Here is a 115,309-nt window from a genome sequence, read left to right as displayed (position 1 = left end):
TAGAAAGCGCCTCATCTTTTCTTCTGAGCAGCAACAGTTTGTGTACAAGATTGTGTTCAGAGCCTCTTATCTGTGAGCTACTCCCTTCTATGGGATCCATGCCAGACACTGCTTTCTATGGCTCAGTTACTCTGCTGTCGTCCTTCCAGTAAATGAGTGTATGTTGCTAAGAAGAAGGGGAAGAACAAGAGAGGGAGTCAGAGATAGGATTAGATAGTTCCTTTAAAAAAATGTATTATATATATAATATATATATATATTTTGCTGTGGTGTCCAGTGGCTTGATGTGTGATCTTAGTTCCCAGACCAGGAATTGACCCCAGGTTGCAGTGGTAAAAGTGCTGAGATTAGAGTGTTTTGTCATATGACAAATTCTCTCTTCCCTTGAGAACTTATTCTATTTCCCTCACCTAAGAAAGTTTCCCTGGGGGGACTTTAGATGAAGAACTGGCCAGTGTGGTACCTTTATATCCATCGTTCCAACGACCCTCTCTTTTCAAGAATGAAAGATTGCACTGTCCAGAGCTGACTGCAGCAATATTCCCCTCCCCTCATGCTGTTTGACAGTCTTTCCATGGAGAAGTAGGTAAATATCCAGCCCTGCCCCCCCACCCCATGAATCTGGGCAGGCTTATGATGACAACACAGGTGATATGATGTGACTTCTGAGGCTTGACCATAGAACATCCCTGTCCTACTTTGACACCTTGGGACACTTATTTTTGGAATCTTGCCACCATGCTATGATGAAGTTCAAACTAGCACATACACAAACTGCCTGACAAGGACACATATAGGAGTTTTAGCTGAAAGCCTTGCTAAGGTTCCTGTCAATAGTCAATTCAATCATTACAAGTATGAATGAAGAAACTTTCAGATGATTCCAGCCCCCATTGTCATCCCTAACTGAGTCTTTCCAACTGAGGCCCCAGACAACAGACAGTAGAGAAAGGCCATTCTTGTGCCCTGTCTGAATTCCAGACCCCACAGTTCCATTGATCCTCATGAAGTGGTTGTTTATTGATCTTAGATTTTGGGGTGTTTTGTTATGCAGCAGTAGTAATTAGAATGTCACCTATGACAACCTTGCTCTCCAATCCACTCCTTAGAGCCTATTACCTTCACTGTGTTTGGTGCTCCCTGCCAGCAGGGACTGGCATAACTGCTTTACATCTAAAACAGTAACCTAAGTCCTGAACGAAGCATAGAGTCATTCACTCCGTAAGTCTTTATTAAGTATCTGGCTGGTTCCAACCAGTGTTCTAGACAAGGGGCTATAACAGTGAAAGAAAAAGCCAATCTTTTTGTTTCCAAGGAGCTAACATACATGCGAATGAGGCCATTGAATAATCAAGTACATACATAGAATGTCCAATGGTGAAATTGCTATGAGAGGCATATGTCAGTGTAAAGGGGATGGGAAAGCTAGCCTGGGGGGCAGGGGAGGTCCTAGAGCCTTGAAAATAATATGATATTTGGATAAAAGCTTGAAAGAAGTGAAGGAGTGAGCTCTGCAGAGAATGGGAGAAGATCATTAGGGGAAGAGACGACAGCGAAGGTCAAGGACCCACTGTGGCTGGAGCCCAGCTTTTAAGTGGCAAAGTGGCAGGAGATGAAATCAGAGAGGTTAGGGCAGCTAGAATAGGGGCTCATAGGTCACCATAGACTCCTTTTGGCTTGACTATGAGGTAGGGAGGCATTGGAGGGCACATTGTCTGAAAAGTGATGGGATCCCTCTGGCTGCTTTGAGGAACGTAGCCTGAGGTGTGCAAGGATGGAAGCAGGGAGACCAGAGTTAGGAAATGATTGAATCATCCAGGTGAGTGATAACAGGGACTTAGAACAAGACGGTAGCCTTGGAGGTGGTGGGAAGTGATCAGATTCTGGGTCTATTTTGTATGTAAGATGTAGAGGAGGACTTGGATGTGGAGTATGAGGGAAAAGAGGACCAAGGATCATTCCAAGATTTGGGCACATGTAGTAGATCATCTTATGATGGCTCCCAATGATACTGGAATTCACATCCTTGTGCAACCTCTTTCTCCTGAGTGTGGACTACTCCTAGTGACTCAGCTCCAGGTGAATAGAATACAGCAGCAGTGCTGGGAAGTCATTTCTGTAATGACGTCACAAGAAACCTATGACTGCTGTCTTGCTCTTGCTCTCACCCTCTCATTACTCTGAGGAAAAACAGTTGCCATGGTGTGTGGTGTCCAGGGAGAGATCCATGAGACAGGAACTAACATCCTATGTCATGGCCAGCAAGGCTCCGAGTCCTGTTACTGGCCATGCAGGGGACCTTGGAAGCAGATCCTGTTACCAGCCATGGAGGGGACCTTGGAAGCATTTCCCCAGCCCCTAGGGAAGCCTTGAGTAGATAGCAGCTTTAGTTGACATGATAACCACAGTCATGAGGCTACGAGCCAGTGGACGCAGTTAACTCATACTCAGATACCTGACCCAGATAACCTGTGAGAAAATGTTTGTTGACTTAAGCCACTAAGTTGTGGGGTAATTTTTTTCTGCAGGAATAGAAAACGAATGCAGAATCTCAAGCTTTAAAAGAAGGGTTGGGAAGAATGTGGGAAAATGTCTCTTCCCATTTTGTAGTTTTAAAAACTAGTATCCATGAGGAGGCAGGTTTGATACCCACCCTTGCTCAGTGGGTCAAGTATCTTGCGTTGCTCTGAGCTGTGGTGTAGGTCGCAGACACAGCTTGGATCCCACATTATTGTGACTGTGTCATAGGCCGGCAGCTTTAGCTCTGATTTGACCCCTAGCCTGGGAACTTTTATATGCCTTGGGTGCAGCCCTAAAAGCAAAACCAACCAACCAACCAAACCAAACCAAACCAACAAAAACCCCAAACTGAAAAAATCAAACAAAACAAACAAATAAAAACCAAGTCTTTTAAGCTGGAGAAGTTGTAGACTGGGCCAAGAGGGAGATAGTTGAGCTCATGAAAACTTAGACATGAGAGTGGGACTCAGGACCCCTTGTTCTCCTTCCTATGGAGGTACAATGAGTCCCTCAAGGTCTTCTGTTCAGCTGCTCTAGGTCTTGTCCCGATACCCTTTCTGGGGGCTCTGTGAAGTGCAAAGGAGTATGCGAGGCAGGTGGTCAGTGAGTAGAAGCTCTCTTTACCTGGATGGCTTCCTCTCTATCCTTCTCTCAGGCTGAATTCCTCAGGAAGGAAGAGGGTAGCAGTTCCCACAGTGCAGAGAAGGGATAACTGTGGGGAAACAGGTCCACACATCTACTCAGTCAGTCAGTGCAGCTTTCCTGAGTATATACTCATACCAGTATCTGTGCTCAGTCTGAGGAGGTGTGGGGTGTTGGTATCAGCCCTGTGAGATCAGACACTGCCCCTTCATTGGGTTATAACTTTCTATTGTCTTTGGACACCTGCAAATCCTTGATCAAGCTCCATTCCTCCACTGTCACACTTCAGATGGAGCTACTTACCAGATTCTAGGAATTCCTGGGGAAGTCTTGTGTCCTTCTCATATCTCCGGAAGCACCTTGGTACCATGTGACTCTTTGTATACCTCTTGGACTGACTCCCTCTAACCTTAGCCTACTCATGGATCAGGCTGTGGCCACCACCTTGTCCAACCCCCTTGAGTCTCCTCTCAATTTATGGTTAGGTCCTCTTGTTTCCTGCAGAAGAGCAGTAGACATCTCCATCACTAGCAACACCTAGTTGTGGCCTAGAAGGAGAGCTCCAAATGGAAGGATGGGCAACAGGAGCTATTAGAATGGTGTCCTTGCATTCCCGTCACTGGTGACAACTGTTCCTGCTACAGTGTGTCCTGCCCTGCACAGAAACCTGAAGCAGGAGGCCAGGGAGACACAATACCTCTCATACTATTGGGTTGTGCTTCATCCAGAAAATGAGAGGGACAGCCTCAATCATTTAATCATCTCATATGACATTGCATGCTCCCCAGCGCAGTCCCATGAGATAAGAATTATTATCCTCCATGTTGGTGAGAAAATTGGAGCTCAGAGATTTTAGGAAAGTCTTTGGGGTCACAAGTTACTGAGAGTCAAACCAATGTCTGAAATACTATGCTCACCATTTCTCCCCCTCTAGATCTAGAAAGTACAGGATATCCAGACATCCAAAAGGTACTAGGAGAATAGCAACACATCAGGGCACAGGTTACAGGATTGTCTGTTTATTCTAGTAGTAAGTGGAGTATAAACATATTCCTTTTTGGATAATTTCAAGGCTTACTTGCTCAGCATAGGACTTGAACCCAATAGGAACTGAGGGAATAATAAAAAATCTCCTCCAAGAAATCATTAAGGACATTCAAGAGAACATTGTTTTCCTGGTTTGGCAAGAAGCTAGAACTTATCTAGTCCTCTCACAACCAAGTATCTGAAACCAAATTTGTAGCTAGATGAGACCTTAAAGGATCTGAAAAAATCATAAACAGGAGATCTCTCTGTTTAGTTGGGTGTATTGTTTTTTAGTAGTTACTAATGTGCATTGTATCATTTCGAGTTATTTGGATTGTGTAGATGTGTGTGTGTGTGGGGGGGGAAGCGCTCTGCTTTTATAATTCAAAAATCTTACAATATGGAGAAGAATGTTTTAAGGAAAGATAATAGCCTCCTTAACTAAGTCATGGATGACTTGCCATTGGCTACTTTTTATGCTTGTCCAGATGAGCAGAAACCAAAAACGTCATTTTTGAAGTGACCTCCTGCTGCCCATCTTGTTCTGCCTGGCAGGTGAGCACAGTGTCCTCTATTTCATGAGGTTTGTTCACCAGGATTGAGCTCTGCACAGTGTATAGTCCATCTCTCCTCTTGGTAGGGGTCAGGGTCTTATCAATCCGAGACACATTTCCATTCTTCAGCCAGGTCAGCCATATGCCCTTGGGGTAGAACTTCTTTGCCTTGCAGGTGACATTGATCTTGTTCTTTGAGACAGGGTGTTCAAAAATAGACATGGTGGGTGGAACTGAAATAGTGGAGGACAAAGTTTCAGATTTCAAGAAATGAACAGATCTCTCTTACTTATTACTTGATGGCCATTTACTTAGCACCTACATAACATGTGGCAGTTTCCAGAGTCCAGTTATTATTTAGGCTATTCCCTGAAGTATTCCCCAAAGCCAGATGAAAGCCTGGTCACATGGACTGCCACCTACCTAGCATGGTCTTAGACAAATCAGCAGTCCCTTGAAGAGGATAATGGAGGCTTAGGTGGTTCACATCACAGGTGATATAAGCATAGAAGTCCTGTAGAGACAAAACGACCTCAGTAGTACTGGAGATTTTGTACACATTGCTCTCCTTTAACTTGACCACGTGGGTCTGGAGGGATGAGATTTCCTTCCCATTTTTGAACCACTTTAGGGTGATGTTTTCAGGAAAGAAACCATAGGATATGCAGCTGAAATTCACAGCCTGTCCAATTAGAGCCTTCTCCAAGGGGCCTATGATCACTGGCAGAGAAGGTGGAGCTGCAAGAAGGAAGAATAATATATCATCAATGTTGGTGAGCTAGGCAGTCTTGTGTTTGCTTTAGATAATTTTAATCCTGATAACTCTAGGAATAGATGTTATAATATCTATTTTATACATAGGGAAAAGGAGGCTGGTAGAGGCAAGGGACTTACTAGAAGTTGGCAGAGCCAGAACTGGAATATGGGTTTCTCTGGTCACATAGCTTGTTCTCTTTCCTCAGGCCACGTTGTTTCTCTGTTGAGGAGCCACATTCCTATATCTTTACCATTTTTTTTTTGTTGATTCCTGCTACTACTTATTCTCATTTCATAGCTTTTAAACAACTAGGAATAGAAAGGATATTTCTTTCTTTCTTTCTTATTTTTATAAGTCATAATGATTTTTATTTATTTTTTTGTTATAGCTGGTTTACAGTGTTCTGTCAATTTTCTACTGTACAGCATGGTGACCCAGTTACACATGCAAGTATACATTCATTTTTCTCACATTATCATGCTCCATCGTAAGTGACTAGACATAGTTCCCAGTGCTATACAGCAGGATCTCAGTGCCTATCCATTCTAGAGGCAATAGTCTGTATCTATTAACCCCAAGTTCCCAATCCATCCCACTTCCTCCCCCTCCTCTTGGCAACCACAAGTCTGTTCTCCAAGTCCATGATTTTCTTTTCTGTGGAAAGGTTCATTTGCGCCATATATCATATTCCAGATATAAGTGAAATCATATGATACTTGTCTTTTTCTGACTTACTTCACTTAGTATGAGAGTCTCTAGTTCCATCCATGTTGCTGCAGATGGCATTATTTTGTTCTTTTGTATGGCTGAGTAGTATTCCATTGTGTGATATATACCAGATCTTCTTAATCCAATCATCTGTCAATGGATATTTGGGTTGTTTCCATGTCTTGGATATTGTGAATAGTGCTGCAATGAACATGCGGGTGCATGCGTCTTTTTCAAGGAAAGTTTTGTCCGGATATGTGCCCAAGAGTGGGATTGCTGGGTCATATGGTAGTTCTATGTATAGTTTTCTAAGTTACCTCCATACTGTTTTCCATAGTGCTTGTACCAGCTTACATTCCCACCAACAGTGCAGGAGGGTTCCCTAGAAGGGAAAATTTCTTAGCCTGCTATTTATCTACAAAAATCCCAAGACAACATGCCATCTTTAATGTGAAATTTTACAAGAATGTCCTTTACAATTAGCAACAACTGGATGTCTACTCCACTGCATCTGCTCAATGAGGTACTGGATATTCCTGCCAATGCAATGAGGCACGAAAAAGTTATGAATAAATAACAACTTGGAAGGAGAAGTTACAACCAACACCACAAAAATACAAAGAAAAACAAAATATAAATTTACAGAGAAAACGCAATTAAATCTGTTGACTAAAAGATTAAGAGATCAGAAAACCCACACATAGGGAATTTGAGGATCAGTGAAAAAGTGGGCCAGGCAACATGTTGTGTTGGGCATAATTATTGTTTTATAAATCTCACTGAACATAGAAAAATTCCTAACAGATTATATCCTTATATCAAAAAGTTGATAAAACTATTTGGAAAAAATAATAAAAAATTTCTTTAGGTATAGATGATATCAAGGCAAGATATAAAAGACATTGAAGTAATCAATTTCAATCTCATATAACTTTTCCTAGAGAAGAGAGAAAGGGCACACTTTCCATCTCATTTTTTGAAGCTAGAATAACTTCAATAACAAAACTCCAACAAGGATAATATAAAGTAAAATTACAGAACATAGATCATTCTCACTTAAGAATATAAAATTTAAAATCATTCAAAGCAAAAAAGAAAAACCCAACTCAAGTATTTTGTCTGTTCATATTTTCTATTTCATCATGGTTCAGTATTAGGAGATTGTACTTTTCTAAGAATTTGTCCATTTCTTCTAGGTTGTCCATTTTTTTGCCATATAGTTGCTTATAGTAGCCTTTTATGGTCTTTGTATTCTGTGGTATTGGCTGTAACTTCTTTTTCATTTCTAATTTTATTGATTTGGGCCCTCTCCCTTTTTGTCTTGATGAGTCTGGCTAAAGACTTATCAACTTTGTTTGTCTTTTCAAAGAATCAGCTTTTTTCATTGATCTTTCCTTTTTTCTTAGTCTCTATTTCATTTTTTTCCCTGATCTTATCTTTATTATTTCTTTCCTTCTACTAACTTTGGGTTTTGTTTGTTCTTCTTTCTCTAGTTGCATTAAGTATAAAGTTGGGTTGTTTATTTATGATTTTTCTTATTTCCTGAGGTAATCTTGTATAGCTATAAACTTCCTCTTAAAATTGCTTTTGCTGTGTCCCATAGGTTTTGGATCATCTTTTGTTTTCATTTGTCTCTAGGTATTTTTTGATTTCCTCTTGATTTCTTCATTGATCCATTGGTTGTTTAGTAGCATATTGTTTAGCCTCCATATATTTCTGTGTTGTTTTTCATTCACAATTGCATTTCTACACACCGTGGATGGAAACTTTATCACTGGGCATCTGTTAGGATACTACTACCATTGTTAATTAATTTAAACAAAATATTTTCTTTCTCCTATCAGTCCAGACATGGAGTTGGAAGAAGGACAGTATGGCCATACAATGTTAGCAAACCACACTTTTTACATCTCCATACTCACCTACAGCAGATTTTCCAACTGATTCTTATTATGATGAGATTATATCTGTATGGAACACATTGGCCACACAATTGTTCGTTTCCATTCCATGGGAAAGAGAATGACCAGCATCCCCAATTTTTCTGCAAGTCTGTCCTTTTATTTTATAGACCCAAATGGGTTTAAACCAGTCTCATATTTGAGTTAACCACTGACAGGGGACATGACATTACATTAATTGGTTTAGCTCAGCTATTGGGGAATGTTGAACATTGAAATGTTAAACAAAATATTTCTCATCACTCCATTAACCTTTCTAACTTTCACTTTCCCATCTTATAAAATAGTTAACTCACAAGTTCCTGAGATAGTTAAACAAATTTTTTTTTTTTTTGTCTTTTTGCTATTTCTTGGGCCGCTCCCGTGGCATATGGAGATTCCCAGGCTAGGGGGTCGAAACGGAGCTGTAGCCACCAGCCTACACCAGAGCCACAGCAACGCGGGATCCGAGCCGCGTCTGCAACCTACACCACAGCTCACGGCAACGCCGGATCTTTAACCCACCGAGCAAGGGCAGGGACCGAACCCGCAAGCTCATGGTTCCTAGTAGGATTCATTAACCACTGCGCCATGACGGGAACTTCGTTAAACAAATTTAAATGTACATAGTACTCTCAGTAATATTTGCCATAGAGCAATTGTTCAATGAATAGAGAGTATTACTACTGAGAAGATATCATATACCAAGGAGTAGAGGAAACATACTCACCAATAACAGTCACCTGGGTGCCCTGACCTGACTGATACTCTATGTCAGGTTTCCCTTCCTTGAACTTCACACAGAAGTAGGTACCAGCATCTGCAAGAGAGATTTCACTGATGCGGATGGAAAAGTCTGTGTTGCCAGCTTTGGTCGTGTTTCCAGTTTTCTTTACTCTGGGAAAGAGACCTCCTCTGAAACTGTAGATTAACTGACGATTTGGTCCAGTCCCCTTGAACCACAGGACGGGTCCCTTTGGAAATGAATCTGGTACACTGCAGCTCAAGGTGAGTGTTTCCCCAGGTGATACCGTCTGTGATAGCTCGGCTTGTTGCACCTTGAGCATCTCGTTTGTGGTTCCTGGAAAGAAACTCAAAATCATCTCCCATTTCTTTTGTTCTGACCCAGGCAGGATTAAGGAAACTGGATGCAGATCACTGTTGGGCCTCATTCACACTAATGGTCTTAGTGACATATACTGAGGTCAGAGGGGCCTCTGCAAGCGAAAGCAGTGGCAGCTGCTTCCCTGAGTGCAAACGGAGGGAGGGAAGTCAGTTCAGAGGTTGAGATGCATCACCTCCCCAGTTGCATTTCTCAGCCCCTGGGCAAGGGAAGAGGAGGATGGAGGGGGAGGGATTGTGGGATTGTGGATGGAGGTGTTCACAGGGACGGGTCCTTCTTGCCAGGGAAAATGCCAACAATTGGTCAATACATTTGGAGATGGATCCAAGTCCCTTCCGTCTACCGCACACATTCAGAGAGTTTGGGATTGGCCTTCATCTCTCCTCTGAAGGGCAATCAGCCTCTGCTGTTGCGGAAGCATTAGTGCTGAGAGGTGTGGAGACAGGGGAAGCCAAGAGGTGGGGAACCTAAATATCAGGTGGGCGTATGCTTTTGGAGGCAGAGTGTGGGTGCTCTGCTCATCTCCTCAAGAGGGAAGAGGGGGACAGTTTATGCTCTTCAGCTGAAAGAGGGTAGAGCCTCAAGGGATTTCATCAGTTTTGGAGGGTCCATCCCTGAGCCCTCACCCCCACTACCACCACCGTTGGTATCCCATGTGATGTCAGGTCCTGGTACTAATCTCTCCTTTCAGGTTGTCAAAGCCTCCAAAGCACAGATGGCCTGAGATACAGGTTAGGGAGAGAAGGAAATTCTTTTGTCTGGTGAGGCCAGGAGAGCACGGCAGGTAAGCCACCCATATTCCCATTTTTCAGCTTGAAAGAAATATGGAAATGGTTCCTGGCTGGTTGCATGCCATGGAATGTGGCTGGACTTAAAGAAACCTTTGCTGGGGAAGATCCTTTCTCCTGGCAGAACAAAGGGACACCATAATCTCTCTGTATTTCATGGAATTAATTCAGAGAGTGTCAGGGAGCAAGAAGCACTGCTCGTCCCCCGAGAATAAGAGAACCACAGAGCTGGAAGTACCAGTCTTAGAGCAGACCAGGGAAAGGTCGAGATCCGGGAGAGTGGCTGAACCCCTCCAGGAGGGCTTTTCTAAGAAGACCTGGGAGTGGGCAACACTGAGTATCCCTCCTTCTGGCCTCCCGATTCCCTAGAAACTACTCCTGGCCGTGGTAGGACACACGCAGCCACGGATGTCCTTTGGGGAACAAGGCCCCTGGCTGGATTGTGGTGACCCCTCTGGTACATGCCACCAGGGCTCAATCTCACTTTAGTTGGAAATGGGTGAGTGAAATTGTGCAGGCTTTTTGGTGATCCTGCTTGTCTGAACATCCCTTTGTTTTGGTTAGGAGATATTAGGCATTAGGCTAACATGTGGCTATGAGGATCAGTGAAGGGAAATTCAGCCTCAGAGAGTAGGTTAGAAGAGACATGATGGATAGTTTTCATTCCAGGATTGTTCCTAATGTCTTTCAAAAGTCAGACAATCTTCTGCACCTTAGTTTTTTCACTTCTAGGAGCATGCAGCACACTCATACAGTTGCATTTTGCATTTTGTCTTTTCATATGGGAATGTCCTTTGCCCTATTTCATTGGGTTCTGTTGGAGTTGGCCACATAGAAGGGCATAACCTGTAACATGTCTTGATTCAATATTTGGCATAAGACCCCAGAATGGATGATCAGAAAAGCTATCTGTAGAATTCTAATCTATAGAGTTTTTTATGGATGAACGGGCATAGTATCCAGTGTCTAGTAATGATTTGGCCCATGTGACAGATTTTTAAAAGCGTATCTTTACAAATCCAAAGTGAAACCTTCTCCCTCTAAATGCTCACTCTTATCACTTTCATTCAACATAGTATTGGGAATTCTAGTGAGAGCACCTAGGCAAGAAAAAGAAATAAAATCATTCAAATCAGAAAGGGAGAAGTAAAAAATGCCACTATTTGCAGATAACATGATATTATATATAGAAACCACTAAAGACTCCATAAAAATCTGTTAGAACTAATAAGAAAATTCAGTAAAGTTGCAGGATACTAAATCAGTATATAAAATATATAGTATTTCTATATAGTAGTAAAGAAATATTAGCAAAAGAAGGTAAGAAACAATCACATATACAATTGCATCAAAAAAATAGCTGGGAATTAATTATACCAAAGAGGTGAAAGATCTATATACTGGAAAATATAAGACATTATTAAAAGAAATGGAGAAACAAATAAATAAGATAGTTTATGCTCATGAATTCAAATAATTAATATTTATAAATGTCTATACTATCCAAACAACTACAGTTTCAATGCAGTCCCTTTCAATCTTCCAAGGACATTTTTCATAGAAAAAGTAAGGTCAATCCTAAAATTTAAATAAACTGCAGAAGATTTCAAATCACCAAAAAAAAAAACCTCAAGAAAAGAGAACAATGTTGGAGGCATCATTTACTGACCTCAAACTATATTACAAAGTGATAGTAATAAAAACAATATGGTATTGGTATAAAAACAGATACATAGATTAATGCAACAGAATAAACAGCCCAGAAATAAACTCATGCATATATAGTTAATTAAATTTGACCAAGAAGTCAATGTACATGAAAAAATTGACTTTAAAACAAAGACTCTAAAAAAGGACAAAGAAGGGTACTGTATAATGATAAAGAGGCCAAACCAGCAAGAAGATATGACATTTGATAACATTTATGCACCCAACAGAGAAGCACTTAAATATATAAGACAAATATTAACAGAAATAAAGGGAGATTCAGACAGCGATGCAATAATTGTAGGGGACTTTAATACCATATTCATATAAATGGGCCAATCATCCAGACAAATAATTAGTAAGGAAACATTGAGCTTAAATGACACATTAGGCCAGATGGACTTAAAATGTATGGAACATTTCATCCAAAAGCAGCAGAGTACACATACCTTTCAAGTATACATGGAACATTCTCCACAATAGATCACATGTTAGGACACAAAACAATTCAATAAATTTAGGAAGATTGGAATCATATCAAACATTTTTTCCCAACCACAACTACCACAGTATGAAATTAGAAATCAATTACAAGAAGAAAACTGGAAAAAACCCCACAAATATGTAGGGACTAGACAACAAGTTACTAAACAGTCAATGGGTCAATGAAGAAATTAAATAGGAAATTAATAACTACCCTGAGGCAAATGAAAGTGAAAACACAACTTTCCAAAATCTAGGGGACACAGAAAAAACAGTTCTAAGAATGAAGTTCATAAGGCCTATCTCAAAAAATGAGGACTCTCAAATAACTTTATGTTTAAAGCACCTAGAAAAAGAAAAATGCATAAAGTTAGTATAAAGAAAGAAATAATTAGAATCAGAGTGGAAATAAATGAAATAGGGACTAAAATTAATAGAAAAATAATAAAACTGAGTTAGATCTTTGAAAAGATTATCAAAATTGGTAGAGTTTTAGCCAGACTCATCAAGAAAAAAAGAGAACCCAAAGAAAAAAAGAGAACCCAATGAAAGAGGAGACATTACAACTGATACCACAGAAATGCAAATGATCATAAGAGAATACTAGGGCAACTATAAGCCAACAAGTTGGACAACCTAAATGAAATGGGTAAATTCCTAGAAACATACAGTAATGAAGAAATAGAAAATCTGAATAGACCAATTAAGTTGAATCAGTAATTAAAAAAATAGCCAACGAACAAAAGTCCAGGTGTAGATGTCCTCACAGGTGAATTTTACCAAACATATATAAGAAGAGTTAATCTCTATTATTCTCAAATTATTCCAAAAAATTTAAGAGGAAGGAACACTTCCAAACTCACTTTACAAGACCAGAATTATCCTAATACCAAAACCAGAAAAAGACACTACCAAAAAAAAAAAAAAAAAAAGAAAGAAAGAAAGAAAAAATTACAGACCATTATCCCTGATAAACAGCAAACCAAATTCAACAATACATTAAATGGATCATAAGCCATGATCATGTGCAATTCATTTCAGGGATGAAAGCATGGTTTAACATCCATAAAATGACATTAGTGATATTAATGTGATATATGACATTAACAAAATGAAGGATAAAAATCACGTAATCATCTCAATGGATGCAAAAAAAGCATCTGACAAAACTCAGCATCATTTATGATAAAATCTCTCAATAAAGTGAATATAGAGGGAACACATCTCAACATATTAAAGGCAGTATATGACAAACCCACAGACAACATCATACTCCACAGTGAAACCTTAAAACTTTACTTCTGAGATCAGGAATAAGACCAGAATACCCATTCCTACTACCTTTATTCAACATAGTATTAGAAAACCTAGTGAGAGGGACTAGGCAAGAAAAAGAAATAAAAAAGCATCCAAATTGGAAAGGAAGAAATAAAATTGTCACTATTTTGCAAATACATGATACTATACACAGAAAATCCCAAATACTCTACCAAAAAACTATTACAACTAATTAATGAATTAAGTAAAATTTCAAGGTACAAAATTAATATATAGAAATCTGTTGCATATCTATAAGCTGATAAAAAACTATCAGAAGGAGAAATGAAGTAAACAATCCCATTTACAATTGCTTCAAAAAGAATCAAATACCTAAGAATAAATTTAGCCATGAGGTAAAATACCTACATTAGGAAACTATAAGACATTGGTGAAAGAAATTGAAGGTAGCACATATATTTATATAATATACAATGATATACCTTGTTCATGGATTGAAAAAAATCAATATTAAAATTTCCATACTTCCCAAGGCAATATATAAGTTTAACACAATCTCTGTCAAAATTCCAATTGTCTATTGTCACAAAAGACTCAGAATGACCAATGCAATCTTGAGAAAAAAGAACAAAACTGGAGGTATCATGTGCCCTGATTTAAAACAGTACTACAAAGCTATGGTACTAAAACCAGTATGGTACTGGATCAGAAACACAGAAATCAATGGAACAGAATAGATCTCCTATAAATAAACCCATGTTTATATGATCAATTAATCTATGACAAAGGAGACAAGAATAAAGACAGCCTTTAATAAATGGTGTTGGGAAAACTGGACAGCTATAGGAAAAAGAATGAAACTGGACCACTTTCTTACACCAAATACAAAAACAAACTAAAAATGGATTAGAACTTAAATATAAGACCTGAGAACATAAACTTCCTAGAAGAAAACATAGGCTGTGATATTTTGATATTGGTCTTAGTAATATTTTTTTGGATAAGTGTCCTCAGACAAGGGAAACAAAAGCAAAAATAAATAGGATCTAACTAACTTAAAAGATTTTTCACAACAAAGTAAACCTTTGACAAAATGAAAAGACACCAATTGAATGGAAGAAAATATTTGCAAATGATATATCCAAAGTATATAAAAAGCTCATACAACTCAATATCAAAAAACCAAACAACCTGATTGAAAAACGGGTAGAGGACCTGAATAGACATTTTCTTAAAGAAGACAAAACAGATGGCCAACAGACACATGAAAAGATGTCTGCATTACAAACCAGCATGGAAATGCAAATGGAAACCACAATGAGACAACACCTCACACTTGTTGGAATAGCTAACAACAAACAAACAAACAAACAAACAAACAAACAAACCAAGAAATAAAACCTGTTGGCAAGGATGTGGAGAAACAGGAACACTCTGTACTGCTGGTGGGGATGTAAATTGATGTAACCATTGTGGAAAACAGTATAGAGGTTCCTCAGAAAATAAAAATGTAACTCCATATGATCCAGAAATTCCAGACAGAGAAAGACAAATACTATATTATTTCACCTGTATGTGGCGTCTAAAAAAACCCTTAAACTGATAGATACAGAGAGCAGATTGGTGGTTTCTTGAAATCTAGGTGATGGTAGTCAGTCAATAGGTACAAAATTCCAGTTCTAGGATAAATAAATTCTGGAGTTGTATAGTATAGCATAGTGACTATAGTTAATAACACTATGCTGTATATTTGAAAGTTGCTAAGAGAGTAGATCTTAAAAATTCTTCACACGATAAAAAATTGTGACCATATGAGGTGATGGATGTTAACTAGACTAACTGTGGTAAATACTTTGTAATATATACACACAACACATGAATATGCTGTACACCTTAAACTAATACAATGTTATATGTCAATTACTTCTCAGTAAAACTGCACCAAAAGCTAAATTTGTTTAGAGTGTGGTTCTTTATGACATATCTTTGGCATTGAGCTTTTTATTCTGTTATTAAATGATAGTGAGAGTAAATGGGAGCTACATTTTTTGGTTTGTAATTAATAAAATTTAAGGTTGCCAAAACAGAAATTGAGAATCCACACTATGTTTCAAACTGATATAGTTTAAACAAATCTTCTAGACTCAAAAAAACTTCAGACCTGATTTCAATCAGGTCATGCGCAATATCTTTTAGATGGATGTCGATAGCCTCATAGTTGAAGTTGGAAAAGGCTTTAAATTTCTTCCTCCACAACTTTACCACCAAGTCATATGTTACAGCAAGAATCACAGCCTAAGTTCTGTCAAACACAAACATTAACAATTAGATGTAAAAAAATTCATAGAGCCAGTTCTGGAAGCTCAATGAAGTTAAACGTCTCTGGCTCTTTGCAGTGCTTTTTTTAGACCAGCTTAACCATTTGTAAGTGTAAAGTTCAATACTGTTCATTATATTTACATTATTATGAAATTGACCACCAGAACTTTATTTTGCAAAACTGAACTTTATTTTGCAAAACAACTCTCATTTCCCTTTTCTTCCAGTCTCTGGTAACCACAACTCTGAATTTGACTACTCACTCTTTCTTTCTTTCTTTCTTTCTTTCTTTCTTTCTTTCTTTCTTTCTTTCTTTCTTTCTTTCTTTCTTTCTTTCTTTCTTTCTTCCTTTCTTTGTCTTTCTAGCGCTGCACCAGCGGCATATGGAAGTTCCCAGGCTATGGGTCAAATCAGAGCTGTAGCTGCCGGTCTATGCCACAGCCACAGCAATGCGGGATCCGAGCTGCATCTGCAACCTACACCACAGCTCACGGCGACGCCGGATCCTTAACCCACTGAATGAGGCCAGGGATCAAACCCAAGTCCTCATCCATGCTAGTCGGGTTCATTAACTGCTGAGCCACGATCGGAACTCCTACTTTCTGTTTCTACAAATTTTAGTACTTCAGATACCTCAAATAAGTGGAATCATACAGTAGTTTTCTTTTTCTGACTGGCTCCTGTGTGGGAGCCTTGTGGTACCGGCTACATGTTCCTAGTGGCTTTGGTAGGAGAGCTGGATCAGCTGGAGTGCTGATGGGTCACTTCTTCACCCAGGATGTGCTGGCAGACACCACCTTAGGGTGAGGTGGGGCTTGGAGGTGGAGGGGTTAGGGCCAGAATGAAATGCCACGTGAGGCTTCTCCTGTGTTTAATGGCAGTCACCATCCCCCTGGGGGTGGGAGCGAGGCCCAAGGTTGGAGCAGAAGCCCTGAGGAAGATGGGTTTCTCTGGTCTGTGACTGCAGCCTCTGCCTTGGTTGGAGTAGTGGCAGGAGCCTGAGGGCTTGTGGTTATGCTTATCTGCTGAGTTCCCCTTTGTGTATGCCTTGGTTAGAGGCTGGGTCAGGGTCTAAGGGGTTGGTACCTCAATGCTGAGCTAGTTTTACTCCTGCCAACAATGTTGATCTCTGATAATAGAGTTAATTTTTCTCCTCCTACATGTGAGCCAGGACATGATCTAAGTTTCTTTAGGGTCAGCTTCTGGAGTTTTTCATTTGATTAGGCTATGTTTTCCTACCTTTTGTGTGCTTTCTGATCTTTTGTTGAGATCTGGGCATTTGAACAGACCATTTTTTGTGCCTCCCCAAATTCGTAGGTTGAAACCCTATGCCCCAAAAGTGATAGTATTAGGAGGTGGAGCCTTTAGGAGGTGCTTAGTCATGAATGTGGAATCACGATAAATGGCATTAACGCCTTATAAAACAGACCACACGGAACTCCCTAGCCTTTTGCGGCACGTGAAAATACAAAGAGAGAGGTCTGTGATCCAGAAGAAAGCCCTCACTTGACCATGCTGGTGCCATGCTCTTGGGTTAGAGAAGTAAATTTCTATTATTCATAAACTACTCAGTGTGGTGTTTTGTTATATTAGCCCGAATGGATTAAGACAACCATCTCTTTACAGACTGGCTTTGTGCAGGGGAGTACCTTCTTCAAGCATCCTGGCTAGATTCTGGGGATGTGTCTTTTGTAGGCTTGTGTGTGTATCTCAAATTCCCTAAACAGTTTGCCTGTTTCTTCTCCAGAACTCGCAAGTTCTAATTTCCCCTGGTGTCTTCCTGTGAAACTGCATAGTATCTGCAGCTCTAATGAACCACTTCAGTGGCTTCTGTTTGCTGCACCTCTAAACTATGCTGCTGTTCCTATTAGTGCTCTGAGTCAGATGAGACAGAAACTAGTTCCTCTGGAAGCCCCCAGACAAGCCAGAATGTGGGATGCATGGTCCACTTGGTTTCCAAGGGAGGAGCAGTTATGGGAGGTTTCCTCGGTTTCCTACCAGCTGTGCCTTTATGCCAGGCTGGTGGAGGGGTATCAGTGTAAAAAAAAAATTGCTAATTCCTACAGCTTTCACTGGAATCCTTTCCTGTGGCTGGAGAACAAAGGCTGGGGGCATCCTAGTCTGCCATCTTGCTAGTGTCACTCCTCTAAATGTTTTTTGAAAATGTTTTTGCAGGTTTCCCTGCTAGGTGGGTTTGTGGAGCTCCTCACACCGTCATGCCATCCACATAAGTCTATTCCTCTTATTTGAAACCCCAAAGTTGTGACAATTAGCTACAGCAACCACAGCAAACTGACACTTAGCTCAGTATTTAAAAACTGCATGTATGTGTGCTTTTCATTTATTACATAGAAATGACATAAATCTACTACATATCTGGCTATTTGGATTTTAATAGGGAAATTGAACTCATTTGCAATATTTTCCCTTTAAATCATCCTCACACATACCCACAACCTCTACTCTAACTGGGGTCTTCTTGTGAGGAAGAAGGCAAAGCCAGAAACCTAAAGGATTATGGGAGTAAGAAGTCTGCCTTAGTGCCTTCAGGCGAACCCAATCTCTGCATCTCATGTGTTAAATGAAGGATCTACACCTTGCAGTGGACACATGTTTTCAGTCTGTTAAGCATTTGCTTCATTGGGGCAACAGTTTCCCTACCTAACACCTCCTCTCCTTTGCCATAATGAGTAAGTGAAAGGTACAGTGAATGCAAATTTGAGATTCAATGGGACTCATTTGCAGAGTCTGGGAAAAAGAAGCTCTTTCCGTCCTGCTTGCTAAGATTAAGGGATGAATGCCAACATTTTCTTTATCATTTGAGTAGGCCTACGTGCAAGCCAGAAAGACAAATCCAGGAAGAGATAGAATGAGAGAATTTCAGAGAATAAGAGCCTTGGAGACTGGAGCCCAAATTCAGACCTTTAGTTCTTGATTCCTGCATTGGATGCTATGAAGAAACTAGAATCCTCCTAAGCTACAGGATCACTGAACTCCTTCTTTATTGTTGTTGTTGTTTAAACTAATGTATTGAGTTCTTATTCCTTGTAAGGAAAGGTTCTTCACTAATATAGAGCATACTGGAGGGAGCCCAGACCAATTGCACTGCTATTTCCTACCCTATGTCCTCCTGAATCTCCTTGAGTCTCAGTTTACTCATCTATACAGGGAGGACATGCATCCTTATGCTGAAGTTGCTGTGTAGGTAAATAAAATAATATGAGAAAAATGATTAGGATATAGTAGATGCCCAATAAATAGTAATTTAATAGTATGAACAATTTAATGATTTCTCAGGCTAAATATACTCAGAGTTCAGAGGTCATAACAAAATAAAAAAAGTAAAGCTGTAGGAACAGGAAAAAGTGATTTGAAATTGTACTTCAGTGCTTTGTGGATGCTCTTTATCAGCTGGCACCCATTAGGACGGTGCTGACTTTAGCAAACTGGCTTAAAGATGTTTTCTCTCCTATAACTGGAAGTCCAGAGGTGGGGTTGGAACCAGGAACAATATGGCTGTTTAATGCTGTCAGCCCACATTCTTTGCATTTTTGCACTTCTCTAGAGTAGAGTTTTCCTCAATTTGGTTCCCCTCGTGGTCAAAAGATGTCTGTCTGAAGTATCTGGGGCAAAATTATTGCTTGTTCCTAGCCAACAGGAGAGAGAATTGCGTTAGTTACCCAGATTTCTCTTATGGACACAAATCGGCTTAATATTTGAGTCACTTGCCAGTAAAGGACATGGAATTACCTTAAGTGATTTAGCCTCCCTATTCGGGGTGGGTTGAATGTTGGAATGTTAAACAAAATATTTCCCATTACTCATTGACTTTTCTGACTGTCAGATTCTCTTGCAAAACACTTAAATCACAGGTTGCTGAGAGATGACAAGATGAAACGTACGTTTACCTTCAATAGTATTTAGGGTAAATGTAGTTGTTCAATGACTGGAGGACTTTTACTGAGATGACGTCACACGACAGAAGGTATAGGAGTCCAACTTACCAGTCACAGTCACCTGGGTGCCCTGACCTGACTGATACTCTATGTCAGGTTTCCCTTCCTTGAACTTCACACAGAAGTAGGTACCAGCATCTGCAAGAGAGATTTCACTGATGCGGATGGAAAAGTCTGTGTTGCCAGCTTTGGTCGTGTTTCCAGTTTTCTTTACTCTGGGAAAGAGACCTCCTCTGAAACTGTAGATTAACTAACGATTTGGTCCAGTCCCCTTGAACCACAGGACGGGTCCCTTTGGAAATGAATCTGGTACACTGCAGCTCAAGGTGAGTGTTTCCCCAGGTGATACCGTCTGTGATAGCTCGGCTTGTTGCACCTTGAGCATCTCGTTTGTGGTTCCTGGAAAGAAACTCAAAATCATCTCCCATTTCTTTTGTTCTGACCCAGGCAGGATTAAGGAAACTGGATGCAGATCACTGTTGGGCCTCATTCACACTAATGGTCTTAGTGACATATACTGAGGTCAGAGGGGCCTCTGCAAGCGAAAGCAGTGGCAGCTGCTTCCCTGAGTGCAAACGGAGGGAGGGAAGTCAGTTCAGAGGTTGAGATGCATCACCTCCCCAGTTGCATTTCTCAGCCCCTGGGCAAGGGAAGAGGAGGATGGAGGGGGAGGGATTGTGGGATTGTGGATGGAGGTGTTCACAGGGACGGGTCCTTCTTGCCAGGGAAAATGCCAACAATTGGTCAATACATTTGGAGATGGATCCAAGTCCCTTCCGTCTACCGCACACAGTCAGAGAGTTTGGGATTGGCCTTCATCTCTCCTCTGAAGGGCAATCAGCCTCTGCTGTTGCGGAAGCATTAGTGCTGAGAGGTGTGGAGACAGGGGAAGCCAAGAGGTGGGGAACCTAAATATCAGGTGGGCGTATGCTTTTGAAGGCAGAGTGTGGGTGCTCTGCTCATCTCCTCAAGAGGGAAGAGGGGGACAGTTTATGCTCTTCAGCTGAAAGAGGGTAGAGCCTCAAGGGATTTCATCAGTTTTGGAGGGTCCATCCCTGAGCCCTCACCCCCACTACCACCACCGTTGGTATCCCATGTGATGTCAGGTCCTGGTACTAATCTCTCCTTTCAGATTGTCAAAGCCTCCAGAGCACAGATGGCCTGAGATACAGGTTAGGGAGAGAAGGAAACTCTTTTGTCTGGTGAGGCCAGGAGAGCACGGCAGGTAAGCCACCCATATTCCCATTTTTCAGCTTGAAAGAAATACGGGTATGGTTCCTGGTTGGTTGCATGCCATGGAATGTGTCTGGATTTAAGGAAACCTTTGCTGGGGAAGATCCTTTCTCCCGGCAGAACAAAGGGACACCCTAATCTCTCTGTATTTCATGGAATTAATTCAGAGAGTGTCAGGGAGTAAGCAGCACTGCTTGTCCCCCGAGAATAAGAGAACCACAGAGCTGGAAGTACCAGTCTTAGGGCAGACCAGGGAAGGGTTGAGATCCAGGAGAGTGGCTGAACCCCTCCAGGAGGGCTTTTCTAAGAAGACCTGGGAGTGGGCAACACTGAGTATCCCTCCTTCTGGCCTCACGATTCCCTAGAAACTACTCCTGGCCGTGGTAGGAGGACACACGCAGCCATGGAAGTCCTTTGGGGAACAAGGCCCCTGGCTGGATTGTGGTGACCCCTCTGGTACATGCCACCAGGGCTCAATCTCACTTTAGTTGGAAATGGGTGAGTGAAATTGTGCAGGCTTTTTGGTGATTCCGCCTACCTGAATATTCCTTTTATTTGGTTCAGGAGATACTAGGCATTTGGGGTCAAACTTCAACATGGTTGGGATTCTGTCTTGAATCTCAACTAAGTGAAGACATAGTTGCACGTGTTTATAGAGTTGAGAAATGGGTCATAATAGACAGAACACATGTTTGTGGGTCCAGGTTTATCCCTAAGCTTCAGGAAGGCTAGTCAGCCTTCCAAGTCTCAGTTTTCTAACTTTTTGGGCCATGCAGTGTATGTATACAGTGCATTTTACCTACCCAATATCTTTTCAACTGGGAATATCCATTGCTCTGTATTCAATTTCTGGTGGTGCTGGCCATTAGAGAAGGCCAAGGCCTTTCAACAGGCTTGATTCAATATTTGGCCTGGGATCCCAGAAGGGCCATCCGTGGAATTCCAGCCTTAAGGGAAGTTTGTGAATGAAAGGCCAAAGTATCCAGTGTGTATTAATGATTTGGTACATTTTGAGGATTTTTAACAGTTTATCTTAAAAATCTGAAAGATGGAGTTTCTAAGACTGTACTCACCATTCACGGATACATAGGTGCCTGGACCAGATACGTAGTCCATGTCAGGATGTCCTATTGTCAGCTTCACACAGTAATAGGTGCCAACATCCTTAGGCGACACATCATTGATTCGGATGGAATAGTCTGTTTGGTTAGCCACTGAGTTTGCCACTTGGGATACTCGGGGAATTGGCTTCCATTGAAACTGTAGATTAATTTTCTTTCTGGCCCAGTCTCCTTGAACCACAAGACAGGCCCTACTGGGGACTGGGCAGGAATGTTGCAGGCCAGGGTTATGACATCTCCAGCCTTGGCTGACACTGAAGTTTCAGGCTGTTTCACCTGGAACTCTTCCCCTGAAGTTCCTGGAAAGAAACTTTGTGTCATTTCTCATGTTCCTTGACTTGGAGCAAAATATCTGGGTCTGGTCTGGTTCAAGATGGAGTCTGATTGCACACTCTTCAGCGACATGTACTGGCACCAAAGTATGAAAATTACAAATTTGACTGCCATATAGGATGAGGAGAAGGGGACTAGTGTATAGAAAGGAGAATGGGACCGTCCTTCTGCATCAGGCTATAGAGCATAGTAGGCACTCAATAAACATTTTCAATGAACCAATGAAAACATTTATATTAAAAGTGTGAAGAGGTATTTGAGTCAGATTTTTCTTTATGCTCCAAAATTAGAGATAAGACCTTAAGCTAAAGGCATTGTGCTGATAACCAACATACTATATTGAGTGCAGCTTTACAGAGACATCTCCCTCTCTTTATGTGGAAGCCCACTTATCTCATGTGCCCAGAGACTTGCATTCTCCACGAAATTTATATTTTCCCCAAGGGGTGAAAATTGGTTATTGGCGTGTGAAAACATTTCAGCTATTACAGTGTTTCATGTTCACTGATGTTCAACCCAATCCAACAAAATTCACATTCCTTAGTACTTAATTGCTTTTGTTATGTGTTCTTAGGTCTAAGAGCATTGACATTGGTTCATGAAGTGGCCCAGACTATATACAAAGGAAGTTCTACAAAACTGTGGGAGATTTTTATCCTGAATGTGTTCTCAATCCTAGCATATTTATTTTAATTTCTCAACAATTAATTACCTACCACAAAATTAGTGGCTTAAAAACACATATTTACTATTTCATAGATTATATGAATCAGGAATTCAGGCACGTCTTAGCTCAGCTGTCGTGCATAGAAAGATGATATGAACACACAGGAAGAATGTCATCTACAATTTAAGGAACATTTGAGGCTGCCAGAAGCTAGGAGAGAGGCCTCATAGTTTATAGCAGCTTTATTCATAATTGCCGAAACTTGAAAGCAAGTAGGTGAAAGGATAAGAAATTGTGGTAAATCTAGGATGTGGAATATTATTCAGCACTGAAAATCAATGAGCTAACAAGTCCTGAAAAGATATGGTGGAAAATTAAATGTTTATTACTAATCGAAAAGATGAGTATACATGCTGCAGCGTTATAATTATATGACATGGAAAACCAAGGAGATGATAAAAATATGAGTGGTTACCAGGGGTTAGGATGGAAAGGGGGATAAACTCATGGAACATACAATACCAAGAGTGAACTGTAGTGCAAACTGTGGACTTTAGGTGTTAATAATTTGCCAGTGCAGTTTCATCAATTGTAGCAAATGTACCACTCTGGTGCAGGATGCTGAAAATGGGTGAGGCAATGATGTGTAGGAGCAGGGAGTAGTATGAAAAATTCCTATACCTTCTGACCAATTTTGCTGTGACCCTAAAATTGCATTGAAATATAAACACTATTATTTTTAAAAATTCATTGCCGGAGTTCCCATTGTGGTGCAGTGGTTAACGAATCTGACTAGGAGCCATGAGGTTGCAGCTTCTATCCCTGGCCTTGCTCAATGGGTTAAGGATCTGGCATTGCCGTGAGCTGTAGTGTAGGTTGCAGATGCGGCTCGGATCCTGTATTGCTGTGGCTCTGGTGTAGGCCATTGGCTACAGCTCTGATTCAACCCCTAGCCTGGGAACCTCCATATGCCTCGGGAGCGGCCAAAGAAATAGCAAAAAGACAAAAAAAAAAAAAAATTCATTGCCATACCATGGGTCATCTATATTTTCTTCTATATTATCTAAGAGTTTTATAGTTTTATGATTTACATTTAGGTTGGTGATCCATTTTCAGTTAATTTTTGTGAAAGGTGATTGTCCTTTAATAATGTTTTGGTTCTTCTGGGTCTTCTGCCCCTTCATATAAACTTTAGAATCAATTTGTAAATATCCACAAAATAACTTACTGGGTTTCAATTGGGATTGCATTTAATCTATAGATCAAGCTGGAAAGAACTAATATCTTGACAATATTGATCTTATTATCCATAAACATGGAATATATATTTGTATATAAACAAATACACCTCTTTAGTTCTTCGATGTCTTTTGTCAATATTGTAGCTTTCTTCATACAGATTTTGTACATATTAATTTTATACCTAAATATGCCATTTTTTTGGAGCTAAAGTAAATGATGATATGTTTGTTTTGGTATGTAGAAGTACAATTGATTTTGCTGAACTCACTTAGCTTTGGGAATTTTTTGATTGTGGATTTTTTTTAGCAGTTTAGCAGAGTCTTTGGGATATTCTTTGTAGAAAATCTTGATATCTGCAAACAGCTTTATTTCTTCATATCCAGGCTATATTCCTTTCCTTCTTCCTCTCTCTTTCTCTCTCTCCACTATGTTGAATAAATGTTGTGAGAATAAACATGCTTGCCTTCTTCCTTAGGAAGAAAACATTCAGTATTTCACCATTGGGTATAGTGATAGCTGTAGGGTTTTTGTAGGTGTTACCAAGTTGAGGAAATTCCTCCCTATTTCTAGTTTGTTGAGAGTTTTCATCATTAGTGGGTATTGGATCTGTCAAGTGCTTTTTCTGCATCAATTGATATATCATGCAATTATTTTTTTCTTCTTTAACTTGATGTGATTAATTGCAATGATTGAGTTTGAGGTGTTGAAACAGTTTTGCATGTCTGGAATAAATCCAACTTAGTCATAGTATATAACATTATACAATGTTACATTCTATTTGCCAATATTTCGTTGAGGAATACTGCATCTAAGATTATGACAGATATTGGCTATAGTTTTCTTTTTTATGTACAGTTTTTATCTACTTTTGCTATCAAGGTAATGATTTCCTCATAAAATGAGTTGGGAAGGGTTACCTTTTTTTTTCTATTTTCTTAAAGAAATTGTATAAGGTTAGTGTTAATTCTTCTTTAGATGTTTGTTGAAATGTCTCCAGTGGACCTGGGTGCCTCATATATTTTATTCTCTCAAGATGCAAGCTTTCCTCCTCCATTCTCATACTCAGATAGTGGTATTGCTTCCTCTTTCATTTGGTCTAAACCTCTCAAGCTATCTGCTTTGGCAGCTGGGACTCAAAGCTTCTACCATGTTGGATGATCAATGTTCTTGGGGAAGAGATTTCACAAGCCTGTTTAGATTTTCCAGCAAACCACACAGTTATGCTGGGGAGAATGTAGGGCTCAGCTTCCATCACTGACATAAAGTGACCTATAGTGTGTCCTTCTGGCCAATGTTCTATGAGCACTCAGACCTCTACAAAATTTTAACAGTGATTAACTCCTCATGGAGGCATTGCGGATTCCTTTCTTGCTTTAAAACTTCATCTTTTCTAACACGTTTTTCTTTGTTTGGCAGGTAGCATTTTTGCAGTAGTAATAAATTTAAAGGACAGGTCTTTTGGTCCCAGTGGGTGGGGGATGAGAGCTGTGATGCTTGCTGTGCTCAGCTCTCTGACCATGACGGTGAGCCCCACTACCTGAATAAAAGACTGTGGAACAGACACAGCCACTGGGAGATTTTTGTGAGCTGGGGACCATTCCAATCTAGAGCACTAAATTCTGCCTGTTTTTGCAATGTGACAAAGAAATGCCTTCCAAAAGAAATTCAGGGAAACAGAGGGGGAGAAAACAGTAAACAGACTGAAGGAGGTCCCACTCACCTGTGAGTTTCAGCAGCAGAGCCAGCAGCAGGGATGGCAGATGTGGGCAGGATGAGGAAACGGGGATGGGCATCGTGGTGGCCCTTGGAGTCTTCTCTGTCTGAGTTTGGTCCTGGAGAGGCCTGGGACTCAGTGCTCTGGGGAGACAGGGCAGTTCCTGCTTTCATGATGTCAGAAGGGGGTCAAGATGAGAGGAAAGACTGTGGATCTGTGACACTTTTTCTTTGAGATTATAAACTGGACAGACAAGGTTGCTATGAGCTGGTAAATTGCTGCTGGAAATGTCCAGGGTTTCCAGAGCTGAGGAGTGTGACACCCAAGGCTTGTGTTCCTTCCTGGGCCTCATCCCATCTTGGAGATTCTCCTTAACAGCACAGTCCTTGCCTATCTATCATCCTCAGAGACATAGCCTGGGCCAGATGCTTCTGGAAACTCATGATGGGCAGGTATGTTATAGCTCCTGCATGAGCTCAACATCTGGGCCTCAGTGAGCTGCACAGTTGCAGAGAGGAGGCAAGGTGTCTATGGCTTTGTCCTCTTGGCAATGGAGTTGAACTTTATGAGAAATTCTTCCTCCCCACTCCAGAAGTGTAAAGGTATAAAAGGAGCCCTAATGCAGTGTCTGCCATGGCCATCTCACTTTGCTGTGGGCCCCTGCGTATAATATAGGAAGTTGTCTCTTTTCTTCTTCCTGCAGAGGAATTGTTTTTGACTGGGAAAAAGATTAGCATTTTGGAGATGGTGACTAATTGTGATTTACAGGATAGAGGGGCCTATGGGGAAGGTGGGGTTGTGGGGAACACTCCAAGAAGAAAAGCAACACACATAGAAACATACCTGGGAAACTGAGGGCTGCCTCTCCCGTCCGTACTGGGTCTGGGGCCAGCTCTGTAGTAATGGAGTGGAGGGGGAGAAGAAACACTCTCAGAAACAGGGAGGAACTGGCATGTTCTTCTCCTTCTCTCTCACCTCTAGAATGGGCTCAAGACAAGCACAAAAATTATCTCCAGGGACTCTTGGTTCACTGTCAACTGGCCACCCTTTAATGTCCAAGCATCCACAGTCAGACACTGACTGTTATGGCTGTTTCTCCATTGCTGCCTTGTGATCCCTGCCTTTTCTTCAAGGACGGTCTGGATGTCAAGGCCAGGAGGGGTGTTAGAAGGGGAGAATGCAGAGTGGGGCCCAAACATCCTCTATGAGATGACAAGACTCCCCCCTCCCCTGGTGATGTCACCATTCTAACCCATTGTTTTGGAATAATGAATTCCACACTGGGAAACCCATCTGTGGACCCCGCTGAGAACTAGACAGGCTCTCTTCTCTAGCCTCCATCATTCTATCCTTTCTCCCACCTTCAGCCATCTTCGAGATCTCTGTTGGACTCTAAAGTCTTTAGAGTGTGGGGTTCTTGGTGGCATAATGATCAAGAGCACTGGCTTTGAAATCAGATACATTTTAGGTTCAATTCCTGATACTACTTCCTAGTAAATGGATAATCTTGAGCCCATCATATAGACCTATATATCCTTCGACCTTGAAATCTTCATTTGATACCTCAAATATTCAAGACTGAGTTCATTATCTACACGTGGACATTCTTCTCTCCCACCCCACCCTTTTCAGTATGTGGCACATTATTCATTTGGTTAAACCAAGAAGGGACCTTTGGTCTACATCCTCACTCATCCACTTCTATCTATTTCCTACCAGGCCCTGTTAGTTTTACCTCCTAAATACCTATTAAATCTAGTTCTCCATCTCCACCATCATCTCTTGCCTGAATGAAAATGATTACCTCCTAATTAGGCTACCCCAATTTCTTCCGCCTTGCCTTGAAATCTCTTCCTCCTACTTCAGCCAGGTCTTTTAGAACACAGATCTGATTACACACATCTTTGGCATAAATACGCTTGTGGATTCTCATTGATCACAGCATACTTATAGTAAAACAATTTGGTATATGGTAGTATATATAAACAGTTCAATTCATCCTTACATGACTGTTGTCTCTAGAGAGGAGGGGACATCCACCTTTCTTGTACCCAGTACAGCCTCTTTGTCTCAGGTTTGTTTCCTTGGGAAATAGACTCTGAGGTGAAGATTTATTTGAGTTGATTTTTTAAATTTGTTTGTGTACCAATTGTAGATTTTTGGTTTGCAGTTATTCTAAAGTTTTGATATGAGTCTATATATATACAAGATTGTTTTAAGTTGTTGGTCTCTTAATTGCAAGTGCATCTCCAGTGTCCTGCATTTGTACCCTCCTCTTCTCACGATTTCTGATTTTGGTGGCATAATTGTGCATGGATGATTTCGTATCTTTACTGTACATATACCTTTACTGGTGAGCCTTGTCATTTGTGGTATTTTAGTTTCTGGTTGCTGCCTTTTCTTTTCTGCTCAGAGAAGTTCCTTTAGTATTTGTTGTAAAGCTGGTTTAATGTTGCTGAATTCTCTTAGCTTTTACTTATCTGTGAAGGTTTTGATTTCTCCTTCAAATCTGAAGGAGAGCCTTGCTGGGTAAAGTAATCTTGGTTGGAGGTTTTTTCCTTTCATCATGTTAAGTATATCCTGCCACTCCCTTATGGCCTGCAGCATTTCTGCTGAAAAACCTGCCAGTAACCTTATCAGGGTTTCCTTGTATGTTATCTGCTTCTTTTCCCTCGCTGCTTTCAATCTTTTCTCTTTGTCTTTAATTTTGGTCAGTTTGATTAATATGTGTCTCAGGATATTCCTTCTTGGGTTTATTTTATATGATACTCGTTGCACTTCCTGGATTTGAGTGAGGGGTTCCTTTCCCATGTTAGGGAAGTTTTTGGCTATTATTTCTTGGAATATTTTTTCTGTCCCCTTCTCTCTTTCTTCTCCTGCTGGCACTCCTATAATATGGATGTTGGTGCATTTAACATTGTCCCAGTGTTCTCTGAGACTCTCTTCATTTGTTTTCAATCTTTTTCCTCTTTTCTCTTCTGCATCTGTAATTTCCACTAATCTGTCCTCCACCTCACTTATTCGTTCTTCTGCCTCCTGTATTCTGCTATTAGCTGCTTCTAGTGAATTTTTTATTTCAGTTATTGTATTTTGCATCTCTTCTTGTTTAAGTTTTATATCTTGTATCTCTTTGCTCAGTATTTCCTGTAAGTTATCCAATCTTTGCCTCCAGTTTATTTCCAATGTTTTGCATCATCTTCAGCATCAACAGTCTAAAGTCTTTTTCCTGGAGGCTGAGAATCTCCTGATCACTTTGCTGTTTTACTGGGGTTTTTTCTTTCTCCCTCATCTGAGTTATAGTTCTCCGTCTTTTCATTTTTATAAGTTTTTGGTGTGGTGATCTTTTTACAGATAACAGAATTGTAGCCTCTCTTACTTCTGATGTCTGCCCCCCTTGTGGCTGATGTTGGTTTGGGGCGGGGGGGCAGGGGGCACTTGCTGTACGCTTCCTGATGGGAGGGACTGATGCCTGCCCACTGGTAGGTGGAGCTGATTCCTATCCCTCTGGTGTGGGACTTTGTCTCTGGGTGAGATTAGAGGTGGCTGTGTGCCTGGGGCGTCTTTAGGCAGCCTGTTTAATGATGGGCAGGGCTGTGATTCCACCTGGATTGTTTTTTGCCCTGGGGCTTCTCAGTACTCATGGGTGGGGCCAGCTTTTCCCAAAATTGCCACCTCCAGAGAAAGGCATGCTACTGAATGTTCCCAATCTGCCACCAAGAGCTTTGCTTCCAATGTCCTTCCTGCACAACAAGCCACATTCACCCCTGTTTTCCCAGGATGTCCTCCAAGAACTGCAGTCAGGTTTGACCCAGATTCCTATGGAGACTTTGCTTTGCCCTGGGACCCAGTGCACATGAAAGTCTGTGGTGCCTGTTAAGAATGGGGTCTCCATTTCTCCCAGGAGTTCCTGCACACGAGTCCCACTGGCCTTCAATGCCAGATGCTCCAGGGGCTCTTCCTTCCAGTGCCAGATCCCCACAAGTGGGAGTTTTATGTGGGGCTCAGAACTCTCACTCCTGTAGGTGAGTCTCTGTGAATCAGTTACTTTCCAGTCTGTGGGGCTTCCCACCCGGGAGGTATGGGGTTGCTTATATCACGTAATCAACCCTCCTAACTCTTGATGTGGCTTCCTCTTTGTCTTTTGGGGTAGGATATCTTTTTGAAGGTTTCCGGTCCATTTGGTTGAAGATTGCTCAGCATTTGGTTGTAAATTTTGTTGTTTTTAGGAGAGAAGTTGAGTCTTCCTATTCCATCATCTTAATCCCCCTCCAAGGTAAATTCTTGTAGGTAAATTTTTTTTTCTAGGTTGGTGAGATCAGCATTTTGACTCTATGTGTTGATTGAAGCCATCTGCTTCTGCTTCCACATGGGCTGCAGCTGATAAGCCCCAGAACTTTCCCTGCTGTGCACTTCAACAGCTTCTGAAGAATAAAGTCTTGGTACTTACTGGCTTTCAAATTCCACAGCATAAAATTTTGGAGGAATATGCTGCTACTTTTAGAGTATAGTGTGGCCCAGGGATTCTTATAATGCTGTTTAGCACTGTAAATGAGACAGACGATCCTTCAAATCATATTTAGAGTCTTTGATATCCAGTTACAGTGATCTCATTTTGCCCCAGTCTGTCTGGTTTTTCTTTTTTCTTTTCTAGAGTCATAATCTTTAGGATGAAACTTTTTAGAAGCACATTTCTTGCTGAAACTTGGCCTCTGTCCACTGGTGCTGAATAAAAATGCAGAGACAGAGTTTTGGGTGAAGGAGAAACAGATAGCTTTATTGCTTTGCCAGGCAAAGGCGGCCACAGCAGCTAATGCCTTAAAGACTGTGCCCCCCTGAGGTGAAGATTAACATGCTGTCTCTCAAGGGGTACTTTTAGAATCAGGAAGGGAGGAAGAGAAAGCAGGATTGGAGAGAAGAAGCTGAGCTGCAGTGGAGACCCAGTGAAAACCTCAGCTGGCCTCCCATGGTGCTCTTGTGCTGGAATGTTCCCTTAAGGGTTGTCCTGAGCTGGGGTGAGAGGGCTGGGCTTTTGTGTCACCATGTTGATGAGTCAATGGATGTGGCGTTTTACTGGGCATGACTTTGGGCAAGGTGAGTCTCCTCAACTGAGGTAGTTATAAGGAGGGCTGACAGGTAGGGGTCATTTTCTGCAGCTTAGTACATAGCAGCATCCTCCACACTCTTTGGAACATCTTCCACCTGGGAATCCTTGGGCTCAGGATATGTATTAACCTGCCCATGGTTAGGTCCTCAAAGCTGCCTGACCTCATCCAGATAACCCAGAGTTCTCTGACCCCACTTGGTCTGACCTGAGCCTTCCTATAGGAAAAGTTTAGGATGACTGTCATAGGGGGACTGAGAAGCAGCTTCCTCTGGGAACTCTGAGTGCCTAGGTTAGCAGTGAGCTCTGGCAGAAACAGGAAGGAAGAAAAGGAAACTTCAGACCTGTTAAGTGAGATAAAATGTGAGTATATTAACAGAAGTCTCCTCACCACACATTTCCTGACATTGTTCCCTAAGAGAGTGCCAGAGGATATGATCTTAAATTTTATCTAGTAGACTTTAAAAAAATAGTTTTAGATTTATAGAAAAATTGAGATAATACAGAGAGCTCCCATATACCCCTGCATACCAGTTTCCTGTTATTAGCATCTTACATCAGTGTGGCACCTTTGTTAACACCTAATGATCTGATATTGTTCCATGATTATCAGCTGAAGTCTATATTTCATTTTTGTCTCAGCTCAGACAGCTATAACAAAACTCTATGGCCTGGATGGCTTATAAACAACAAAAATTTACTTCTCCTGGTTCTGGAGGCTGGAAGTCTGAGATCAAGGGTGACAGTCTGGTCAGGTTCTGGGGAGAGCCCTCACCCAGGGTGCAGACTACTGGATTTCTCCTTGTATCTTTCATGGTGGAAGGAATGAGCTGGCTCTCCAGTCTCTTTCTATAAGGGCCCTGATCCTTATAAAAATGAGGGCCAAATGCCATGACCTAATCCCCTCTCAAAGACCCCTACCTTCAAATATCATCCTATGGGGGATTAAAATTCAGTGTGCAAATTTTGGAGAGACACAAGCCTGCAGTCCATAACGGACTTCCTTCGTTCTTACCTAATGTTCTCTTCTTTTCCAGGATCCCATGCAGGATACTATGTTACATTTACTAGTCACCTCTCTTTAGGCTCTGCTTCATTGTGACAGCCTCTCAGATTTCCTTTCTTGTGATGACCATGACAGTTTTGAGGAGCACTAGTCAGGAATATTGGAGAATGTCCTCTATTACAATTCGTGGGATGCTTTTCTCTTAGGGGCAGTAAGCCCATTCAAGAAGGCGGAGTCCTCATGACCCATCCATCTTCCAGGGCCACATGTTTTTTGTTTTGTTTTGTTTCTTTTGTTTTGCATGCAGAGGTTCCCAGGCTAGGGGTCAAATCAGAGCTACAGTTGCCGGCCTACACCACAGCCACAGCAACGCAGGAACCAAGTTGTGTCTGCAACCTATATTACAGCTTACAGCAACATCGGATCCTTAACCCAGTGAGGGAGGCCAGGGATCAAACCCGAAACCTCATGGTTCCTAGTCAGATTCATTTCCGCTGTGCCACGATGGGAACCCCCTCCTTTTTTTTCTGTTAACTAAAGTATAGTTGATTTACAATGTTGTGCCAGTTTCTTCTGTACAGAATATTTACTCGGTCATATATATATATATATATACTCAGTATATATATGAATATATATATATATACACACACACTCAGTATATATATGAATATATATATATATATACACACACACTCAGTATATATATGAATATATATATATATATACACACACACACATTCTTTTTTGGTACAGTCTTCCATCATGTTCTATCCCTAGAGATTGAATATAGTTCCCTGTGCTGTAGAGTAGGACCATTGCTTATCCATTCTAAATGTAATAGTTTGCATCTGTTCAGCCCAAACTCCCAGTTCATTCCACTCCCTCCCTCTCCCCCTTGGCAACCAGAAGTCTGTTCTCTGTTTACGAGTCTGTCTCTGTTTTGTAGATAGGTTCATTTGTCCCATATTTTATATTCCATGTACAAGTGATATTAGATGATATTTGCCTTACTGACTTCACTGAGTATGAAAATCTAGTTGCATCTGTGTTGCTACAAATGCCATTATTTTGCTCTTTTTTATACCTTCTAATACCATCACATTGAGTGTTAGGATTTTAACGTGAATTTGGGGGGGCATAAACATTAGATTATAGCACAATCCAGTAGTACTTTATTTCATTGCCCAAATTGTTCCAGTTTTAAGCATTGAGAGCTCCTTCAGTTGGTACCTACACTCCTTTGACATACTCCAGACTATGTCTGTTTTTTTTTTCTCTTATGATCTGTAAATGTGTAAGTTTTGAAAAGTTGTTTAAACATAAAGAAGAAAAAGTAGTCTTTAGAAAAATGACTTTAGAATTTAAAATCCAGGTGATGGATGAAAAAAAATTATTTAAAAGCTTTCTTTTTTTGCTTTTTTCGGGTCACGCCTGTGGCATATGGAGGTTCCCAGCTAGGGGTCAAATCGGAGCTACAGCAGCTGGCCTACACCACAGCAGCAGCAACACAGGATCCGAGCCACATCTGTGACCTACACCACAGCTCATGGCAACATGGGATCAGTGACCCACTGAGCAAGGCCAGGGATCAAACCTGCAACCTCATGGTTCCTAGTCAGATTTGTTTCCACTGCGCCATGACGGGAACTCAAATTTTTAAAATTTAAAAATTTTTTTGCCTTTATGGGGCCACACCCATGGCATATGGAAGCTCCAGGCTAGGGGTTGAATCAGAGCTATAGCTGCCAGCCTACCACAGCCACAGCAGTGAGGGATCTGAGCCATGTCTGTGGCCTACACCATAGCTCATGGCAATGCCGGATCCTTAACTCACTGAGCGAGGCCAGGGATTGAACCCACATTCTCATGGATACTAGTCAGGTATCCCACTGAGCCACAATGGGAGCTCCAAAAAAATTTATTTTGGTATCCAATATCTAGTAGATATTAATATCCTCAATGAAGTATTCACTTACTCATTTAAAAAGTGTAATGGCTTAGATGTGGCAGCCGCAGTTCTGGCGACTGAGGACTCAGATAGTCCCTTCACTGTTAGAACTGACATCCCATTTGAGGAAGAAACACATACAGGGAGTCCTCACTTTGCATGGTCCTGATATGCATGAATTTCAGTTAGTGTAGTTAAATAACATCACTTCCCCCACCACTTGATTCAAATTCCAGTTACTGCAGTTTACCACGAACAATTGCATAAAGTACAAACTCTGCTGCTAGTTCTCCTTCAGCCCACAAATCACCATGTAACAGATGCTCCTTACAATTAGTCGACAATCATGTCACCTGTTTCAAAATCTGTAGTAATTGGTCACTGTGGCTCTGTTACTCAGTTTAGGCACAGAGAGCAAAGCATGTAGTTGTGTTATCTCCTGTCTTGTAGTGATAAACTCATAAGACATTTACAACAATGAATGATTGCAAAAGGGAACTGGATACAGCGATGAAAGTGCAATGGAGAAAAGAAAAAGTGATGATGCTGGAAGTGACATTCACACTGAATGTAAATGGATTGTAGAAGAGATTGCTGCCTCTGGGAATGTTATACCGACACTGATAGAAAGATTCTAGATGTGCAGCCAGAGGGGCTTGGTGAAGGCAAACTTACCACATAATGAGGAAGGAGATGGTTAGGAAAAGTGTGAATATGTCCCAGAGGAAGTGACAACAGCAAATACTTCAAGTTAAAGGAAGTTTGTAACGATTTCACAACATTGCTGTATAGCACTGGGAACTCTATCTGGTTCTTCTGATGGAAGCATGATGGAGGATAATGTGAGAAAAAGAATGTAAATATGTATGTGTGACTGGGTCTCTTTGTTGTAGAAAATTGACAGAACACTATAAACCATCCATAATGGAAAAAGTAAAAATCATTTTAAAAAAGTTTTCACAATATTGAGAGTACAGGGAGTAAAATGTTGGAACCTTACCCAAACTTAGAAAGGAGTAGTATAATCCCCCAAGGCATATATATAAGATACTGGCTCTTATACAGTAAATTGTACAAGAAGAAGAAAGAAAACAGTTCATACTACTTTTGATAAGCTTTGCAGAGAAATAAACTCTTTATTCTCAATGTTTCAAGTGTGACAAATTATAATATACTAAATAAATACTAATTTTTACTGTTTTTTCACTTCCCTCTACATTTATAACCGACAGTAAGAGAGTCTCTGATGTTTAAACAATTTTTTGAAGGTCACAAAACAGTCATTATCCCACTGATTATTGAGGTCACTTTTCCAAGTTTCACTTTCCAGGTTATTTTAAGGCCCTGCTCTTCCATGCAAAGTGAGAATTGCCTACATGTAGTGTGTCAGACAGTAGTGAGTGCTCGGGAAACAAACTGCACAGGTTAAGAGGAGACGAAATGCCAAAATTGATATTTTATTTATTTTTATTTTATTTATTTTATTTTTTTGTCTTTTGTCTTTTTGTTGTTGTTGTTGTTGCTATTTCTTGGGCCGGAGCGGCATATGGAGGTTCCCAGGCTAGGGGTCGAATCGGAGCTGTAGCCACCGGCCTACGCCAGAGCCACAGCAACGCGGGATCCGAGCCGTGTCTGCAACCTACACCACAGCTCACGGCAACGCCGGATCTTTAACCCACTGAGCAAGGGCAGGGACCGAACCCGCAACCTCATGGTTCCTAGTCGGATTCGTTAACCACTGCGCCACGACGGGAACTCCCAAAATTGATATTTTATACATGGTGGAAGGTGCCTTTGACAAAGTGACAACTGAGCAGAGATTGGAAAGAGAAGTGAGTGACCAGGCAGACATGAGGGGCAAGGAAGTAGAGGAGTGAGAGGATTTGATTTATATTTCCAAAGACTCATGGAGGCTGAAACAGGAAATCTAGTCAGACACCTTGGCAATGGTGAAGGGAGAGATGAGGGTGGTTGAGACCAGGGAGTAGTGGTGGGGGTGAGAATGTGCAGATTGTGCATACAACTCAGTGGTGCACTGGAGGAGGCTTGGATGGGCTCAGGAGAGCCCACTGCTAAGTTTTGAGAATTTTGCAAGCTGGTTATTTAACTGTTGGTAGCTTGAAACTAGTCACACTGGGACTATGTACAGCAAAAAATTGGCAAGTACTATCAAACAGCTTCCCCCCCCCCACCTCTTTTGGAGGGTGGATTGTTATATATTTGCCATCTTTAATTATGGACATAAGCATAAACATTTTGAAGGTAAAAATGAATGAATAAAAGAAAAAGAAGTCAGGAGCTCCTGTTGTGGATCAGTGGTTGAAAAATCTGACTAGAAATCCATGAGGTTGTGAGTTCGATCCCTGGCCTCCCTCAATGGCTTAGGGATCCGGCATTGCCGTGAGCTGTGGTGTAGGTTGCAGATGCAGCTTGGATCCCCCACTGCTGTGGCTGTGATGTAGACTGGCAGTTACAGCTCTGATTAGACCCCTAGCCTGGGAACCTCCATATGTCATGGGTGCAGTCCTAGAAAAAGAAAAAAAAAAAAGACAAATCAAGGATGATTCCAAGGCTTCTGAACACAGTATATTTACCATGAGCAACAGGGTTGGGACAGATGCAAGATGATAGAAGAACTGGTGTTTCCACAGCAAAGAGAAGATGGAACAACAGTTTCTGGGTTTGAGGGGTAGGACATTTGGGCAAAAAAGAAGGAGAATACATTTTTTTCCTCAAAACTAGGAAGGAGAATCATGTGTACTCAATTAAAAGAGAACCTCAAAGGGTGGGGTGTCGGATGAAGGGAGGAACACACAAGACAGAAAAACCCCTCTGAGCAGGGGCATGAGTGTGTAGTTCATGGCCATGTCAAGGTCATGGAGGAGAGATATTGATCTCTGTCGATCTGACTTATTCCTCACATTCCAGAGAGATGTAGTGAGTCAGTTCCCAGAGCTACCTCCCATGATCCCTGCTCAGGACCATGTAAGATGACCCAGCTCCAGAGGTCTCAGGAGCATGTGGGCAGGCAGGTTTCCTAGCTGGGTCTTTCTCCTAGGCTGGGCCCCTCGGTGGGAGAAGGAGACACCAGCAAGGGCGTGAGGAAGGAGCTGTGGGAAACATGTTGATATTTATTATCTGCTCATTATTCAAGAAACAATCCCTGCATTCTTCCTATGTGCCCAGGTGTTCACTTCTTGGGATACTTGTTCTGAAAGCACAGGCAGCCCTGAGATAGGACCGAGCTACCCATCCCAGCCTCCTCCCCACATCCTGACGCCCTTTCACCAGCCATTACCCAGCCCCTCTGTCACGCGGAGGGTCAGAGTGGGAACCACTCTGAGAACAGCCTGTGTGGCCTTCTCAACATTACCCTAAAATGTGGTTTCTTTTTGTCCGAAAGAGCCCCAGGATTTAAGTGATCTTGAAATGCTCTGCAAGGGAACCAGCTGCCTCTCATTCAGGACCCTCAGCCCACTACCTCCACAGAATCTCTGGAGACACCCTTTGTAAACCCCTGATCCAGCCCACCCCCTCCAGGACCCCACCACTTGCTGGTAGTTGGGCACCACTGAGAGGGATCCAGGATCCTCCTGAGGGTATTGAGGGAGGTGTGTCACCTTCTCGTAACTGCACGAGGGCCCTGACCCTGTGTGACCTGAGGGCAGCCCCCACTGCTGACCTTGTATCTTCTAGGACAGATCATTTCCTGCCCTCCTTCCCCCAGAACTTACCATCAGGTCCAAAACTTCATGTAGACAAGGATGGCAGAGACACCACCCACCAGCAGGAACTTGGGGACTAGGAAGAGAACTACCAGGAGAGGAGAAGATATATTTTGGCCTGGAAATCAAGAGACAGGAGGACAAATTAGAGAAACCCCACAGGAGCCATTAACAGGGGCCTCCACTTACTGCATCTGAGGCCACTTGGGCCCATAAACACTGAAGGTTTGAACCTGTATCCTTTCCTGGGCACTAGTTTAATCAGAAATTAGGGTATAGAGGTCCTTCATTCTCACCCATTCCTGTATCAGGCTGCAAGAGCCCTATTACTTAAAGAGCAAATGCCAGAACTGAAACTAGTTGTGAGTCAAGAGAAAAATCACCCAAATCCTTTTGAACAAGCTTTCATTAAGCTGCCATCCCATCCTCTCCCGGCCACCAGGAAAAGTGTAGGAGAAACAGACAAGGGTAGCAGCAAAGGAACACAAAACGTATTTGGAAATATCTGCACCAGTATTAAATCCACCCTAAATTTGAGAATATCGAAAAGTTTCCTGTAGAGCAGAGCAGAGATAATAGGAAGGGGTTTTAAAGCCAGTCTGTTTTAAAAGACTTGGCACAGAGTCCCCTTACATGTCAACAAGGATGAGCAGTAGTGACAAAGTTTAGGATTTTGAAATGAGGACATAATTTCGGCTTTTCTGAGTGGAACCCACTTGATCCCAAAGATTCTTCGAAGTAAAAGAGGGAGGCAAGAGAGTCAGAGAAGGAGGGGAGCTACAAGAACTGTGATCAGGGGTGTGGGGCCCTTTGCCAAGGACTGTCGGACCTCTGGAAGCTGGCAAGGACAAAGAAAGGGATTCTCCTCTACAACCTTCAGAAGGATCACAGCCCGGCGAACCCCTGTAGGCTTCTGTCCTCTACAAGTGTAGGACAGTGCCGTGGTCTTGTATTAGATCACTCCACCCGGCAAGTTCTTAGTGGCAATAAGAACCTCATTCAAGGAGGACACATGTCACTCAGCAGGCAATCAGGATGTAACGTGTGTGACTCCTGGGTAGAAAAGGCAAAAACAAAGGAAGAAGAGCAGTTTGGCAATTGCGTGGTGAAGGGAAAAGGAAAAGTATGGGAGAGGGATTTGGGTTCCTGAAAGACAAAAGAACTACAAACCTAGAGGATTCAGAATCTTTCAAAACCACTGTCAAAACCACCAAGCCAGCAAGCAAGCCGAAACTCCATTAACATAGTAGATGATGCTGTGCTGGGAGAAGCGAGATCCCTTAAGCTGGACATGGTGTCAAACCTCCCAATCCCATCAAAAGGAACAAAAAGATGTGCATCCTCATGCTAGACTCACTGGACCCAGAACAGCCGTGGCTGTTGCCCTCAGGTGCCTGGGGCAGGTGTGGGTCCCGGGCAGCACTGTCCCATAGGCATCTTGCCCGTTGCTCCAATCTACCAACCTAGACTCCCAGAAAACCATTTCCAGCCTTAATACACTAGCAGGCATGCCAGGTCAGCCACCTGGAAGCACCCACAGTACCAGCCAAAGCAGGAGATGGAAGATGACACAGCAAGTTCAAGTAGCCCCCAGATAAGAGGGAATGGACTTGGTTTTCCTCTTCTCCTTCTTTGGTCAAACTGGAACCCCAGAAACAACCTGGAAAGAGGGTAGGAGGGCTCTGAGGAGGAAGAGGAGGCAGAGCAGCTGGAGACCTGAGCACTGGCGGAAGAAGACAGCAGTCAGGCAGCAGGTCCACTCTCCTAGCGGCCCAGGAGGAGACCCAGGGGTGGCACTGGACTAACGGAAAGGTCCCAACCAGTCGTGTATGTTCCTGCCTCAAGAAAGGACACAGAATGAGCAAAAGAAAGCTAAAGCAGAAGGAGGGAAAAAATAAAGAAGCAAAACCAATGAAACTGGAAAGAGGTACACAATGGAATACGTAACTGAAACAAAGAACAGGTTCTTTAAAAAAAAATTGAGAAACTTCTAGGTCTTCTGATTTAGAGCAAAAAGAAAAGCAACATGATACACGTCCAGTATCAGGTATCAAAGAGAGGACATTACTACAGAACCTACAGACATCAAAACCATAGTAAGAAAATACTACGAACAATTGTAGAGGCATAAATCATGGACTAAATACCTTAAAAAGCATAAGCTGTGCAGCTCACACAAGATGACATAATTTGAATATTCTTAACCAATCCAAATTCTTGTCAGTAATTTGAAATCAAGAGTAAAATTCTATCGTGGCGCAATGGAAACAATCCAACTGGGAACCATGAGGTTGTGGGTGTGATCCCTAGTCTCACTCCGTGGGTTAAGGATCCGGCCTTGCCGTGAGCTGCGGTGTAGGTTGCAGACTCGGCTCGGATCTGGCATTGCTATGGCTGTGGTGTAGACCGGCAGCAACAGCTCCAATCCGACCCCTAGCCTGGGAATCTCCATATTCCACAGGTACGGCCCTAAAAAAGACAAAAGACAAGAAGGAAAAAAAAAAAGGAATAAAATGTTATTCTTGAGACACAGATGGTGTCACAGGAAAATGTCACTAAACATTTACAGAGGAATTAAGAACACTTTTCGTCCACATAAGAACCATAAAATAAAGCTGGGGACTTCACAAGATGGCTCAGCAGAAAGGAATCCGACTAGTATCCATGAGGATGTGGTTTGGATCCCTGGCCTCGTTTAGTGGGTCGGGGATCCAGTGTTGCCAGGAGCTGTGGTGTAGGTTGCAGATGGCTCCCATCTGGCACCACTGTGGCTGTGCCATAGGCCAACAGCTATAGCTTGGATTCGACCCCGAGCTACCTCGGATCTTCCACATCCCGCAGGTGTGGCCCTAAAAAGAGAAAAGAACAGGAAAAAAAAAAAAAAAAGAAAACAAGGAAAGTTTGAAAAATTGAATTTGTACTCCACTTCAGATGATATAAGGAATTATTGTTGATTTTACCAAGTGTGTAATGGTTTTGAGACAATCTGTGTTGGTAATCATAGGACCACACAATTGTGGACTCTTTGGCCCTGGGCATGTGCACACAGGACTAAGTCATGAGTGGACACAATGATGCAACTTCTCTGTATCTCTGGTGTAAGGGAAGTGGGTGCTCCTCCCCTTCCTCCCTTTCTTCCTCCAGCAGGCAGAGGGACAGAGACTCTGGATGAACTAGTGTTGACTCCACAGATGAGGACAAGCAAAGGGCCCCTGGGAAGGACTCTGGGCCTTTGAAAGTTGCCCTGGAGTAAAGATTCCTGGAAATCCACTTGACCTTCTCCTGATGTTATGTGAGAAGACACGTTTTCGTCATAGAAAGGGGATCCCCCCGTGACCTTGGCAGAAGCCCGGCTCAGGGGAACCTGCCTCTGCATAGTACCTATCCATTGTGCAGGCTGGTGTTTTCTGTCCTCAGAGAGGCAGCTTTACCTTGTTGCGTTCAGCCCAATCACCTGGACTAAAAGCAAGCCATCTTCCACCCCATCAGGTCCACTGCTTCCCGAGTCCCTTCTGTAAAGCCCAAACCCTCAGGGTGGTGGAAGCAGGAAAGGAGATCACCACTGCAGAGAGATTTGTGTTTAGAAAATGTGCAGTGAGCACCTGGGATCCCTGCTGCTCCACTGTCACAAATCAGCGACAAAGCAGGGCTGGACATGGACCCCTCTCGGTCACCCCAGTGCCTGGCCCAGACTCCAACTTCACAGTCTTCAGAGCGCCCCTTCCAGAAGATCACAGAGCAGTAGGTACAGACGTCTGCTGGGGCGACATTAGTGATATGGATGGAAGAATCTAGGATGGAGAGAGACTAGGCAGAAGCTAGAAAGAAGGGGATGGAGGGAGCTGGGCGGACAGGGCAGGGTGAAGGTCATTACTGTTAACTGCCGAAAGCAAGAGGCAGGATGCTCTGACCAGGATGATCTCACGCTTTCCTTTTCTCCTTCCCTCCCTCCCTCCCTCCATCCCTTCCTTTAAATATGTTAATGTCAAAAGTTCTACAAAACTGCACTAAATTCTTATGAGTAGTAACTCGTGGAGAGTGGGATTTGGGGGAGGGGTGATCACTTCAACATTCTGCTTGATGTTAATAGATTTCTACAGTATTCTATTATAAACATGAATTACTACTCTACATATTTGAAAAAATATCTCATTTAAATGCCACGTCATGTGACCAGAAGCTTCACCATGATTTCCACCTGTGTCTTGTTCCTTCTGGTGGACATAAGCCTCCAGGGCATAGTTTCTGGTGACCGCCGGCTGCCCATCATGCTCCACCTGGCAGGTGAGCAGCAGGGCCTCCCTGTGGGCAGATGAGTTCACCAGGAGCCAGCTGGTCCGGGTGAAGGTCCCATCCTTGTTCTCCATGAGGGTCGAGGCCGTTTCTGTCCGGGACACGGTTCCGTTCTCCAGCCAGGTCAGCTGTAGGCGCTGGGGGTAGAACTTCTTCACCAGGCAGGTGACATTCACCTGGCTCCCCGTCGGGGGCTGGTGGGTAAACTCCAGGGTGGGTGGAACTGAAACAGCACAGGCAGAAGCTCTGACCTTGTGGAACAGACAGGTCATGGGGGAGGGGCTGGATCCCAGCTCCCAGCACAGCAGGGAGTCGCCCAGGACCGAGCCAGGCAGGCCACAGGTGCTCTCACACTGAGGGGCTCTGGACCTATGAATGAAAGCACTGAGCACAGTGCAGGGCACACGGACCCGTCATTGGGGTATAAGGAGGGAAATCAACAAGCACAGCCCCTGGCATGCGGTGGGAATATCATAACTGGCGCAAAACACAGGAAATCACCAAGCACACGGGGGCCTGGCTTAGAGCAGGTGCTCCGTCGTTGGAGATGCTCTGGGTCGAGTCAGGGAACCTCTGAGCACAGGGCCTGGACATGACCCACCTCGCGGCTGCCATGGAAGCAGCAGTGAGTGGCCAGCACAGCCAGGAGCCTGGTGGTTGGGCAGGACTGTCAGGAAGCAGATTCGAGGCAGTTCAAGGCAGGGGAGGGGCAGGCTGGGGGTTGGGGCAGGTGTGGCCGTGGGCTGATGTGAGGGTATCTACCTCGGATGGTCTCAGACAAGTTGGCAGTTCCACGGAGAGGAGGGCCCCCTTGCAGGGTGACGTGGGCCACCTCGCAGATGACCTGGGAGTGCACATCCCCCGGGGCCAGCAGCACCTCGGTGGTGCTGGAGATGCTGTAGGAAACGTTTCCCTCGGGCTCCACGCTGGTCTGGGAGGCTGGGAGCTCATTGCCATTTTTGAACCATTTCAGGGAGATGTTTCTGGGGGAGAAGCCGTGGGATTTGCAGGTGAAGCGCACTGTCTGCTCAGGTGTGGCCCTCGCCGCAGGGCCTGAGACCACGGGCCGAGAGGGCTTGGCTACAAAAGGAGCATTTTTAAACAATCAACATGAGCGTGACTTCCCTCACTAAGCATAAGCGCGTGACGCACTTAAGAACTTTCAATATCTTATTTTTAATGCCCTGATAATGCTGGGCTGGCAGGTCAGCATCCTCAACTTTCAGAGGGACCCAGGTTCCCAGAAGTGAGCTCTGAGTAAGGGGCAGGGCCCACGTGGAATTCTGAGCCCACGCTCAATGTAAACCTTCCTTCGTCTGCCAGGTGATGTCCCACTGATCAGGGCACAGGAACAGAAGTGAGGATTGGTGTGTCACCCTCCTGGTCACGGTTCCTAGCTGGCCTCCCCTGCAAAACCCGTTATCCTGCCCAGCATTGCGGGGGGGGGGGGGGGAAATCAGGCCGTGGAAGCAGCTTTGCTTTGAGTTAAATACATGCTGCTTCACAAAGCTAAACAAAGCAAATTGATCCTTAACTCAAGACTTTACTTATATCTCAAGCCGTTCCCTCAGGTATTTATGAATGTTCTTCAGAGTTTTCATTCTTTCCACAAATAATCTAGTAGGACTAAGGTGTCAATTCCTGACTGTCAAAGGGAGACGGCGAATTTTTTGGGAGTCGTGGCTCTTCTGTTGGGTCAGTGTGGGTTGAAAGCAAAGATTGCTGAGTGCAAAATCCAAAGGTGGGTAATTTCTTCATTGTGATTAAATCGGAAGAGACACAGACACAGGCTTAAGAAGCAGGTGGATTCATGGATCAGCAAATCAAAAGTGAGGGTGTTTTCACCCTGTGGAGGGTTCTGTAGGGTGTCTCCAAGTGGTTCCTTATTATCCAACACCTCCTGTGAAGGTTAGCCGGCAACAAATATCACAAATATTTGCATTTATACATTTTTACCTTGCTTCCTATAACTCATCAAATGTGTTTTCAGATATAGTAAAGAGGTATCTTAATATGTCAGGTCATAGAAACATCAGCACAAGCTATAGAAACACCAGCACCCTCACCCTCTAAAGGGTTTCTTCGCCACCTGTTGAGGGTTTCTTTGAAGCCTAAAATGGCCTGATCTCTCCTTCCCCCTCAGCTCGTTAATCCTCCCACCAGCCCCGTGAGGGAGGCCTGAGCATGGTCCCATGCATGAGATGAGGCTCAGGGAGGACGCAGCTGTCCTGAGTCATCCAGCCCCTGAAAGTCAGAGGTCATCTCACTGCACACAGGACTGAGAAATTTTAGCACTTCTGTTCTTTATCATTGAGCCTCATTGTCTGATTCTTGACAAAGTGGATAAAGGACCACCTGGTAAGATGAGGGAGAACGTATTAAAACCCAGAGTCTGGCGCACATAGTGGGTGCTTTGTCAGTAGCACCAGTGGTTGGTATTATCTGATCTGATCATTCCTAGTTCTAAAACTACCTACTGAAAGTTTTTTTTAAAAAAGATTCTTAATATGGTGTTTTTAATTTGTTTTGTTTTACAATGTTTTCTAATTTTTCCATTATAGCTGATTTAGTGTTCTGCCGATTTTGAAAAAGACACATACACGCATGTTCGCTGCAGCACTATTCACAATAGCCAAGCCATGGAATCAACCCAAATATCCATGGACCGATGATTGGATTAAGAAGATATGGTATATAGACACAATGGCATACTACTCAGCCATAAAAAGGAACAAAATAATGCCATGTGCAGCAACATGGATGGAACTAGAGACTTTTACACTAAGTGAAATAAGTCAGAAAGAGAAAGACAAGTACCGTATGATTTCACTTCTATCTGGAATCTGATATATGGCACAAATGAAACTTTCCATAGAAAAGAAACACATGGACATGCCTACTTATTCTTTAGGCAGCGAGAAGGAAGAACATAAGCACAGGAAAATTAAACAAACAAATAAAAACTCTTAAATCTTGTTCCATGGAGCTGACATGAAAAACCTAAATGAAAAGAACAAAGGAGTAGAAACACCAGAGTATTATTCTCTTCCTCTGTTTTTAAGAATTCCTTCAGCACACAGGTTAGGAGAACAGGCTTTCCGAATACAAGATACCACAAGCATCTTCCTGCAGGTCAGCCCTTGACAGAGCTGGAAGCATTTGGAAAGGAGGGAGAGCAGCCTTCATGTGTGACACTTTGCTGTGTTGAGGCAGGAGGGCTCTGGGTTGAGCAGTGAGTGTTTGCAGGTATGTCCAGGCTCTGTGTAGACATGGGAGTGTTGAGAGATGGGAAGGGTCCCTTAGCAATGAAGCTGGGGTCTGAACAGGCTGGCCTGAGGGGCAGGAAGCCCCTCTCAGCCCAGGTGAGCGCCACGGGGTGTGGTCTCTGTCAGTCCAACAGTTTTGTTTCTTGGGCTACTATGAGCTGGCCCTGGCCCAGCCTATGCTGAAGCCCTCACACCTCAAAGAGCAGTTGCTGCAGCTCCATGCCCAAGGTGGAGTCGCCTTTGTCAGGGCAAAACCACAGCTCTCTCTCTGGGACTCAGGGAACTCGGAGCCCAGGCTCCCCCACCCTGACTAGGCTTCAGCACCCTCTGCAGGAGGTAAAACCCTCGGCTGCCCAGGCCCATGTCTGCCCAAGTCAATCTGAATTTCTAGTGTGGAGCCAGGGTCTGGGGAGCTGGTCAGGGTTCCCAGCTCGTCCCGGATGAGGTTGAAAGGCACTGGCTCCACCCCATCCCCAGTGAGGCTTAGTCCTGGAGGGAAAGGGACCCCTCCGAGGTCCCTCTGGCTCAGGGGATCAGAGCGACCTTTGGTAGAATGTGTATCACGTGCCAGGCTCAGCTCTAAGACCTTTCTAAGCATCGCTCAGTGGCTCTGAGGACAGTGCTGCCCCTGGTGGACCAGGACCCCGAGCATAATGTGGGGGGATTTGTCCAGGCCCCAGAGCCAGGAAGGGTCCGAGGTTGAATGGGGGCCCAGGCAGGGGCCTCGGCTCAGGCTCTCAACCTCTGTGCACTGACCCCCAGGAACTCCCTCCCTCACCCACCCACCGGGGCTCCTAGACCCTCTCCAGTCAGCACGGACTCCTGAGACCACACAGCCTGGGAGGCCAGCAGCCTCGCTGACAGAGAGACTGTCCTGTCACCAGGTCCCTGTACCCTCAGGACACACTGCGAAAGCTGGTGTGATTCCCCTCCTTGCACAGGGGAGGGGATGAGGCCCAGCACAGGGAACTGGTCATGACCTTGACATAACACTGGCTTTGGGGCTCCCTGCTCTGTGCTGGGGATGTAGACAGAGCACCTCAGGTCCTTCCGACTCTCCTCAAAGGAGACCATGAGATGACCAGTTTACAATGAGAAACCTGAGGCTGAGAGCAATGAAGGGACTGTCCCCCACCCTCCCCACTGTGTCCCAGAAGTCTTTCCTGTCACCTTGAAGTTTTCATGCCCATCAACAGAGCTAGCAAATCCCACCCGCCCCCATACTAACTACCCCCTTTCCCTCTGAGATTCCTGACGTTGAGCAGCTACAGGGTGGAGTGGCCTCTGCGGGCCCAGAACTGGGGCCCCTGAAGCTTCAAGGGTGAGACCTGGATCCTGACCCCTGAGTCTTGAATATGGGCTCTTGCTGGTGGGGGGCCCCAGTTAGTGCCCACCAGGGAACAGCACCCTGTCCTTGCCCTCCGTCTGCAGAGCCAGGGATGGGCATGCGTGGTGCGGCTGGGACGGCAGGTGCCCCTCTGTGCTTGTCCACCCTGCCCTGCCTGGGGATGTACCTGCAGGCAGCTCAGTGAAGGGGCAACGTCACAGCACTGGGGAGAAAAGGCTCCTGATGCTTTTCAATGTGTGGAGCCCTGTCTTTGAAGAAGAGATTCAGCACATCATGAGCATCGCATCTCTGCTGAATATGCTTGTGAAGCGAGACTTGCCTCCTACACTAGACCCTTTGAAATGCTTATTGCTGGGAGACCAGGAAGACCCCTATTACTACAGGGCTTTCAGGAGAGGCTGGAGCTTTCTGCACACTTTGACAAGCACAGCACGGTGTGCAGAGAACAGAGCTGTGAGTCAAGCTGCTTGGGGGTCTGCCTTGGCTCCCCTCCCTGCTCGCCAGCCAGGTCTGCTCTCTGAGCCTCAGTGTCCTCATCTACAAAGGAAAACCAGACGGCCCCTCCCTCAGAGCACTGGTTGGAAGGAGTAAGAGGCATGAGGAAGATTCAGCCTCTGAGGAGGGGCTGCTGCTCCCTGACCCCTCCCACTTCCTTCCTTTCTCATCCAGGGACTCATGGGGGCAGGGGCTTGGGCAAGAGGATGAGCCCTGTCCTGGGGGGCAGCAGATCTGAGGGGCATGGGAGCCACTTACTAGCTGTGACTGGCGGGGCAAGGGGCTCCCCCTTGGGAATTAGCAACATCTGCAAAATCAGGATGAAGCCACCTTCCCTGCTTAGGTCCAGGGCTTGTGGGGAGACTGGAGGCCTACCCTTACGAGGAGGGAAATTTCACAGTAAAACGGCAAAATTAAGATACACATACTGCCCTGTTGCCAAATCTAGTACTGGTGCTGTTGCTGTATTGGGGATGCTCGGTTGGGTCAGGGTTATGGTACCTCTGGGTGGAGCATGGCGTAGCCTGAAGTCATTTTTACAGAGATTTTGAAATGTAGTATATGCCATAAATCTCATTTTTTGTCTTGTCCTTCAGGGAAACCCCTGCCACACTCCAAAGGGACACTAAATGACATGTTCACCTTAAATAAAATACACAGGCTGGAGCTCCTCCTGTGGCTTCTGAAGACGGGCAGCCCCAAGACCCAGGCTGGATTCCTGGCCTGGCCCAGCAGGTTAAAGAATCCAGCGTTGGGGCATCCGCGGGATAGGTTGTAACGGCAGCTTAGATGTGATTGCTGGCCGGGGAACTCCACATGGTTGAGTGTGGCCAAAATAAAATTAATGAAAGGCACATACTCTCGGGCCTAGCAATGCCACGTGCATGGATGTTTCCCCTTTGAGTAGTGATGCATCTACCAGGTTATCCACTGTAGCGCTTTCAGCCCAAGGTTGGGAAGAGCTTGGTGTCCTCAACAGGAGCCTGTCAAGTGAACCATGCTGTGCATACGCTGAGTGTTGAGCAGTTGTTAAAACAATGGGCAGCTCTGGGGGTTGATGTCTTGGGCACATTGCGGGGGCAATCTCTGGGGGCAGGAGGTGAGGTCTGGCCTGTGACCAGGCAAGCCCCTTCGACTTGCTGTTTCCTTATCCCTGAAGGCAAAGTGCTGTGGAGCCAAGCTGACTGGGGCCCCAGATCTTTCCCACCAAACACCAGTCCTGGGGCCCCAGACCTTTCCCACCAAACACCAGTCCTGGGGCCCCAGACCTTTCCCACCAAACACCAGTCCTGGGGCCCCAGACCTTTCCCACCAAACACCAGTCCTGGGGCCCCAGACCTTTCCCACCAAATACCAGTCCTGGGGCCTGAGCACAACCTCTCAAGGCCTGAGATTTCCTGGTCAACAAAAGGGAGTGAAAGCAAATCAAGAACCAGACCATAATGTAAGCACGCTCTGCCTCTCCTGGTTCTTATTTCTTGCTGGAAGAGTGGAGGAACTTCTGAATGAGGTGCTGTCACAGAGCAGGGGGTGAGGCGTCCCCGCCATACTCACCACTCACAGTGAGCTGAGTGCCTGGCCCAGACCTAAACTCCACGTCCGCAGGGCTCTCTCTCCGGAACTTCACACAGTAGTAGGTCCCGGCGTCTGCTGGGGTGATGTTCCGGATGCGGATGGAAAAGTCCTTGTTGTCTCTCCTTGTGGAATCTGAAGCATTTGTTACTCGGGGGGAGTGGCCCCGAGGATCTCCTTTGTAATCGTAGATTAACTCCCGGGCTGGTCCTGTCCCCTTGAACCACTTGAAGGGCCCAATGGGGATCAGGGAGGTCGAAGTGCAGGGCAGAGTGGCCGTCTCTCCAGCTGCGACAGACACGGACCTCTCAGGCTGAAGCACCTGCAGCCCCTCCTCACCTGCCGCTCCTGGAGGGAAACACACAGCAGTTGGTTATTCATCCTTAGGTGGTCCTGCAGGTTTTCTCAAGTGATTTTCAACAAGAGCTTTCATTCACTGAGGGCACCATGTGTGGGCCTTGAGCTCAGCCCATTGATGTACATTGCATGTAACCTTCACAATGAGCCTGTAACCTGAGACCCTCACACAGAGAGGGTTAAGGATGAGGCAGGGAATGGGTTTGTGTACTTGAGCCCTTCCCTTCTACCATGTCACGATTCACCTTATATTTCGGACCGCTCACTTTGTGGCCTCGTGGTGGGTTGTACTTTTGGCCTTTGCATTAGGTGGGACCACGTGACCTCTTTAGATCACTAAGTTGTGAGGAGGAATGATGATTCTTTTTTCTTTTTTTCTTTTTTTGCTCTTTAGGGCCACACGGGTGGCATGTGGAAGTGTCCAGGCTAGGGGTTGAATTGGAGCTGCAGCTGTTTGCTATCTGTGTCCTACACCACAGCTTTGCCAACGCTGGATCCTTAACCCACTGAGGAAGGCCAGGGATCGAACCCGCAACCACATATTTACTAGTCAGGTTTGTTTCTGCTGTGCCACAACGGGAGCTCCCTGATGGATTATTTTTGAAGTTATTCATTTCACTGCAAGAACCTTTATGGACCAACTTCCCTCTTCCCCAGAGATCCACATGCTCATGACGGGTTCGGCTGCATCCACCTGACTACTTGAGTGACAGTGATGGGCAGAACTCCCAGCACATGGTGAACATTCGGTTTAAGAAGAAAGTAAAACCTGGTTTCTTGTCCCTGGGATTTTTTTCCCCACAGACATACGCATGTTATAATAGTTGCCTAAGGCTGATATAATAAAATTATGAAAAACGAGGACCAAAAACGGTATTCCTGGACTCAAATGAAGGTGTCAGGTGGAAGATATTTCTTCTGGAGGCGCCGATCATGGCCTTTCCAAATCCTTAGGACTGTCCAAGCTCCCTGTCTCATTGTTTCCATCTTCCTATCACTCCAAGCTTGCTTCCCTTGTCACCTGCCTGCCTCTAACTTGGGCTTTCCTGCCTCCTTCGGATAAGAATCCCTGTCATGATGAAACCGCCCGCCTTTTCAGGTGGACCTCGATCCCAGCCATAACCCAGGTTGGGACCCAATCCCAGGATCTGTGCCTTAGGAAGGGATGCCAACCCACCTTGTTTTAGGGGAGACCGTTCCCTTGGTGTCAGCACTTCCAGAAGCTGAAGTTCTTTGGTTTCAGCCCAGAAAGAATTCATTGTGAGGCAAAGTGGCAAAAGCAGAGAGTGAGTTTTCCTAGGGCCAGACCCTTGTGAAGGACAAAAGCAGGCAGGAAAGGAAGGGAGCAGCCCCAAGAATAAAGAGGGACACCTTGTTATCATCACAGAACAAGTGGGGAAGGGGAGAGAAGGCCACCTTCTTCCTCATTTTGGGGTAGATGTCCAGGCTTACATCATCAGTTCCTCCTTTGATCCTACATGGTTTCATGGGGACTGGACGGTGCTATGTTCATCACATGCATATTAGCTAAAGGGTGGTAACATATTAAAATATGATCAGTCACCTCAGGTTTTGCAATAATGGCCCCTTTTACCGAGTTCCGCCTACCTCCTTCACCTATATTTTTTTTTTGGCTCCATGCAGATATGTTCCTCTTCAAGGACCATGAACTCCCTGACATAATGTAACAAGATTCAGACTCCTCATCTATTGTCATAAGACATAAGTCTCTGGGTTTGTGGCTGGAGTGTTTCTGGTGCTTTACTGCACCTGGTCCACATTCAAGGTATTGTCGATTGTTGCTAGGTGCTGGAGTCTTGTCTTGAGCTGTCCTTACTTACAAGAGTCTCCCAAACTCCCTTAAAATTTCCTTTCTGTCTATAATCCCCTGGAGGCATTTTTTCCTTTTGATCTTTTTCGGGTTCTCAGGCTAGGGGTCTAATTGGAGTTGTAGCCGCCAGCCTAGGCCAGGGCCACAACAATGCAGGGTCTGACCCATGTCTGACACCTACACCAGAGCTCACAGGAACACTGGATTCTTAACCCACTGAGGGAGGCCAGGGTTCAAACCTGTGTCCTCATGGATGCTAGTTGGGCTCGTTAACCGCTGAGCCATGACTGGAACTCTGGGGATTTTTAAACTCTTTAATTATCTTATCCTACCCCTACCCCTTTTATTGAGTCATCTTGATAATCTTGGATCTTCTCCCCATTCCAAGAGTCTTAATTGCTTCTGCACAATCTCTTTGGCCAGACAAAGTAAAACCCTCACAGGTGAGGATTCTCCCGTGAGTCTCTTAGGGGGCTATTTTCTGTCGACCACACACATCTGTCCTGACACAGAAACCAGTTGCCATAACAAAAACTATGTATGTGTTATCATCATGTAGGAAGAATGAGAAGGCAATTTATTGGCACCTGAAAGAAGGGCTTTTCAAGCAGCCCACTAGTCAAACGCTTTGTACAGTTCAACTAGATCCCTAACAGAAGAAATAAAGTATTCACAGACACATAGAAATCAAACAACATCCTCTTAAACAATCAAGAGGTAATAAAAGAAGCCAGAAGGGAAATTACAGGATGCCTGGAGACAAAAAAACAAAAAACAAAAAAACAAAAAAGAAAAAGAAAAAAAAGGCATGATACCAAATCATGTGAGTTGCACAGAAACTGGCCCTACAGGGAAACCGATAGCTGAAAATGGAGATGTTTAAGAAAAGGAAGGATCCTAAATCAGTACATTTACTGTATACCATTCAAAGCGTGGAAAGAAGAGAAAAGTAAGCCCAAACTCTAAAGTGAACAAAGAAAGGAAATCGTCAAGATTAGTGAAGAGAGGAAGAAAAAATTGGGACTAGAGAAACAACAGAGAATATCAGCACAACCAAGCATAGTTCTTCAAAAAGATCAAGACAACTGACAAAAGTTTCGCTCGATAGACTAAGACAAAAGGAGAGAAGACTCAAGGAACTAAAATCAGAAATAAAAGAACATGCTAAGAATTGCACGGAAATAAAAAGGCTCAGAATAGAGTACTGAGAACAATTCATTGAACACCAAGAAATTGGATAACTTGACCACAATGGACAAATCCTAGGTTGCATCATAAAGAAATAGAATATTGGAGTGGACGTCTATCTAGCAGTGAAACCCAATCAATATATTAAATCTGCTTGACAAGAAAGGCCTGATGGAGTTCCTGCTGTGGCTCAGCAATAAGGAAACTGGCTATTGTCCATGGAGATGTGGGTTCAATCCCTGGCCTCGCTGAGTGGTTAAGAGTCCCGTGTTGTGGTGAGCTGTGGTGTAGGTTGCAGATGCGTGTGGGATCCTGCATTGCTGTGGCTATGGCTTAGGCCTGCAGCTGTGGTTCCAAATTGTCCTCTAGCCTGGGAACTTCCATAAACACAGGTGGGGCCCTAAAAGGCCAGAGAAAGAAAGAAAGAAAGAAAGAAAGAAAGACAGAAAGAAAGAAAGAAAGAAAGAAAGAAAGACAGACAGAAAGAAAGACAGAAAGAAAGACAGAAAGAAAGAAAGAAAGACAGAAAGAAAGAAAGAAAGAAAAAGAAAGGAGGGAGGGAGAGAGGAAGGAAGGAAGGAAGGAAGGAAGGAAGAAAGAAAGGAAGGAAGGAAGGAAGAAAGAAAGAAAGAAAGGAAAGAAGGAAGAAAAGAAGGAAGGAAGGAAAGGAAGGAAGGAAGAAAGAAAGAGAAAGAAAGAAAGAAAGAACAAAAGAAAGAGAAAGAAAAAAGGAAAGAAGGAAGGAAGAAAAAGAAAAGAAAGATAGATAAAACGAAAGGCCAGAGGTCACTTATCTTCACTGGTGAATACTTCCAAACGTGTAAAGAAAACTAATATTATCTCTTCAAACTCTTCCAAAAATTGAAAAGGAAGAGAGATTTCTCAACTTTTTCAGAGGCCCCATGAAACATTCCCAGGCATGATTCTGTTACCACAGCTAGACAAAGGCATAACAAGAAAATACAGACCAATATCTCTTTGACTACTGATGCGACAATCCTCAACAAAATGCTAGCCAGACCAATTCAATAGCATATTAAAAGAATTATGCACCAGGACAAATTGAGATTTATTGCTGGAATGTAAAACTTATTCAACATATGACAATGAAACCATCAAGTGAAGAGGAAAACAAAAGGATCTCGTTGATGCAGAACAAGAATTTGAGAGGTGTCAACCCATTTTGATGATTAAAAACAATCCATAAACTTGGAATGGATGGGCATATCTTGATAAATGGTATCACATATGAAAAAGCTACAGCTAATAGCATTGTGGATGGTGAAATTCTGTAAGTTTGTCTCCTAAGATCGGAGCAAGAAGGAGCTTGCCCACATTGGCCACGTCTAGGCAACACAGTCCTGGACGTTCCACCAAAAGCAATTTCGCAGGAAAAATACACAAAAGACACTCAAGTCAGAAAGAAAGAAGTAAAATTATCCCTGTGTGTACATGACATGGGTTTTTTTTTTTTAATGTTTAACTTCTAGAGACTACAACATTGAAAAGTGTTAGAGCTACTAAATAAATCCAGCAGAGTTTTGAGATATAAAATCAACAGGCAAAGATCACTTGCTTTTCTTATCTGCAAAGTCCTAGTAAACAGGCATGGGTCTAACTGCAGGGATGGAAATGTGTTGGGGCACTGCAAACAATCCCGTGGTATTTTCTGTTTCTCCCCTACACCTTAGGAGAAGATCTGTGGCTGACCTATGCTGGGGGTGAGCTGGTAAAATCCTCTACTCAGCCCTGTTGTAACCAAACATCCCTTCCTAGGGAGGTGCAGGCTATTACAAGGCAAGTCCAGTGCTGTACTTAGAACACGGTGTAGGCTGTGTGTTTAAGTCTGGAGCTGAAGACTGAGGTCAGAGAACGTGAACTGCTAAGCCCAAAATGGGAAGAAAGAGGACTGAATGTAGGAGGGAGAAATTGAGAGAACAGAGGAGGGATCAGAGGGTTGAGTGGAGGCAGGAAGAGCAAACTCTCTGCCATCTGCGTGTCTACAACTCTCCTATTAACTCTGGTCCAGGTCTTACCCCTGAACTCTGGATTTTAATGTCCAAGAATTCACTCATGTTTCTAGACAGTTGCCATGACCAAAACTGAACTGATCTTCTCCCACAACCTCTATATTTCAGCTCAGCCACCTTTCTGTTTCCAGATACTCAGGTCTCAGAACCTTAGAGTCTTCCTTTCCTATTCCAAATCCTATGTGTCAGTAAATCCTTCATCAAGCATCTCCAGCAAGCCTCACCATCGGCATTCCTTCTCTTCTGGGAGTAGTCTCTACTACTATCCAGTGCAGCCACTTCTATTTTTGTGTTGTGAAGGCAATGACCTCAAATGCTCTATTTGCTTCTGTCTATGGCCTGTGTACTCTAGTCTCAACCAAATGCTAGGATAAATGAACACTCAAGTCAGAGTGTGTCAGTTCTCCGTTCAGAATCTTGCAGTGGCCACCATTCCACTCAGAGCAAAAGTCCAAATCCTTGATCACAGCAGGGAGATGCTCTCTCAGAGCCTTTGCACATGCTGTTCTCTGGCAGGAAGGCTCTTCCCCCAGAGGACCATGGGGCGCACTCCAGCATCTTCTTTCCATCAGGGCTCCCATCTCCCCTTCTCAGGGATGACCACCCAATACCACCGTGTTTAAAATGCCTCCCTCCCTACAGGTTCTCCCAGTTCTCTCAACCAGCGACTCTTTTGTAAAAAAAACCCCGTATCATGGTCTAACTTACTATATCAGTTACTTAAGTAGAAATATATGGTTTCTTGTCATTTCTTCCACTAGAATAGAATATCCAGCAAGGCATCTACTTTGTCTCTTTTATTAAGCAATGCACCCAAGTTCCTAGAATAGGTCATGGTACATAATAGGGGTCAAAAAATACAGGTATGGTGTATGAATTGCCAAGTGGGACATCTCTCTGAGAGGCTGAATTCTATGTTAAGTGGGTGAACTCTGTAAAAATTCTGTCAGAAACAGAGATTCCCGGACAGATGATTTCATGAACCATGGAAGCAATTTGCATGTGTGCAGGAAGCAGAAGAGCCCAGAAAAAGAAAACCACAAACTCTCTTCCTCATATGCCACTCTACTCCATATGCATTGGCAAAAGCTGCCGAAATCCCATGAGATGGAAATGGGGCCACAGTAATGAGGAGAGCCATGGTCAAACCCATGAGCTCTAGCAGCAGATGGCTTGAGTTTAAATCATGCCTTTACCATTTAACTCTGAGTGATCTTGAACCCCTCCTTGTTCAGTTTTCTTATCTGCAAGGCAGGAGTGACAAGAGCATCTGGCTTGGATACAAGGATCCCATGAGTGAAGAGCCGTAGGCATTTCCAGCAGTGTCAGGCCCAAGGTGAGTGTTCAAGACAATGAAAAATTATTACTCGTTAGATCTCCCCTAGACCTGGAGTATTCGACTCGCATTAGACATAGTTCTACATAATATGGATATAATCAGAGATATGGGGAAGGATATGAATATAATGTAAATACAAAGAATATAGGCCAGAGACTCTACCTTTTTAATCCCCTTCTGTCTTCCTCACCCATCTTGAGAATGGAGGAGAGGCCTCTCAGATGGCAACGTACAAAGTTCTACTCATTTACCAAAATAGAAGCATCCCTGTCTTAACAGTTTGGGGGCGAAGTCAAGGTAGATTTGTAGAAAAGCAGAAGAGGAGCGAAGGTGCTGAGAGACAGCAAAAACGAAGTAACTGTTCATGTCATTTTCTGTGGCTGAAAATGATTTGAAGGCAACAAGAAGAAAGTCCTTTTGAAATCTCATGTGTCTCCGAATACTTTCTCACACCCACTCCTACACATACACATACATACATACAGGCATCCACAAACATGCGTTACCGTGTTGCCTAGCCTGTTAGGGTCCAGGCTGTGTGGGGGATTAAATAATGTCAACACACATTAAAATTTAGCACATATTAACCATCCAACACAGCACCAAAAAAAGTTGGGGAGTACACACAGCGGGATATGACCTCTGCTGATCTCAGCGCAGCACAATGGGTGGTGTGGAATAAGCTGCGTGCTTCTAAGTATTTCATGATTTCTCTGCCATTAGCCTCCTCTGCAAAGCCGAGCTCCACAAGGCGGTTAAAAGAATCAACTCTAAAGCTGGACAGCCTAGACTATCCTGTGCTCGCCTGCCTTAGGTAGGTGACATGGAATAAGTGACTCTCTTTGTCTCAGTTTCCCCATCTGCCATCGAGGAGTAAGAGTCCGCTCCCCCACCAGGATATTGTGAGAATCAGACAAGTTAAGACACACAAACTCGTTATTCCTGGTGTTTGAAATATCATCTGTTTTGATGCTTCTGGGAGCAAGCTGCAGAAAATGGATCCACAAAGGACACACTCAGATCCCTGGTTTCCTGCTCTGGATAATGCCCCATCCTTGGTCTGTGCCGGCCCCACTGAGGGCCACACCCACGTTTATATGGAGGTCCTAGAAGTGGAGGGGAATGGGGAGGTGCAGGGTGGGCAGGGAGAGGGGGTTCTCCACCATGGAATGCTCACCGGCGAGTCCCAGCAGTAGGGTCAGCAGCAGGCGAGGAGCAGGAGGGTGGGACCAGCATTCAGGGATGGGCATTGCCGAGGCCTGAGGAGGCTGCTCTGTCCAAATGTGTGTCCTGGTGAGAAGTGGACCTGTGTGCTCTGTGGAGAGGAGCTAAGCCCCACCTCCTGTGATATAAGAGGAAGTGCCTGGGGAGGAATGAAATGGCTGTGAGATAGTAACTTGCTTCTGCATTCTAGACAGTTCCTGCTTTTAGATGGAGAACTAGAAATCAGGCAGAAAAACTTGTTACAAGGTAGAATTATTGACTTCTGTAACATTGTGTAAGCATTACGTAAACCTTATGTGAACCTTAGATAACGTTATGGAAACAAAAATATCTACATTACGTAACCATAGTATTTCCATTATGTTTAATGTATGGTATGTTTAATGTATGTTTAATGAATGTTATGTTTAATGTTTCATGTATTAGGAGGTTACAAGTTGGAGGTACTCATGTAACATAATGTATATACTTAGTAAACGCTTATATAAGAGTATATAAAGATTATGGAAACACACTGATGTTTTCAGAAAGACTCTACAGGCTTGGTTTCCTCCCCACCTGGGGCCTCTACTCTCTGCACTGGGTCCCTCACCCCATTCATGGTGATTTCCCTTTTGGGAGCCCCAAGCCCAGAGGATCTGTGGTTGTGGGCTGTGTTGCAAGGTCCCAAGGTCCAGATCCCTGGATGGGGCTGGCTTGTGGCCTCATTCTTCACCTGCCTCAACCAGGAGGAACTCAGGTGGGAAAAGGAAGAAAAAGGATGGCCAGGGCCTCGCGGGTTTGAGAGGGAACCAGGTCTGCTCCTGAAAAAACTCCCTGTCCTGGCCCTTTACTGATATAACTGGGAAAACTTTGACCAAATGCCCCATTCAATGTGGACCTCCGAATTTCTGTGGGCTGAATTCAAATAAAAGGGAACCATTTCTTGACGTCTTCCATGAACGGATGTGGCTCATGTGACCCAGACACTACACTCTCGGGTGTTGATTCCAACGAAATGAAAACTACGTCCACACAAAAATCATGTGGGAATGTTACAGCAGATTTCTTGATAAAGCAATACATTGGAAACCTCCAAAACCCAATGATCCAGGACCAATTTAAGAAAATGTGGTGCACCCATATGAGGAAATACTAGTCAACAATGAAAAGGAAAGAGTTATGTATTTTTTTCTTTTGTTGAAAATGATCTTTATTTTTTCCATTAGAGTTGGTTTACAGCGTTCGGTGAATTTTCTACTGTACAGCAAAGTGACCCAGTCACACTGACATGTATACATTCATTTTCTCCCATTATCCACCTTCAGGCTTCCTCCCAAGTGACTAGATAAGAGTTCCCAGTGCTATAGAGCAGGATCCCATTGCTTATCCATTCCAAATGCAATAGCTTGCATCTTTTAACCCCAGATTCTCCGTCCATCCCATTCCCTCCCCCTCCCCCTTGGCAACCCCAAGAAGATGCTCGAAAGAATTTCTATACTCTTACATTTGTTGAGGGTAGTTTTGTGCCCCAACTGTGGTCCATCCTCGAGAGTGTTCCATGTGCACTTGAGCAGAATGTATATTCTAATGTTTCTGGATAGAATGTCCTGAAAATGTCAGTGAAGTCTCAGTTGTCTATTTTGTCATTTAGGATCTCTGTGGCCTTATTGATTTTCTGTGTAGAGGACGTGTCCTTTGATGTAAGTGGGGTTTTAAAATCTCCTCCTATTACTTTATTCCCATCAATTTCTGCTTTTATGTCTGTTAGTATTCATTGTAGGTATCTGGGTGCTCCTATATTCGAGGCATATACCCACATATATATATATATGACTGTAATATGCTCTTCTTGAATGGATCCTTTTATCATGAAATAGTGCCCTTCTTTGTCTTTCTTTACGGTCTTCATTTTAGTGTCCATTTTGTCTACTATGAGTATTGTAATGCCTGCTTTTCTGTCTTGTCCATTGACATAGAATATCATTTTCTCTCTCTTCACTTTCAATTTATACATGTCCTTTGCCCTGAGGTGAGTCTCTTGTAGATAGCATATTGTAGGCTCTTGCTTTTTTAAATTTATTTTTATTTTTTATTTTTGTCTCTTTGTCTTTTTAGGGCCATGCTCATGGCATCTGGAGGTTCCCAGGCTAGGGGTCCAATTGGAGCTGTTGCTGCGGGCCTATGCCAGAGCCACAGCAACACCAGATCCGAGTCGTGTCTGTGACCTACACCATGGCTCATGGCAATGCCAGATCCCCAACCCACCAAGCGAGGCCAGGGATTGAAACCAAAACCTCATGGTTTCTAGTCAGATTCATTTCCACTGTGTGAAAATGGGAACTCTGGTTCTTGCTTGTTTTAAACCAGTCAGTCTGCCACTCTGAGTCTTTTGGTGGAAGCATTCAGTCCATTGACATGTAAGGTAATTATGGACCAATAGGTGTCTTGCCATGTGAAACCTTGTTCTCCAGTAGATTCTCTGTTTCTCCTTTGTTCCTTTCTGTTTTTGGCTAGATGATTTCCATTTAGTTTATGTTTGTGTCCTTTTCTTTGTAGCTTTTGTGAAAGTGATGTTTGGTTTTGATTTGTGGTTGCCCTGTTTTGTAAGTATGTTAACCCTTCCTATAACTGCTTGCTTTAGCCTGATGGTCATATAGGCTCAAATGCATCATTTTAAACAAAGAGTCTAGATATTCTTGCTTTCCTTCCCCACATTCTATGATTTTGAAGTCCTTTTTTCACATCTTCAGGTTTGTCCTTCAGCTGTTCCTTGGGCTTCTCATCACTTTTCCAGTAGGTTTAATGTTTTCCCTTTAGGTCTGTACACCGGCTGATTTAAGGGATTGCTTTCCCATTGTGATTTCCTCCATCCTGTTTCTTCTTACTTCTTTTGCATTTAGAGGAGCCCTTTCAGTATTTCTTCTAGAATGGGTTTAGGATGGCTGTACTCTTATAGCTTTTGCTTGTTGGGGAAATGCTTTATGTCTCCTATTTTAAACAATTATTTGCCGGGTAGAGCATTCTAGGCTGCACATTTTTCCCTTGTAGAACGTTGATTAGATCTTGCCACTGCCTTCTGGCCTGTCGTGTTTCTGTAGAGCAATCAGCTGATAGCCTTCTGGGGGTTCCCTTACAAGTAACGCTTTGTGCTTCTTTTGCTGCCTGTCTTTATCTTTAAGTTTGCCATTTTCATTCTTTTTTTTTTTTTTTTTTTGCTATTTCTTGGGCCGCACTCGCGGCATATGGAGGTTCCCAGGCTAGGGGTTGAATCGGAGCTGTAGCCACCGGCCTACGCCAGAGCCACAGCAACGCGGGATCCGAGCCGCGTCTGCAACCTACACCACAGCTCACGGCAACGCCGGATCGTTAACCCACTGAGCAAGGGCAGGGACCGAACCCGCAACCTCATGGTTCCTAGTCGGATTCGTTAACCACTGCGCCATGACGGGAACTCCGCCATTTTCATTCTAATTTGTCTTGGTGTGGACCTGATTAGGCTCAACTTGTTTGGGGTCCTCGATACTTCCTGTATCTTGATCTCTTTTTTTTTTTTGTAGATTTGAAAAGTTTTCAGACATACTTTCTTCAAATGTGTTTTCAATGTCCTTTCCTTTTTCCTCTCCTCTGGAATCCCTATTATGTGACGTTTTCCCCAGAGATCTCTTATCCGATGGACCGCTTATATTACTTTCATGTTTCTTGAGTTGGTTTTCTGTCTGCTGTCCTGATTGGGTGATTTCCATTATTCTATCTTCCAAGTCACTTCTTTGTTCTTCTGCAATATTCTTTCTGCTCTTTTGTGCCTTTGGCTTAGTTTGCATCTCTGCAAATGAATTTTCTCATGTTTCTTGCTTCCTCTTTATATTTTCTAGGTCCTTTCCAAAGGAATCTGCAGCACTGTTTATATCTGTTGAAAATTCCTTCATGTTCATCCTTCATGCCTTCAGTATTTTCACCATCTCCCTTTGGAACTCAGTGTCTGTGAGACTGCAGAGGTCTGTTTCATTGTTTGCTGCTTCAGGTGACTGCTCCTGTTCTTTGACCTGGGAATGGTTCCTGAGCTTCTTCATCTTGCTTATGTTTTTCTTTTTCTGTGAGTTTAGGGAAACCACGCTGTAGTCTTGGAGGGCCATTTCTATGCGAGAGTGCCCCTTTGCATTGTGTTGGTGGGGGATACTGTTTATGTTTGGTGTGGGAGCTTGGATGGTTGCTGTGCCTTTGTCTGGTGTGAGCAGGCTGTTATCCCCAGAGTGCTGAGTGTGTTTCCCGGGAGAAGGAGGTAATGGGTGGAGCTGGTAGTCCATGCCTGGTTTCTGGGCTCTTGACAGTCACAAGGACCTGCAGGAAGGTGGCAGAGGCTACTCCTAGTTGCAGGGCCCTGGGAAGTGGTAATGAGCCTTCGGCAGGTTGAGGCAGTGCCCAGAGCCTTTGGCAGTGGCAGTGGCAGTGGCAGGGTGTGGGAGATCCCAGGGGACTGAGAGCAACAGCAGTTGGTGTGCCATCATAATGCCTTCCTCTGTGGGGTCCTGTGAGGTGACTGGGGTCTTGAGTGGTGCCTACTGTGGACCCCTAATGGTGGCAGGCCACATTCTCCTCTGGAGTCAAGATAACCGTGGTGGTTTGCCCCTGCCATCTGCAGACCACACGAGAAGCACCCCATCCCTCTTACCAGATGCAGGAAGTGCTGCCCATGCTTGTCCTAGTTGTGGGGTCCTGGGAAGTGACAGTGATCAAGTGTGTGGGCCCTTCCCAGAGCATTTGGCTGGAAGCAGCAGGGCAGGTGTGTTCCCAGGGGAGTGAGAACAACAACAGGTGGCGCTCTGTTGCAGTGCCCTCTTTGTTGCTGACCTCTGAGGTGACTGGGGCTGCAAGTGGTGGCTGTTCACAGACCCCTGGTGGTGGCAGGCAATGCCTCCCTCTGGTTTCTGAGATGACTGCTCTGCTTTGTCCCCAGCCCCTACAGATCACACAAGAGGCACCATGTCGTGCTTAGCCCCCTGCTGCCCTTAGCCCACACAAGGGGTGCCTGGTGTCCCATAGCCAGAGCAAGTGGCCCCTTGCCACCAGCAGCCCACGCCAGAGGCGCCCTGCCCTCTGAGAGTGAGCATGTGCCTAGGGAGATTGCTGTGGTGCTCTGCCTGTCCTGCTCTCACCCTCCGGACCAATGGCACCTTGCTTCTTGTGCAGGCCAAGACCTCCTCCCAAGTTCCCTCGGCTGTGGTGTTCTGCTCCCCAGCCCATGGCACACTGCTCCCTGGAACAGATCAAGTTTCCCCATCTCGCTTTTATGAGCTATAAATGAAATCAAGGCTGCCTCCAAGGCTTCTGGACACAGTGTATTTACCATGAGTCACAGAAGTGGAAGAGATGCAAGATGATAGGAGAACGAGCGTTCCCATGGCAAAGAGAGGAGGGGGTAAGAGTTTCTGGGTTTGAGGGTTAGGACATTAGGGCACAAAGAAAGCAGACGAGCTCCTGGTGTGGCTCAGTGGGTTCAGAACATAACAGAGTATCTGCGAGGATGTGGGTTTGATCCCTGGCCTTGCTCAGTGAGTAAGGATGTGATGTTGCCATAAGCTGCAGCATAGGTTGAAGATGTGGCTTGGATTGTCATTGCCATAGCTGTGGCACAGGCCTGAAGTGGCAGCTCCCATTGAACCCCTAGCCTGGGAACATCCATGTGGCAGAGGGGTGGCCATAAAAAGGGAAGATAAAAAAGGCAGGAGAACCACTTTTCTTCCTAAAGTCAGGATGGGGACCCATGTGTTCTCAAGATGTAAAGGAGCACATCAAAGGGTAGGGAGTTGGCTGAAGGCAGGAACCCACAAGACAGAAAAACTCCTTTGAGGAGGACATGATGTGTAGGTCCTGGCCATGTCCAAGGCCATGGAGGAGAGCCATTGATCTGTGTTGATTGGCCTTATTTCTCACATTCCAGGTAGACATCGTGAGTTGGTCCCCTGAGCTACCCGACCATGATCCCTGCTTGTGACCATGCATGAAGACGCAGCTCTGGCTGCTCCTGGAGCATATGTACAGGCAGGTCTCCGTGGAGGCGAGGAATTCGGAGTAGAGTCATGGCAGCTTCCATCTGGGTCCTTCTCCTGGGCTGGGCCCCTCAGGCGAGAATGAGGCAGGCGAGATGGAGAGTGACACCAGCAAGGGGGTGAGGAAGGAGCTGTGGGAAACGTGGAGAGTTATTATCTGCTCATCATTTGAGAAACGTTCCCTGCATTCTTCCTATAGGCCCAGGTGTTCTGTTCCTGGGACAGTTGTTCTGAAAGTATGGGCAGCATAGGCAGCCCTGAGATTGGACTCTGTGCCCGCCCAGCCTCCTTGCCAGGTCCTTATGCTCCTTCTCCAGCCCTTCCCCAGCCCGTCTGTCACATGGAGGGCTAGAGAGGGAACACCCCGAGAACAGCCTGTGTGGACTTCTCTACAGTACCCTAAAATGTGGTTTCTTTTTGTCCCAAGAGCCCCAGGATTTAAGTGACCTTGAAATGGTCTCCAAGTGAACCCGCTGCCCCTCCTTCAGCACCCTCTGCCCACTACCTCCACAGAATCTCTGGAGACAGCCTTTGTAAACCCCTGAGCCAGCGCACCTCCTCCAGGACCCCACACACTTGCTGGGAGTGGGGCACCTCTCAATGGGATCCAGGATCGTGCTGAAGGCATTGAGGGAGGTGTGTCTCCTTCTCGTAACTGCACGAGGGCCCTGACCCTGTGTGCCCTGAGGGCAGCCCCCACTGGGGATCTTGTGTCTTGTGGGACAGATCAATTCCTGCCCTCCCTTCCCCCAGAACTTACGGTCAGGTCCAAAACTTCTTGTGGACAAAGATGACAGAGACACCCACCAGCTGCAGGGCCTTCAGCACTAGGACAAGAGTTACTAGGAGAGGACAAGCTATCTTTTGGTCTGGAAATGAGAAGACAGGAGGACACATTAGAGAAGCCCCACTGGAGCCATTCCCAGGGGCCTCCACTTACACCATCTGAGGCGACCTGGGCCCATCAACACTCTGAGGCTTTGAACCTAATCCTGTCCTGAGCAATAAGTGGATCAGACATCAGGGTATGGAGGTCCCTCCTTCTCACCCACTCCTGTCTCAGGCTGCAGGGGTCCTATTACTTGAAGAGCAAATGCCAGAACTGAAAATAGCTGTGAGTCAAGAGAAAAATCATCCAAATCTGATGGATAAGCTGTCACCAAGCTGCCATCCCACCCTCTTCCAGCCACCAGGAGAAGTGCCCGAGAAACAGACAAGGGTAGCAGCAAAGGAACACAAAAGGTATTGAGAAATACCGTCACCAATGATAAATCCACCCTAAATTGCAGAAAACTGAAAAGTCTCCTGTAGAGAAGAGCAGACCTCACAGGATGGGGATTCAAAGTCGCCCTGATTGAAAAGAGTTGGCAGAGTCCCCTTACATGTCAACTCGGATGAACACTAGTGACTGCGTTAAGGCTTTTGAAAGGAGCACATTAGCTCAGGTTTTCGGAGTGAGGCCATCTGATTCCAAAGATTCTTCGAAGTAAAAGAGGGAGGCAAGAGAGTCAGAGAAGGAGGGGAGATGGGAAAACCAGTGATCAGGGGTGTGGGGCCCTTTGCCAAGGACTGTCGGACCTCTGGAAGCTGTCAAGGACAAGGAAAGGGATTCTCCTCTACACCTTCAGAAGGATCACAGCCCGGCCACCCCCTGTAGGCTTCTGTCCTCTACAAGTGTAGGACAGTGCCGTGGTCTTGTATTAGATCACTCCACCCGGCAAGTTCTTAGTGGCAATAAGAACCTCATTCAAGGAGGACACATGTCACTCAGCAGGCAGTCAGGATGTAACGTGTGTGACTCCTGGGTAGAAAAGGCAAAAACAAAGGAAGAAGAGCAGTTTGGCAATTGCGTGGTGAAGGGAAAAGGAAAAGTATGGGAGAGGGATTTGGGTTCCTGAAAGACAAAAGAACTACAAACCTAGAGGATTCAGAATCTTTCAAAACCACTGTCAAAACCACCAAGCAAGCAAGCAAGCCGAAACTCCATTAACATATTCGATGATGCTGTGCTGGGAGAAGCGAGATCCCTTAAGCTGGACATGGTGTCAAACCTCCCAATCCCATCAAAAGGAACAAAAAGATGTGCATCCTCATGCTAGACTCACTGGACCCAGGACAGCCATGGCTGTTGCCCTCAGGTGCCTGGGGCAGGCTGTGGGTCCCGGGCAGCACTGTCCCATAGGCATCTTGCCCGTTGCTCCAATCTACCAACCTAGACTCCCAGAAAACCATTTCCAGCCTTAATACACTAGCAGGCATGCCAGGTCAGCCACCTGGAAGCACCCACAGTACCAGCCAAAGCAGGAGATGGAAGATGACACAGCAAGTTCAAGTAGCCCCCAGATAAGAGGGAATGGACTTGGTTTTCCTGTTCTCCTTCTTTGGTCAAACAGGAACCCCAGAAACAACCTAGAAAGAGTGTAGGAGGGCTTTGAGGAGGAAGAGGAGGCAGAGCAGCTGGAGACCTGAGCACTGGCGGAAGAAGACAGTGGTCAGGCAGCAGGTCCACTCTCCTAGCGGCCCAGGAGGAGACCCAGGGATGGCACTGGACTAACGGAAAGGTCCCAACCAGTCGTGTATGTTCCTGCCTCAAGAAAGGACACAGAATGAGCAAAAGAAAGCTAAAGCAGAAGGAGGGAAAAAATAAAGAAGCAAAACCAATGAAACTGGAAAGAGGTACACAATGGAATACGTAACTGAAAGAAAAAACACAGGTTCTTTTAAAAGAAAAATAAAATTGAGAAACTTCTAGGTCTTCCGATTTAGAGCAAAAAGAAAAGCAACATGATACACGTCCAGTATCAGGTATCAAAGAGAGGACATCACTACAGAACCTGCAGACATCAAAACTGTAGTAAGAAAACACTATGAAGAATTGTAGAGGCAGAAATCATGGACTAAATACCTTAAGATGAAATAATTTGAATATTCTTAACGAATTCAAATTCTTGCCAGTAATTTGAAATCAAGAGTAAAGTGAGGTGTTCTGGTCGTGGCGCAATGGAAGCAATCTGACTAGGAATCATAAGGTTGCGGTTGTGATCCCTGGTGTCACTCCGTGGGTTAAGGATCCGGCCTTGCCGTGAGCTGCGGTGTAGGTTGCAGACTCGGCTCGGATCTGGCATTGCTATGGCTGTGGTGTAGACCAGCAGCAACAGCTCCAATCCGACCCCTAGCCTGGGAATCTCCATATTCCACAGGTGCTGGCCTAAATAAGACAAAGGACAAGAAGATGAAAAAAAAAAAAGGAATAAAATATTATTCTTGAGACACAGATGGTATCATAGGAAAATGTCCCTAAATATTTACAGAGGAATTAAGAACACTTTTTGTCCACCTAAGAACCATAAAATAAATTCTGGGGACTTCCCAAGATGGCTCAGCAGAAAGGAATCCGACTAGTATCCATGAGGATGTGGTTTGGATCCCTGGCCTCGTTTAGTGGGTCAGGGATCCAGTGCTGCCAGGAGCTGTGGTGTAGGTTGCAGATGGCTCCCATCTGGCACCACTGTGGCTGTGGCATAGGCTAGCAGCTGTAGCTCAGATTCCACCCTGAGCCTGGGAACTTCCACTTGCCGCGGTTGTGGCCCTAAAAAGAGAAAAGAACAGAAATAAAAGAAAACAAGGAAAGTTTCAAAAATTGAATTTGTACTCCACTTCAGATGATATAAGGGAATTATTGTTTATTTTACCAAGTGTGTAATGGTTTTGAGATGATCCATGTTCGTAATCATAGGACCACGCAACTGTGGGCTCTTTGGCCCTGGGCATGTGCACACAGGACTAAGTCATGAGTGGACACAATGATGCAACTTCTCTGTATCTCTGGTGTAAGGGAAGTGGGTGCTCCTCCCCTTCCTCCCTTTCTTCCTCCAGCAGGCAGAGGGACAGAGACTCTGGATGAACTAGTGTTGACTCCACAGATGAGGACAAGCAAAGGGCCCCTGGGAAGGACTCTGGGCCTTTGAAAGTTCCCCTGGAGTAAAGATTCCTGGAAATCCACTTGACCTTCTCCTGATGTTATGTGAGAAGACACGTTTTTGTCATAGAAAGGGGATCCCCCCCGTGACCTTGGCAGAAGCCCGGCTCAGGGGAACCTGCCTCTGCATAGTACCTACCCATTGTGCAGGCTGGTGTTTTCTGTCCTCAGAGAGGCAGCTTTACCTTGTTGCGTTCAGCCCAATCACCTGGACTAAAAGCAAGCCATCTTCCACCCCATCAGGCCCACTGCTTCCCGAGTCCCTTCTGTAAAGTCCAAACCCTCAGGGTGGTGGAAGCAGGAAAGGAGATCACCACTGCAGAGAGATTTGTGTTTAGTAAATGTGCAGTGAGCACCTGGGATCCCTGCTGCTCCACTGTCACAAATCAGCGACAAAGCAGGTCTGGACATGGACCCCTCTCGGTCACCCCAGTGCCTGGCCCAGACTCCAACTTCACAGTCTTCAGAGCGCCCCTTCCAGAAGTTCACAGAGCAGTAGGTACAGACGTCTGCTGGGGCGACATTAGTGATATGGATGGAAGAATCTAGGATGGAGAGAGACTAGGCAGAAGCTAGAAAGAAGGGGATGGAGGGAGCTGGGCGGACAGGGCAGGGTGAAGGTCATTACTGTTAACTGCCGAAAGCAAGAGGCAGGATGCTCTGACCAGGATGATCTCACGCTTTCCTTTTCTCCTTCCCTCCCTCCCTCCCTCCATCCCTTCCTTTAAATATGTTAATGTCAAAAGTTCTACAAAACTGCACTAAATTCTTATGAGTAGTAACTCGTGGAGAGTGGGATTTGGGGGAGGGGTGATCACTTCAACATTCTGCTTGATGTTAATAGATTTCTACAGTATTCTATTATAAACATGAATTACTACTCTACATATTTGAAAAAATATCTCATTTAAATGCCACGTCATGTGACCAGAAGCTTCACCATGATTTCCACCTGTGTCTTGTTCCTTCTGGTGGACATAAGCCTCCAGGGCATAGTTTCTGGTGACCGCCGGCTGCCCGTCATGCTCCACCTGGCAGGTGAGCAGCAGGGCCTCCCTGTGGGCAGATGAGTTCACCAGGAGCCAGCTGGTCCGGGTGAAGGTCCCATCCTTGTTCTCCATGAGGGTCGAGGCCGTTTCTGTCCGGGACACGGTTCCGTTCTCCAGCCAGGTCAGCTGTAGGCGCTGGGGGTAGAACTTCTTCACCAGGCAGGTGACATTCACCTGGCTCCCCGTCGGGGGCTGTTGGGTAACCTCCAGGGTGGGTGGAACTGAAACAGCACAGGCAGAAGCTCTGACCTTGTGGAACAGACAGGTCATGGGGAGGGGCTGGATCCCAGCTCCCAGCACAGCAGGGAGTCACCCAGGACCGAGCCAGGCCGGCCACGGGTGCTCTCACACCGAGGGGCTCTGGGCCTATGAATGAAAGCACTGACCACAGTGCAGGGCACACAGTAGGTGCTCCCGGACCTGTCATTGGGTGTAAGGAGGGAAATCAACAAGCACAGCCCCTGGCATGCGGTGGGAATATCATAACTGGCGCAAAACCCATGAAATCACCAAGCACACGGGGGCCTGGCTTAGAGCAGGTGCTCCGTCATTGGAGATGCTCTGGGTCGAGTCAGGCAACCTCTGAGCACAGGGCCTGGACATGACTGGTGTCCACCTCGTGGCTGCCTTTAAGGCAGCAGTGAGTGGCCAGCACAGCCAGGAGCCTGGTGGTTGGGCAGGACTGTCAGGAAGCAGATTCGAGGCAGTTCAAGGCAGGGGGAGGGCAGGCTGGGGGTTGGGGCAGGTGTGGCCGTGGGCTGATGTGAGGGTATCTACCTCGGATGATCTCAGACAAGTTGGCAGTTCCACGGAGAGGAGGGCCCCCTTGCAGGGTGACGTGGGCCACCTCGCAGATGACCTGGGAGTGCACATCCCCCGGGGCCAGCAGCACCTCGGTGGTGCTGGAGATGCTGTAGGAAACGTTTCCCTCGGGCTCCACGCTGGTCTGGGAGGCTGGGAGCTCATTGCCATTTTTGAACCATTTCAGGGAGATGTTTCTGGGGGAGAAGCCGTGGGATTTGCAGGTGAAGCGCACTGTCTGCTCAGGTGTGGCCCTCGCCGCAGGGCCTGAGACCACGGGCCGAGAGGGCTTGGCTACAAAAGGAGCATTTTTAAACAATCAACATGAGCGTGACTTCCCTCACTAAGCATAAGCGCGTGACGCACTTAAGAACTTTCAATATGTTATTTTTAATGCCCTGATAATGCTGGGCTGGCAGGTCAGCATCCTCAACTTTCAGAGGGACCCAGGTTCCCAGAGGTGAGCTCTGAGTAAGGGGCAGGGCCCACGTGGAATTCTGAGCCCACGCTCAATGTAAACCTTCCTTCCTCTGCCAGGTGATGTCCCACCGATCTGGGCACAGGAACAGAAGTGAGGATTCGTGTGTCACCCTCCTGGTCACGGTTCCTAGCTGGCCTCCCCTGCAAAACCCGTTATCCTGCCCAGCATTGTGGTGGGGGGTAAATCAGGCCGTGGAAGCAGCTTTGCTTTGAGTTAAATACATGCTGCTTCACAAAGCTAAACAAAGTAAATTGAGCCTTAACTCAAGACTTTACTTATATCCCAAGCCGTTCCCTCAGGTATTTACGAATATTCTTCAGAGTTTTCATTCTTTCCACAGATAATCTAGTAGGACTAAGGTGTCAATTCCTGACTGTCAAAGGGAGACGGCGAATTTTTTGGGAGTCGTGGTTCTTCTGTTGGGTCAGTGTGGGTTGAAAGCAAAGATTGCTGAATACAAAATCCAAAGGTGGGTAATTTCTTCATTGTGATTAAATCGGAAGAGACACAGACACAGGCTTAAGAAGCAGGTGGATTCATGGATCAGCAAATCAAAAGTGAGGGTGTTTTCACCCTGTGGAGGGTTCTGTGGGGTGTCTCCAAGTGGTTCCTTATTATCCAACACCTCCTGTGAAGGTTAGCCGGCAACAAATATCACAAATATTTGCATTTATACATTTTTACCTTGCTTCCTATAACTCATCAAATGTGTTTTCAGATATAGTAAAGAGGTATCTTAATATGTCAGGTCATAGAAACATCAGCACAAGCTATAGAAACACCAGCACCCTCACCCTCTAAAGGGTTTCTTCGCCACCTGTTGAGGGTTTCTTTGAAGCCGAAAATGGCCTGATCTCTCCTTCCCCCTCAGCTCGTTAATCCTCCCACCAGCCCCGTGAGGGAGGCCTGAGCATGGTCCCATGCATGAGATGAGGCTCAGGGAGGACGCGGCTGTCCTGAGTCATCCAGTCCCTGAAAGTCAGAGGTCATCTCACTGCACACAGGACTGAGAAATTTTAGTGCCTCTGTTCTTTATCATTGAGCCTCATTGTCTGATTCTTGACAAAGTGGATAAAGGACCACCTGGTAAGATGAGGGAGAAAGTATTAAAACCCAGAGTCTGGCACATAGTGGGTGCTTTGTCAGTAGCACCAGTGGTTGGTATTGTCTGATCTGGTCATTCCTAGTTCTAAAACTACCTACTGAATGTTTTTTTTTTTAAAGATTCTTAATATGGTGTTTTTAATTTGTTTTGTTTTGTTTTGTTTTACAATGTTTTCTAATTTTTCCATTATAGCTGATTTAGTGTTCTGTCAATTTTGAAAAAGACACATGCACGCATGTTTGCTGCAGCACTATTCACAATAGCCAAGCCATGGAATCAACCCAAATATCCATGGACCGATGATTGGATTAAGAAGATATGGTATATAGACACAATGGCATACCACTCAGCCATAAAAAGGAACAAAATAATGCCATGTGCAGCAACATGGATGGAACTAGAGACTTTTACACTAAGTGAAATAAGTCAGAAAGAGAAAGACAAGTACCGTATGATTTCACTTATATCTGGAATCTGATATATGGCACAAATGAAACTTTCCATAGAAAAGAAACACATGGACATGCCTACTTACTCTTTAGGCAGCGAGAAGGAAGAACATAAGCACAGGAAAATTAAACAAACAAATAAAAACTCTTAAATCTTGTTCCATGGAGCTGACATGAAAAACCTAAATGAAAAGAACAAAGGAGTAGAAACACCAGAGTATTATTCTCTTCCTCTGTTTTTAGGAATCCTTTCAGCACACAGGTTAGGAGAACAGGCTTTCCGAATACAAGATACCACAAGCATCTTCCTGCAGGTCAGCCCTTGACAGAGCTGGAAGCATTTGGAAAGGAGGGAGAGCAGCCTTCATGTGTGACACTTTGCTGTGTTGAGGCAGGAGGGCTCTGGGTTGAGCAGTGAGTGTTTGCAGGTATGTCCAAACTCTGTGTAGACATGGGAGTGTTGAGAGATGGGAAGGGTCCCTTAGCAATGAAGCTGGGGTCTGAACAGGCTGGCCTGAGGGGCAGGAAGCCCCTCTCAGCCCAGGTGAGCGCCACGGGGTGTGGTCTCTGTCAGTCCAACAGTTTTGTTTCTTGGGCTACTATGAGCTGGCCCTGGCCCAGCCTATGCTGAGGCCCTCACACCTCAAAGAGCAGTTCTTGCAGCTCCATGCCCAAGGTGGAGTCACCTTTGTCAGGGCAAAAGGACAGTTCTCCCTCTGGGACTCAGGGAACTTGGAGCCCAGGCTCCCCCACCCTGGCTGGGCATCAGCACCCTCTGCAGGAGGTAAAACCCTCGGCTGCCCAGGCCCACGTCTGCCCAAGTCAATCTGAATTTCTAGTGTGGAGCCAGGGTCTGGGGAGCTGGTCAGGTTTCCCAGCTCGTCCCGGATGAGGTTGAAAGGCACTGGCTCCACCCCATCCCCAGTGAGGCTTAGTCCTGGAGGGAAAGGGACCCCTCCGAGGTCCCTCTGGCTCAGGGGATCAGAGCGACCTTTGGTGGAAAGTGTATCACGTGCCAGGCTCAGCTCTAAGACCTTTCTAAGCATCGCTCAGTGGCTCTGAGGACAGTGCTGCCCCTGGTGGACCAGGACCCCGAGCATAATGTGGGGGGATTTGTCCAGGCCCCAGAGCCAGGAAGGGTCCGAGGCTGGATGGGGGCCCAGGCAGGGGCCTCGGCTCAGGCTCTCAACCTCTGTGCACTGACCCCCAGGAACTCCCTCCCTCACCCACCCACCGGGGCTCCTAGACGCTCTCCAGTCAGCACGGACTCCTGAGACCACACAGCTTGGGAGGCCAGCAGCCTCGCTGACAGAGAGACTGTCCTGTCACCAGGTCCCTGTACCCTCAGGACACCCTGCCCAAGCTGGTGTGATAACCCTCCTTGCACAGGGGAGGGGGTGAGGCCCAGCACAGGGAACTGGTCATGACCTTGACATAACACTGGCTTTGGGGCTCCCTGCTCTGTGCTGGGGATGTAGACAGAGCACCTCAGGTCCTTCCGACTCTCCTCAAAGGAGACCATGAGATGACCAGTTTATAATGAGAAACCTGAGGCTGAGAGCAATGAAGGGCCTGTCCCCCACCCTCCCCACTGTGTCCCAGAAGTCTTTCTTGTCACCTTGAAGCTTTCATGCCCATCAGCAGAGCCAGTGCCCCCCACTCACCCACATACTGATCCCCACCCTTCCTTTTTCCTCTGAGATTCCTGACCTCGAGCTGCTACAGGGAGGAGTGGCCTCCAAGGGCCCAGAACTGGGGCCCTTGAAGCATCAAGGGCCACCAACGGATCCTGACTCCTGAGTCTAGAATATGGGCTCTTGCTGGTGCAGGTCCCCAGGTAGTGCCCTCCAGCGAAGAGCTCCCCATCCTTGTCCTCAGTCTGCAGACCCAAGGATGGGCCTGTGTTGTAAGGTTGGGGTGGCCGGAGCCCTCTGTGCTCTTCCACTCTGCCCTGCGCAGGGATGCACCTGCAGGCAGCTCAGTGAAGGGGCAGCATCACAGCACTGGGGAGTAAAGGCTCCTGATGCTTTTCTTTTTTTTTTTTTTTTGTCTTTTGTCTTTTGTCTTTTTGTTGTTGTTGTTGTTGTTGTTGCTATTTCTTGGGCCGCTCCCGCGGCATATGGAGGTTCCCAGGCTAGGGGTTGAATCGGAGCTGTAGCCACCGGCCTAAGCCAGAGCCACAGCAATGCGCGATCTGAGCCGCGTCTGCAACCTACACCACAGCTCACGGCAACGCCGGATCATTAACCCACTGAGCAAGGGCAGGGACCGAACCCACAACCTCATGGTTCCTAGTCGGATTCGTTAACCACTGTGCCACGACGGGAACTCCATTTTTTTTTTTTTTTTTTTTTTTTTTGTCTTTTGTCTTTTTGTTGTTGTTGTTGTTGTTGTTGCTATTTCTGATGCTTTTCAATGTGTGGAGCCCTGTCTTTGAAGAAGAGATTCAGCACATCATGAGCATCGCATCTCTGCTGAATATGCTTGTGAAGCGAGACTTGCCTCCTACACTAGACCCTTTGAAATGCTTATTGCTGGGAGACCAGGAAGACCCCTATTACTACAGGGCTTTCAGGAGAGGCTGGAGCTTTCTGCACACTTTGACAAGCACAGCACGGTGTGCAGAGAACAGAGCTGTGAGTCAAGCTGCTTGGGGGTCCGCCTTGGCTCCCCTCCCTGCTCGCCAGCCAGGTCTGCTCTCTGAGCCTCAGTGTCCTCATCTACAAAGGAAAACCAGACGGCCCCTCCCTCAGAGCACAGGTTCCAAGGAGTAAGAGGCATGAGGAAGATTCAGCCTCTGAGGAGGGGCTGCTGCTCCCTGACCCCTCCCACTTCCTTCCTTTCTCATCCAGGGACTCATCGGGGCAGGGGCTTGGGCAAGAGGATGAGCCCTGTCCTGGGGGGCAGCAGATCTGAGGGGCATTGGAGCCGCTTACTAGCTGTGACTGGCGGGCAAGGGACTCCCCCTTGGGAAGTTTAGTAACATCTGCAAAATCAGGATGAAGCCACCTTCCCTGCTTAGGTCCAGGGCTTGTGGGGAGACTGGAGGCCTACCCTTACGAGGAGGGAAATTTCACAGTAAAACAGCAAAATTAAGATACACATACTGCCCTGTTGCCAAATCTAGTACTGGTGCTGTTGCTGTGTTGGGGATGCTCGGTTGGGTCAGGGTTATGGTACCTCTGGGTGGAGCATGGCGTAGCCTGAAGTCATTTTTACAGAGATTTTGAAATGTAGTATATGCCATAAATCTCATTTTTTGTCTTGTCCTTCAAGGAAACCCCTGCTACACTCCAAAGGGACACTAAATGACATGTTCACCTTAAATAAAATACACAGGCTGGAGCTCCTCCTGTGGCTTCTGAAGACCGGCAGTCCCAAGACCCAGGCTGGATTCCTGGCCTGGCCCAGCAGGTTAAAGAATCCAGCATTGGGACATCTGTGGGAAAGGTTGTAACAGCAGCTTAGATGTGATTGCTGGCCCGGGAACTCCACATGGTTGAGTGTGGCCAAAATAAAATTAATGAAAGGCACATACTCTCGGGCCTAGCAATGCCTCGTCCATGGATGTTTCCTCCTTGAGTAGTGATGCATCTACCAGGTTATCCACTGTAGCGCTTTCAGCCCAAGGTTGGGAAGAGCTTAGTGTCCTCAACAGGAGCCTGTCAAGTGAGCCATGCTCTGTGCATACGCTGAGTGTTGAGCAGTTGTTAAAACAATGGGCAGCTCTGGGGGCTGATGTCTTGGGCACATTGCGGGGGCAATCTCTGGGGGCAGGAGGTGAGGTCTGGCCAGTGACCAGGCAAGCCCCTTCGACTTGCTGTTCCCTTATCCCTGAAGGCAAAGTGCTGTGGAGCCAAGCTGACTGGGGGCCCAGACCTTTCCCACCAAATACCAGTCCTGGGGCCTTGAGCAGATAGCACAGCCTCTCAAGCCCTGAGATTTCCTGGTTAACCAAAGGGAGTGAAAGCAAATCAAGAGCCAGACCATAATGTAAGCACGCTCTGCCTCTCCTGGTTCTTAATTCTTGCTGGAAGAGTGGAGGGCCTTCTGACTGAGGTGCTGTCACAGAGCAGGGGGTGAGGTGTCCCCGCCATACTCACCACTCACAGTGAGCTGAGTGCCTGGCCCAGACCTAAACTCCACGTCCGCAGGGCTCTCTCTCCGGAACTTCACACAGTAGTAGGTCCCGGCGTCTGCTGGGGTGATGTTCCAGATGCGGATGGAAAAGTCCTTGTTGTCTCTTCTCGTGACATCTGAAGCATTTGTTACTCGGGGGGAGTGGCCCCGAGGATCTCCTTTGAAATCGTAGATTAACTCCCGGGCTGGTCCTGCTCCCTTGAACCACCTCAAGGGCCCAGTGGGGATCAGGGAGGTCACAGTGCAGGGCAGAGTGGCCGTCTCTCCAGCTGCGACAGACACGGACCTCTCAGGCTGAAGCACCTGCAGCCCCTCCTCACCTGCTGCTCCTGGAGGGAAACACACAGCAGTTGGTTATTCATCCTTAGGTGGTCCTGCAGGTTTTCTGAGTGCACCATGTGTGGGCCTTGAGCTCAGCCCATTGATGTACATTGCATGCAACCTTCACACTGAGCCTGTAACACGAGACCCTCATATGAATGAGAGAACTGAGGCACAGAGAGGGTTAAGGATGTGGCAGAGAATGGGTTTGTGTACTTGAGACCTTCCTTTCTACCACGTCACGATTCACCTAATACTTCTGACTGTTCCCTTTGTGGCCTCATGGTGGGTTGCTCTTCTGGCATTTGCATTAGGTGGGACCACATGACTTCTTTAGACCACTGAGTCATGTGGAGAAGTGATGGATGTATTTTGTAGGTTATTCTTTTAATTGCAAGAACCTTTGGACCACCTTTCCTCTTCCCCAGAGGTCAATATGCTCATGATGGAGTCCGTGCTTCCACCTGGCTCCTGGATCAACAGTGATGTGCTGAACTCCCAACACATGGTGAACGTTTAGTTTCAGGAGAAAGTCAAACATTGTTTCAAGTCCCTGGGTTTTTTTTTTTCCAAAGACATAGTTGTGTTATATAAGTTACCTAAGGCTGCTATAATAAATTCTGAAAACTTGAGTGGCTTAAAATGACAGTTTATTATTTTATAATTCTGTATGTCAAATAATCAACAATAGTATTACTGGATTCAAATCAGCATGTGAGCTGGGCTGCATTTCTTCCACAAGCTCTGATTCCAGCCTTTCCAAATTTTTTTTTTTTTTTTTTTTTTTGCTTTTTGCTTTTTCTAGGGCTGTACCTGTGGCATATGGAGGTTCCCAGGCTAGGGGTCTAATTAGAGCTGTAGCCGCTGGCTTACGCCACAATCACAGCTATGCGGGATCCTAGCCACTTCTGCAACCTACACCACAGCTCAGCTCACAGCAACCCCAGATCCTTAACCCACTGAGCGAGGCCAGGGATGGAACCTGCAACCTCGTGGTTCCTAGTCGGATTTGTTAACCATTGAGCCACGACGGGAACTCCTTTCCAAACTTTTGAGACTGTTTCTGCTCCCCGTCTCATGGTTTCCACCTTCCTATTGCTCCAATCTTGCTTCCACTGTCAGTTGTACTTCTCCATTTTTGCATTCCTTGTGATTACAAAGCCACACTCCTTCTCTGATGGGCTTTGAACCCAGCCAAAACTCAAATTGGGACTCAAATCCACCATCTCCGACTAGGAAGGGACTCAAACCGACGGGCTTCTAGTTGAAACCACTCACCTGGTGTCAGGACTTACTGAAACTCGGGTTCTTTTGTTTCATCACAGAATGAATTGAGCATGAGGCAAAGTGGTAGGCAGAGAGTGAGTCTTATTAGCATAGGATGCTTGTGAGAGACAGAAGCAGACTGGCAAAGGAAGAGGCTCCCTTTTCATAGTCCAAGAAAAAGTGGGGAGGGGAGAAGACCACCTTCTTCCTCATTTGGGGGGAGATGTCAAGGCTTATATCTTTAGTTCCTCCTCTGACCCTATATGGTTTAACCAGAATGTCATGGTTTATTAGCAAAAGGGTGGTACTATATACTAAAATATGGTACTTCATCTCAGGTTTTGGTATAATGTCCCCTCTTGCTAGCTTTTTCTTTTTTTTCTCCTTTCACCTATATTTTTATCTTGAATATATGCAGAAATGCTGGTCTTCCAGGACCCTTAACTCCTTGACTTCATGTAAAAAGATTCAGATGCCACATCGATTGTCCTGTATTCTATCTGGTTTGCGGCTCCAGTGTGTCTGGAGCCTAGAGGTTCTTGGTCTTCCTTCAAGGTAGTGTAGATGTTTGCTTGGTTACTGCAGTCTTTTCCTGGGTGGTCATTAGATTATGACACTCTCCCAAACTCCCTAAAAATTCCCTTTCTGTTTTCAATCCCCTAGTGGGATGTTTAAACTAACTAATTATCTTATTTTATCCCCATCATCACTGCTATTGGGCCATCTTGATAACCTAGGGTATTCTCCAATACAAGAATCTTAATCATTTCTGAAAAATCTCTTTTGCCGTGTAAAGTAATACAGGTGAGTATTAAGACATAAATCTCTTGAGGAGGGGGGCTCTTTTCTGTCTACCACACACATCTGTTCTGATAGTTACAGAAGCCAGTTGCCGTAACAGTAGTATATGCATGTGTTATTGGCACCCAGGATGAATGACAAAACAGTTTACTGGAATCTGAGAGAAGGGCTCTTCGTGCAGCCTACTGGTCAAACACTTTGTAAAATTAAACTTAATCACTAACAGAAAAAAAAAAAAAAAAGGTCCTGGATACAGAGAAATCAAACAACATCCTCGTAAAAAAAATCAGTAGGTCACAGAAGAAATCTCAAGGGAAACTGGAGAATGCTTGGGGACAAAGAAAAGCATAAGCACGCCGGAGTTCCCATTGTGGTGCAGCAGAAATGAACCCGATTGGTATCCATGAGGACTCAGGTTCGACCTATGGGCTCACTCAGTGGGTCAAGGATCCCCGTGTTGCTCTGAGCTGTGGTATAGGTTTTAGGCATGGCTCAGATCCCTCTTTGCTGCGGCTGTGGCATAGGCCAGCAGCTGTAGCTCTGATTTGACCTCTGGCCTGATTCAGCCTCTAGCCTGGGAATTTTCATATGCCGTGAGTGCAGCCCTAAAAGGACAAAAAAATAAAAATCATAAACACATAATATCAAAACATGTGAAGTGCACAGAAAGCAGCTCTAAAAGAAAATTAATAAAGGAAATTGATAACTGAAAATGCAGACAGTTAAAAAAGATCATAAATCAGTAAGTTTACAGTATATTCGAAGAAACTAGAAAAAGAAGCGTCAAATAAACCCCAAACCTAAAGTTAGCAGAAGAAAGGAAATAGTCAAGATTAGTGGAGAGAAAACTAAAATGTGAATAGAAAAACAACAGAGAAAATCAACAAAACCAAGAGTGGTCCTTCAAAAATAAAACACAGTTGACAAAACTTTGGCTAGATTGACTAAGGGGAAAACAAAGAGAGAGAGAACACTCAAAGAACTAAAACTGGAAATAAAAGAACATATACTAGTAATTTTACAGAAATGAAAGGGAGTATAAAAGAGTACTGTGAACAAATGAACACCAAACAATTGGATAACCTAGAGAAAATGGACACATTCCCAAAAAAGCAGAAAACCAAGGTGTTGAATCAGGAAGAAATAGAAAATGAGAGTAGGCCAATAACTAGTAAGAAGATTCAGTCAATAATCAAAAGCCTCCCGACATAGAAAGGCTCCAGACCACTTGTCTTCACTGGTGAATGCTTTCACACTTTTAAAGAAAACTAACATTCCTCTTCAAATGCTTCCCCAAAAATTTCTGAATCCTATTGAATCCTATTGAAATTCATTCTCAGGCATTATCCTGATACCAACCAAAGGCATAACGAGAAAAATACAGACAAATATCTCTTGGACTATTATTGCAGCAATTCTCAACAAAATTTAGCACCCAATTCAATGGCACATTAAAAGAATTATGCACCAGGACCAGTTGGGATTTGTGAAAATCAAACAATGTATTTTACCACTTCAGTAACTGAAGGAAGAGGAGAAATAAAAGATCATTTTGTTTGATGCAGAACAAGCATTTGACAAAGGTGAACACATTTTCATGATTAAAAACAATCAATAAAGTAGGAATAGATGGACATATCTCAATAGCTGAAGTCACATATGAAAAAGCCACAGCTGATAGCATAGTTGATGATGAAATTCTGAAAGTGTTTCACCTAAGGTTAGGAAGAGAAAGGAGGATGCTCACTGTGCCACTTCTAGCCTACACAATACCGGAAGTTCCAAGAAAAGCCATTTGGCAGGAAAAATATACAAAAGATATTCAAATTGGAAAGAAAGAAGGAAAATTATCTCTGTTTGTACATGACATGATGTTTTATGTCCTAATTCTAAAGATTCCAACATTCAAAACTGTCAGAGCTAATTTAAAAATTCAGCAAATTTTGAGATATAAAATCAACACATGAAAATCTGTTGCTTTTCTTAGCTGAAATGTTCTATTAAACAGGTATGGTCTGATAGCAGGGCTATAAATCAGAGCTGTTGTTGCACCACAAACCATCCTGTTTCTTTTTCATTGCTTCCCTGCACTGTAAGGAGAAAATCTTGTGGTTCAACATTGCAAGATGTGATTTCAGTTCAGCTAAGTTTTTCTTCCAGAAGTTCATGTCTCAGAATATTGAATTCTTTCTCTCCCAGCCCAGATCCTATGCATGAGGAAATCCTGTTGCCTCTTCTTCAGCGTGCAGCCAAAATCTGAACTCTTTCTTCTATATCTACTACTGTCCAGGTGCAGCCAGTTTAATTTTATTGTATTGCATTTTGCATGAATGTAATGACTTCAAATGCTCTAGTTGCGTCTGTCTACATCCTGTGGTACTCAACACTCAACCAAATGCTAGAATAAATGAAAACTCATGTCAGATCCCGTCAGTTCTCCCTTCAAAACCTTGTTATGGCAACCATTTCACTCAGAGCAAAAGTCCAAATCCTTGATCTCAGGAGGAAGATTATCTTCTTGGGGCCTTTGCACATGCTGATCCCTATAAGAAAGGCTCTTCCCCCAGGTGACCACATGGCTCACTCCAGCACCTTCTTTCAGTCTTTGCTCACATGTCCCCTTCTCAAGGATGCCCACCCAGGACTGTCATGTTTAAAACATATCCTGCCCTACAGATTCTCCCAATGATATTATCCGCTACTCTTTTTGAAAAACACCTATCGCTTTCTAACTGGTTATACCATTTACTTAACTATTGTTTATTGTTATTTCCTCTACTAAGAATAATCATGAAGGCACCTGCTTTGTCTCTTTAACACACCACTGCATCCCAAGTTCCTGTAACATTTCCTGGCACATAGTAGGTATCCAAAAATATATGTATGATGTATGAATTGTCAAGTGTGATTATCTCTCTGAGGTGCTGAATTTTAACTGGGTAATCTCTGTGGAAATTACGTCAGAAACTGAGTTTCCCATGTAGATTATTTGGTAAAAAACAAAAGCGATTTGCCTGTATGAAGGAAGCAGAAGAGCCCAGCAGAAGAAAACCACAAACCCTCTTCTCCACACTCTCACCCTTCTCCACATGTATTGGCAGAAGCTGCAGAAACCTCATGAATTGGAAGCAGGGGCACAGTATTGAGAACAATGGTTAAATCTATGAGCTCTAGTTGCTTGGGTTCAAATCATACCTCTCCCATTTACCACTGAATGACCTTGAACCTCTCCTTGCTCAGTTTTCTTATCTGTAAGGCAGGGGTGACAAGAGCATCTAGCTTAGATATAAGGATCACATGAGTTAACAACCAAAAGGCACTTCCAGCAATGTCAGGCACATGGTGAGTGCTCAAGAAAATGAAAAGTTATTACTCACTTGATCTCCTAAGACCTGGAATATTCAACTAGCATGAGATAAAGACAGATATATAGATATGGATATAATCACAGATATAGAAAATATGAATATAATATAGATATAAGTAATATAGGCAAGAATCCCCTTCTTTCTTCCTCACCCCTACTGAGCAAGGAAGAGGGGATGCTGAGATAGCAATGCACAAAATTCTATTCATTTACCAAAAGAGAAGTTTCCTTGTCTTAACAGCTTGGGGAAGAGAAAGAGGTAGATTTATAGAGAAGCAAACAAGGAGAGATGTTGCTAAAAGACAACAAATACTAAATATCTGTTCATGTTTTTTAATGTAACTAAAAATGATTTGAGAGCAACAATAAGGAAGTCTTTTTGAAATCCCATGTGTCTGGGAACATTTCCTCACACCCATTCATAAACACAGACACAGACACACACAGACACACAGGCACACACACACACACACACACACACACACACACACACAAATGTAGGCATCCACAACCATGAATTAAAGTGTAGCTTAGCATGCTAGCCTACAGGTTGTTTTGAAGATTAAATGAAATTACAACACACATTAAAAGTAGTAAACAATTTTGGAGTTCCCATCATGGCTCAGTAAAAACGAATCTGACTGGCATCCATGAGGACGCAGGTTCAATCCCTGGCCTTGCTCAGTGGGTTGGGGATCCGGCATTGCCATGAGCTGTGGTGTAGGTCACAGACACACCTCAGATCTGGCAGTGCTGTGGCTGTGGCATAGGCCAGCAGCTACAGCTCCAATTCGACACCAAGCCTGGGAACCTCCCTGTGCTGCAGGTGCAGCCCTAAAAAGAGGAAAAAAATAAATAAAAGTTAAGAAAAATTTAGCACTGGGAACTATGTCTAGTCACTTATGACAGAACATGATAATGTGAGAAAATGCTATGTGTACATGTATGTGTAACTGGGCCACCATGCTGTACAGTAGGAAAAAAATTGGGGAAATGATTTAAAAAATAAAATAAATTTTAAAAAAGATCTGCTATAAAAAATTAAAAAATAAAGTAGTAAACAATTTAGCACATAGGAAACAACCAACACATTGCTAACAAAAGTTTGGAAGTACACGTAGCAAGATTTAAGCTCTGATGACCTTTGAGTGGCAGGATGGGTAATGACAAATATACTATTTGCTTTTCCTGTTCTTTTCTGCCATTAGCCTCCTCTGAGAAGCTGAGCTGCATAATGTGCTTAAAAGAATCAACTCTGAAGCTGAACAGCCTGGACTCAAATCCTGTTCTCCACTGCCTTAGGTAAGTGACATTGGGCAAGTTATTCTCTTTGCCTCAGTTTCCCCATTTTCAGTTTAGGAGTAATAGTCAATTATCACACTGGGATAATTAAGGCACATAATCTTGTTATTGTCAGTTTTGAAGTATCATCTGTTTTGATGAGTCTTGTAACCAGTTGCAGAAAATGGATCCAGAAAAGGAAATGCTCAGATCCATGATTTCATGCTCTGGATAATGCCCAGTCCTTGACTTGTTCTGACTGCCCTGAAGGGCACACCCAAGTTTACATGGAAACTCTAGAAGTGCAGGGGTAGGGGGAGATGCAGGGGGCAGGGAGAGGGGATCTACCCCAAGGAATGCTCACCTGTGAGTCCCAGCATTAGAATCAGCAGCAGGCAAGGAGGAGGGATGGGCATTGTGGAGACCTGAGGAGCCTGGTCTGTCCAAATGTGTGTCCTGGTGAGAACTGGACTTCTGTGCTCTGTGGAGAGGAGAGAAGCCCCACTTCCTGTGATATAAGAGGAAGTGCCTATGATTGGATGAAATGGCCATGAGATAGTAACTTACTTCTGGATTCTAGATAGTTCCTACTCCTAAATGGAGAAGCAGGGGGGGGGGGGGGGGGGGGGGGGGGGGGGGGGGGGGGGGGGGGGGGGGGGATTGGGCTGGGGGGTAGGCTAGTACTAAGCTCCGATGGAAGCGAATCATATGCGGAGCGCCAAGAAATAGCAAAAAAAAAAAAAAAAAAAAAAAAAAAAAAAAATCAAGAAGAGAATGTGGCTACGAATTGTAAGTTGATAAGTTACTTACCTTATGTTTCCACAGAGATTGAACAAGCTTAGCAGAAATGTCTTCCTCCACACTTGGGGCCTCTGTTGTCTCCACTGGGCTCCTCAACCCCTTCATGGTGAGTCCCCATTTGGAGCTCTAAGCCTAGAAGGACTTGTAGTTGTAGGTTGTGTACATAGTCCCAAGCCCAGGACCCTAGGATGGGGCTGGCTGGTGGTCAGTCTCATTCTGCACCTGCCCCGACAAATATTTACTCAACTGGAAAAAGGAAGAGGGTGCCAGGCCCTTTTCAGCATTGGGATGGATTGAGATCTTCTCCTGAAATGACTCCCTATTCCAACCCTTTATTGATGTAACTGTTAAAATTTAGCTCAAATGCACAGTGCAATGTGAACCTCAGAACTTGTATGGCCTATGTCCAAAAATGAATCATTTACTACTTCCTTTAGGAGAGAAGTGGGTTATATGACTCAGAAATTATACTCCCAGGTTTTTATCTCAGAGAAATGAAAAATACGTCCAAAAAAAAACCCTGTGCACAAATTTATAGCAGATTTCTTTGTAAAGCAAAAAACTGGAAAAAATTAAAATGTCTAATTATAAGTGAACAATTTAACAAATTATAGTACATCTGTACCACTAAATGCTGCTCAGTAATCCAAAGGAATGAGTTATATATGTATGTGACAACTAAAAATTCCTTTAAGGCATTATGTTGAGTGAACAAAGCCAATCTCAAATGTCAATTCCACTTATACAACATTCTCAAAATTATAGATATATAGAAAACAGAATGGGATTTGCCAGAGGTTTGGTTTAGTGGGGATGTACATCATTTTAAAGGGCTAGCACATGGAAAACTTTGTGGTCATGAAATGGTTTGCACCCTCATCATGGTGGTGGTTACACAAATATACACATGAGACGATCAATACAAGTTAAAACAGATTGCTATAAACTCAGCTTTCTCATAGTCATAATAACAGAGACATTGTCTATTAAGTTATCTAAAACTATAATTATATAGTGTTATGAGGGTATAAGATATTCATGTGTGACCTGAGATCAGGAGTAACAAAATATTACATCCCCATCTTCCACAGTGGGATGTCATTAAATAATGTCTAAGAATAATAAATCAAGCAGTAGCAATATAAGCATGCTATATGGCATATAATAGTAAAACTTAAAATAATCAGTTAAAAGAGTTGAAAGTTGTTTCTTCTGGGATGTGTAAAATGGCAGGAGATTAGGGAGACTCCAATTTTCATATATAGAACTTGTAGAACTATTTGACTTGTAAACCATTTGTATATGAATATTTGATAAAGCTAAAACTAATGTAGATGATTGGATTAATGTTAACAGAGTTCCATATAAAAATAATACTCTTATTATTAGCAATAGTAAGAGATTTGTCAGCTTGCCTGATATAACATTGATGACCTACCTCAATTACAATACTATACAATGGTCAAAACCACTGAAAACAGTAATCATAATTTTTAAAGATCCCAATATTAAATATAGTTGTAGTTAGAGATGCATAAGACCATCAGGGGAAAAAATTGCAAAATTATGTATTTAAAATCATTTAAAAAACCTAAATGAATAGAGGTATATTGTATCCAAGAATTTGAAAATTCAATATTGCAGATGTCAATTTTCCCAAATTAATATATACACTCAATGCAATCAAATAATAATTCTAAAACAGTTTTTCATGAAACTTGAAAGAGTGATTTTAAAATACATTTGGAGACTGAAAGTAAGGGGATGAAATGACCAGAAAGCAGGTATCAATACTCACATAAAATAGACCTTAAAGCAAAGTCTATAACAAAAGACAAAGAAGACATTATATAATAATAAAGAGACTAATACAAGAAGAGGATATTAAACTCATTAACATGTGTATCTAATACAGGAGCACCTAAATATACAAAGAAAATATTAACAGGCATAAAGGGGGAAGTTGACAATAACATAGTAATAGTAGGAGACTTTAACCCCCTTACATTGATGTACAGATTGCACAGAGATAAAATCAATAAGGAAACAATAATCTTAAATGACACAGTTGACCAGTTGAAATTAATACATATCCACACAAAACCAGCAGAATAAACATCTTTTCAAACGCACATGCAACTTTCTACAGGATAGATCATATACAAGGCCACAAAGCAAGTCTCAACAAATTTAAGAGGATAGAAATTATATCAGGTATTTTTTTCCCAACCACAATGATTTGAAAGTAGGAATCAATTACAGGAAGAAAAATGGGGGAAACACAAGCACATGGAGACTAAAAAACATACTAGCAAAAAACCAATGGGTCAATGAAGAAATCAAAAAGGAAAGCAGAAAATATCATAAGACAAATGAAAATAAAAACAAAACTTTCCAAAATCTGTAGGATGTAGTGAAAACATTTTGAAGAGGGAAGTTTATAGCAATACAGGGCTATTCAAGAAACAAGGAAAACTTCAAACAATATTACCTACCTTCTAAAGGAATTAGAAAAGGGATAACAAGTGTTCCCATTGTGGCTCAGTGGATTAAGAACCCAACATAATGTCTGTGAGGATGTGGGTTCGATCCCTGGCCTCACTCAGTAAGTTAAGGATCTGGCATTGCCACAGGCTGTGGCATAGCTCATAGATGCACCTCAGATCTGGTGTTGCTGTGTCTATTGACCCAGCTGTAGCTCTGATTTGACCACTAGCCCAGGAGCTTCCATATGCCACAGGTGAGGCAAGAAAAGAAAAGAAAGGAAAATAAAAGAGAGAACAAAGTAAGCAAAGTCAGCAGAAGGAAAGAAATAATAAAGCTCATAGAGGATATAAATAAAATAGAGACAAAAACATAATAGAAAAGATAAATGAAACAAAGAGATGGTCTTTCAAAAAGGTAAACAAAATTAATAAACCTTTAGTCAAGTTGATTAAGACGACAGGGGACCAGGAGTTCCCGTCGTGGCGCAGTGGTTAACGAATCCGACTAGGAACCATGAGGTTGCGGGTTCGGTCCCTGCCCTTGCTCAGTGGGTTAACGATCCGGCGTTGCTGTGAGCTGTGGTGTAGGTTGCAGACGCGGCTTGGATCCCGCGTTGCTGTGGCTCTGGCGTAGGCTGGTGGCTACAGCTCTGATTCAACCCCTGGCCTGGGAACCTCCATATGCCGCGGGAGCGGCCCAAGAAATAGCAACAACAACAACAAAAGACAAAAAAAGACAAAAAAAAAAAAAAAGAATATAAAATTCAGAAAAGGCATTTTCTTCAATAAGTGGTGCTGGGAAAACCAGACAGCTACATGTAAAAGAATGAAATTAGTACATTTCTTCACACTATATACAAAAATAAACACAAAATGGATTAAAGAACTGAATGTAACACCAGAAACCATGAAAATCCTAGAAGAGAACATGGGTAGAACACTCTTTGACATAAATTGAAATTGTAACGATATGTTTTTGGATCTGTCTCCTAAGGCAAAAGAAACAAAAAGCAAAAATTAAAAAATGGGACCTGATTAAAATTAAAAGCTGTTGCACAGCAAAAGAAATCACTGACAAAATGAAAAGATAACATAATGAATGGAAGAAAATATTTGCAAATAATATGACCAATAAGGTGTTAATATACAAAATATATAAATAGATCATACCACACAATGTCAGAAAAAACAACCCAATTTAAAAATGGTCAGAAGACCTGAGTAGGCATTTTTCCAAAGACATACAGATAGCCAACAGTCTCATAAAAAGATGCTCAACATTGCTAATCATCAGAGAAATGCAAATTAAAAACACAGTGAGGTACCACCTTATACCTGTCAAAATGACTATCATCAAAATTTCTACAGATGATAAATGGTGACAAAGATACGGAGAAAAGTGGACACCAGTACACTGTTGATGGGATTGTAAATTGGTGCAGTCACTATGGAAAACGGTATGGAGGTTTCTCAAAAAACCAAAAATATAACTACCATACGACCCAGCCATTCCCCTCCATCTGAAGAAAACAAAAACATTAATTTGAAAAGATATATGCACCCCCAATGTTCATAGCAGCACTATCTATAACAGCCAATATGTGGAAGCAGCCTAAGTGTCTATCAACAGATGAATGGATAAAGATGTAGAAGTTCCCAAATGGCACAGCAGGTTAATCACCCATTGTCACTGCCGTGACTAAGGTTGCTGCTGGGGTGCAGGTTTGATCCCCGGCCTAAGAACTTCCACATGCTGCAGGCCCGGCCAAAAAGATCTTTAAAAAAGATGTGATATATGTGTGTATACACAGACACACACACACAAAATGAAATATTACTCAGCCATTACAAAGAATAACTTCTGCCACTGATGCGAGTGGAGCTGCAGGGTATCATGCTTAGTGAAATAAGTCAGATAGAGAACGACAAATTCTCTATATCATCACTCATATGTGGAATCTAAAGAATAAAACAAATGAAAGTATATAGCAAAACAGGAACAGACCTGTAGATACAGAAAACAAACTGGTAGTTTACGAATAGGGAGAGGGAACGGGATAGGGAGGAACAAGGTAGACATATGGGATTAAAAGATGTAAACTACTATGTATAAAATAAATAAGCAGCAAGAATTTATCATATGCCACAAGGAAATAAGCCATTATTTTGTAATAACTTTCAATGGAGTACAGTCTATAAAAATCTTGAATTACCATGTTGTACACCTGAAGTTAACATAATACCCCAAATCGATTGTACCTCAGCTTTTAAAAAACAAAGGATAAATTAAAATAAAATGCATCTGGGCCCAAAATAGCCACAACAGTTCTGGACAAAAAGAAAAGGTGGGAAGATTTGCCCAACAGAGGTATCAAAGATTGTTATAAAGCTATTCTAACTAAGACAGGGCAGTTTGGTCAGGGAGATGGACAAGTAGCTCAATGGAAAAAAACTTTGTTAAAAGAACCAGAAACTTACGGAAACTTGATACATGGCAAAGGGGCAGTGAAGATCGGGGAGTGCTGAATAATTTATTGCTGTGATCCCAGTAAGATTCTCACCAATAACACACACACACACACACACACACACACACACACACACACACACACACACAGTGAGATCAAAGGCACATATGAAAAGAGAAAAACTTGATCGAGAATCCAGACCTTTAAAAAAAAAAAAAAAGCTGCAAATGATACCAACAATCTATTTTGTGGACCACGCCAGAGGAAAAGGGACCCTCTTATGTGTGCCACAGAAGTGAAGATAAGAATGTTTGTGCAGGCGTTCCTGTTGTGGCTCAGCAGGTTAAGGACCCGATGTTGTCTCTGTGAGAATATGGGTTCAATCCTGGCTTTGCTCCGTGAGTTAAGGATCCAGCATTGCCGCAAGCTGTGGCATAGGTCAAGGTATGGCTCAGATCTGGTGTTGCCATGGCTGTGGCTTAGGCCTCAGCTGCAGCTCCAAGTTGATCCCTAGCCCAAGAACTTCCATATGCCACAGGTGCGGCCATAAAAATAAAAAATTAAATTAAAAAAAGGAATGTTTGTGCTAATTGTACTAGCATAATATTGGATAAAGTTTCAATATCCACCACAAGAAAAATCAATACCTTGTGGCGTATTCTTACAATAGAAATGATAGAATGATAGAGCAGTGGAAATTAATAAAATGGAGCTATATACATTGACATAAATCCCTCAAACTGTGTTAGGTATAAAAGTTTGTGGGTTTGATCCCTGGCCTTGCTCAGTGGGTTAAGGATCCGGTGTTGCTGTGAGCTGTGGTGTAGGTCGCAAATGCGGCTAAGATCCTGCATTGCTGTGGCTCTGGCGTAGGCTAGTGGCTACAGCTCCAATTCAACCCCTAGCCTAGGAACCTCCATATGCCACAGGAGCAGCCCTAGAAAAGGCAAAAAGACAAAAATAAAAATAAAAAAGTTTCAGAATGCTGTATACAGTATAATAGCATTTATGTAAAATGTGAAACATATAAGTAATATTATATATTGTTTAAGGATTTGTACATATGTTGTAGAAGTATAAAATCATGATTGAGATTATAAACACTAAATCCAGGACAGTCATTTTACAAGGAACAACAGACCATAAGAGCCAAATATTAATAGTTTGCAAAGGTAGCATGGTAGGTAGGTAGGTCCATGGATTTTTCTTTTATATTATTCTTTATAAATTTCAGAATAGAAAAATGCTTATTCAACTTAGTGATTTTAAACATATACATATGTGTTAAAATGAAACCACACTGGGAAAATCTCTGGATGAAAATAAAAAGTGCTCTGAAAATTAAAGATTATTCATGATTGGGGCATGATGGAAATCTGGTTTTTTTTTTTTTTTTTTGTATTGTTTTTGTTTTTTTAAATCTACTTGATTTTCTTTTGGGTGGTGGCAGGGCCAGTTTGAAGCTCAGTGAATCAGGGTTCAGACATTCCAGATCTACCTGATAAAGTCCATCCTTGACTCAGCTCCAAAGCTCAGAGAGGAGGAACATAGAAGAATGTGTGGAGTGGAGCATGTGAGTGGTGGAGGCGCTGACCGCAGAGTGAAGGGGGATGGATCTTGGGTCAACTTTAATCCTCACAGCGTTTCTCCACTTGAGCCCCTTGGTCAGGGCAGGAGGCAGGGTATCACGGAGTATGCAGGACCTGCATAGGAAAACATTCATTCATTCATTCCACAAATATTTTTGGAGCACATATCAAATGGCAGGCATTCTGCTTGACCTGGGTTCATGGCACTGATTAGAAACAGATCCCTACTCACTGCACCCAACACCACTTTCTGAGTTCTGAATGCTCTCCCATACCCACACTCATCTGTGTTACTAGTCACCACATACAAGTTCCCCAATATGTTCCATTACTTGGGTTTTTTTTTGTTGTTGTTGTTTGTTTGTTTGTTTGTTTGGTCTTTTTAGGGCTGCACCCATGGCATATGAAAGTTCCTGGGCTAGGCGTCAAATCGGAGCTGCAGCTGCCACAGCCACAGCCACAGCAACGCCAGATCCGAGCCATGTCTGTGACGTTCCATTACTTGATTTTAGTAATACTTTCCTTATTCATTCAAAAGACATACCGTATGATAACTGAATATATAACGGTTTATGGAGGGGCTCTTTGGAGTTTGGGTCTCAAAACTTAAACCTTTATCCCACCTCCATACATTGGACCCTCAGCTCCAGGGTCCTAAGGAACTTAACTGGGAAAACTTCCAGTTCCACAGCGCTAAATAATGCATGACAGTTGAGAATTCCAAGACGCATTTGGAGAAAATAAGGTTGTTCACAACTCTTCCTTGAGGCTAAATAGCCATGTAACTTTTGGGTTTGCCCTGGATTCCTCTTGCCAGCCCAGGAAAAGTGGTCCTGATCTCACTCCCTAAGGCACTAAGGCTGACATCACCTCACCTGTTACAAGTTCCACCACCTGTGGAAGTAAGTGACTATGAAACAGACCACCAGCAGCATCTTGGAGTCCAGGAGGAAAACCACAAAGACAAGGGAAGGCATCGCTGGACCTAGAAGCCAAAGGGCAAAGGAGATATGAAATGAGGCTCTGTGAGTTAATACCTCACTCTACTTGGAGACAGAGGTGACCCAGTTGCTCACAGGAATAGAGGTGAGCTTACCTGGGAGCCCAGCGGGCTTGTCTATGTCATGGACTACTGCAGACAGTATGAGGCTGGCCTGGATGGGAGTCTTTGCCTCACGCTGCACCTTACAGGTGAGCACACGCTCAGACCCCTGCATGGATGCAATCACCAACTGCAAGCTTTCCAGGGTGTAGGTCCCATCACTACTCTGGTAGGGTGGGGGTTGCACAGCTCTCTTGAACTCATGGCAGTTCTCCAGCCAGGTGAGATGCACAGTCTGTGGATAGAATCTATGCATGAGGCAGGTAACGGCCACTGTGTCCAAGGAGGGTGAAGACTGTGACATGGTCACTGCAGGGGGAACTGACAAAGCCCAGAGAAACAGATAATTACTAAAGTTAAGTTCACTGTGGGAACCTGGAGGATCCTTGAGGTTGGGGTCATTTGCCCAGGTCCTGCCACAGAGGAGGAATTAGGTAACAGATGCATGCAGAGGTAAACGCGTGATTGAATGAAAGTGGGAACACATGAGTGAATGCATGCTTGGAAGGATGGATGGATGGATGGACAGATGGGGTTGGTGAAAGCCCTCCTAATCTTTCCTTTCTTTTCCACTGTGGTCATTAAAGATGAAAAGGTCAACCTGAATTCCATTTAAGAAACTTTGAATAAGGCTTGATGAAGATTCCTAGACTCTAATCTTCATGACTCCAAGATATTAATATTTGACAAAGAAAGGAACCTAGGCTTGGAGAAGTTAAGTATTTGACCAAGGTCACAAGTGGCAAAACCAGGGTTATGCCAGAGACAGTCTGTTTCACTCCTTGCTATTCTGACACCCAAATTTTAATGCTATAAGCATTTATGATTGTAGGCTTCCAGAATTATGACCTAACAACCTCTAGAATTTTTTCAACCAGATTTTCAACTGTGAAGTAGAATGCATGCATACTGGAGAAAAGTTGGGGTATTTTAAAATACTATATATAAAAAATAGACAATCAAGAAGGACAAGGAACTCTAGTCCTCTAGTTCCCAAGTATATCACAGACAACCCCTCAATATTCTGTGATAATTTATATGAGGAAAAATCCAAAAAAGAATAGGTGTATGTATACATATAATTGAATCACTTGGCTATACATCTGAAGCTGATACGACATTGTAAATTATTAACTATGCTCCAATATGAAATTTTAAAAGTCTTAAATAAAATATCAAAAATCATTAGATGTTTCAGTAGAATTAAAATGAACACACAGTATGGTGCAGTTCTCACACTAACCCAAAGGATGGGAAATCCAGGTTGTCCCTGCACTGACACCACAGCCAAACACAAGACCTTGTGTGAGTTCCTTTCCATCTGTTTCCAAGATACTTATGAAATTGTCTAAGGTTGGATCAGCTTTCATGGGCCTAGTGAAGACAGACTTCAGTGCTTGGTCTAGGGAAAAAGAGAGTAACTCTTTACATAGCACAATTTGAAAGAAAGGGCACATTTCCTTCCTAAATATTGTTTCTTTATATTCAACCCACCATGACCTATATAGTTCTATCCGTGATGCTGCTAATATGTGGGAGAGCCAAGCAAGATACCATCCTCTGAAGGTCACTACCTGTTCTCAGTCTTTCTCCTTCAGCACACAGGCAGGGATTCCTACCAAGGAAAGATTAGGACCCTGTGATGGGATGGTGAAGGCCTGGGAACTAGGATATCGGTGGAGAACAGGCTAAGGCAAGGTACCCCCAAGCAAAGTGCCATGGGCTCCAGAGGATGACAAGGACCCATAAAAGGATGAAAAATCTCAGATAGACCATTCCAGTCACCAGTGAGGTCCCTGAGCTATAAGGTGTCCAGGGCAGTGTCCAGAGGACAGAGATTCAGCACAGCTGATAATAACTGCTTCCATGCATTGAATGGCAGTGTTTGAGTCACTGCTCAAGTATTATCTTATTTAATCCATACAAAACCAAATAAGGTCAATACAGACAGCTACTTGCTATCAGGAAAAGACAACAAAGGGAGTTCCCATTGTGGCTCAGTGGGTTGAGAGCCTGACATAAAGTCCACAAGGAAGCAGGTTCTATACTAGGCTCTGCTCAGTGGGTTAAGGATCTGGAATTGTCTTGAGCCATGGTGTAGGTCACAGATGTGGCTGGGATCTGGCACTGCTGAGGCTGTGGCATAGGCCAGAAGCTGTAGCTCCGATTGGACCCCTAGCCTGGGAACTTTCATATGCTGCAAAGAGCAGCCCTAAAAAAAAAAAAAAAAAAAAAAGAAAAAAGAAAGAAAAGGGCAACAAAAGAAAGTCACCTGGAAGGACCATAATGAAAATCAGACACCACTTTCTTTCTTTTTTTGGTCTTTTTATGGTTGCACCTGTGGCATAGGGAAGTTCCCAGACTAGGGGTCGAATCGGAGCTGTAGCTGCTGGCCTAAGCCACAGCCACAGCAATGCAGGATCCAGGCCACGTCTGCAACCGACACCACAGCTCACAGCAATGCCGGATCCTTAACCCACTGAGCAAAGCCAGGGATCAAACCTGCATCCTCATGGATGCTAGTCAGATTTGTTTCCGCTGAGCCACGGCAGGAACTCCAGACAACACATTCAATGAAATTATCAAAAAGGAATTGGTTGAAACTTTATCTTGAAAAACATTTCATTATAAAAATGATTTTATTTAATTTATATTTTAATTAAATATTTTTAATTATTATTAATTAAATCTTAATTCTAACCATGCACCAACTCTTAGAAGGAACAAGTGTTAGAAGTATAAGAAAACCAGTATTTTTTTTTTTTTTACTAAAAACTTATATGGAGAACCTTCGTTTCAAATTTCACATTCACAGCATTATCATTACAAGGTAATTTTGAAAATTATTTGAAATTACTTGACAGGTCTATCAATTTTAAGAAGCCTCTTTTAATGAAAGAGCCCTCTTTTGCAGTGCCCATAGAATCACGAAAGTCGTAGATGGTCTCTCTTCTTTCCTCTTTAAACGTCGTAAAGTTCACCCGGGATCCCGGCAGTTCCCAAACATCATTCACATCAATTTTGTGAAATACCCTTTGCCAGATCTTTGATTTCACTTGGCAATGGATGTGGATTCTGTTTACACAGAGTGGTCTGATGTTCACCACGCTTCAATCAAGGTAAGACCCACCTCCTAGAGCAGAGGGTTTCTGGGCTCCACAGCATCTCCCTCAGCTGCCTGCTCTCAGAGCAGTGATGCTGGGCAGGTCCACGTCCCCGATTCTCTGCCTCTGGGTTTCTCTATAATCATGAAATGCCACCTAGCCCATGAGGGCACATCCCAGCCTCCCTACTCTGTGGGACAGTCCTGAGGAATTGTCTGCAGAGCCCCTGTGACCTTAAGCATCAGTCATCCCCAGGGGCACCTGGTTCTCATCCTTTCTGGGTGGCCTCCTTCCCTGTCTCGTTCACTCCATCTCTTATCCCAGCCTCTCTGGATCATCCCCCCACCACCTGCAACCCAAGTCCTAGTTTCAGATTCTACTTTCAAGGGAACTCAAATAAAGACACTGGAAAAGTTATTTCCCCGATGGGAACCCAAACCTGAGATGCAGGCCGTGTTGAGCAGGGAAGGTTTAGAGGTGGGTGTACTTTGCAAATAATCCATTCATTGTGAATATTTTATTATCTATAATTTTTGCTCCTGTACACAATTGTCCTAAGGTCAGGGAATCATATAAAAATACTCAGAGAAGCACGACTCCCTGCATTATCATTTTCCTATTCTGCAGTCAGAGATTCAAGGCTGGGAGAACTGACGTCACGAGCGAGAGGTCTCACGGCTGGTGACCAGCAGAGTCGGAGCCTGAATTCATCTCAAAGGTCTCTCATTCTCCAGCTTCACACCCTTGGGCAGCCTTCACTTTTCACACCCTCAGCTTCCTTCTATCAACCACGATTGGGATAAACAGTACAGGGCAGCTTATACATGAATCCATTCACGCAAATGTGTATGCTGGCTGTGTGCTGTGCTCATTTGAGTCACCAATTTTATCCATGTAAAATGATGTGTTTCCTTCCAAGACAATAGCAAAAAGAAATTGAGGAAAATAGTTTGTAAACTCTAAAGTCCTATAAAAATGTAGGGATTCATTTTACTGCTGTGCCACTTTGGATAATTCACTTGCCTTCTCTGGGCTTCTGAGTTGTCGTAAACAGTGAGGTGATCACTAAGATTCCTTCTCGGCATGATATGAAGGAATTTCACGTCATGTAATTTACAGACCTGTCAAGCCTTGATTCAGGTCAAGAAAATCATAGTCAACAAAAAACATATGAAAAATCAGGTCATTACCCAGACGTGAGTGATGATCTAAAGACAGCGTTGCATGTAAAATTTAGAAGTTTTCTACCCAATATTCTGTGATAATCTATGTGGGAAAAGAACATGAATGAGAATAGGTGGGTGTCCATGTATAACTGAATCGCTTTGTGGTGCAGCAGAAATTATCACAACATCGTAAATTGACGAGACTTCAGTAAAACTTTAAAAAATGAAGACAGATAAAATTTAGAAGTTTGCAAAGTCCTTTAAATCCTCTTCATATACAAAAAAAGTGTAATAATAAAATTAAATTCCCAGAAGATATTTTGCTTCCATTTTCCAGGTGAAGAAACTGAGTTCCAAAGGGTGATGTGTATAACAATGATGACTAATAATAATTGCCACTAATTTGAGGTTGCTGTGAACAAGGTACGTGTTAATTCCTTTACCAGTATCGTTTCCCTGGAAGCCTGCCACAACCAAGTGAGGGGTGTCCGATTTTTCAGTGGAGGAAATTGAGGCTCAGAGACCTCAGAGCCTGACTCTGTGCTAAACTGTCTGAACAAAATGAAGGTCCTTACAATGGAGGTACTGGTCCAGGTGGATGGTTTTCCAGAAAACCACTGTGGATCCGTGCTGAACTTGACAGAGGTTGAGGGAAGGCCTCAGCAGCCTGCGGCAGGACAAGCACGCTGCTGGTCACATTGCATGAGTCTCCGCTGAGGTGGACGCTGATCTGGGTCTTTAACAGCTTGTGGTCGTTTTTAAGCCAGGTCCCAGTGAGCGGACCTGTGGGGAATCCAGAGGATGTGAACTTGAGCTGGATGTGTGTGCCGGCTCCGATCGCTGCAAGGGGCCTTGCAATGTGTGAGAGAAGATACTCCTGCCTGTAGGAGAGACGCGCCCGTGAGAGGACACGGAGGAGCCCAAACTCAGAGCGAGAAAATCCTTAGCATCTCTATTGAGAAGCTCCTTCACCCCCCTCTTCCACAGGCTTTTAAAGGTTACATTCTGACAATTATGAAGCTGGTATTAGAGGCCAGACCATGAAATTAAGGGACCGCAGAGGTTTGTAAGGAGCCCTGACTCCCCCAACCCACACCTCACAACCCTGCTTACTGACCTGAGACCTCCTGCAACCTTAGGAGGAGGGAGCGCCTCTATCCCATTTCACAGATGAAGAAACTGAGGCTCAGACAACCTAGGTGACTTGTCCTAAGTCTGCAACTAGTCAGCAGAGCAGGTGTTCTTAGCCAGGTACTCGGAGTCCAAGGTCCATGTCCAGTGACCAGGCTCTGTTCTGCCCTTGTCCCTGGACAGGGAAGGGCATCTCACTGCTCCCAGAACAGGTCACATGAAGGCAGGTGGCACAGAGAAAGGATAAGAGCACAGCCTTTGGGGTCAGGCTCAGCCCAAGTGTGCTTTTGCCAGCCCCTCACTGCATAAGCCTGAGCAACTCAATTCTCTAAGCCTCAGTTTCCTCATCTGTAAAATGAGGATGAGCCTTAATTCTCAGAGTTAATTAATAAATTATGTAAAATAATTAGTAAAGAATATGAGGCACGTGGTTATCACTCTAAATGGTAACTGTTGTCATCATATACTCACAACCATCTAGGGAATTATTATTAGTCATATTTCTCGTGTTAGAGGAAAAAAAGCCTCCTGGAGGGTGTCACTTTCCAACCCAGGAATTCTGACTCCAGTCAAGGGCTCTTCCTGTTACACCACAGCTGCCTCTGCTTCTTCATAGCTGTCCCCTTAACGATCAGTGAATTTTCCTGCTTTCAACCCAGCTCTGGGCTGGCCACTATGGAGACTGTATGTGGGCATCACAAAGCACCCACTGTTGCCCCATTGTCTGGGCACCAAGCTGGGTCAAGGAAAAGGAGTCTCCACCTGGTCCCCACGAGGTGGGCATAAAACTGTCATTGCACAGATGGGAAAACTGAGCTCAGGAAGGGGCAGTGCTTTGCTGAGGTCTCAGGAGGCCCGTGGCAGCCCTGCCAGGTGACACTGATCTGTTGGACTCCAATATTTAGCCACCTCCAAACATAAGAGCCTGTGTGTGCTTCAAGGCCGTGAGGGTCTCAGCACAGAGGAGAGGGGTAAAGTTTAAGCCTCTGGGAGTTCCCATCTTGGCACAGTGGAAACGAATCTGACTAGGAACCATGAGGTTGCGGGTTTGATCCCTGGCTTTGCTCAGTGGGTTAAGGATCTGGTGTTGCTGTGAGCTGTGGTGTAGGTTGCAGACAAGGGTCAGATCCTGTGTTGCTGTGGCTGTGGTGTAGGCTGGCAGCTGTAGCTCCAATTGGACCCCTAGACTGGGAACCTCCATATGCTGCAGGTGCGACCCTGAAAGGCCAAAAAAAAAAAAAAATGAGCCTCTGATCAGGACTTGCAGGAGACCCCATAGTTTCAGGACCAGCTGTGAGAACTGAATGTGCGGGCAGACATGACAGTTCAGGAAGAGAAAAATATCAGATATGGAGTATTTAAGAGGGAAATTTGAGAAAGACGTGAGATAACACTGAGATTTATATTCTTAGGCAGGGTGAAGGGAAAATTTCAGAAGATACACTGAGGAGTTCCCATTGTGGCTCAGTGGGTTAAGGACCTGACATTGTCTCTGTGAGGATGGGGGTTCGACTCCTTGCCTTGCTGAGTTGGTTAAGGATCTGGCACTGTAGAAGCTGTGGCATAGGTCGCAAATGAGCCTCAAATCTGACCCATATGCTGCAGGTTCAGCCATAAAAAAAAAAAGGGGGAGAAAAAGAAAAGAAAATACATTGAATTTGTGGGGAGACAGTCCTGCCCTCAGTCCCAGCTCTGCTATTTGAGACCCCTGAGACCTTGGTCCCTCTGCTGCGGTTCCAGCTGTCGTATATCAGGTAACATACGTGAGGACACCTGGTACACAGCAAGTGCTACAGGTGTCAGCCGACATGAGCAGAGTATAGAGGTGTGTAAGTGTGTAAGGAGTGGACCTGAGGAAGGGTTTAGAGCTCACACTGAGGAGCTGTAAATGCAAAGGTACATTAGCACCACGCAGAAGGGAGCCTGATACCAGAAGAGGAAGCTGCCCTTCCCCACTGCAGACCACAGGGCACACCAAACACCTGCACAGGGTGTGGGAGAATCAGAGCGATGCTCACAGGGTGGGGTGCGGCGGGGGTGGGGGTGGGTTACCTTGCAGCAGGGGGCAGGATACAGGTTTGCAGGTGAAAGAGAAAATAAGACAGGAGAGGAACAAACTCGGCGTGAGTCAGTAAAGAAATAACGTAAGTTGCTTCTGGTCAGAAAGGACCAGTTTGGAGTTTTTCACCCAGATCTGTATAGCCCACTTTATGGATCTTTTTTAAATTTTGGCCGGACAAAGAAAAAAAAAAAAAAGACAGTGAGAAGTTGCAAGGGGATGGGGTCATTTGCCCAAGAATTCTTAGAGCAGGCGGATAAAGGCCACTTCTTTCCGGGAGAGTGTGAATGCAGCAGCAATGCCCCTGTTGGGAATTCATGTGGTTTTGCAGCCCAGCATCCTGTCTACCCTTTCCCAGGTAGTAGCTCACGGCAGCTGACAGGGCCAGTAGGGAGCTGTCCTATCCCACCTCCTATGGTTCTGGAGAGCTGTCAGTGCACATTCTGGCTCGCCCTTGGCTGGTCCAGGCCTGGCCAGTTCTAATGCTCCCTTCTCTCCTCCTTCCCTTCCCTCCCCATCTCATCTCTTCTGGCTCAGTCATTCCTTCTCCCAAGCTGATTCCTGCAGAACCGAGGAAAGCAGGTCTTTCCGCAAAGTCTGAACTGCTGGTGGACAGCTCCCCCTAGTGGAGAATGTCATCTAGGACACAAAAGGTAGCTAGGTAGGGAAGAGGAGGTAGATTTGGATGGGGTGAGAGAGAGAAAAAGAAAATGAGGGGCAAGGGAGAGGAGAAGAGAGAAAAAAGAGGTGTGTGTGAGAGAGAAACCCCCGGTAGAGAGAATACAAATCTTGCACCTGCACCTTCCCTGCTTCCCAGGTAATCCTGTCAGGAATTCTAGCCTCTCCAGGAGTTCCCGTCGTGGCTCAGCGGTAACCAACTCGACTAGTATCCATGAGGTTGCCGGTTCGATCCCTGGCCTTGCTCAGTGGGTTAAGGATCCGGTGTTGCCATGAGCTGTGGTGTCGGTCACAGATGGGGCTCGGATCTGGCATTGCTGTGGCTGTGGTGTAGGCTGGCAGTTGTAGCTCCAATTCGACCCCTAGTCTGGGAACTTCCATATGCCGCAGATATGGCTCTAAAAAAGCAAAAAAAGAAAAGGAAAAAAAAAAAAAAAAAAGAATTCTGGCCTCTCTTGAAAAACGCCTTCTAGAAACTGCCCTGAACCAGTCTTGATTGATTAAAGCCTTCCTAGAAGGGATTCGGTGGCCCAGCTGTCCTTATAGTCTGCCTTTTCCCCAAGCCAAGTATGAAGGTAGAGAAATTTCAACCAGAAGAGTGCATGGAATTGGGAAAAGAAGTCCCACACTTTCTTCTTGAGAAGGATGTGGAGGAGGGAGGAATGGAATTTGGGGTGAGTGCCTGAGAGTTTTATCAGCAGCCCAGGGCGTCCTCCCTTCCTTCACCCTGAACCCTTGGTTTCCTGAGTCCTGACCTACTTCTGTCTGCACTCCAGGCAGGTGGCCTGTGTTTTCACCCCTGACCCTCCCAGCCATGCTGCCCAGAGGGGTTGGTGAGAGGCTGCACCCATCTTTCCCCAGCCTGGGCACCTGAGCCCGCAGGGTGATGTTGGCCTGGACTGGGGGCTGCTTATCCTGGACCACCCAGCAGGCAAACTTGCTCTCATCCAGCCTGGCCTCTGCCTGCCAGTAGGTCCCATCTGGGTTTCTGGTGACCTGGGGGGACTCCATGGTCTGAACTTTGTGCCTGTTCTCCATCCAGGTGAGGAGCAGGTGAGAGGGATAGAAGCGGCTCAGGTGGCAGGTGAGATTCACTCTCCGATGTACCTGGATTTGCATCCCAGAGGGCTTGGTGGTGATCTTCAGGGTGGGGACAGCTGGACAAAGAAGCAGAAAGGAACATCTATTGAAATTATACCTGCCTGCTTGTCCCTTATGTCCACCTTTCCCAGGACCCCTCCCTAGAGCTCTCGCTCTTCAATCAGTTACCTGTTTTCAAAAAAGTTATATGTTTTCAAAAAATATATATATATATATACATATATATATATACACATATTTTTGGCTGCACCTGCAGCACACAGAAGTTCCCAGCCAGGGATCAAACCCATACCACAGAAGTGCCCGGAGCCATAGCAGTGACAATGCCAGATCCTTAACTGCTAGGCCACCAGGAAGCCCTGGAATAATTTTTTTTTGTATTCTCAATGTAAGGCAAATGGAGCTAAGTGTTAACATTCATTAAATAGGGGTAGCGGGGAGTTTCCATCATGGCTCAGGGGGTTAAGAGCCAGACATAGTGTCCATGAGGAGGTGGGGTTCGATCCCTGGCCTCGTTCAGTGGGTTAAGGATCTGGTGTTGCCACAAGCTGCGGCATATTTCGCAGATGCAGCTTGGATCTGGTGTTGCCACGGCTGTGCTGTAGGCCTGCAGCTGTAGCTCCAATTAGACCCCTAGCCCTGGAACTTCTATATGCTGCAGGTGCGACTGTAAAAAGAAAAATATATGTATATGGGTACGGATACATGAATATCTGCTATATTATTTCCTGTGTGTTTGAAACATTTCATATCATGAAATATTATTTTAAGAATTACAAAATACGATTTCCATGAGAACAGGGACTTAATTTTACTCATCCCTCTATCCCTAGCACCTAGAAGCCTGCCACGCAGTAGATATTCATGGATGCAAGAATTCACTTATGTTGAATAAATAATATGATTTAAAATTTAAAATAATGATATTAATAGAACAAAGATGTCTGGAATGGAAGCTTAGCCCAGACGATAAGAATAAAATCAAGCATCCATAAACAACTTATTGTGTGGCAGTAGCTGCTTTGTAAGAAATTGCTCATTTAATCCTCACACGAAACCTACAAGGTCGGTCTTAATTTTATTCTCATTCTAAGAGGAAACTGAGGCACAAACGAGTTAAATAACTTACCCAAGATCACACAGATTGCGAACTAGAACAGTCAGGATTAAACCCAGACAGTGCGTCTCTGCAACCTGTGTCACTAACAATTCTACCGTGTGACCGGCCACGGCAGGGGGGAATTCCAAGTTCCCCATTGTGAAATGGGGCTTTGGGTCAGACTCTGAGAACCAGCGCTGCCAGGAAAACGATGTCCCCACCCAGCTTCCCGCCCACGAACCTCGGAGAGGGTCATGCCAGGGGCTCCGCCAAGGTCCTATGCATGACTTCTCAGGTCACCTTCGATGTGACGTCTTGGCAGGCCAGGGTCACCCACACCTCTCTGGTGATGGAGTTGTTGCCTTTGTTGTCGGTCACCAGGCACTGAGTTGAGGCTGGATGCTCACCTCTGTCCTTCATCCAGGTGACATGGACATCTGAGGAGCCGAAGGGGCCAGCGGTGCAGTTGGAAGGCACTGAATTCCCAAGGATTGTTCTCCAAGTTGGGCCGGTCAGAGAGATGAAGGGCTGTGAAGCCGGCAAAGAGGTGACAGTGACTGAGCCGTGAGAACCACAGCGCCCCACTCTCCACACTCGGCAGCCTGTACCAGGCGCCCTGGTGCGCCAGGTCCTAGGGCTCACTGTGTGCCCGTGTCTGGTTTCAGCCTCGAGGAGCTTATAAACAGATGCAAACCAGTAAACAAACAAATGTAAAATTATAACTGGACCTCGGTGACTTTGGGGGAACCCAAAGTGTGCAGACAGGAAATGCTTGGAGGCGGGAGTTCCCGTCGTGGCTCAGCAGAAACGAATCTAGCATCCATGAGGATGCAAGTTCGATCCCTGGCCTCGCTCAGTGCATTAAGGATCCAGCATTGCCATGAGCTGTGGTATAGGTTGCAGACACGGCTCAGATCTGGCGTTGCTGTGGCTGTGGCGTAGGCCAGCAGCTATAGCTCCCGTTCGACCCCTAGCCTGGGAACTTCCATATACCACAGGTGTGGCCCTAAAAAGACAAAAAAAAAAAAAAAAGAAAAACAAAGAAAATGCTTGGAGGACTCACTCTGGAAAGGTGGTAGGAAAAGGATTCCTGGAGGAGGTGACCTCTTGAGCTGAAACTAAGGAATAGGTAGGAGCCAGCCATGGGAAGGGCCAGGGGAAGAACATTCTAGAAAGTGGGAACAGTGAGAAGCATCTGATGCAGGAAGAGCTTGGCGGGCTTGGGAAACGCTGAGAGGTCTGTAGGACTTCAGCATCGTGGGGAAAGAGGTCCAGAGGGAGAAGAGCCTCGTGGGACGTGGGGACCCTCTCGATTCCATTCTGAGTGTGATGCAAGGCCTCAGAGACCTTAAACAGAGGGGCAAGCTGGTCCCACTGGCATGCTTGAGAAGATAATTGGGGCTGCCGGGTGGAGAATAAAAGGAGGGCGGCAGCCTGGGAGCAGGGAGGCCAGCGAGGAAGCCTCCAGGTGTGAGGTGACCGTGCCTGGACCCGGGTGGTGAGAAAGGGAAGGACCCATTTGAAAGATACAGCCAACAAGACGTGGTCATGGACTGGAGGGGAGACGAGGGATAGAAGGAATTATGGATAAATGGTTCCCAGCCTTTTCTCCTGAGCGTGTCTCTCTGTGTGGTTGTTCTGGTTTTGAGGTTTGGGATGGGAGAGGTCTGGTGAGGAATCAAGATTTCCATCTTGGACATACGTGCAAAGCCAAGAATCACAGCAGACAGGCCTGACTGACCCTTCATCCAGCCCCACAAGCTGAGACTAGGTCAGACTATTTCTGCTTCTAACTGAGGATCTGTCCCCTAGCATTGTCCTGACAACTGCAGGACTAGACTCTTTCCTCGCCATCAGGACAGCCTGCAGAGATGTGAGAGCAGGAGCTGATGGCATCCTGGGTGGGGCGGGTCCCCCCTTCCATCCGCGGACCTCCCCCCATCCCCTTGCCCTCCCATCACGCTTCCCCCTCCAGACCCTCAAAGCCCCCATCACCTGCATTTCCCACAAGGTCCACCCTGAGGAAAAGACATGAAGCAAGCAGGCAAGTGGCCCAGCTACCCCGCCGTCCCCACCCCAGCAGCACAAGGGTCCCTGTGAGCAGCACGCGGGCTCACCTGTGAGTCCCAGCAGAAGGATAAGCAGGAGGGAGCCCAGCACCTGCCCAGGTAGGGTGGTCATGGCAGGAGGCTCACAGCATCCCTGGAACATGCTGGCTCCAACCCCTGGATGAAGCTCTGGGGGAGCCCAGGAAGCACTGCCTGGTCTGCGCACAGCCTGGTGTAGGCCGGGCGATTCCCAGAGCAGTGGTTTGAGCTGCAATGAGAGAAGTGGTCACCTTCCAAACCCAAACCCTCAGGGAGGCCTGAGGTGTCCAGCCAGGGAGGCGTCTGCTGCCCTTGGCCTGGGCACCCACGGATGCCCGCAGACAGCGCCCTGCAAGGGATCAGAACCTGCAGCCCAATTCAGAGACAAAAGACCCTCAGCAGGTCCTGGGGGCAGCGCTGGGCATGGAAAGGAGGAGGGAGTATGCCACATTCATACCACGCTGGGGGAAGGGTGACATGTGCCCTAGTTTGGACCAGGCTTTCAACAGCACCTGACACAATAACTTTCTCATAAAAGTTCAGTAAATTTATTCATCTCTGGTCAGCCATTCGCTCAACGATTATAGAGCAAGTATCCAAAAACAGTGCGATAGAGGAGGCAGGGAGATAGAGGAGGCAGGCAGGCGAAATGAGAGCGAGCCGAGGTGAAATAAATAACAGAGACAAATAACGCTGGTTCAGGGCTCCGTCCCTGCCCCCGCCCCCGCAAAGTTCAGACAGTTCAGTGAGGTGGGTGCACCTGCCACCAGACCTTGGTCCAGCCTGGGCCTGAGTTTCCTGCTCTGTAGCAGGAGGCTGTGATATCTATGTGTGACTGCTTCGTGCAGATCTTGTAATGTCTGAAGTCCTGAGCGCAGGATCGCAGGATCGGAGCTGAATAAATGTCTCCATCCTAAGAAACACACCTCCGGGCTCCATACCCTTCATGCTTGTACATCTCCACGCACCCCTCTGCTTTTAGCTCAGCTCTGTCCCCGGAAATACGATAAGGGCCATGTGGGGAATCTTAGATTTTTCCAGTATCCACACTGAGAAAGTAAAAAGAAACAGTTGAACTTTAAAAGTTATTATGGTTGATTTATAATAGTCTGTCAATTTCTGTACAGCAAAACCACCCAGTCACCCCGCCCAGAATATATATATATTCTTTTTCTATTATCTTCTATCATGTTCTATCACAAATAATTGGACATAGTTCCCTGTGCTGTACAGCAGGACCTCATTGCTTCTCCATTCTAAATGTAATAGGTTGCATCTACTAACCCCAAACTCCCCATCCATCCCACTCCCTGTCCCTCCCCCTTGGCAACCACAAGTCTGTTCTCCATGTCTGTGAGTCTGAGATTCAAATTCGTATATTTGAATTTCAACAAATATATTTTATTTAACCCAGCACCCGAAATTGTATCATTTCAACAGGCAAACAAAATAAAAATACTGTGCTATTTTCTTATTTTTTCTTTAATCTTTGAAATTTTCAACAATAGCAGTGAAATGCAGTCCTAGCCAAACAATAAAATTGTGATTATTTATATACATATATATATAAATATACTTGTGTGTGTACACACCTACACTGCTTAATTTTTATTTATTTATTTATTTATTTATGGTCTTTTTGTATTTTTCTAGGGCTGCTCCTGCGGCATGTGGAGGTTCCCAGGCTAGGGGTCTAATTAGAGCTGCAGCCACCGCCTATGCCAGAGCCACAGCAACACAGGATCTGAGCCATGTCTTCGACCTACACCACAGCTCACGGCAACGCCGGATCCTTAACCCACCGAGCGAGGCCAGGAATCGAACCCACAACTTCATGGTTCCTAGTCTGATTTGTTAACCACTGAGTCACGATGGGAACGCCTGCTTAAGTTTTTTAATTTAAATTTTAAATGATTAAAATTCAATACAATTAAAACTTCAGTTTCGCTGCAGCACTGGCCAGGCTCAGCTGCCCCATTGGACAGCATGGTTTTGGGTGAAAAACTCCACTCATGGTCTTTTCCCTTCCTCGGGAAAGCCTCCTACCCTGAAGTTCGGATATTTCTCTTACATAGCATTTATCACAGCTGTAATTTAATTTTTAATTGGCCATGGGTTGCACAGTTTCCCGCATCAGACAGTAAGCTCTGCAAGGGCAGGGACCATATTCTTGTTCAAGAGCATAATAGGTGCTCAATAAACACTTGTTGGTTGGATGGATGGATGTTTGGATACATAAGCAAAGAGGGAATGTGTGCTATGGGGGTAAAGAAAAGGAGAAAGCACTACCAAAGAGAAAGCAGAGAGGACTTCCTGGAGGAAGTGACGTTGCCACCAAGAGCCCCTGAACCTGCCCTTCAGCTTCTGCACAGAAAAAATAAGACTGGTGGTGACGCCAGGTCTGGGCTGCAGGGGCTGGGTAGCCACAGGCCTCCTGCCTTAGAGGCTTAAGGAGAAGTGGGGAGATTGGAGGCTCAGGGAGGGTGGTCCGAGGAGTGCCAAGCTACCCACAGGCCTCACCCAGGCTGAGCCACATGCTCACAGGGGGAGACTTGGTTTCCTCTGGGTGGAGCCAAGCCAGGCTTCTTCCTGATTCCAGCACCCGCAGAATGCAGATGTCACCCAGTCTGCAAGCTCCAGTTCTTATGCAGCGTGGGGCCCCAAAGCCTTTGTCATGAGTGTGGGCCCCTGCCCTGGTCTAAGGGGCTGAGGGACAGAGAGGGACAGAGAGGCCCTGGCTCCTCAGAAAGGACGTGCATGGTCCCTACAATCCACCCCCTTGCTGCAAGGACACGTGTTCTTTCACCTTCGCCCCATCTTAGAGGGGCTCAGACTCAGCCTAGACGACCACCCATGTCACACGGAGGCTCCTCCCAACAAAGCCCCATCTTTCTCCAAGCCCGTCCCTTAAATCCTTGAGGGTAGGGACCCTTTCTAATCCACTGGCTCCACATCTGGGTCTTCAGGGCCCAGCAGAGCCCCCGACACAGAATCACCTCTGAACACATGTTTGCTGAATGAATTCATTTCATTGGCGGTTCGTTCTTTCCAACAACTCTTGGGAGAGTGCCAGCTATGTGCCAGGTGCCCTTCAAGGCACGGAGCAACTGAGCCGGACAGGTCTCCACCGTCAAGGGAGCTGTGTCCTAGAGGGGAACTGAAAACAAAGGAGCAGAAGCTCAGTGTGATTTCAGGAGTGCCAAGACCAGCTCAGCAGGGTGGGGCCGAAGAACGGGTGCTGTGAAACTTAAGGAAAAAAGTTAACATAAAGCAAGACACAGAGACATTTATCTTAAGTAAAGGTGGGAACCAGGGGACTCAAGGTCTCAGGAACCAAGAGCACCGCCTTGAGAAACCACACTGCTTTCACTGTGCTCTTTAGAATGACATCGAGTGAGGAGGGGGCTATAGGTGGAGGGTATAGGGTTTGTTTATTATTTTATAAGTTCTTTGATTATTTTAAAAGTCACTCAGCTGGTAGAAGGTTAAGCTTTTACTCTGACCTTTAGGCACATAACCATCATCAGCATTTGAGTTAGCTATCCATGCAGAGCATTCCAGAGAATCCTCACTGTGCATGTGCAAATGGCATGCCTATTTGCAGCAACCCTGCGTGCCTAGGTTTGCACTTTGGTTCTCTTTGCTAATGCATATTCTGCTAACAACCGCTCATAAGCCACTTGGCCATGAGGTTCCTCTTTCTCTTATTCCTTAGAGGATGTATCATGCTTGTGCAAACGGCGTGCCAATCTGCACAGGTCCAGCGTACCTAGACCAATGCATTATATCCTCATTCAGCTGACCCTATGAATAACTTATGCCTTTAGGTCTTTGTTCTTAAGCTGAAGTCGTTTACCAGCACTGTGACTGTTTTTCGAGCAGGAAGATGGGATAAAGTAAAGCAGGACAAGATGGAGTTTTCGGCAAAGAGGCTAAGAAAATAGGGTACAAACCTGTCTCGCGACACAGGAGAGTTAACATTACGAAGGAACATAAAGACGGAAGGGGAAAGAGAATGAGAGGAAAGAGAATGTGTTTGGGACGCATGCGTAGGACGACCAGATGGGGGAAGGGGCCTGTGAGCTGAGGCCCGGACCAGGGGAGGAAGGGCCGAGCCCATGCGGGGACGTGGGGAGGCAGGTGTGGGCTGGGGCTTCCGATCAATGGCAAGATCACTGGCAGAGGACGAGGCAGACAATCATGAGAGAAACCCCAGGGTCTGAGCTTGTAGGTCATGGCAAAGAGGTGGGATTGAAATCTATGTGCACCACCTCGTGGGCTAAGAGCAGAGGCGGGGGGATCCGATTTGTAAATTAAAACCTCACACTCTGTTGGCTGTGGCGGGGAGGATAGGAGGAGGGTTAAGGGGGAGGCAAGAGGAAGAAAGGAAGCAAGAAACTACTGCCAGTGTGGACAGCTGGACACAGGAGTCTGGAGCCTGGGACAGTGGGGAAAGGGGAGACTCACGGGCAAGTTGTGAGCCGGTGAATAACCACAAAGACACTGCATAGGGTGACGCAGCTTCGGAGAGGATGGGGGGGGGGAGAGGAGAAGGGTCTGGGCCGGGGTCGTGATCTGGTTCTGCCAGCAATCAGCCGGGAAACTTGGGTCAGCTTTCTGGGTTCGGATTCTACACTGGACCTGGAGCGGCGTGGGCCAGGTCATCTCTAAGGATCTAGTTCCTTGGATATTCACGGGCCTGGTTTCATTTCCTGCTCTCTGGAGTTCCTGCCTCACCCAGGCCTCATCCACACAGTGTCTGCTGTGACGGCTCCCGGGGCAAAGTGCCAGAGTCGGCATCATGGGTGTCTGAGCCCTGCAGTTGCCCAGAGCCCTCAATCACAGGGCTCACACTTGATTTCCTGCTCTGGGAGTTCCCGCTGTGGCTCAGGAGGAAAGAACCTAACATAGTGTTCGTGAGGATGCCGGTTCAATCCCTGGCCTTGCTCCGTGGATTAAGGATCCGGTGTTGCCACAAGCTGCAGAATAGGTTGCAGATGCAGCTCGGATCCAGCATTGCCATGGTTATGGCTGTGGTGTAGGCCTCAACGGCAGCTCTGATTTGATCCCTAGCCTGGGAACTTCCATAGGCGACAACTATGGCCATAAAAAGAAAAAAAAAAAAAAAGATTTACTGCTCTGCTGTCACCATCATGAAACACTTCTGGAACCCAAGGCCTATGTTCCCAATTTGCACTGGGGCCTTGGCCTCCTGAGGTGAGGGGGGGCAAGCTTACCACAGCGGTAGCAGGCCAGATGCAGGTGGGAAGCCCTGCAGGTTGCTGCGTGACAGACCAACCAAGGACCCTTGCTGGACCCCTCTGTGGCATCAGGGACCCTGACATCTTTAGTACCACCTTCCCCCCACCCCTCCAGACTCTTTGACATCCCACAAGTCCTAACAAACTTCTCTATTCCAGGAGCCAAAGTCGTCAGTCCCTGTGGATGGATGAACGGGTTCCAGTGACCCCCAGCCCCATGAAAGCAAATATAATAAAGGGAGATGGTGGGGGCGGATTAAAGGCCTAACCTCCCAAAGTGGCTCTGATGATGGACTTTTAGGCTGAAGGCACTTAGGCGGGGCACCTGTCTGGGAGCAGGAGAAGAATGTGAAACCCAGTGGAATGAAGTGTCTGCTTGACAATGTGCCACCAGCCAAGAGGAAGTGACATGGGGCTCATTTCCCTTCAGAGAAAGAAGGACTTTCTAACAATAATGCTGTTCAACAATGAAGCCTCTCACCTTCCGAGGGGGAACTTCTCTTTCCAGGGGCGTGCAGGTGCGAGACTCATGTCGGGAACATAGATTGTGGCTGAGCCACTTGACTGGAGAAGCGCTTTTCAAACCAGAGACCACAAAACATTCATGAAATCAAGGCAATGGACCTAATCCAGCATTTATTTAAAAATGGATGAGGGGAGTTCCTGTTGTGGCTTAGTGGGTTAGGAACCTGACAAGTGTCCGTGAGGATGCAGGTTCAATCCCTGGCCTCCCTCAGTGGGTTAAGGATCCTGCATTGCTCTGAGCTGTGGTGTAGGTCACAGATACAGCTCGAATCCTGAGTTTCTGTGCCTGTGAGGTAGGCTGGCAGCTATAGCTCTGATTCAACCCCTAGCCTGGGAGCTTCCATATGCTGCAGGTGTGGCCCTAAAAAGAAACACACACCCTTGAAAAAAAAAAAAAAAAGGAAAAGAAAGGAGAGGAAGGGAGGGGAGGGGAGAGGAAATAAGTATCTGGGTTTATCCCACATAGTAAGGGAAAGTATTCTTTCTTGAAACTTTTAGTATGTGTGTGTGTGTGTGTGTGTGTGTGTGTGTGTTTGTGTGTGTGTGCGCACGCGCGCGCGTGTGTGCGTTTGCAGTGAATAGCAGTACAAAGTATATTACTAACTGTGGGTGGTCGTCAAAAAGATTGAAAGCCTGGGGAAGTCGATCTCAGGATCCTTGCAACTTTGCAGTTATGTGAGGTATGGCTCTTAGATTTTATGGGTGAAATTATGAGCCTAGGAGTCTAAGATTCATTTCTTTCTTTTTCATCCATTCACTTCACATTTATTTAATACCTCTTCTAAGCCATGCTGGGTGCTGGGGACAAAGAGATAGATCAGAATCAGTTTCTGCCCTCAAGTCAAGTGATGGAGACGGACATTTAAACAGATACTTATAATACAACATAGTAAGTGCTTCAATGAGCACTTGGCTAAGATTGGCACATATTTCACCCAATCTGATGAGGGAGGTGCTTTTCTCAGCACTGTTTCTCAGCAGATGAGAAAAAAAAAAAATCAAGATCAGATGGTCACATGAAGGGTTTAGCAAGATCCCCCAGCGAAACTATAATTTGAAACAAGACCCCCCCATGTGCTGAGCTGTATTTTTATCTTAACCAATGGACTTGATGTGAAGGGCAGGGTGGGGTGAGGGGTGAGGGCTCAAGGAGGAAGGCACTGACAGGGGCAGCTGGGGTGGCGTGAGGGAGAGCTCCGGGCAAGGGTCACAGCAGAAGGGACCCTTGAGTTGTGTCTTGAAGGAAGAATAAGAGGTTGATGGTTTACCAAGGTGACAAAGGCATTCATTTTCTCAGGAGACAGTCCCAAAGCCATGCTGAGAACAGCAGCATGTGGGCTTTGGAGCAGGCGAATCTGGTTTGAACTGTCATTGCAGCTTTTTCTAGCTGTGTGACCCTGGGCAGGTCGCTTAACTTCTCTGGCCTCCATTTCCGAATGTAGTAAATGAAGGTGATCCTGAGCTTAGAGATCATGCTGGCGATGCTTCCAGCATAAGCACAGTGCCTGGTAAACAGTAAGGGCTTCGTGCTGATTACAACCCATCGATGAGGTTTCCCTGGGTGTGAATCCAGCTCTGACGTTTACCATCTGGGTAACCCTGTGTTGCTCCCCTCTCTGTACTTCAGTTTCCTCATCTTTAAAATAGGAATAAAACCACATAAGGTTAGGAAAATAACAAAATCAATACCTGGGAAGTTCTTAGCAGAGTATCAGGCATAAATCAGGTGCATGGAAGAAACTGGCTGCTGTTAATACTTCTACGTGCTACCTACTGTGTTAAGAGCTTTATAATTTTATTCATTGATTAGATTAACAAATGATCGTTGAGGGGTTGCCATGTTCCAGGCAACGTTCAAGGTGCCACGGGGAATCTCAATTAGTTTACTGCCTGGCTGGAACCCTAAATTTATGTTCTGGGGAGAGTGGGAGCAGGAACAGAATCTGGATGGTGGCAAGATGGGGGTGAGCAGTGGGGCTGGAGAGGTGGAATGCCAGGCAGTGAAAAGTGTCTTATGTCATGTCATCCTGTGAAGCAGTGGAAAGCCCACGGAGATTTTCAATCTGGGGAATTTTTATTCTTAGTTTTATGCTTCCCCAGTTGCAAGACTCTGAGTCTATGCCAAAGTCTTTATGATTCCAAAGATTATGGTCCTATGATTTTGTGACCCTTCCTATTTCTTATTTGCTGTGGTAGATTGCTATAAAAAATGGCCTCAGTAGGGACTTCTGGTTTCAATGCCAACATGTAAAGAGCCTGAAAGTCATGCCTCCTGTCCTTACAGCAAGAAGGAATCAGACCAGTTGAAAAGCAGTGACTTTCTTTGCATCCATCAGAGACCTGAGGTTGCAGGGAAAATTGCCACCCCAAAATCTAGGGAGTCAGGTGCATCCAGAGAGATGTGGCACCCGAGGCTGGCTTACCGGAGAAATGCCATAAATTGGTGGGACACTTAAGAAGTGATTCTAATGAATCTGAAGGCTGAGTGTGAGCTAAGAGAAAAGTGATAAGCTCCTGGGGACTCCAGTCATGGGAGGGTCTAGAAGACCTCATACTTCGGCAGATTTTTCCTCCTGGAATCTCAGCAGGTTCCAATAGGAAGGATCCCCAGAGAGCACCCCATGTAGCTGGCAACAGGAGGCGAAGAGCAGCCGTGGTGAAGTCCTTCTGAACCCTTCCCCCTAACCTTCAGGGGAAACAATTCTGCCAGAGGGCAGTTCTGAGACTTTACCCCAGCTAAGGCCAAAGGAATGCTGCACCGTCCAGCCCTCTTGAGCTTTCCCGTTTCACCATATGCCACAGAGGAAGTAGGCTTGGAAGTTATACCTGTGGAAGGGATCAGAAGCAGGGGAATGAATGGCCAGGAGCCCTACCTCTAGAAAAGGAAGACCAGCACCTTTTTTTAAACTGAAGGAAAGTTGATTTACAATGTTGTGTTAATTTCTGCTGTACAGCAAAGTAATTCAGATAAATATATATATACATATAAACACATTCTTTTTTATTCTTTGTGCATTTTATATATTATATTTTTCTTTTATATTTTATATTATAATTTATGCTTTTATATTATTATTAATGTATTTATTATTATTTAATTATTATTGTCTTTTTAGGGCCACACCATGGCATATGGAGTTTCCCAGGCTAGGGGGCGAATCAGAGCTATAGCTGCTGGTCTACACCACAGCCACAGCAATACAGGATCCAAGCCATGTCTGCGAACTACACCATAGCTCACAGCAATGTCGGATCCTTAACCCACTGAATGAGGCCCGGGATCAAACCTGCGTCCTCGTGGATGCTAGTCAGATTAGTTTCCGCTGAGCCACGACAGGAACTCCAATATTTTATATTTTATGTTCTTTTCCATTAGTGTTTATCATGGGCTATAGAATATATAGTAGGACCTTGTTGTTTATCCATTCTATGTATAATACTTTGCATCTGCTAACCACAAACTCCCAATCCATTCTTTTGCCACCCAACCCCACCCCCTGACAACCACAGGGGTGTTCTCTATGTCTGTGAGTCTGTTTCTGTTTCATAAAAGTTCATAAGTGTCACATTTTAGATTTCACTTATAAGTGATATATGGTTATTGTCTTTCTCTTTCTGACTTACCTCACTTAGTCTGATAATCTCTAAGTCTATCCATGTTGCCATAAGTGACATGATTTCATTGTTTTTATGGCTGAATAATATTCCATTGTACATATGTACCCCATTTTCTTTATCCATTCCTCTGTCAATGAACATTTAGCTTGCTTCCATGTCTTGGCTATTGTGAATAGTGCTGCTATGAACATATAGGTGCATGTATGTTTTTGAATTAGAGTTTTCTCCAGATATACGCCCAGAAGTGGGATTGCTGGATCATATGGCAAGACTATTTTTAGTTTTTTGTGGAACCGCCATACGGAACAGCAACACTTCTAAAGGCCACATCCCTGAAATGAGACATAAGCCCACCAAAAGACTGAGACTTAATGGGAAGATGAGAGAATGCCCTCCCTCCACCCTGTTCTACCACTATCATACCAGTAAGGCTCCAGTATAATCACAGTGACTTACAGCTGAGAGAGCTGCAAGACACAAACTCTGAGAGCCATACAAAGGGAAGATCCAAAGCTGAAAGGAGGAGAAAACAAGCACACAAAGGAGCCCGAAGCCCCAGTGCCTAGAGCTACAACAAGAATTAAATTCAGCCTAATTCCCAGCAAGATTAATATCTATCCTCATACTAAAGGTCTATTTCTCTCAGTATCTATTATCCTATACAACTCATCCAGCTTTCAACATTTTGAGATGAGCTGTATCAGTTTCCCAATGTTGCTATAACAAATTACCACCAGCTTCATGGCTTAAAACAACAAAAATTTATTCTCTTACTGTTCTAGAGGCCAAAGATTCAAAATCGGTATCACTGGGCTGAAATTAAAATGGCAGCAAGGGCTGAGCTCCCTCTGAAGGTTCTGGGGGAGGATCCCTTCCTTTCCTTTCCCAGCTTCAGGCAGCTGCTGGTGTTCCTTGGCTTGGGACTGAATGACTAACTCGTTTCTAAGAAGGTCACATCACCCTCTCTTCTCTTCCCTCTGTGCCAAATTTCCCCTCTGCCCCTCTCACAAGGACACATGTGGTTGCACCTGGATAATCCAGAATAATCTTAGCATCTCAAGATCCACTATTCAGCCTACACATAGGCCTACAACATAGGCAAGAAAAAAGCACAGACTGAAGAGACAAAACAATCATCAGAAGCAGACTCAGATATAACACTGATGTTGAAATGATCAGATAGTGATTTCAAAATCACTGTAACTAATATGGTAAAGATCCTGATGGAAAGACATTCTTCAGGATACCTTAGGCCACAAAACAAGTCTTAATAAATTTTAAAAGATTGAAATTATATGGAGAAAAGATAGTCTTTTAGCAACTACTGCCAGAACAATTAGATGTCTATATGCAAAAAAAAAAAGATCCCCAACATTGACCTTATACCTTACATGAAAAGCAACTAAATGAACACAAAACATATCATAGACCTAAATGTAAAGCATGAAACACTGAAACTCTAGAAGAAAACATAGTAGACAATCTGCTTTACTTTGGGTGTGGTGATAAGTTTTTAGATAAAATACTAACAACGTAAATCCTTGAAAGCAAAAAGTTAAGGTGGACTTCATTACAGCGTTTTTCTGTAAAAGACAATGTGAAGAGGATGAAAAGACAGGCCACAGATGGGGAATAAATATTGGCTAATCACATATCTGATGAAGATCATACACACAATATGCAGAGAACTTCTAAAACTCAATAAGAAAATAAACCGCCCTTCTTAAAAATGGGCAGGGAGTCCCCATCATGGTTCAGTGGAAACAAACTCAACTAGTATCTATGAGGATGTGGGTTTGATCTCTGGCCTCACTCAGTGGGTAAAGGATCCAGCATTGCCACGAGCTGTGGTGTAGGTCACAGACACAGCTTGGATCCTGTGTTGCTATGGCATGGCCAGCATCTGCAGCTCTGATTTAACCCCTAGTCTGGGAACTTCCATATGCCACAGGTGTGGCCCTAAAAATCAAAAAAAAAAAAAAAAAGGAGCAAAAGATATGAACAGACACCTCACTAAAGAAGATATACAAGCGGCAAATAAGCACATGAAAAGATTCACAACATCATTCGTCATTAAGGAAATGCCAATGAAAATTAAATGTAAATTAAAACAATTATTACATACCTAATGAAAATGGACAAATTCTGAAAAAGCTGGCAATACCATAGGCTGATGAAGATACAGAGGATAGAGACTCTTATTCATTGCTGGGGGGAATGAAAAATGGTACAACTACTTTGGAAGACAGAAGTTTGGCAGTTTCTTGTAAATCTAATCATAGATTTACCATATGACCCAGCAATTGCATTCCTCAAAATTTACCCTATTTGAAATGTCATCTTCTGCATACAAATATTTATAGCAGATTTATAATCCTAATAAAGCTGGCAGCAACTAAGATGTCCTTTAATAAGTGGGTGGATAAACATTGGTACATCTATACTATGGAAACAGTAACTCAGCAATCAAAAGGAACAAGCTATTGATCTAGACAGCAGTATGGACAAATCTTATATGTATACTGCTAAATGAAAGAAGTCAGTCCCAAAATGTTACCTAATGTTTGATTCCATTTATATTAAGAAAAAAAAAGGCAAGAGTTCCCACTGTGGCACAGTGGAAACGAATCCAACTAGTATCCATGAGGTTTCCGTCTCACAACCCTGGCCTCGCTCAGTGGGTTAAGGATCCGGCATTGCAGTGAGCTGTGGTGTAGTTTGCAGACACGGCTCTGATCCTGCATTGTTGTGGCTGTGGCATAGGCCATAGCTACAGCTCCAATTTGACCCCTAGCCTGGGAAGCTCCATATGCCACAGGTACAACCCTAAAAAGACAAAAAAAAAAAAAAAATTTACAAAAGAATCTAACTATATTAAAAATGTACGATATAATGAAGGGTGTGGATGGGGAATAAACATGTTGACGTAAATAACTCTAGAAATAACTGAAAACAATAAGACTAAAGACCAAAAGAAGCGTCCATAGCACTATGCTCTAGTTGGTAAAGTCACACCTCATGGGAGGATGGGTCAACAATTCTTAAACTCTCATCCATGTACTAGAGTTGAACAGTTAGGTAAATGCATGGCAGATGGTGGGAGCCAGGTTTCTCATTTTTGAATTTGG

The 115,309-nt window shown here is 44.7% G+C and overlaps 3 protein-coding genes across 12 annotated transcripts; all 3 read right to left on the bottom strand.

The window, feature by feature from the left end:
* Nucleotides 4,191–28,030, bottom strand: LOC100626120 (signal-regulatory protein beta-1-like). 2 transcript variants are annotated; one of them, XM_021077528.1, is made up of 6 exons: nt 26,955–28,030; nt 26,118–26,254; nt 22,108–22,454; nt 8,878–9,228; nt 5,166–5,480; nt 4,191–4,975 (listed from the first exon to the last, which is right to left on the bottom strand). In XM_021077528.1, the coding sequence occupies exons 3-6, from the start codon at nt 22,148–22,150 to the stop codon at nt 4,656–4,658; spliced, it is 1,029 nt and encodes a 342-aa protein (XP_020933187.1). In that variant the 5' UTR covers nt 22,151–22,454; nt 26,118–26,254; nt 26,955–28,030; the 3' UTR covers nt 4,191–4,655. The 2 variants fall into 2 exon arrangements, 1 of the variants encoding a protein (XP_020933187.1); XR_002339903.1 differs by lacking the exons at nt 4,191–4,975; nt 5,166–5,480; nt 8,878–9,228 and adding an exon at nt 20,079–20,200.
* On the bottom strand, nt 36,734–56,947 carry LOC100736623 (signal-regulatory protein beta-1-like). Of its 4 annotated transcripts, XM_021077524.1 has the most exons (7): nt 56,791–56,946; nt 48,851–49,216; nt 42,950–43,267; nt 42,093–42,410; nt 41,497–41,649; nt 37,904–38,012; nt 36,734–37,279 (listed from the first exon to the last, which is right to left on the bottom strand). In XM_021077524.1, the coding sequence occupies exons 1-6, from the start codon at nt 56,861–56,863 to the stop codon at nt 37,906–37,908; spliced, it is 1,335 nt and encodes a 444-aa protein (XP_020933183.1). In that variant the 5' UTR covers nt 56,864–56,946; the 3' UTR covers nt 36,734–37,279; nt 37,904–37,905. The 4 variants fall into 4 exon arrangements, with proteins under 4 accessions (XP_020933183.1, XP_020933184.1, XP_020933185.1 ...); XM_021077525.1 differs by lacking the exon at nt 41,497–41,649 and having other exon boundaries at nt 42,081–42,410; XM_021077526.1 differs by lacking the exon at nt 41,497–41,649.
* Nucleotides 62,137–82,406, bottom strand: LOC102161654 (tyrosine-protein phosphatase non-receptor type substrate 1). Of its 6 annotated transcripts, none has more exons than XM_013985183.2 (7): nt 82,271–82,406; nt 74,834–75,199; nt 68,672–68,989; nt 67,786–68,115; nt 67,202–67,354; nt 63,627–63,735; nt 62,137–62,997 (listed from the first exon to the last, which is right to left on the bottom strand). In XM_013985183.2, exons 1-6 carry the CDS (start codon nt 82,320–82,322, stop codon nt 63,629–63,631), a joined length of 1,326 nt encoding a protein of 441 aa, XP_013840637.2. In that variant the 5' UTR covers nt 82,323–82,406; the 3' UTR covers nt 62,137–62,997; nt 63,627–63,628. The 6 variants fall into 6 exon arrangements, with proteins under 6 accessions (XP_013840637.2, XP_020933182.1, XP_013840638.2 ...); XM_021077523.1 differs by having other exon boundaries at nt 67,798–68,115; XM_013985184.2 differs by lacking the exon at nt 67,202–67,354 and having other exon boundaries at nt 82,271–82,405.

The sequence above is a fragment of the Sus scrofa genome, chromosome 17 (genome assembly GCF_000003025.6).
Source record: "Sus scrofa isolate TJ Tabasco breed Duroc chromosome 17, Sscrofa11.1, whole genome shotgun sequence".
Lineage (NCBI taxonomy): Eukaryota > Metazoa > Chordata > Mammalia > Artiodactyla > Suidae > Sus > Sus scrofa.
This window is presented reverse-complemented; position numbering and strand designations above follow the sequence as displayed.

What these genes read in the sequence shown, in the direction of transcription:
- LOC102161654 (XM_021077522.1), bottom strand. Translation starts at nt 82,322, where the DNA reads ATGCCCATCCCTCCTCCTTGCCTGCTGCTGATTCTAATGCTGGGACTC. An exon ending in TCTAATGCTGGGACTCACAG is followed by an intron (nt 75,200 to 82,270) that starts GTGAGCATTCCT and finishes GTTTCCCTCCAG; the next exon opens with GAGCAGCAGGTGAGGAGGGG. An exon ending in AGACACAGGTGGAAATCATG is followed by an intron (nt 67,355 to 67,785) that starts GTGAAGCTTCTG and finishes TCGCCCCAGCAG; the next exon opens with ACGTCTGTACCTACTGCTCT.
- LOC100626120 (XM_021077528.1), bottom strand. Translation starts at nt 22,150, where the DNA reads ATGGACTACGTATCTGGTCCAGGCACCTATGTATCCGTGAATG. An exon ending in CACCTATGTATCCGTGAATG is followed by an intron (nt 9,229 to 22,107) that starts GTGAGTACAGTC and finishes GTTTCTTTCCAG; the next exon opens with GAACCACAAACGAGATGCTC. An exon ending in TTTGTCTAAGACCATGCTAG is followed by an intron (nt 4,976 to 5,165) that starts GTAGGTGGCAGT and finishes CCACTATTTCAG; the next exon opens with TTCCACCCACCATGTCTATT.
- LOC100736623 (XM_021077524.1), bottom strand. Translation starts at nt 56,863, where the DNA reads ATGCCCATCCCTGAATGCTGGTCCCACCCTCCTGCTCCTCGCCTGCTG. An exon ending in CCTACTGCTGGGACTCGCCG is followed by an intron (nt 49,217 to 56,790) that starts GTGAGCATTCCA and finishes GTTTCCCTCCAG; the next exon opens with GAGCGGCAGGTGAGGAGGGG. An exon ending in TGGAGCAGCAGGGATCCCAG is followed by an intron (nt 38,013 to 41,496) that starts GTGCTCACTGCA and finishes CTTGATTTCCAG; the next exon opens with GCCAAAATATATCTTCTCCT.